This window comes from Manihot esculenta, chromosome 3 (genome assembly GCF_001659605.2).
Source record: "Manihot esculenta cultivar AM560-2 chromosome 3, M.esculenta_v8, whole genome shotgun sequence".
Classification (NCBI taxonomy): domain Eukaryota; kingdom Viridiplantae; phylum Streptophyta; class Magnoliopsida; order Malpighiales; family Euphorbiaceae; genus Manihot; species Manihot esculenta.
In genome coordinates this window covers 30027454-30164592 of record NC_035163.2, presented here as the reverse complement: position 1 = coordinate 30164592, position 137139 = coordinate 30027454, and the positions used below count along the sequence as shown (strand labels likewise).

Here is a 137139-nt window from a genome sequence, read left to right as displayed (position 1 = left end):
GTAGGGATTCCGATACCGGAGTCTAGCCGGGTATTACATTCTCCCCCCCTTAAGAACATTCGTCCCCGAATGTTCCTCAACTAACATACAAAGCATGGCATCAATCATAACATACAACATAGCATACAATAGGTCATACATGCAACACATAGAACAACTAACACTCACCTCAAAACAGATGGGGGTATTGCTGGAGCATGGACTCCCGTGTCTCCCAGGTGCATTCTTCAATATTGTGGTGGTTCCAAAGGACTTTCACCATCGGGATTTCCTTGTTCCTCAGCTTTCTGATCTGAGTGTCTAGGATCCGCACTGGCTGCTCTACATAGGTGAGATCCTCTTGGATCTCTACATCAGGCTCACTAAGAACCTTGCTCGGATCTGACACGTACTTCCGTAACAGAGAAACATGGAAAACCGGATGGATTCTCTCCATCGAAGCAGGCAAGTCTAGCTTGTACGACACATTACCGACCCTCTGAAGCACCTCGAAAGGACCGATGTACCGTGGAGCTAACTTACCCTTCTTCCCGAACCGAACCACTCCTTTCATAGGAGACACCTTGAGCAAAACCAAATCCCCCTCCTGAAACTCTAGCTGTCTTCTGCGGATATCTGCATAACTCTTCTGCCGACTAGCAGCAGTCTTGATCCTCTCTCTGATTATGGGTACCACCCTGCTGGTAAGCTCTACTAACTCCGGACCCGCAAGAGTCCTCTCTCCTACTTCCTCCCAGCAGATAGGTGATCTGCACTTCCTCCCGTACAAAGCTTCATATGGAGCCATCCCTATGCTAGCATGATAGCTGTTATTGTAGGCAAACTCCACCAAAGGTAGATGCTGCCTCCAAGAACCGCCAAAATCTAGCACACACATTCTGAGCATATCCTCTATTGTCTGGATGGTCCTCTCTGACTGTCCGTCTGTCTGTGGGTGGAAGGCAGTACTGAAGTCTAATCTGGTACCCATAGCGTTCTGCAGACTCCGCCAAAACCTGGAGGTGAACTGGGGCCCTCTATCTGACACTATAGATACCGGGACCCCATGCAGTCTGACAATCTCATCTACGTACACCTGCGCCAACTTGTCCACAGAGTAACCACTCCTGACAGGGATGAAGTGAGCAGATTTGGTGAGTCTGTCCACAATCACCCATATGGAGTCTAATCTGTTGGACGTCGCCGGTAACCCCACTACGAAGTCCATAGCTATGTTCTCCCATTTCCATTCTGGAATCGGTAGTGGGTTCAACATTCCAGCCGGCTTCTGATGCTCTAGTTTCACCCTCTGACACACATCGCAGGCTGACACGAACAGTGCCACGTCCTTCTTCATAGCTGGCCACCAATACACTCTCTTCAGATCCTGATACATCTTGGTGGCTCCAGGGTGAACACTATACCTGGTATTATGGGCTTCCCCCATAATATCTCCCTTCAGACCAATGTCATCTGGCACACATAATCTGTTCCCGTAGCGGAGGATCCCCTTATCATCAAACCTGAACTCATTACTCTGGCCTGACTGAACCGTTCTGGCTATCCTGACCAACTCTGGGTCCTCATGCTGTTTCTGAGCTACCTGCTCCAGAAACACGGGTGTCACTCTCATCTGAGCCACTAAGGCACCTGTGCCAGACAACTCCAACTGTAATCCCTCACTCATAAGTCTGTGGAACTCCTTCACCACCGGCCTCCTCTCCGCTGAAATGTGGGATAGACTGCCGAGTGATTTCCGGCTTAAGGCGTCTGCCACAACATTCGCCTTACCCGGATGGTACTGAATCTTGCAATCATAGTCACTCAACAGCTCTACCCATCTCCTCTGCCTCATGTTCAGTTCTCTCTGACTCAGGATGTACTGCAGGCTCTTATGATCTGTGAAGATCTCACACTTTACCCCATAAAGGTAATGCCTCCACATCTTGAGTGCAAAGATCACTGCTGCCATCTCTAGGTCATGTGTGGGGTAATTCAGCTCATGCTTCTTCAGCTGTCTAGAAGCATAAGCGATCACCCTCTCATTTTGCATTAGCACACAACCCAGTCCCACACGGGACGCATCACAATATACTGAGAAGTCATCATCACTTTTTGGCAGAGCTAACACCGGTGCTGAAGTCAACCTCCTCTTAAGCTCCTCAAAGCTTTCCTCACACTGATCGGTCCATATGAACTTCTGATTCTTCTTTGTCAATTTGGTCATAGGAGCAGCAATCTTTGAGAAGTCCTGAACGAACCTCCTGTAGTAACCTGCTAAACCCAGAAAACTCTTGATCTCGGTCACTGTGGTGGGTCTAGGCCAGTTAGCTACAGCCTCTACCTTCTTGGGGTCTACTTCAATACCCTGTTCTGACACAATGTGCCCCAAGAATGATATGCTCCTAAGCCAAAACTCACACTTGGAGAACTTGGCATACAAGCCATGCTCTCTCAAGGTCTGCAAAACTGTCCTCAGGTGATGGGCATGCTCCTCTGCATTTCTGGAATACACTAAGATATCATCTATGAAGACAATAACGAAGTGATCCAGATACTGACTGAATACTCTGTTCATGAGGTCCATGAATGCTGCAGGGGCGTTGGTCAACCCAAACGGCATCACAAGGAACTCATAGTGCCCATACCTGGTCCTGAAAGCTGTCTTCGGTACATCTTCATTCCTTATCCTCAACTGATGGTACCCTGATCTCAGATCTATTTTGGAGAAACAACCTGCTCCTGCTAGCTGGTCGAATAGATCGTCGATCCTCGGCAAAGGGTACTTGTTCTTGGTAGTGACCTTGTTCAACTGTCTGTAGTCGATACAAAGTCTGAGGGATCCATCCTTCTTCCTCACAAACAAAACCGGAGCACCCCAAGGTGAAGTACTCGGTCGGATGAAACCCTTATCTACCAGCTCTTGCAACTGTTCCTTCAGTTCTTTCAATTCAGCTGGTGCCATCCTGTAGGGAGGGATAGAGATCGGTCTGGTACCAGGCATTAACTCAATCTCGAACTCTATCTCCCTAGCAGGTGGTAACCCTGGCAGCTCGTCTGGGAAAACATCTAAGAACTCACTCACCACAGGCACTGAGGCGGGCTCTCTGACATGACTATCTAACTCCCTCACATGAGCTAGAAACCCCTGACATCCCCTCCTAAGCAACCTACGAGCCTGAAGAGCTGAGATCAGACCTCTAGGTGTACCCCTCTTGTCTCCTCTGAAGACGACCTCTGACCCATCCTGATCTCTGAATCTGACTACCTTGTCTCTACAGTCCAAGGTAGCACCATGGGTCGATAACCAATCCATCCCTAGAATGACGTCAAAATCTGTCAAATCTAGAACCACGAGGTCGGCGGAAAGGCATCTTCCCTCTATGAAAACTGGACTACATTGGCAGACTGCCTCTGCCACTGACGGGTCACACTTGGGTCCACTGACCCATAGGGGACACTCTAACCCAGAGACCATCAATCCTACCCTCTCCACGACTCTCGGAGCAACAAAAGAATGAGATGCACCCGGGTCCATTAAGGCATACACATCAGAACAACCAATGATGAGATTACCTGCCACCACGGTGTTGGATGTGTTGGCCTCCTGCTGAGTCATAGTGAAGATCCGTGCCGGAGCTGATGGACCTTCACCTCTGTATCCTGCTGATGAAGAGGCTGACCCTCTCCCTCTGCCTCTGCCACTGGCCTGTGTTGCGGCTGGAGCTACTGGCTGCACCACACTGCCGGAGGCTGTCTGCTGAGACGGTGCTGCAAAGGCTGCTCTAGGACAGTCCCGAGCCAAATGACCCGCCTGTCCACATCTGAAACATGTGTTTGTCCCTGCCAGACATACTCCTTTGTGTGGTCTCCCACATCTCATACATGCTGTAACCTCTGCGCCAGAGCTTGAGCCACTGCCTAAACCCAGACCTGACTTGATCTTGTTCCAGAACTTATTCTTCTTAGATTTTCTGTGGCCTCTGTCCCACTTCTTACTGCTTGCAACTGCTGCACTCAGAGAAGAAGAGTCTAACCTTTCCCCACCTGGGGTCTTGGAACCAGAAGACTGTGCCACTGACTGTTTTACCTTCCCCTGAACGATGGCACAAGCCTCCATTCTCCTAGCCATATCCACTATGGCATGGAAACTCTCCCTCTCTGCTGACTGTATCAAAGAGGAATACCTGGAGTGCAGCCTCATAATATATCTACTTGACTTCTTTTGATCAGTATCCAAATTCTGCCCAGCATATGGCAACAACTCCAGGAACCTGTCTGTGTACTCCTCCACACTCATCTGATCAGTCTGCCTCAACTGCTCGAATTCTATTATCTTCTGCTCTCTGGAGCTCTCAGGGAAAGCCCATCCTGCAAACTCATTTGCGAACTCCTCCCAGGACATACTGTCCGCTCTCGGGTTCACATAGTTCTTAAACCAACCACGTGCCTTCTTGCACTCCAGTGTGAACCCAGCCATCTGAATGGCTCTACTGTCATCAGCCCCTATCTCATCTGTAATAGTCTTGACCCTGTTCAGATACTCAAATGGGTCATCACCTGTTCTGTACTGAGGAGCACCCAACTTCATGTAATCGGTCATCTTGACCTTGCTCCCTCCAGATGAGGTAGGTTTGGGTACTTGTGTTTCCGGGACAGTAGGTACTGGTGGTGGTGGAGGTGCAACATCCCCTGGGGTAGGGTTTGCTGTACCGGTATAGGGAGGTGGAGGTGGGTACATGGGGTACTGAGAGTATGGTGGGTAGTAAGGTGGGTATGGCATATGTGGAGGATAAGGGCTAAAACTGGGGTTATCCGATGTACCTCCCATCGAATACCCTGGATGGTGTGAATAGGGTGGGTAGTGATGTGGCTGGACATAACTCGAGGCCTGAGCGCCTCCTTCTGATTCTCCCATGCCCTCTTCCGGCATGCTCACACCAAGGTTGCCATCCCTCCTCTGATCTACCTCCATATCCTCAGACATTCCTCCCTGCACTGTTCCCCTTACTGATCTGCTTCTACCCAGATCCAAAGACCTTCTTGGGTCTCTAGCCACTCTGTCTCTATTGGACCTACTGGACATTGCCCTTGGCAAAGCTGAAGGACGGGCATCAGCGCCCTCGTCCTGAGGTGGCACTCCAGTCAATCGTGCAGATCGACGAGTTCCTCTCATTCTATTTTCTGAAAAACAGCACATAGCATAAACAATCATTTGCATCATATGGTTCATGTGGAAACACATGAACCCTCATCATATACATAGCATCATATCATAGCATTTATGCACATGCATATCATCATGGCATATCATATCATCATATAGACAGGACTCTACATCCTATCCTAGTGGACATGATTTTCCTAGTGTGCTTGACCTTCTAGAACATCTATGAGCCCGACACTCTAGGTCCGACCATATGAACCTAGGGCTCTGATACCACTCTGTAACGACCCGGAAGTCCGACCCGTTACCGGCGCTAGGATCCAGATCGGCTTAAGGCCGCCGGGACCCGTAGCAAGCCAAACATACCTCCTGTAACCTGTAATATCCCATACATGATCAACAACATACATAAAACTGTAAACTTTTTCTTTCTTTTTTCAAGCTTAACCTGAACATGTGCACATCTAATAACATAACCACCACTGGAGTCCTCATCAAATACTCCAATGGGGTATCTCATCATTCGATAAGCTTGGATTATCAAATACATCATAAAAACATTTCTATAGATCATGTGTCAAGGGGATAACCATAACATAGGGTCAAGCACATACTAATCCTCAATCATCCTCATCATTACATAACTATACATTACTCTTTCATTACATTAACATAGTCATAAATACTCATTACATCATATTCATGTCCACTGCTATCTATTACAACATACATGACTTAACTTCACTCTAGCCGACTTCCCGATCTATCCTGTACCTGCAACTCTGGGGATAAAGGGAGTGGGGTGAGCTACTAGAGCCCAGTGAGCAGAATAATAAAACATCAATTTAAATCATGCTTTCATGTATGCGCCATAACACAAACATTTCACATCAAGGATGAACTTGTCACCATTTAGCCCCTATCTTTCTTACTTATACATGCCGGGGGCGTAGAGCCGTAGCAGGCACACCCGGACTACCATCATCAATCATAGTGCCAGGGGCGTAGAGCCGTAGCAGGCACACCTGGACTCACATAGGTTAACATGACATAAAAGGGCTAATGGATCATTCAACATTCATCCACATCAACAGCAAAGTATGCAATGCAACATATTCGTGAATTCTAATGCAATCAACCTAATATATCTCATGGCATTCATGATGCGTGAATCATGCTAAATCATTTCATTAATTTGCTTTAAAACTTAAAGTTTATTCCACTCACCTCTGGCTAGCTCTGAAGAGACTCTGAAGCAGCTGGCTCACTGCTGGGGGTCTCGGTTCCTCAGGTCCGAACCTACACAGGTGGACTCAAATGAGGGACCAAACATACATGAACATGACTCTAAAATACTCCCCAAAAACCCCCTAAAACATCCTGAAAACATCACATGAAAACATGCAAGAAATGGCTGAACAGGGCACTTTCGGCGGCAGGTTCGGCGGCCGAAAGTCCCTGTGCAGCCGAAAGTCATGCAGGTTCGGCGGCACTTTCGGCGGCCGAACCTCCCAGACAGAGACGAACCTTGAGTTTCGGGGGCAGGCTTCGGCAGCCGAAACTGCCTCCACAAGGGGGTTCGGCGGCCGAAAGTCACTTCGGCGGCCGAACCTGAGTTTCTGCCGAAGGGCAGAAACTTGGCTTCCTTGTGTCCACAGCCTCCAAAACACCTCAAAACATGCATAAACTTGTTTCTACACATGCATACACATCATACATCACACCTAGGGGTCTCAAACTATAATATACCCCAACTACAACACTTCAAACCACACATTTTCAACATACATTGTTCAAATCATAACATAAACCCATAAACCTAACAACAAGCCTAAACATGCATTCTACCCCATCAACTTGCATAAAACTTTCATAAAGCATAAGAGAAGCATAGATCGAAGCTTACCTCTTGAAGAAACGAGAGGAAAGGCGATCCTAGCTTGGAGATGGAGAGATTGAGCTCTTTGAACCTCCAAGTACCCAAAACTTGCTCTTAGCTCACAGATCTTCAAAAAGGAAGTTAAAACTCGTGAAAACCATGAAAGATCTAGGGAAAACATTCAAGATTGAGGGAGGAGCGGCGGAGACTCACCTTGGCCGACAATGGGAGAGAAAAAGCTCACCCGTGCGGACCAAAGGGACCCTTTTATATGTGGCTGGCCAGACCACGTTCGGGGGCCGAATGTGCCTCCGTATCCATGCAATGTTCGGCGGCCGAACATAAGGTTCGGCGGCCGAACCTGCACTTCCCTCACTCATGCTTTCGGGGGCCTAACGTGCCTCCTAATCACATGCATGTTCGGCGGCCGAAAGTCAAGTTCGGCGGCCGAACCTGGGTTTTCCTTCAAGCTACATTCATGCAAAAACTCATTTAATTTCTTACTTAAAAACATGAAATACATGAAAACATTTCATAAATTATAGTTTTACCCTTCTAGAGGTTTCCGACATCAGAGGTCCCACCGGACGGTAGGGATTCCGATACCGGAGTCTAGCCGGGTATTACAAGGACACTTTCGGCGGCAGGTTCGGCGGCCGAAAGTCCTCTCCAGAGCCGAAACTCATGCACCTTCGGCGGCCGAATCTCATCTTTCGGCAGTCGAACCCTTTCGGGGGCTAGTTTCGGGGGCTGAAAGGCACTCCAGAGACGAAAGTCTCTAACCTTCGGCGGCCGAACTTTCCTCCAGAGCCGAAAGTCCAAAAGCTCGGGGGAAAGCTTGGGCAGCCGAAGTCACCTCCTCAGGGGTTCGGCGGCCGAATGTACCTTCGGCTGCCGAACCTGAGTTCATCAGCAGGGCAGAAACTTGCCCTGCCTCTCGCCAAATGCACAAAACTCCTCTTCAACTCAACACCTCACTTCCTCAACGTGCATACACCTAAGTATATGCTTAAAGGGGTCAAAAACTACCTAAAAACCCCAAACACACAACACAAACAACACAGAAACAAGCTTTACTCACAAAATCATCAAAACCTCACAAATAACCCTATTCATGCAACTCTTTCCATAAACCCCATAAAACCTTCAGAAAACATAAAAACAGGTTCAGGATCTTCACTTACCTCTTGCAATCAGGAAGATGAACGATCCCAACGTGGAGTTTTGAAGCAACTCTTCTTCAAACTCTCCAAAGTTCACAACTTTGTGTTTTTAGCTCAAAACCTTCAAAATAACATAAAACTCAAACAAATCTTTGCATGATTTAATGAAAATATAAAGAAAGACTCACAAAGGACAGGGTTTCACCTTAGCAGGTCGAAGAAACGGTGATCTTATCGTTTCAACCGACTAAGGGCCGTTTTATAGGTGGCTGGCCAGACCACCTTCGGCGGCCTATCGTGAAACCGAAAGTCATGCATGTTCGGCGGCCGAACCTCAACTTCGGCGGCCGAACCTGGCTTTTCTGCCTTGGTTCATTTCTTTCAAAAACTCAAGTCATTTCAACTTTAAAACATTAAAACATACCACAAAACTTTAGAAAAACATAAATCCTACCCTTCTAGAGGTTCCTGACATCCCGGATTCCACCGGACGACAGGAATTCCGGTGCCGGACTCTAGTCGGGTATTACACATCGCTTCCATTTTGGCTAGAAGATCTGCCTCTTCATTGTTGCCTTTGGCTACCTGGCATAGTTTACAACTGCCTTGCTCGTCTTTGATTTTCTCCATTAGGAACCGATCATTTTTCTCGTATTTGATAAGATTTGGTTCTCAAATTTTTAATTATCCCTGACACATATTAACAACCAATTGGAGTCACTAAAAATAATAGATTTTTGTAAACCTAATTTCTTGATGATTCTTAGAGCCATAATTACATTCTCGTACTCAGCTACATTGTTGGTGGTATTGAAGGCGAGTTTTACCGCATACCAAAACTTTATACCGGTTTGATACTGCAACAGAATCCCGATCCTGGAATTCTCAGCCCCACAAGCTCCATCTGTCCAAACTTTCCACTCTATAGTTGACTCAAGGGACTCTAAAAGTTTTAACGGTAGGGTCATTTCCGTAATAAAGTTGGCTAGCATCTAGGCGTTCATTACTTTTCTAGGGACATACCTGATATCATAGGCTAATAATATTACTGCCTAGGTGGATAATCTCTCTGACAGCTCTGACCTATGTAGAACCTTTCGAAAAGGACAATCTTTTTGCAAAGGACAATCTATCTTGACTTCGATAGTGTGCAACTCGGAATATGGTCGGAGCTTTGTAGCTGACATTAGAGCTGCAAATGCCAACTTCTTAAGAAGAGGGTAATTTAGCTCCGCCCCTTTCAAAATTTGACTGGCATAATACACTAGACTTTGCTCTTCATTTTTTTCGCAAACAAACACTGAGCAAACTGTTTCCTGTATCACAAATAAGTATAAAAACAAAACTTTGCTTTCGATAGGTGGGCTTAGCAATGGAGGAGATGATAAAAATGTTTTTAGACTTTCAAATGCCTCTGTACACTCTTCCCCCTACTTAAACTTACCTTTGCCTTTTAAGGCTTTGAAGAACGGAAGACGTCTTCTGACCGAGCATGATATGAAATGATCCAGGACAGTGACTCACCCGTTCAACCTTTGCACTTCATTAATGGTTTTGGGTGCTTTCATGTTTTGGATAACATTGATGTGATAGTCAGCAGCTTCAGCTGCTTGCTTGCGGATTTGCGGCGCAAATCCGTCCCACATTGGAAGATTTGAAGGAAATTAAATTGTATATAATAGCTAGCACAGAACTACTAAATAACTTGGGTTAACCATTTTGGGCCAAGTGAAAAGTGGGCCCAAAAGTTATTTGGGCCAGTTCGGGCCCGGCTGTTTCAATTGGTATCAGAGCCACCCTGGGTCAGAAAAATTGTGCGGAGCTAGTGGGCCTGCGAGGAAAGGGCTACCCGTGAGAGACGAAACGAGGTAGAGCCGCCCGAGGTACTAGCGAACCACAATACCCAAGGGTCCGGTCCTGGTTAGCAATTGTAATGGATTCAGTTGCGACGAGGACGTCGCAAAAATTTAGCGGGACCGAGTGTGATAGTCAGCAGCTTCAGCTGCTTGCTTGCGGATTTGCGGCGCAAATCCGTCCCACATCGGAAGATTTGAAGGAAATTAAATTGTATATAATAGCTAGCACAGAACTACTAAATAACTTGGGTTAACCATTTTGGGCCAAGTGAAAAGTGGGCCCAAAAGTTATTTGGGCCAGTTCGGGCCCGGCTGTTTCAATTGATTTCTCAGGATTCACCTCTATGCCTTTTCCTGAGATGATGTGTAACGGTCAGCTGCCTACTTGTGGATTTGCAGCAGCTGATTTCCATCCCACATCGGTAGATTTGAAAAAAAATTGAATTGTATATAATAGCTAGCACGAAACTACTAAATAACTTGGATTAACCATTTTGGTCCAAGTGGAAAGTGGGTCCAAAAGTTATTTGGGCCCGACTATTTCAATTGGTATCAGAGCCACCCTGAGTCAGATAAATTGTGCGGAGCTAGTGGGCCTGCAAGGAAAGGGCTACTTGTGAGAGACAAGGTAGAGCCACCCGAGGTACTAGCGAACCACAATACCCAAGGGTCTGGTCCTGGTTAGCAATTGTAATCGATTCAGTTGCAACGAGAACGTTGCAAATTTAGCGGGACTGAGTGTAACAGTCAGTTGCCTGCTTATGGATTTGCGGCAGCTGATTTCCGTCCCACATTAGTAGATTTGAAAAAAAAATTGAATTATATATAATAGCTAGTACGAAACTACTAAATAACTTGGATTAACCATGAAATCCTTTGTATACCATGCTTCATAAAAGACGAATGAAATTACTGGTTATTTAATATTCATTTCATCTATTTACATATATAGTTTGACTAGGGGTCTCGCCAATTAATTCTATTAATTTGGTTAGAAAGCGTTTAAATATCAAAGTGAATCATTTTTAGAATTATTTGATAAGTGAGGCCATGTTCTTCATGCCCTCTTGATGAAGTAATAAGCTGAAACTGTTGTCCAAAGGAATCAAAGGAAGAGAAGAAAGAAGTTAAATTATGTCACTATTCTCACATTTTTTCACTATTTTCTCACTTTTTTTTCATTTTAATCATTTTCTCTCATTTTATTGTTTCCTCATTATTTTTTTTAATTTTATAATATTTTTTCTCTTTTCTTATAATTTTTTCTATTTTCCTTAATTTTCTTCACTTCTCTTATTTTATTGTCTTGACTCTAACATTGTTTCTCATTTTCATCCTCTTTGAATAAATATTGATACGAAGCACATCATCCAAGCGGGAAGAGGAAGGTAAAAATCAAATGGCGGAAACGGTGTGTAGCGGCAAAGTAAACAAAAAGGGGCGCAGCAATAAAACCAAAACGGAGCATAGCACTGTAACTGAAACGGTGCGCGTCAGTACACATTCCAGCAGATCCTCTCCTTTCTCACTAGTCAGCAGTCACCCTTAGCTAAAACCCCCGTGAATGGAGAATAGAGTGAGCTCTGAGCTGTAGAAAGTCCATAACTGGTGCTACATGGGCAATTCCTGGTGATGACGCTTAAAACTGCTCACTTGTGCTTGAATTGAAAATGCTGAAATCTACAACCAGAATCTAATTTTTCAAACCAAAAGATTTACAAGAAATCAATTTAATTAAATTTTTTTATTAGTTCTAATTATGTAATAAAAGAATTAATTTTTTTAATTTGAAAATTTTTATTTTAAAAATTAGAATCTATCCATAAGTACATAAAACTTTATTTGAGTTTTTTTTTTCTTATTTATTCCAAATGGATCCTATAAATTTCCTGTTGCCACAATTCCTGAATTAACAAACTTCGACTGTCTATGTGCCTAACCTCCATATGATATAATTCCTTTTGTAAAATAAATTATGCAGGATTTCGATTTTTTTAAAATGAATTATTTAAATTAAAAAAATGATTTTTCTTTTATTTTAATTAAAAAATAAAAATATTTAAAAAAAATCGATTGAATTGAGTCGTTGTAAAGTTATTGATTTCAAAATAGTGGGTAAGTGAAATATAGAACGGACCATGTGACTAGCAAAGGACATGAGCTGGGCAGAGCATAAACAGAAGCCCATGCCCTGGTTTTAATTGACAAGTGGATTTTTTTTTTTTAGGTCAATGGGAATCGTAAAGCAGGACCAAAATCCACAAAAATGGGCAGTGGAACAGAGGCGCAAATGCGCAATTAAAATGATGGTGACTCTCTCTCTCTCTCTCTCTTTCTTTTCTCTTCTCTCTTCTCTCTGGTATTAGCCACCTTCCTTGATGAGAAACCCTAAAAACCAAATGAAAGGGACACTTTCATACCCATAAACAACAAAGGATAAACTCCAAATTACACTCATTGGTACTATAATCACACCCCCTAATTTGTCCACACTGATACCACCCTCTTCCTAACTTACAAATACCTCCAAACACGAAAAAACACCAAACTCTCTAACGTCACTTCTTCTAAGTAAAGAGTACCTTGATACCTCCACGACAAATACTAGATGACAAAATTCCCAACTACTATCTCTTTTTTATATTTTTTGCTGTATCCAATTTCCAATACCAGATCCCTCCACCGTCGTCTTGGTTAAGTTTGGAATTGAAATCCGAGATCAAATTTAATTAATGGTTCTTCAATATGAACTGATCAAGATTATCTCTGAAGAGAATCGATTATGGGATTAAATTTGAATTGATTGTTATATGAATACATGTACTACAATCAGAAAGCTCCACTTTGACTTCCCTTTTCCAACAAAACACCACACATATTCCTAGTTCCTACTGCCAACTCTGCCATGTATCCATTATTTTATGAAGCTCTATCACTGATCAACTCATTGACAATACTAATTTACAAATGCAAGACCGAATTTTAAAAGTTTTCAAACTTGGGTCAATTGCATTTTAAAAATCAAACAAAAAACAAGTCTTAGATTCGCTTAAAATAATTGTATAATATGCTTTTGCATGGCTTTTGCTGCTACAATATATAGCATTTATTTCCAACGCAATGCACAGCGTTTTGACCACGCTATCTTAGTCCCATGCCTCAGCTTCCAAAAAACTTGTAATTTGGGGATTTATAAGTGTATTTCTAAGACTAGAGAGCTCAAAATCAGACATTGTGCACAATAATTCATAACCCATCACGCACGTAGTCCCTTTTTAATTAGCTTGGTCAATCAACGCACCGCCATATATATAATTAATTAGTTAATTAACTACAAGCATCACTTCAACAAATAATTAATCAATTATTAGTATTTCTGTCATTGCCATTGACATTTGACACTTTGGTTAATGTAATACTCAAATACTAAACACTCTTATATACTCTCTCTCTCTCTCTCTCTTTGCTTTTAATTAGGTCTGGTGTTTCTGCTTGCATGGGGCTTACTTCACTTCGTTTAGAACCGTTGCGATACTGACACATGGGGTCGTCTAAGGTGAGAAGAAACAATTGAAATTAGCCCACCGAGTGGGGGCCGCATATTTGACCTGTATGTCATCTCATCGTACGGCCGCCTATAGAACTTCAGAAAGGGCAAGAACGACTCTCGAGACTTGTCGGTCTTATTGACATGGCACTCCTTCTTGAAAAACGAGGCCGGTGAATGGAGGAACGATGGACGTGGTGTCCGGGGTTGAGAAATTTTCATAGGTTCACTTGGGGTCACTCGCTGTGGCAGCGGCGTTGATGGGAATAACCTGCCGCCGCCGGAGCTTCTACCCTTGATGCTGCTTTTGTGTGGCGTTCGGACAGCCGGTGATGCGAAGGAGAAAGACCTGGCGTTATTTGGGGAGATTAAAGCCGGGCCCAGAGGAGAGGGGCTGGTAGTGGTGGGTCCTACTTTGTATGTTGACGCGTCCGTTAAGGTCAGATACCAAGGTTTGAGCGAGTCAAAATGATGGGATACGGTGAAGGAAAACCTTGAAGAAGAGCATGAACCGATCTTGGCCGTTGATTTGATAGACGAAGAATCGAATCGGAGGGATGAGGCTCGAGGGTAGGAGGAGAAGTCACTGAACTCCAATGACTCCTCAAAGTCCAGGGATGCTACCACCATGGTGACCGTCGACAGCTCAACAAATGAACGGACGCCCTGCAACAAGTATAACCTATGCTCAAATTTGTTGTCATTTTTAGGCAAAAATAAAAGAACAAGGACTAAGAATATAAATATTCTTTTGATTTGTTTCAATTAATGGAGAGATTTTTAAATGGGAAGGTTAAATAAATATCCTAAAAGGTAAAAATCCATACAAAAACACACTTAAAACAGCTAATAAGATTTGACTTGAGCTTGATGGCCCAGCCAACTAATTCATGCAAAATAGCAGAGGTTACTCTCACATGGTCAAACAGTTACAAGCACTGCAGATCCAGCAAGTTTTCAACAGTCTTAGACTTTTGGAGACAATGAGGACAAAATAAATTTTTGGTTGATGTGGAAAAAAGACTACAAAATCAGGCAGAATTTGAATTTACCTTCCATATATAAGAAAAGAGGGAAGGTGGGTCTATTATGAAAGCCTCGTAGAGCCTGCATGGATAGTACTCAGCCACAATTTTCAGCGTTGCCAGTAATAGGTTCATAAAAGCTGATGCTGATCTGAAAAGGCCTGCAATTAATTTTTGTTTTAAAAAAAAATTAATTACCCTTCAGCCCATTAAGAGAATTAAATCAAAATTAGAGCTTGAAAATGGTTGAGGAATGAGGATTATCTTGGATTAAACGAAACTCCTGTGAGCATCAAAATATTTTAGAGCAAAAACAGGGAAATTGACCAATGTCTAGGAGAGAATAAAAGCCGATGAGGTTCAATTCCCGAGAATACCCCTACAAGGACTGACCAGTAAGAGAACCATGAATGTAACACTTAAAGGGGCACTCCGGACATTGTCCGAGAATATATCAGGTCCCTGCCGGTTCTCCGACATGACTGCTTGACTGGTCTCATTATTTAGATTGCAATACAAACGTGCAATACACGCAGAATTTTGTAAATAGTGCTTAAAAGGACACCATGTTTCAAATGCTAATTTGTATTCTCTAATGGGTGACATGGCCAATGGCGAAAAGGACTTACTTGCGTCGAAGAGGAGTACAAATTGTTCGACATTTTTTGCCATGGTTCCTATTGCCACCTCAAGTGTAAAAACCAGCAGCCGGGCTAACCTACAATTTGCAAAAAAATAGGAAATGAGAAAATAATTCAAAACTCAAGAAATGTAAATGTAGCTTTTTCTGGGTTAACTTACAGTTTCTGTGAATGGAACTTTTGATAATCTTGCTTAATGCGAAATATCTGCACAAGAAAATGACCGCCAAAAAAATCTCAGCTTATGGGTTCAGTTAATTTCATTGCATCTTGAAGAAAACAAGAGAGAGATGAGAGAGAGAATCACCACAACAGGTCTAGATTCTTCATCATGGCCAGACACATAGGCAAGTCCTTCAGCAAGCTCAGCTGAGAACTCATCTGCCATTAGTTGTTCTGCATTAAAAAAAAAGTGAGGGATTTAAGTTTTGTTTTTTGTCAACTTGTTCCTTATTTTGAATTAAGGGAATCAATGCTTACTGGGGTGTTTACTTTAACGCTCAAGTATTCAAAAGGAAAACAAAGAAAAGCAAGATTCCAGTGTGATGAAAACAAAAAGAAAAGAAGATATGCCTGTAAAAAGAGTAGTAGCAAACGAGTGCATAGAAAGCTTTTTGAAGGGAATAGAAGGAAATGGAGAGGAAGAGAATGAGAATGAGAATGGTCTATTACCAGCGCCTATACTCTCTCTCCAAGAAAGGCAAGCCCTCAAGTGCTTAGCAGCTTTCTTTACATTATCACCTTTTGCATTCAAAAACCGTTCCACACAAGCATCGTTGCAAAACTTCTCCTGTTAATAGAAATCACACATCAGAGAGGCAGAGCTGAAAGAGGTAAGTGCTGATGAAGTACAAGCAAATGATTACATGTGTTGATGAAACTTGAAGAACAACAAGAAACAGACTTTTATAAAATTTATAAGCTGAAAATGCAGATACCTACGCCGCCCTCTACAGTAGAAACACTAAATTGCTTAGTAGAGCAATTCATAATTGCAGCGACGAAGAAAAACGTATAAAACTGGCAAAGAAAGAAAAAAACATAAGACACCCACCTGTTTCAGTGTGAGTGGAGTTTGTTTTCTTAGAAGCTCGAGAACAGCTTCAACTTTCTCGTTAGCTTTGTGATCTCTCTGCAGTTGCTGTTCTTTCTTGCCCATTTCAAGTAAAAAAAAAAAAAGAGTGATATCAAGAAAAAACCAATATACCAGACTTCTTATTCACGCAACCATTAAAAACTTGCAGTTGCAGTAGAGAGAGAAAGGGATAAAAGGTTGAAATGGAAATCAGAAACTTTGAATAAAGAGAAGGACTGGGGAAGAAGGCAATTTTATAGCAAACGACAGCTAATAACGCCGTTATGTAGCAGACAAAAATATTTAAAGAGTTTGAAATTTCAACATCAACTTTGTTTTCTTTAGTCAATGATGCGAAAGCGATTCGTAACGGAAAACGCCACCGCTATCTCACCCGTTAATGTTCTCAAGAATTATTACTCTCCTCCTTTTTCGACTACAAGAAATTAAAAAAAAAAAGAAAAGAAAAATCTCTCTCCAGCTTTAGTTCTCCCTTTTAGGACATGCATTTAATTTAAGTATTGTTGAGGAATGGAAAAATATTAAATGTCTCCCCTTTCTGTTTTCTCTTCATTAAAATGCTTCATTTATGGAAACTGAACTATGATCATTTGCATTAAAAAAATACTGCGAAGCGAAACCAATTGAACAGATTAAAAAAACATACTACTACTAATCAATGTTGATTAGGCGAAAATGGTCAGATTTATAATGGACAAATCTGAGTGAAAATCAAAATTGAATTACAATTGATAGATATTAAATTAATTAAGAATAATTTGGGAATGAATTGATCTTATTTTAGACTAACTCGTTTTTTCTTCTTCTACAAATACAATTTTTTTAAAAAGATTTTAACGATTGAATTGAAATGGAATCAAGAAATCTCTACATTCCAGTTTTAGTTGTACTTTTTATTCTTATAAACCATGAATTAAAGCTACCTCTTAGCCGACTCTAAATGTAATTGAAGGAGGTAGCCGCCAGTAGCAGCTATACATATACAGTGAATTTTATGGTTATGATTATGCCTATATAATATAAATTTCAATTCAAATAATCCAACCAAAACTACCCAAATAACTTTTAAACTCAATTTTTACTCGGCCTAAAATAATTAATACAAATTATTTTAGTAGTTTCATCTATAAACAATTTGAATTTTGAACAATCCGCTGATGTGAGACGGAAAGCAGATAAATCATACACTTTTCCTTGCCAAATTTTCGACATCTTTGTAATAACTAAATCGAATATAATTGCTAAATCAGAATCGGACTCTCAGATATTGTGATTCGCTAGTACTCGAGCGGCTCTACCTTATCTCACACGAGTAACCCTTCCCTTGCAGGTCCACCTATTATATAGAATTCGAATTTTCTGATGTGGGATGGAAAGTTGGTGAATCTCACACATTCAAACAGCTCGATCCAAACTAATTCAAATAATTTTTGAACTCACTTTCCACTCGAATCAAAATATTTTATTTAAATTATTATTATTTTAGTAGTTTCTTATTATCTATTGTGTATAATTTGGATTTTTCGTATTCCGCCAGTGTGAAACGAAAAGCAGGTGAATTTCATATCTTCAAGTATTTCGGCTCAAACTGATCCAAATAACTTTTGGTCCCACTTTCTACTTGATTCAAAATGATTAATCCAAATTATTTAGTAGTTTCGTGCTGTCTATTATATAAAATTTAGATTTAACTTTTCATTTGGTTCAAAATAATTAACTCAAATTATTTAATAATGTGATCCTAACTATTATATAAAATTTAAATTTTTCATAAATCATGAATGTGCGGAAAGTACAATTCAGATTTTGTGTAATCCGCGGATATAGAACAGTACAAGCCGCGCATATCAATTATCAGTGGTTAATTTCTATCCGAATCAGCTGTAAACGGTAATTTAAAATCCAAAACTATGAAATGGAAACATGCCCAAAAAATATCAAACTTAAATCATATTTTCATAGGTTCCAAATATGATGTAAGTATCAGATAATTTTATATTTTGAGATGAAATATGAATTTTGCATATTTCAAATTTCACACTAATAATAAAATTTATAAGCAATTCAAATCCTATTAATTCCATTGCTACTCTTAATATGAGATAAGATCCTGAATTATATATCCTAACTCATACGACTCTTAGATTAAGATAGATTCTAAAAGAATTATACTCTAGAAGGACCACTAAATTCAATGCCTACACAAAAAAGAGTGAAATATTTCTACCATTATCTATTTTTAAATTCTTTATTAATTTAAATATAAGAGAGTTTACTCACTTAGTGTATCGGCGGATTCAAATTTGCGGAAAATCAAGAACACATGATGAGTTAGGTATAGGTATAATAGTAATTGGCACATCCAAAATTCTGCTAATTTTGGAAAAAGTAATTAAGGAAGGGAAAGTACTCCCGTGAACGGATATTTCGGGATAATAAGACATGTATGAGTTTACAGAATACAGTAATTTGGGAACACTTGAAATTTGGAGCCGAGCCACCATCTTAGTTTGAGTTGGCAAGTTGGTGTAAGTTTGGGTCAGGACTCAACACTTGACACTTATCTTTGCTCTTTGTGTGTAATAAAACAGTATATACTTTTACTTTTCTAGATTGCTGTGGAATTTTGTTTATTCGTTGTAAATTAGCAACAAAAACTTGCTTATTCATTTGCTACAAATACTCTACTATATAGTGGTCGTCCCTACAGACACGCCCCGTGGGATATAATATGAAAGCAAGCAAATCCACGTTAACAACGGCGGAGGGCTAATGGCGCCCCAAAACACCATTAAATCCCGGACATTCTCCACGTGGCCCGCTTATTTTATTTCCTTATAATTATATATTAATTATCTTTGTTATTTTGGAAACAACTTCTAGCCTCGAGGAACTTTAGCTGCCCCAAGTCAACGTGGAAACCACGCACTCTATTAACACATGCATTTCACCTTCCATTCCACGCGCTTAAAGGGAACGTGATTTGAGTGAACTTGTGCAAAGCATAGAAGTTGGGCATCACGATCTCAGCTGACGAGTGACAAAATAAGTGAAGTGTGTTTATTTTCTTACTTGGAAAAGAAAAGAGAAGAAGAAGAAGAAGAATCGTAGTTTAGTTGTAAGAAGAGACTTGCAAGAGGAAAATGTAAGCTTAATCGCAGTAAAAATAATAGAGAAGGTGTTATGTAGTGGAAATTTTGTTTTACTTGTCTATATTCAAATATGTCAGAGATTCTCCTGCTTTTTTTAATTATTTTTATTTTAAAATGTATGTATAAATAAATAAATAAAGATTTAAGGGAACTGAATTTAAACTATAAAGCTGTTTGATTGTTGGATTGGGATTTTATTCAAGTTTTTATTAAATTTAAATGTATAAAAGCAGATTATTAATTCCAATCTAATTGAACACAAAATCAAGTATAAAATATTTTTAAATTGTAAGTAGAGGAATTGAATTCAGATTATATTTTTTATTTTTCAAATTGAAAAATGACCAAATATAAAGTAATAAGTACAGGTGGTCTGAGTTTGTACTAAAGTAGGTTACTTAATCCTTTGATTTCACCTACTACATGCATCCTGGTCTTTACATTTCAAATTTGAAACCCTCCACACCCATCTTATTATTATTATTATTATTATTATTAGGTAGGTTAACTATTATCTATAAGCCCCACATTTGTACATATGATTATTCAATCATTACCCTTTTAAATTCAAACCTCCTACTTTAGGTACTTATAGTGCTCGCTTTGCTTTCCCTCTCCCTCTCGTTCCTTCTTATATAATTTTCCTTTACTTTTTTTTTTTAGAAAAAAAAGAATTGGCAATTAATTATTGCATGGAAAGTGGGCAAATGGCAATAATGGATTGGCAGTGGCCAGTTTGTGTCATTTGGAGACAACATAAGAAAAAAAGAAGGGTCTTGTCTGTCTTTGTGGAAATAGCCCCGACCATAATTTTTCTTCTGGGATAAACCCATTTTCTTCCTTTCTTTCTTTATAGGCTTTTTTTTTTTTCCTCATTTCATTTCTGTGGAAACTGCAAATGTTGCAATTAATGCTTCATTTCTTACTAATTTTTCTTTTTCTTGTTTGTCAAAGTCAAGGGATTAAAGAATATGGAAGAGTTCAACATACAAATTTTATTCAATTTTAATGCAGTTATCAAGCAGATTAAACCGTGAATGCATATGAAGTAGTGCGAACGTTGGCAAAAGGTGACAGACAGTGTGGGGAAAGGGAAAAGGAAAGATGATGGCAAAATGGAGAGAAGGAGTGTGTTTGGGGGATTTTAGGAACCGTTACTTAGAAAAGATAGGAAGGAGTAACCACATAATAGCAGCTTTTATAACGGGAATCATTGCTGTTGCCGAATTGTTGTGAAGCTGTGTTCTATTCTATGTTGACCATAAATCCAGGGGATCCGTATGCCTAATGGGCCCCCACTCCTCTGTTCCTAACATCATCAACTGTTGCCGGTGGCATGCTATTCTAATTTCAAATTTTACTTGCAAGTTTTGAACCAAAAGCCCAAGCACAAAAAGTAAAAAGAGAATACCAACGTGTTTGTTGATTCAATTGTGCAATTGTGGTTTTATACTTTCCTCTTTGCATAGCTTCAGCTTTTAAAGATTCTGAATGTAGTTATGTGTTTATAAAATAGGGCACATTTACTCAAATTACCATTTTATCCTGTCTCTTTGCTAGTATTACTTTAGGCAGATGAAGAAGACACTTTACAAATGTTGAGGCCTCTTAAATTATTACCTCGTTCTGCAACTATCAATGGGCAATATGGAGTACACGCTCAGGTGGTAATAATGGCAACTGGCATAGGTGCCTCATTTGATGAGGCAGTGATCAGAAATAAATCAATATAAGTTTTCAATAATTTAACATTGACCAGTAAAAGCTGGAGACCATTTTCATTTTCCACTCTTCCTGTTTCCCTATCCCTCAAAGGAGAATTTTTTTTTATAAAGATATATATATTGATAATTAGTGGATCCACAGGAAGCATAAGATTAAAACACGTAGAGTATGAAAATATTGAATCTATTTATCTATAAATGAGATTGAGTGATATTGAATAAGCTGAATAAATGAACTGAATACTTGTTTTGAACTTGAGTTATTTAAAGTTGTTTTTCTGCCGGTAATAACAATAGAGAGATTTAAAAGGTTGAAGATAAAGCGGAAGTTTCTTTTTTAAGAGAGGTTCAGAACGATTATAACACATGTATTTAAAGCCATTCGGATCAAATTAACCAAAATAATTTTTGAATTTACTTTTTTACTTGTTTCAAAATGGTTAAATAACTATTTAATAGTATTAAATCAAGATTTATATATTATCAGTTGAATTAGTAATTTATCGATGTGGGATATTTTTCCACATCAAGCAGCTAAATATTACAAAAAGCCTCTAAATTTATAAAGTTAGATTGTATTAAAATACTATGACATAAGAACTCAGTTAGATAAATATTGTCAATTAAGAAATGATCTGCACATTTCTATTCTTAGTTGACATAAACACATTGAGCAATATGGAGAGGAGAGATTAAATATCAAACATCCTAGATATAACCTTAATGGTACTGTGGTAAGGTTTTCCTTGCAAAGCCTACATTACAACAAGAGAGCCTCCTTCCAATCTGATACTTTGCAAACTTTTGGAAATTTATATGATAGAATCTCTTCGTGAATTAACAATTTATCTATTATGTTGGTGCAGTAATTATAGTACAAAACGGCAAAATATCTCAAATTTATGTATTCTCCTCGTGCAGAGTACTCCACTATCCATAATTCAGGTAAGATTTGAATTTTTTATAAATGAAAGGCGCATATAGACATGGTACACAGGTGTATGGGACAATTTGCCTTCCAAAATTAACATGACCTGTTCCTTTAACGGGCTGAATGACGCAAATGGGCTTTTGAAGAGTGGCCTCAATTCAAAAGCTTGTTAGCCCATAACCCACAAGGTGTCTCTGTCTTTATACTTTTGGGCTTTTGCAACTCTAATCAATCAAGCATTGAAAAACTCTTGCATCAGTTTGTGTGCAACTTACTTTGTGAACATTCTAAATACATATTAGGCACTACTGAAATCAAACTTTTAACTAGGGGTGAGCATTCGGTCGGTTCGGTTCAAAACCGAACCGAACCGAATAAACCGAAAACCGAAATTTTAGTTTTTATGAAAACCGAACCGAACCGATTTTGGTCAGAAACCGAATCGAACCGAACCGGTCTGATTCGGTTCGATTCGGTTCGGTTTGATCAGTTTCGATTTTTAATATTTTTTTAATTTTTTACACTTTATTTTTAGTATTTTAAAATTTAATTAAAATATTTTAATTTTAATATAATTTAATTTCTCTATATTATTGAAAAAACATATTATTATCCCTAATCGGTTCGGTTCGGTTTTTTCGGTTTTTTTCTGATCAAAACCGAACCGAACCGAAATAACTAAAATTTCTGAAATTTAAAACCGAACCGAACAGAACCGAAATGTATAAAAAACCGAATCAAATTTTCAAATCGATTCGGTTCGGTCGGTTTTTTCGGTTTGAACCGGATTCTGCTCACCCCTATTTTTAACCCAGCAAAACTAAGCCTCCGATACACTCCTAAGGAACTCAACGCCAACGGGACAGGTGGAGATACGAGAAGGAGATACTTGTACTACACTCACTACAATCTAGTGTTTACTTCAAACACAAATAAACCCCACGACTCTCTGACTCTGCTATTTAGCGTATGAACAATGCTGCCAATGCCAAAATGAGGCTTCAGGCAAAAGGGAAGTTAGTAAAAATAATAAACAAAAAAAAGATATAGAGAGAGTAAGTTTGCTAGAGCAAGTGTGTGAAGCACAGATGATTGGTGGGGTGGCTTTGCTTCTTCTAATACAAGGGAAAAAGGGCTTGAAAATGACACTGCACCAATACCCAAAGTGTATGAAACGCATGATTGGCCTGCAAGGGACTGTGACAAAAATTTTGTCTCAGGAACAGTGGCCTTATTAAGTTCACCCTTGTCTAAGCAAAATATACAGAGCTTTTTCTGTTTTTTTCCATCCCATTCTCTCACTTACATGAGCCACACCCACTTCTCTAAATGGAGTGGTTGCAATCCCTCCTCTCTCCATTGAAGAAGCTATGGTTTCGTTTGCATTCAACTCCTAAAAAGAGTATGTTTTCAGTTCATATTTCTTCTTTCATATGCTAAATTTCTGCTTGTTTCTTGATTCTGCAGTATCATTTTCTCTTCTTTCTTTCTTTTCTCCCTCTTGGGTTCTTTTGCCTTATTGGAGAATGAACCAGCATTCACCAAGTTTTGCTTCATTTTCATTAACAATCTCCATTTTATCTCTCCTCTTCTGGGTTCACATTGTAATTGCTTGAAACAAATTAACAATTTATTCATCTATCACAATCTGCTCTAACAAATTAGAATGAATTGTTCTCAAAAGATTTTTTTTTTTTTTTGCAATGTCATACTTTTCTCACAGAAAAACGTTTGCTTTTAAATTTGTCAGGAAGAGGGATATACATTCTATATGAGGATGTGAAATCATGCCCTTGTGAAGATGTTCAAGTCCTATGGTCAATACTAGTGGAATCCACTGCACCTTCCATTCAATCAAAACAATGAAGATTTAGTACAAGATCACTGAAATTAATGGGAGAGGTCCAGTCAATGTCATGTACATAAAATATTTATGATGTTTTATTATATTCTCTGGTGAAAAAAAGGCATTTTTTGTTTTCTACTTTTGCCTTTTAAGTTTCTTGTCATCTCAGTTACATACTATATTAATTACAAAATCAATTTCCTTGTTTCAATTTTTTTTTAACCCAACTACTCTAATTCTGTCTCTATTCCAAAACCCTAAACATGCTTAATACTTAATTAAGAGGCATTGGGTCTATTTTAGCTTCTGATTATTGTTGCTTTATCAGTTTCAGCGGTTGGGGTTAGCAATTTGTTTCTTATTTTAATATCCTTGTGAAGTTGACCTTTGAAAACTAAAGAATGGATGGGACAACTTCCATGATTTTCCCAAGTCTTCAACAATAAATTCTTACACAATCAAATACTACTGTTAATTTACCTTTTGAGACAAGTGCATCAGAAAACAATTTCCTCCTTTAAATATGCATCATGTTTTTGAATGAAACTATGAACTTTCTGCTAAGGAATTTAAATTAACAGACTTTACCTAACAAGATAATAATGTATTTCAATTCAAGAGGTGCTTTCCATATCTAAATCACGTTACTTTTTGATATAGTTTCTAATTTTTTTAAAAAATTATTTTTTTTTAAGTTAAAAGGATTGCATTTTTCAATATTTTTAAATATGAAAATTAATTAAATTCTTGTAAAATTTTAATATAATCAAGAGAAATATCCTAATCGCTTGAAAATCTAACTGTTTTAAATCATTGACCAAGTATATAGATTGATTATAAATAAAGATAGATAAATATATTATTTGACGCCAATATATATTCTTCACAAGATCTTATTAATTTAAATTTGTATATGTGAGACTATTATGATTTTAACTATTATATAATTTATTTATTAGTTAGATGTATACACCTAGATGTGAATAAAAATTACTCTACCATTAAATTATTATTGATGGACTATAAATAAATACAAAGCACAAGGAAAAGAAGAAATAAATTTCCATCTTTGCCATGTCAATTATCAAATAATTAAAGCAACAACTAGATTAAACTTTGCTAACCATTTTTTCTAATTTTTTTATTGATATCGGAAATATTTTAATTAAATTCCAACTAGCTTTTTTCCCAGTTTCGACGGAAATGCCAACAACAATAATAACAATAATAAAACTTGTTGCCAAAACGGTTCCAATCAATGGTCGGGAGAGATTCCTTTTCTAATCTCATCTGTTCAGTTCATCCATGTCTGATTTATTTGGTTCAGATTTCTAATCCTTATTCCTTGGATCAACTACATTGTAGTTACGCTTGACCTTGTTTTTTCCTGATCAAAATCGATTAGATTTATGAACTAATCTAATGACTAATTAATTAATGGGTTGGGTAATACAAATATAGAAAAATATAAGAAATATCAGCTAATTCTAATGACTACTAATGACCACCGACATGCACATCGAGTCCCATTGGTATTTGTAATAACTTAAAGCAAATGCAAGAGTTATTATCAAATTGGTCAAGATCTTCTCAATACATCAGCACCAAACGAGTTTCACAAAAGCTTTTATTGCTAATTGCAATATCATTACAATTACATTTTACAAAATTAGCACGCAGAAAGCCGGTGAATGATGATGTAAATTTTCCTTTCATAAAAAGAATCCAGATAAATTCCTACCAGCCTTTCAATCAGCCACGAATAACAGTTCTGCGTAGTGCGTACATTAACAAAATTTTCAGCCAGAATAATATAAGAAGATTGTAGAAAAAGAAAATGATAAATTACTTTTTCATTTATGCTTTTAAAAACTCAATGATTTTTTTTTAGTGCATGAAACTTAAAAATCAAAGAATGTATGTTAATTTTGATATAATCTAGAAACAAAAAGGTAATTTACCCAAAAGAAAATAATAATAATAAAGGAACTCCAATGTGAAATATTATTGCAAGGAATGTCACTAACAATAACAGCATCCTAATCGAACTTGAAGCCATCTAAATATTGAATCACCAAAGTTAACCGAAAAATTTTACATGGTGAGATAAATTAGACAAATCCAGCAAAAGATTGCCTTGTGCAAACACTTGTAGCTGATCTACTAAATGGTTCAGAAGTCTCGTTGATTAATATATGCAAAAAAAAAAAGCTGATTTTTAGCTAAATTTTAATATTCCATCCAAGATATTAGCCCCATTCAGGTTTAATGGGGGAAGAAAATTTTTGCCAGCTCAAGGCAATCAGCTTACTTAGTGGCACCAAAAGGTATCCAATGTGCTAAACTTTGAGCCTAATCTCACAGAAAACTGTCTTGACATTTACTCGAAAATATTTCTTGACAACTTCTGTAAGAAAATGAGATAAATTTTGGTCTAAAACTTTTGGTGAGCCAATAATCCATTTCCCATCCAATCTTGTACCATAAGATGCGATGCCTTTGAAATTCTAATGAGTTAATCAGTCTGAGCAATGAGTTGTGGTACTAATGGAACTCACTGTCTATGAGCACTTGAAAGATGACCACCATGTCAACAACAAAACAAGATACAAAGATTTCCTTCGACTAATAACCGCTGACAAGGGATTTGATATCCCAAGTACTAGAGCATCATTGAAAGAAATTAAGAAGTAATTGACACTACGTATTGGAAATTTGGAATTATGCACTTCACTTTGAAAGGCAAGTGTTTGTCATCTTCCTTTCTGCCACTGAGTCATAATTCATAAGTTCACAAGATTTATTCTGCAAAGAGCCTATTCAGTTCTACACAGAAAAAGCAAAAAGCAATATTTAAAAAGGCTTATTTTGGCTTTGGAGCATGATAATCCCAGTAAGAGATAGAAGAAACAAGGGTAAAATGGTGCATAAACACATGAAGATGGTAAGGTATTCATACACAGTCAAAATCAATCTGGAATGAGAAACCAAGCTACATATAGAACATTGTCCCCTCACATGGCTTTGATTTTGTTGTGGAGACAAACCTTATCCAGCGGATGGAGATGGGCGGTCAACCACGCCTGGCAGCCAATCTTTAAAGTAATCTAGGCAGCCTGTATCAAATTGGGATAGGGCACCAAGGGGAGTTACTGTAATCTGAAATAAATACAGGTATTCTGTTAATTATGGACAATTTTATACGGAATCTCAGATGAGTTTCAACTTATAAACAAAGATAGTGACGCACTTATCCTTCCTGAAGAAATCTACGATCTGTATCATCATCATCAACTTGAGCTCCCTTTGCCTATCAAAATTAAAGATGAAAAAATTTCTTAAATTTAATTACACAGTATTCTGAAAAAATAAAAGGGTGAAAGCAGGATTAAGAAAAGTAATATTGCTCTAAATAGTGTCTCTACAGAGCACATAAAAAATTATCTGAATCATTCACAAACACTAGCCACAATTAACTTTTTTTTCTTTATAAATGGTGATTGATCATAACATACACAAAATATTTAGACAACAGAATTGCAATACTTGTACACAACTCCTTTATCAACTGATTCTATATTCAATAAGTTCACTTGTTGAATGACCTGACCTACCAATACAATTCTCTTCTTTGCGGAGGATATCTTTTCCCTCCCAAAAATATGAGCAGAAAGTGGTTTAGAAGAACGGAAAAGGAGATTATGAAAATTTTAGAAAAGGAAAGAAATGATGAAGGGAGAAGGCGCGCACTGCATGATGTTATCGCAGGTGACAAAGAACTTGGCCAGGGAAACGCTTTAGCTTTAGACAGAGAAGTCTAGATAATACTATAACAGGAGTACCTACTAAGCAGAAAAGGGAACAAAAAACTTGTTAAAAAGGGATAAACAAAATAATAAAAGGAGACCTACTTCTCCTCCAAACCACATTTGTTCTTGCGATACATTTGATGTACCAGTTTCTGTTGCGGCTGCTGAATTTGTGTCCATTGTCATTGTTGATAACATTTTTCCTCCTTCCATGCCGGAAGGAACTTGCTTCCACACCGTTTTGAATATGCTTTTGCCCTGCCTAGTCAGCTTATATCCCTTGTGGAGGCATAAGAAACAGCCAAACCGCAAACTAACATTTGAGTTTATAAACATAACAGAATCACTAATAATCTTATCATAAGCGATAATGCAAAAGGCCAGGCACTCCAAAGTAAGAATGAAGCATATGCAACAAATGAAATTATAAGAATGACAAATGAAATGAGCTGTACCACTGGTCTCTCCTTTCCCTCATCAGACTGCCTCCTCTTTTTTCCCATAATTCCCTCCAAAAATGACAATATTAATCTGACAGGGCAGGCTAACATATTTCCCCAGAAAAATAAGAGTCAAAGACATCCAAATCAAATATGCAAGTGCACCTGCACGTATATTTAAGGTTTAAAACAGGTAATTCTATGCTTTCAGAACAAACTGAACCATGCAACAAAACTGTTTGTAATCAATAAAATAATATGTCCAAGCAAGATTTGGTTTACAGTTTAGACTTTAGTCATACCTTCATGAACGACTGCAACAAAATGAGAAGGTTTATTTTAAAAAATCTCTTCATTTTTTCCTTTAATAGTTGCTGAAAATATTTGGCTTCCTTTTCTTCCAGATGAAACCATCAGTATTCACCAACATGGGAAATGAAATGAAATGAAAATGCATCCAAAAGAAATGCCAATGCCAAAATGTTTCCTTAGTTCTGTAGCACTCATACTGTAATGTTTTGACAATCTAGCCTGCAACTTACCTTGTGATTAGAAACATTTGTTGGCAAATCTATATTCAGAAAACAACTTGAAGGATAAGTTTGATTCCTAATCTCAACAAGAAGAGCACTTATTATTGGTATGCAAGCTTCAACTGCAATTGTGAAGTCTTGAATGGTGCTTTACCTCCAAACCTGTAGATAGCAAAGGAAGGCCATTTTTTCTTTTGTCAGACCTCTTTGCATGTTAAAAGAGCAATAACAATGAAATCCTAAGGTTCAAATTCAATCATAAAAAGCTAACAGGAAGAAAATCCTTCTCACTGATCTGGACCTGAGAACTAAAACAAATGTCTGCATACCAGTCATATGAAATGGAGACGGAAGGTACATCATTAAAGAAGGCCTCCCGAGCGCCGGCAACAGTACCAGAGTAGACACTGCAATTTATTAAGGGATCAGCAAGCATAAAACCATAAAGCAGGAAGATTAACTAAAACAAAAATACATCAATATCAAGTTAGTTAGAAGCCCTAGTTTTAAAGGGATGCTTTATTGTTTGATCACAAAGTTAGGGGGATGCTTCCTGTCCACAAACTGAATTTTTGTTCACGTCTTACAAGATTTTCACTTCAAAAGAGTGAGAAAGGAGTGGATGATGGAAGAGGAGACAACAGTAAAGAGATGAATTTCACAGCTGCAAGCTTTGGAGAATATGAAAGGCATAGAAGTGCATTGATACTAACATGTGATAGCCACAGTCGATCCCCATATTTATACCACTTATTACCTATGTGAAGAAATAGAAAAACAAATTAGCACCTTCATGCAGAAACTTGTTGACTAACGAAACCTAAACATGAAAAATAGGATGTTTGCAAGCATTTTTGTTCAGCATGAAAGAGTCTCTAACAAAGTCACCTTAACTAAGAAAGATCAGAGGTATCTCTATGAAAAAGAAAAATGTCCTGTCAATAGTGATTGCAACTCTCAAACCATTGAAGTTTCACTTTATAAGGCTACAAAATAGAAGAAGAGAATATATATGCAAAAATTAGAGCAAAAAAACTGCAATCTTAAATGAATCCACTTGAGAATTTTGCAGCTGCAGATTAAAGCAGAGCGCTACCAGATCGGGAATTGAAGGAAATGACTCCTAAAGAAGCACAATCAGCCGGAGTGCCAGCAAATCATATGTAGAATTTCAGTATTTCTAGAAAAATTATATAGAATGAAAATAAGAACAAGCAATATCGGGGGGGGGGGGGGGGGAGCCAAGAAATTTTCTTAGAGGGAGCCAATTATAATACATGAATATAATATCCACGTGTGCACATGTAAACATATATATAGAATATATAGAACATAGAGTAAAATAAAAATAATACAACACATCAAACTATAAAAGTTTATTCAAAAAATATTCAATCTCTATAATAAACATCAGTACTACAAAATTATTGTGTGATTATTATATGACTTAATGATATAAAGAATATTGCACATAAAAAAAATAACTTTAATGCATTATATCTAATTTTTACATTCAAAAGTCAGAAAATAAATATAAACTCCAAATAGCTACTTAGCTAGGCAATATAGTACGGTAGAACTAAATTAAAAAAGTAATAATCATTAAAATCAAATTGACATGAAAAAATTAAAAAGATTTGTAAAATAATAAAGAATATATCATATAAAACTAAATGAATATTTCAGCTCATCAATCCAAAATTTGTGTGAGGGTTGAGATCACTAATTTTATCAAGTAAATATTTTTTTTTAATCTTTATAAAATAAATGAGAGAAGGCAAAATGGAAGGGAAGTTAAAGGAAAACATTATACTTCCCTAGAATAAGGGGGAGAGCAAAAGTAAAAATAGAAAAATTGATATAATTATAGATTATATGGTAAAAATCATCAGATTAATTTGTAATTAATTTTTAATAATAGAAGCCAATCAAAATTTAATTCGTAAATACATAAGTTTAAGTAATTAATTTTTTTTATTTTTAAGTAATTAATTTTTAATTAAACTTTGTACCTTATCTATGATAGTCAAATAATTTTACTACCTCAATTTAAATTTAAATTAAAATATATAAATTATAAATTATAAATTATAAAGACCAATAGAAAAATTGAGAAAGCCAAATAATGAAAAATAAAAATTAGTACATCAATTTTAGAAATTTTTGATAATATTTGGAGAGTAATAAAAATTTTGAGAGCTTAATTATTTAAAAAATCAAAGAAACTCAAGGCTTGGTCTATAAATTGCAAGGGAATTTTTTTGGACAAAAAAAACTGCAGAATTTCTCGGGGCAACTAATGCTTCTTATTCCCCACTAACTACAGCACAATAGATTGAAAGAATAAAGAATAAAAACGTAAACATGACACTGGGAGAGTTAATATATGAAAATCAGTTGTATAAATGTTTATGCTCAATTTCCCATTCTGAAGCCTTTCTTCCACTTAACAAATAGATTTCTGCGTGATCTGCAATATGATGATCCAAAATTAATTTTTGAGAGTTCAAAATCGGTCTCAACAAATCCTGCATACTAATCAATGATCTAGGAAAAATTGGAAAGGGGCACAGTTGATGCATGTCTAAATTCTAATAGCTAAAATGAGCATTTGAACAACGCTAAGGCTAAAGCATAACACACCAGAGACTGCAAAGGCTGTTGCGCCTTCAATGACTACTCGCTGAGCTGAAATAGGATGACGCCAAGTAATGCAATGACTGAAGGCGGATTTTTCTCTGAGCATTGTTCAACAGTAACACAAACAAGTGATCAATCTATTCGAAACAGCAAAGCAATTCCAGATTCGAAAATAATACTGCAATAGAAGTCATAGTTGGACGAGCAATCTCAGCTCAGAATTTCCAACATTAAGCTAAAAATAACGCAACGCTGGTACAGGTTTATGAGCATAAAGAAAGAAAAGAAAACACACGAATCAGGCGCGCAAACCAGGACGTGGAAGAGATTAGTGGAGACGAGTACGCGAACCAGAGAACGGAGCCACGGTGTGTCAATACCGACGTCGTTGGTGACCATGATCGTCGGCTTCTGATAGGAGCTATTCAGATGACGGAAGCGATAAGGCAGAAAGCAATGGAACAGAGTCCTTTTGGCAAACGCCAAAAGCAAGAAACCAGAAAGGAATAAAATGCAACACAACATCTAAAATCTGCCTGCGGGAATATTCTTCTCCTTTTTATTCTTCAAATTGGGCAATAGGGCGCCCGCGGACCACGTCTTTCCTCCGGAATGGAGCAGCTGTATAATTACCACTAATCAATTAAATGATAAAATATAAAGTTTAGCGGTCCATTTCAAAAAAAAAAAAAAAAAAGTTTAGCGGACGTGTCAGCAATTTTATTATCCTACAAATCTAAATAAGAGATTAAATGATTGAAATTGCAAAACTATAATGATGTATAAATTTAAATGAGAGATTAAATAATTAAAATCGTAAAAATATAATAATAATAGTAATATCGAAATTATTATTTTAATTCAATTTTGATTTTTCACCAATATCCAATTCAAATTATCAATTTCATACACATCTATAAATTTCTTTAAATATATCTAATTTAACATTATCTTCTATCTTTTCTTTTAACAATTTCAATTACAAATGCATTAAATTACCTTCTAGTATTTAATTATGTAATTGAATCAAACATTAATTATATCATATATTTTTAAGTATTAATTATATATGTATTTTTTAACTAAAAACTATGCAATTAAAAATATCTAAAATATAATATAGTATTTTTAATATATATATATATGATGATTTGAGATTCAAAAAATAGAGTTTTATAAGAGTTCTGTCAAACTGGAAAAAGCTTAGACCTAGAGGAGAGTATTTCTCCTTTTATATGTTTTCTCTTGTGTGACGTATAACAGAATGTGTGTCATTGGGCCACCTGTCCCTGTTACGTTGATATGGACGTACGAGGAAATCAGAACGTTGCCCCATGCGTAACGGTCCCCTGATTCTTCCCGGGCACGCATGCGAATGGTCCCACAAAGTGAATGGGCTGAATTCCTTCCTGGTTCCAAGCTGGGCCGGAAAATAAAATTAAGATTGGGCCTAGAGGGGATCTGTTCATTGGGCCGGAAGAGCTGGGCCGGTCTGATTGAAGAATCTGATTGGAGCCCGATCTTTGAGCTGAGAGGGCTGGACCTGACTCTTGAAGGAAGTTTAGAAGCCTTCGGATTATGAACTGTTCTAATGGGTCTGGCCTTAGACCTGAACGAAAAAATCTAGCGGTCATCAATATATATATATATATATATATATATATTACACATTTTTATTTTTATTATTGTTTTGATTGTTATAAATTTAAAAATTATTTTACTATTTTAAAATAAAAATAAAAATCTTATAATTTTAAATGTAAAATTCAAGGTTTTAAATGAAAATTAAAATAAAAATTAAAGTGAAAAAAAAATCAGATTAGTAACAAAAATGTTTAGAATCCAACTAAAATCGAAATTATTAATACTTAATTTCAAATATAGTTTGTAAAAATCAAACAAGAAGTGTTTTACTCATGATTTATTTGATACATTTTTTAATAATCTCTCTCTTGTACGAGTGTTATATGGACTCTAATTAATTCAGAGTCGAACTAATGTTATAAAAGTTCTGTTAATATTTTAAATTTTCATTAATTAATATCTTATATATGAAAATATGAATAATGGAATTGATAATAAATAATTCATTAAAATAACAATGTTTATTTTAAAAATAATGGTATTAATTAACCGAACTTTTATAATAAAAATTCAAAATTTTCAAAAATTTGAATTATTAGTTAGGGACCGAAATCAACGGCTTCTAAACTGAAACTTACCTAGTTGAAGGGACAGTTTAACTTTGAGTTTTCAATAATATACCACACCAACACACAGTGTTAAAACGTATTATACTATTAAAAGAAAATTAATGGGCCTTATTTTATTAGTATTGGAATTGTTACTATAACGAGAAATTTGGAGTTTGAAGCATATTATATTAAAAGAAATCATTTATTTTGCTTTTGAGTTTTTTTTTTATAGTATTTGTATGTAACTATTGCATGAATTAGGAATTACAGGTTAGGTGAACAAATTTCCAATTCAAACTAGGTTTATTAATTGGAGAAAAACTACCGAGGATTTTATTAGGTGGAGAAAATTTCTCATTCAATTATCATAGTTTAGGAGTAGGGTCTTAGTCCACGACTATTACAAGTAGCGCCAATTCAGGATGTACTTTTAGAATTTTATTTGGTATAAACAGTTAGAATTAAATATAATAAAAAATAAATATTATTGTTAGAATATAATAATTGATAGTTTAATATTTAAGATGGATGTAATGATAAAAATTATATTTACTTATAATAAAAATTTAAAGAGTAGTGAGGGTAAAATTTTATTTATATCGCGAAGTTTACAAATAAAATTTTAATAAAATTTTATTTTTTAAATTTAAATTTAATTATAATTATTAAATCCGTCTTATTAAAATTTAATTAAATTGAATATTAAAAATATCCTTGCTATTCTATGCATAGGCCCTTGATTATAATTTATTAACAGCATGACCTAAATCAATCAGATGCATCCAATGTGGTTCGCCGCATACGGTAAATTTGGGGTACACATGCACAATGAACGTGTTTTTGTTTTTGCGTTCCAACCACCCACTTGGACAATAATTTATTGTATAAACCGTATAGCTCAAACTGCAGGTACATAACAGCGACGGACTTCCACGGGACAGCCAGGATTTTGATACCCTGCACTTGTTTACGTGTAGATCAGAGCGATACCACTGCCCTTGAACCCTAACCCCCCAACGACCATTAATGTAGCCTGTAGCCTGTAGCCAATTAACTCCATCTTTTATTGTTCTTGAACAGTAAGTCTTATCACTCACTCATTGCTTTTATTGCACAAGTTGACGTCAATGCTAATCTCAGCACACACACAAATTTACTAAAAGTTTGTCTTTTAACTTGAACTGTCAAACTGTATGTAAAATCTCAATCAACTAAGCGTACAGCTGAAGGGGAAGAAAGGAGTTTCCAAGAAACTGACTGAAGACTTCATGGTAGGCTGTAGACAGCAACATAATGAATCACACAACAATAAAGAAAAAATAATAATAATAAAAAGGAAGAGGAAGAGGACAACTATTCAGAAAAGTCTCCAATAAGATTTTCATGACGCAAAAATAATATTTTGTTAGCCAGAAAATCAGAAGTGACATTATAATATTAATTTTGGTTGTGTCAGGCTTTGCAAGTTGTTGCTGGCAAAAACCACCAAGAGAGAGAGAGAAAGAAAGAGAGATCATGTCGGTTTCGGTTTTAACAGCTCCGGGAAAGAGAGAGTGAAAAAGAGGTGAGGCTGTTCTGTCAGATTGTCTTAGGTGGATGCAACCTTTATGATATGTTTGCCTCGTTGTCTCTGAGTAGTTGGCCATTAAACTTGTCCTTTTAAATGGTGAGACTCACCGAGGCACTTTTTTTCTTTCCTTCCTTCCTTTTTAAAAAAAAAAAATTTTTTTTTCACTCATTTCACTTCCTTTCTTTCCTCTTTAAATTTATTTAATTAAAAAAAAAAGCTTTATTTTTCCTCTATTAATATCGGACCAGTTACCAAGTCATCTTTCCCTCTTTCCTGGCTCTTTTGTCTACGGAAACACTGCAGCTGAGGATAGAAACAAGGAATGAATGGCCCTGCAAGACTTGAGCCAGATTCTGATGAGGTTGTTGAAGTTGATCCTACTGGGAGATATGGAAGAGTAAATTTCATATCTTGCATTCTCTTTGTGTTCATTTCCATATCTGAAAATTTACAAGTAAATTTGAGACTTGGTTTTTAACTCTGTATTGGCTTTCTGCAGTACAATGAAATTCTTGGCAAGGGAGCTTCGAAGATAGTGTATGGACTTCCCTTTTCTTTCTTCTCACTTTTTTGCAAACCCCACTCAAGTTTCTTTCAACTATGAACCTTTTTGGTGAATCAGCATTTTAACATTTTCTTCCTTTTTTTTTTTTTTTTTTTTGAATGTGGTGATGTATTTGTTGGTGAAGCTATAAAGCCTTTGATGAGTATGAAGGAATTGAGGTGGCATGGAATCAGGTGAAGCTCTATGATTTCCTCCAAAGTCCTGAAGATCTTGAGAGGCTCTACTGTGAAATTCACCTACTCAAGACTTTAAAACATGAGAACATCATCAAATTCTACACTTCTTGGGTTGATGCAGCTAACAGGAACATCAACTTTGTCACTGAAATGTTCACCTCTGGTACTCTCAGACAGTAAGCATTAATAGAAGTTTGTAGAACTGATCCAGTGTTTCATTTTGTTGAATTTTCAATGTTGGTGAGTTTCATTTGGCATATGAATTCTTATCTGCAGGTATAGGCTAAAACACAAGAGAGTAAATATTAGAGCTGTGAAGCACTGGTGTAGGCAAATATTGAAGGGGCTTCACTATCTCCATAGCCGTAACCCCCCTGTAATCCACAGAGATCTCAAGTGTGACAACATTTTTGTTAATGGCAACCAAGGAGAAGTCAAGATTGGTGATCTTGGCCTAGCTGCAATCCTTAAGAAATCCTATGCTGCTCGTTGCGTTGGTAATTCTCTTACATTTCCTCCCCTATTTAACAATTATCATACTATATTTTAAAATTTTTCTTCTTCTTTCCTTACTCAGGAACGCCAGAGTTCATGGCTCCGGAGGTCTATAAAGAGGAATACAATGAATTAGTTGACATATATTCGTTTGGGATGTGTGTGTTGGAGATGGTTACATGTGAATTTCCATACAGTGAATGCAACCACCCTGCTCAGATATACAAGAAAGTTATATCTGTACGAACTAAAAACTCTAATTTTTCAGATTGAATTCTTTGTTTACAACCCCTATTCACAAATGGGTATCTTGATTTAGGGGAAAAAGCCAGATGCTTTGTACAAAGTAAGGGATCCTGAGGTGCGACAGTTTGTTGAGAAATGTCTAGCAACCGCGTCGAGTAGACTCTCTGCCAGAGAGCTTTTGGAGGACCCTTTTCTCCAAATTGATAATTATGGATATGATTTGAGGTCGCTAGACCACCAGGGTGATTCAAATGAAACGGGAACTCTAGTAAGACAACCTTTCTATGGAATTAAGGATCATGCCCATTATCTTGGTTATGATCCTGAAAATAAAATAGAATACCATAAAGTTGGGTATGAACCATGTGAAATTGATCTGTTTTCTTGTCAAGAGGATGAGCATTTAGAAAATGTGGACATTACAATCAAAGGTAGGAGGAGAGAGGATGATGGCATCTTCTTAAGGCTCAGAATTGCAGATGAAGAAGGTTAGTAATTGAAGTTTGCTTTTACAGGATTATTTAGTTCATAATTCAGCATATAAAAAATAGCAAGAACTTGATTCTACTGTGCAGGTCGCATTCGAAACATCTACTTCCCATTTGACATTGAGACTGACACTGCTCTAAGTGTTGCAGCTGAAATGGTTTCTGAGCTTGATATTACTGACCAAGATGAGTTGAAGATAGCTGATATGATTGATAGTGAAATTGCAAGCTTGGTGCCTGAATGGAAGAGAAGGCCGGGGAAAGTGGAAAGTTCACAGTTTACTGATGCAACTTTCTGTCATAATTGCTCTTCACACGGCCACCTATTGGATTATGTGTCATCAAATAGTCCAGGAGCCAAGAACTTGCAAGTTCTTCAGTGTACTGAGCAGGGATGTGCCAATCTACACGGCCGATTTGAGGAGATCACATACCAAGTTGAAGGGCCAGAAAAATGTTCCAGTACTGACTATGCACCAGTTGTATCAAGCCAATCCAATGGCTTAAGTTATGCTGATATATGGGCTCAGCGGGATGGTTCACAAGAATCAAAAGAGATTCATCGTGATGACGAGGGAGATGATGCAGTGAACCAATCAATTTTTGTAAAGGAAGAGAGAATCATAAACATTGATAGTCTTTGTGAATCCAAAACAAGAAAGTGCGTCACTTCAAGCCCTTCTGCAGCTTGTGCTCACTGGGATGATCATGAGAATGAAATTAGGCAAGAACTTAGATGGCTTAAAGCAAAATATCAGACGCAGTTAAGGGAGCTTAGAGATCAACAGTTGAGTGCGAATCACAAAAAGGAAAACGGAGTTCCTTTGCCTTCAATTTTCCATAAAGTAAAGAGAGAGAAATATAAACCTCCCCTGAAATCTCTTCCATCTGGGAAGCATCTCAGTTCAAATTTCCTTACTGATGCTGAGAAGAGACGTGCCAATTCAGAGTACCAACTAGTCCAAAATTTTGAAGCAGTGATTAGGAGATACAGCCCTGACCGAATTATCAATGCTAAGAGTTTCAACACAGGAGATTTGCTTCCATATACTCTCCATAGAGCAACATCCCTCCCAGTTGATGCTCTTGATGTTTAATAACTGCACAGTTTTCTACTCACTTTACCAAGTGTGCACTATACTCTCATGTTCATCAATATCTAGGATGCTTCTCTCCATTGATAAGGGGGAAAAAGAGGTGGCGATGAAATTAGCACAGAGATTTGGTTTACAGCTTTTTACAGTCTATCCCCATGAGGGATATGTTGAGTAAAAATCGAATGTACAATACCAAATAAACATCCAAGCAAAAATATTTCATAAAATTCTGTCTCACATCTCCTACAATGACAGAGATTCCCTCTAATCTCCATCCTTTCTTTTTTTTCGCCCCGAATAAATAATTACTCCTGATGTCAAGTGGAAAGTTTTTGAATAGGCAAATAGCAGGTGCACGTTGGAGGCCTTCACAAGTTCTAAATTAAACAGGGACCATTAGGTGATCGGCTGAGGGTACCACTCTCTCTATAGATAACCTATTTTGCATTTTCCCACCCCACCTTCTACTTCTCTGCCCCTAACTACTACACAGCAACCTTTGAATTCAAGAAAAAGTTAGAGGGTAGTTTTAAAATGCAAAGGTAGAATGGTCCTTCCATTTCTCCTTAATCAACGAGTATATGTCCCGAACCTAACCTCCCCTGCCTGCCACCCGATGAGTTCATAGGCTGAGGATGCAAATTATGGCAGTGGCTCTAAGTCCATAGGATCAATATACGCCGACCATTTCCTATAATTGAGGCTTTAAAAAGAAAAAGCTCGTGGGCTACTCTGCTTAAAAATAGAGGAATCCATCGCCAAGACAAGACACCTTGCAAATGGAGAGGAACGAAGAGTGACAGTGTGCTGTTGGCTGATAATTAAAATTATGTTCCAAGATAAACTAATCCCAACTTGTAATAAAGCATAGTGACGATGATGATCATTGTACCCGAAAGTGTACGAGGGATTTATTTTAATGGAAAGAAGAGGAAGGGATTGGTCCAATGTCGCATAGGTTGAAGAAGTGGGATTCTCGAACTCGTGCATGCTTTTTCTTTTTTTCTTTTGAGCTTTAGGTCTTTTCAATATTATGGCTGTGAAGCAGACGTAAAGAGAAAGGTTGGGCCACAGAAAAGTAAGCAAACGCGTAGAGAGATTCCTTTATCGCTCTTCCCATTTAATACTTTTTTTTTAAAAGAGACGTTGTAAAGCCCGGTTTCCATGTTGAATTGAGCACCAGAATGCCGAGGAAAAGAAAAGAAGGAATCGTAGAAACGGCAGTGAACATCGTCACTTTGTTGCATAATTGCATTGAATCTGTCATCTTCAACCTCACGAGCTGAACCCCTATTTTTGTCATTTACTTGCCAAATTGGCTTTGGCTGTGCTTAGTTAAATAAATATTACTTGGACTTTCACGGTGAAACTATTTTGTTGACAGAAATGGATGTGTATGTGATTATGAGCTGTTATACATGTATGTGTTTGTGGCACTGCAACAGTTACTCTGTCAACTGTTAACTAAAATTAAAGAGAGATCGTACTATTAATAAGTAAGACATATGTAAATTAAAGCATAAAATTACAATTCTTTTTCTATTTTTGAAAAATGGGCGTTTGATTTAGATTAATTTTGTATAGAAATAGGTGGTTTAGTATTTAGTTAGGAGATGAATCATAATGGGACTAATTATTCATTATTTTAGTCAATTTTGATTTTTAATCTATGCCATTTATTGTAGGTCCCACTTAATTTAGACTTGACAGATTTACTATACTAATTAAATTGTATTAAATTAAATTTATAAACAAGTGTTGCATATATTGAATATTTTATGTCTAATGCTAAAATATTTTTAAAAATTTGTCAATTTTAATTAATTCTGATTAGAAAGGTTTGTATTTGAAAAATACAGTCGTTATTGTCATGTATTTTACAATAATAAAAATGCCACGCTTGGCTGTCACAACTCATCCCCATAAATGATGCACAGAAAAAGCACATGACGTAACAGTAGATGATGATCATGCAGAATAATTTCAGTACGACGCAGCAAGATTTCCAAAATCCCATAAGAATGAGACAAATTATAAACAACAAGAAACAGGCAGAAGCATAATATTCCATTAGATGTCAAAGTGTCACATTACCCTTCATCTTTGGCACTATGCTCCATCTTCTTTATCAATTGATTCTCCTTCCCTCGGCCGCTTAATATGACCCACGCTCAGTCCTTTTTTTTTAGGACTAATTATCTCCCTATAAACTCTTTTTTTTAAGTGGTTATGATTAGGAATTTAAATATCTTATCTGATTATCTTGAATATTTTATCTTAAAGATTAAAATTCATTTAAAAAATTCAAAAATTTAAGAATAAGACTTGAATTTAAGAAAATGGACGATAATATTAGAAATTTGCACAGCAAGCTGGCTGAGTCTGACTCAACCAGTTCAGCTCACGTATCCAACTCATTATGTTGATGAGTTTCAAGTCTATGGTCAGTGGACATCGCGGCTCTGATGCAATATTAAATTTAATCCACAAATGTGATGTGATCATCAAACAGGCTGCCTCATGTGGGCTGAGTTGAGCTCACCGCCATCAATAGATAATGGTATTCAATTATTGCAGGGCTTTGTTCGTGTCACTGTTCGGTGCTTCTAGTTATATTTTTTTATGGCCCAACTAGATTGCAACCTGTGAGTGACTGAGTGATCTCGAGCAAGACAAAATATCCTTGAAATAATTTGTTCAAAATTCATATAAAATACCATATGTAAAAATGAAATAAGATTTTTTTATGAAAATTCATTAAATATTGTTAATAGTGATTTTTTAATAAATTGAAATGATTTCTTTTATTTAAATTTTTGTATTATTAATTAGCTCTTATATTATTATTCTTATTTAAAATTGTAATAATAATAACATAATTATTACTACTTATTTTTAAAAATATATATTAAATACATTAATATTGTGGTTTAATTAATTTTTTTACTAATAAAACCATAGAAAAACATGTTTACACCATATATAAATATATAGATGCTAATATATGTTAATTATATTAAAGGAAAAAAGTTAAGTTAATTAGCTCTCTATATATAATTTATATATTTTTTAAGAAAAATGATATAATATATTTTAAATACCAAATTCGTAAAAAATTTATGATTTTGAAAAGTAGTTATTAGAAATAATAATTTAAATAACAACATTAAAATATAAATAATAATAACGGTAAAAGAATTAAATTTAATATAAATATTATTTAAAGAAAAAAAACTCTTCATAAAGAATGACACATAGCACATGACATATAACACTTATAGATTTAACCGTGATAAGTACATATGAATAAATGTGAGAGATCTCCTAATCCACTATTCTAATTTCCATTCTCCATTAAAAAAAAAAAAAACAATGACATATATTACAAATGACAAAGTAAATGACACATTATAATATTATATTTGTCAACATCAAGAAAAAACCAGTCTGGATATATATTTAACTTGACATAGGATAATTTAAACCATTAAAGTAAATACTTCCCATTTCATCGAATGCTTGGAAATGGAGAGATTTAATTTATTATATAAATTTTGCAAAGGGAATTCATAAAATTTGTTTAATTATGTATTTGTGTTGAGTATTTGACTGTGAATGACTGCATTTTAGCTTGTCTAAACAGAAAAAAGACCACACTGCAAGGCAGCCCTATGAAACTAAAATTCTGAAAACTGAATCATCTTCCTACAAACAACAATACGTTGCAAAAGTAAGTTACTTAACTCTCGTTTACTTCAGATGAAAAATTATTGCCAGAGAATCAAATAGGTCTCAAAAGTGGGTAATCTTCAAGCATTGCCTCCTCTGACAAGGTATCATTCTCATCCTGGGGAGTCCAGAGCACCTCTACGGCCTACAGGGGGGGAAATGAATATATGTATTAGATATAGCACATGAGTTCGTACATGATATTTAAAGATTTATCATCACCAGAAGACTGCTGGAACCAATATTCAAAGATCTCAAGGCGTCTTTCATGTCATGAATGCTTCTAATGGCAGGAACTTCGTAAGAACCTTTAGCAGCTAACAGGATTGTCACCTGGAAATGAGTAGCAGGATGAAAAGTCTAAATGGATGTGAAAGAAATAGTAGTATTTTAAATCTAAAAGTTATGAATTTGCACATCAACATGACTGGCTCTCTAGCAGGAAATACAGGGAAGTAGTGTTGTAACAAAAATTTAAAATAAACGAAAGGAAAGCAAATCCTATCAAAATTGTTAAATAGATCCTTGCCAGTAGCTAGCATCTATTTTACGTCATCTTTTAATACATGTTTGATGTTTTCCCCTCATTTGAAGCTTAATAATGTTCATAGTGTGTTATTTACAAACCATGTTTAATTCAATTAATGTACCTTCAATATGCAACACTTTATATAAACAAAGTAGAAAATTCCATTTAAAAAAAGATATAAAATTAAAAAGACAGTTATATAAAAAATTATTTCCTTCACATTTGTTTTACTATGAAATTCTTCCTTGTAGAATTTAATATCAACTGGGAATCTTCAAGACTCCTCCGTGGAAGGATTGAGCTTTGAATGCACTAAAGAATGAGTTGCAAAGGCTGCACATCGCAAATTGGTGGCAAAGAATCAATTCTGAGATATTCTCTAGAACATTGTCAATAGCATGTGTTGTTGCAAAAAAAGCACAGGACTGCAGAGGATTCTTAACAATTCCAGATAGATATGTTGCAATGTGACAGAAAGAAAAAAAGAAAAAGAAAGAGTATAACTACTTATTTTTAGAAAATGAAATAATCATACTATCTGAATGCCAAAGCAGATGACTTTACCACAATATAATCTTTGTGATGTTTGCTAGCTTTACGACTAACTGGTCTTTGCATCTTGACATTGTTGACATTAACTAGAGACTCCACGTCCATTTTCCCTCTTTCTTCACTTGAGAGTTCTCTGAATCCCTTCTCCACATTTTCAACACCCCATTCCTGTTTCACCTGTTAAAAAAGTTGTAAGCACGTTAAAAATTCTTATATCGCTCAACATATGAAATGCCTAAAAGGTTCCTTTAGCTATTTGAAAGTTATCCAACTTGAGTTAGACAAACAAGTATGAACTAATTGAATATTTGTGTAGAAATTTCTTGAATGGTTCACCAGTCCCTTAAAAAATATAATTGACAAATTGAAATTTCATGTTATATTTTCCTGCGCCCTTATTACATAATATTTTCCTAGTACCTTCATTACTCCAAGTACATGAGTTCAAATAATCAATCTCAGGGAACAGCAATTTCCTACTCACATGTCATGAGTTCCAAGAAGGAAAGCGAAATGAAAATACAATGTTAAGTTGGAAGATGCAACTTCCATTTAGTGCTTAAAGACAGTCATTTCTTTGGCAGACATTATAATAGTGAAAAACTATCAGCATATATTCTGAGGAATTTAAAAATAGTAATAGAAACTAAAGCGTCAAAATTTAAACAGAATGAGAAGCTTCAACTTAGTCATAAGAGAAGATAAAATTGGCTTACAGATGAATAACCAGATATGAAGTGTGCTGAATGTCGAAGCAGAGCTAATGTGGTCTCTACATCCATGATGTACCACATGTATTAGCAACAAAAAGGTAACTGCGTCTTTAACATGTTTGATTAGATATTCACGATCGATACCGGTAATCTCAATAACTCAAAATAATTCATCAACATCACAGTTTACAGTAATGCCAAAAGTTCCAAACTAACTACCTGTCAGTATGAATTGCCATCCATTTGGTGAACCAGTGTCTGTAGTTTCTGCAATTTCATTGAGCTCTTTTTGAAGTGAGGGAGCCTTGCCTGTTAACCCAACCTACATAAAAGGGAGAATTTCCAAGTTGAATCGATTAACCAGGATAGATAAAAATCAATTTCGGTTTTACAGAATTACTTGTATCAGACAGAATCACGAAAAATCAAGGAAATAAAATGCAAGAGCATTCGTATATGGTAGGACCCATTTTTAGCCAAGTCCCACCTGCTGACGCCACGATCTCGATGGTTCAATTGAACTTTGACCGATTATATATATATTCTTTTCTTTGGCAACAAAGCATTGGCCTATCTGTCTAGCTAGTCATTTTGTCAAACAGGAAATGACTGAGAAACAAGTAGCAACCCTTGAAAGGATTGGAAGTCCAATTTAGTTCAATTGGATGAAATTGCAATTAATTTGTTCTTTCCCGAGAAAGATTTCGATTTTTTTTTTCTTTCGATGCTAACTTTGGCCTGATAAAACTGAAATGAATTTGACCTACCTGGACCATAATAACGCTGCCACTGTTGTGCATGTACTCGAAATATACAGCCACTGAAATAGCTCCTACCACACCAATAGTTATAATAACAGCAACCCAGGTAGGAGTAGATGTTACACTTCCTTCCCACTCAATCTTCTGATTTTGAGATGATAATGAACTGCACCCTGTACTTCCATGGCGATAATGATGATGGCAATAATGATTTGATGGTGAGAACTGCGACGAATGAGAAGACGACCGTGGTGATGATCGCTTAGAGAAAGAGTTGCCGCCAATTCTACCGCCAGAAGCAGCAAAACCGATGCATATGAAGAGTGATAGCGATAAAAACAGAGCAAGTGCATGAATTGTTGATTTTGGCGATTCCATCTTTGAGGCCAAATTCTATGTGTGGGTTTGGAACAGGGAAGAATGGGACCGTGTGCTTAATGTTAGAAAGGAAACTTAGCGAGGTGGTAAGGATTTTTCTCTGCAAGAGCCTGGGAGTATGTTGGCGCCTTCCTAGAAATAAACGAATTGACGGGGTGAGTTTTGGTCAAATCTTTCCCTTCTTGATCAAAATCGACTTTGACGGTTTGGATTCTTTTAATATTTTATCATTATCACTATTAATTGAAAAAAAAAAAAATTTCCATACTCTCATTTTCGTTAGAAAAGAAATTCATTATCCGAAGTGTAATATAAATATAACCCATAAAATTAAAGGCCCAGCCCAAAGAAAAAATAGTTTTACAAAAATAACCTATATTTATAATTAAATATTACAAAAACTCTATTTATTTGTAGAAAATAATATATATTTAAAAAATATTTTTTATGTAAAATTTTCTTTATAAAAATATTAATAGAAATTTTAAAATATAAAAAATAATTTATTTTTTCTTTAATTAATAAAATATTTTCAATTACTTAAATTTTTTAAATATTTAAATATCATAAAATATAAAAAATATTTTTTAATCGTGAAATAAATGGAGCCGTATACAAAAAAATTCACTCCTTCTCCCTTTTCTTCTAGGGACTATAGACCTTCACTTCATCGACTTTTTTCTACCGCTTTTAACAAAAAAAACCTTTCCTTCCCTTGATTAAGTCATCGGTTAACACTTTTTTTTTTTTTTTTTGAAAATGAAAAAAATATTATTAACTCAAAACCATCAAGGAAACTATATGAGGAATATGGACATGAATCCAAACTCCTTGACCTGACTCAGAATGAGCCGATTTTGCTACAACATGAGCGACATCATTCGCAGACCTGTGAATAAAAGCACATCTTGCTTCCTCATAACTGGATAGAAGCAATTTACAATCTTAAATCAAAAAGATCAAAAGGTGATAAATCATCTAATGAAACATTGTTAATGGACACAATAAGAACCTGAGCATCCGATTCGAAAAGAACTCGATCCCATCCGCACTCTTTAATTCAGTTCAATGCCTCTCGAAAAGTTACTGCCTCAGCACACTTAACCTCCATCTGACTGCTAAAACAATCCGCTTTAGCCGCTAGAAACCTACCATTAGCATCTCGGACTAACTATTGATGTTAGAGGTGTTAATCCAATAAAATTTTATTGGTTAAATGATTATGTTGAATTAATTTTGATATTTTATTTAATTTATATAATTTTTTTTGTTGATTAATCGATAAATAATTATTTTATATTTAATTACATATTTCTAATTATTTAGTTTGAATATAATACTAATTAATTTTTTTATATTTTTATTATTAAAAATATAATATCTCAATGTAATTATTTTATTTTTATTTTTTAATTTTTAAAAAATAAAAAATTAATCCTATTTTTTGCATCTACAATATATTTTATAGATATATTTTTTTTTGTAATATGAATAAATTATTTTAATTTTTAATTCATGTAAAATTTAAAAGTAATCACATTTAAAAAAATAATTAAAATAATGTGTAAAATATATTTTATTTTTTAATTTTTACAAATTAAATTATTCATATTTTTAAAAATAATTAAAATAATATGTAGAAATTATTTTAATTTTTTAATTTAAAAAAATAAAATTAAAGTTATAATTTTTATTTTAAAATTAAACTTTTTTTAGTTTACAAATTTAAAAGTGTATAATATATAAAATTAATTACATACTTTTTGCTTTTGTTATTATTTAAATGTAATATCTAAATTTAATTATTTTATTTTTATTTAATTTTTTTACGATACTTTTTAATTTATATTTTTTTTGTTGTGCTTTTATTATATTAATAAATTTACAATTGAGACTTTAATGATTTTTCATTTGTTTCATAATTAGCATATCATTAATTAATAAATTAATTTTAATAGATGATGGGATATAGAAGGAGTTATAGTTTAAATGGTTAATTATTGATTAACTAATGAAAAGATATATGATTTAAGTTGAATTTAATTATAAAATTAATTAATTATGTATTATAAGAAATGTAGATGGTTTGAATTCAAATTTAATCTAAACAAACCAATCATTAGACTATACTATTTGAGGTGGGTGTAAATAGAGGATTGTCATAGCAGAATGGCAAAGGAGGCTTTCTTGGAGCTGCATGCTTTTTTTTTTTTTTTGGCTTAGTTTGTTTATTATTTTTATGGTTTATTGTCATTTTAATTTGTTTTCACGTGAAACCCTCTCTTAATCTCCATTTTCTCTCGATGATTGTGTCCTGTCCCTGCCATACTGATACGTATGTATGAGAGAATCAGATTTCTGTGCTATGCTATCGGCAATTTAATTCACCCTTTTAACATGCATGTGAACCAAACAGTTCGGAGCTGGACTAGTGATTCTTATTTTGCTAAGCTTTCGGGTCGGGCTTGAGAGGAAAAGACTGGATCTTGAGAAAAGCCTGACTTCAGGAATAAATGGACTGAGTCTTCTCACTCGTAGGAATTCGTGGATCCAGGGCCGGGTCTGTCACGATAGACTCGGCCTCTTGCCTGGACAATGAAACCCAGTGGTCATCAATGTCTATGTCAAACATAGGGTTGCATGCATTATAGTGCCTCAATCTTTAGCCTTCCTTCAACCTAGAAGATTTTGAGTTTATCTAGTATTACTCTCTCCTCATATCATTAACACTTGGTCCATACCAAGGAAAAATGCCTAGCACGTGATCTGGAATAGTACGACTTGCAGTTTCAATCAGATTTAGTGTTTTCAACATTGCAGTTTCATTTTCTTTGTATTTCCCTTGAACCAAACAACATAATAAAAAATGACCTTCAATAATTTTTGTGAATTTTTGTGAAAATTATCATTTTAAATACTATTTAAAAAAACCTATTAAAGTTACAAATCAAATATATTAAACTTAATTTTAAATTATTTTTTAATAATATGTAATTAATATATTTGTTAATAAACTGTTTCCTGACTTTCTCGCATCAGATCCAAAAATAACAGAAATATCAAACGGACAAACAAATGTTAAGAGTGGGTAACCTAAGCAACAAAACAGGGTCCGAAGCAGTCATAAAACCCTAACGATGTCTTAATCTCCAACTCGTACGCAAACGCGGCTCGCATCGGCGCCAAGGAGAAAGCAGATAACCAAACCGAATCAAGTGCTAATACTAACAGATCCTTGGTATTTTCCTGGGAGATCTATTCATTACGTACATATATAGGTTCACACTTTTTTTTTTTCCGAGCAGAAAACCATGGCGGACAAAGCTGTGACGATTAGAACGAGGAAGTTCATGACTAACAGGCTCCTCTCAAGGAAGCAGTTCGTGGGTTCTATCTCTGTTTTCTACTCCTGGAGAGTATAAAATAGTACAGCTTTGTTTGGCTTATTCTCAAATGCTAAACGAATTTTTAATTTTGAAACAGATTATTGACGTTCTGCATCCTGGGAGACCTAATGTCTCTAAGGTATAGGTGTATGAGATGAATGTTTCTGTATTACATTACTAATAGGAAGAGGTGCAATTTTTTTTCGTGTTCTTTTTTTTTTAATCCTTTATTTTCTGATATTGGCATGATTTGAAGGCTGAGTTGAAGGACAAGTTGGCAAGTTTATATGAAGTGAAAGACCAGAACACAATATTTGTGTTCAAGTTCCGTACGCATTTTGGAGGTGGGAAATCAACTGGGTTTGGGCTGATATATGATTCTGTGGAGAATGCGAAGAAGTATGAGCCAAAGTACAGGCTGATCAGGGTAACTGCCTAGTATCTTGTTCTTGAATTTTTGTGGTTCATGATATGTGGGAATGCAATGAGTTTTAAATTTTAGTGTATTTATTGGCAATTCTTGATGGATTTATGTTCAGATGTACAGCATTTTGTGAAATGGAGAATATACGAGGCTTAATTATTCTTCAGTGTTGCAACATCACTGCAATAGCTGGTTGCAGGCAGTAGTATTGTTGTTAGTGTAATATTTGGAAGGTTTTTCTTGAAAGAAAGAGTTAAGAAATGAGAGCCACTGATATTATTGTCTACATAGTGTAGGTGATGAGACGGGTGGAAGAATTTGTTAAATAATTAACATACTTGTGATAATCCTATTTCTATGTTGGTCAATGCAATAATCACCAATGTATCGATGTTTGGTTGATGCAACTTTCTTGGATAAATTACGCATATTATATGTGTGTCAGTGACTGGTAAACCTTGTGGTAATGAGTCTTGGCACATTAGAATTTTCATGAAGTTCTCACTTGATTATGAATTCATAATGAGAACTCATTTCCATTTTCATTGATTAATACATTTTGTTCAATTTCAGGTTACCTTAGCCTTCTGGTTATTTACACCAGCATGAAATTCTTATCATTTGAATGAATGAGCAATTTTCTTCACTCTACAGCAACTGGAAGCCTATTTAAAAATAAAGTAAAGAGTCCCACCTAGGAAATTTTCCTAGATATTAAAGTCCACTATGAACATGGCTGCCACATTTGGTAGCGCCGTGCACTTGCAATGCCAAATGTACCCTATGTATAAAGCTAATATAAATCTTGGAGTTACGACCTCTTCTCAGACCTTCTAATACTGTCCGGAAAAGCTACAACCTTAAGGAAGGGGGAACCGGGGGGGGGGGGGCGGCTTTCCCAGGTTCCTCTGCTGATAGTTCAAATGGGATACTGGTGTAGTATTCAAATTGAGTGAAGAAGGAAAGATGGGTGAAGCCTTGGAGGAATTTCCAGAATGAGCTTGTTTATTGTATCACAAGAGTATTCACTTAATAGGAATCTATTTTACCATATTGATGAACAAAAACCGTTGAATACAAACATAAATGTCCTTTTCCGTGGCAGTGAAAGATATATTGGTAGTCTGTGATGCTCATGAAGAATGGCACTCATCTCTCTCTCTCTTTCTCTCACCAAGGTTTTAATCTGACCATGATTGTCACCAATGCACCCTTGTGTTGCCTTAGTTTTATGATTATGTTTATGTATTAAATTATTGTTCATTTTGATGGCAGAATGGACTAGACACAAAGGTTGAAAAATCAAGAAAACAAATGAAGGAAAGGAAGAACAGGTCCAAGAAAGTCCGAGGTGTAAAGAAGGTAATGGGACAATTCTATTTGGAAGTTGCATTCTTTTTATGTAATTTTAATTAGTTCTGGTAACCGAACAAATTATATTTCTTGCGTGAACAGACTAAAGCTGGAGATGCTGCCAAGGCGGGGAAGAAGAAGTGAGAACTAAAAGATAGCAAAGGGCTAACCTTTTGCAGTAATACACCTGTGTACTTAACATTTTTCTTCTCTTTCTTAGCTGTCAAACATTCAATGTGTGTTTTTGATCTTTTTACTTGAGATACTGTTTGTCATGTTTGCCAGCAGACGTTTTGTTGTTACTTACTTTTGAGAGACACCGATAGATATACTGCTAAATTAGAGTTTTGATAGGCTAAAGTAATTGCAACCATTTCTTTCTTTTTCTATGTGTGTGATGCTTCCTTTTTAGGTGTTTGATATTCCCTTCTCTGTCATGATTGAAATGTTTTTGTACCCTCCAAGTAAGTACGTTTTCTTTAATAAGAGATTAGATTTGCAATTTTCTGTGACGATTTTTTTATTGTTGGGACCTGGTAATATTACAGAGTAGACCATCTTTGGTGAAATTTAGAGTTTTCAGTCCTTGGAGGAAGTCTGTCAATTTGATGGAGTGTATGTCTCCATTCCAATGTCGAGAATGTGAACTCTCTAACACATTGCATTGCAAAATCCAGCAGCTAAATGCGAATATGGATCCAAAAGCATTTAAGCCCATGAGCGATAAGTGATTCCTGACTCGGATATGAATTTGCCGTATGAATGCATTGCTTGGTGCAGCGTTCACAGCTGGATTCTAGTCCGCTTAGAAAGAGAGTGAGAGGTGGTAGCTTTCTGCATGGTCAACACATGTAAACCCTCGATTGCCCACTTGATTTTCATGGTGTAAATTTAAGCAGACAAAAGAGCGAGACGAGTTTAAATTTCGAATCAACCAATGGATTATGTAAATAAATCTCGAACTTCGTGTTATGTTTTAAATTAATTAAAAATCTTGGAATCCAGTTCAGTTGTAAAATTTAACTGAAATTCCAACAAACTTTGAATTTCAATGTCTTTAGAATTCCGAACATGACTAATAATTGAAGTTGTCGAGAATCGAATTACTCATCCAGCGAAATGGCTCATTTGAATTGAAGTATCTCAAATGGAAGATTTTGTAGGACACTGAGATATTGCAACAGCTATAATTCTCCAGGTCCAGTAGTCTCATTCCCTTGAAGATTAAAATTATATATATAAAATAACAATTGGACTTGCCCAGGAGCAGTTCAGGTCCTGAGTCAGATCAACGGTTTACGGACTCAAATAAGTCCTAAATTGGTAATTCAACTTGAAAATCTGGTTCGATTTGAATCATGTGTATCAAGAAATAGCAATTGAAACCAAACCCAATTCGGCCTTGAACCATGTGAAATCAAAATTGATATATTCAACTTGAAAATCTGGTTCGATTTGAATCATGTGTATCAAGAAATAGCAATTGAAACCAAACCCAATTCGGCCTTGAACCATGTGAAATCAAAATTGATATATTATCAATTTCCATTAACAGGAAGCGTGAATGCTGTCCAACTCATAAGGAGAGAGAAATCCAGTAAGGTAAAAACAATCGAGTGTTTACCAAAACTGGGTTGCTTTAGCCTTTAGAGCCCAGAAAAATTAGAAACTCCATCATGGGTCTGAGTGTATCTGATCACAAAATCCAGTATCTCCTCACCCAAATGAAATCCACAATAGATACTGTCGTCTGTTTCTTGGACTGTAACGCACGCGTATCCCTTAATGTACTAGTTAGTCAAAACTGTGAAAACTACCACCAACTCCAGTTAAGCCCCTCCAAGATCCTGCCACGTCATGCCAGACCCACAAGAAACGTGGGGCCCTGCCCACTTGGCCAGATCAGAGAGGTGATGCATTGATCTGCCGCAGCAGGATTTGGAGGGAAAACTGGAAAAAACTAATTACAAGGGAAAGAGAAAACGTAAATAAAGAAAAAAGGAAGGGGAAAAGAAATAATAGTAACAGGAGGAGGCCACGCCAATGGCTTATTGGCTTTGCTGTTTATATTGGGCCTTTACAATGTAAGCGTAAAAAAAATCTCTTTCTGCCTTTCTCTCTCTATTTCCCTCTCCCTCGCTTTTTTCGCCGGAAAGTTGCGTCATCAATTGGTGATGCTATCCGTCTGATTGCTGCTCAGGAACCCGGAGAGGTATTTAATATTCGCTGTTCGATTTGCCGTTTAGTGGCGTTTTGTTTTTGTGGGGGGTTGCCTTTTCGGTAGTTGCTGGGTCAGATCTGGTTTTCTTTTGCTTTCATACTTTGTTTTGAGAGAGATTTAGGGTTTTAAATTTCTTATCTTTGGAATTTGTTGCTCAATTTGGGATGGTTTTGAACGGAATTTTAAAATTATAGGGGTTTTGGTTGTTTTTTGCTGTGTGTATGGAAGAGGGAAGAAGATCTGGTGACCCGTCTGGGGCTATGGTCAAGAATAGGAGCTCTTCCGGCTGTTTGATTGTGAGAAAAAAGGGTAATGATGGTATGGGAGGAGTGGGTTCTTCTGGTTCACGTAAGGTTCTTGCGTCCAAGAAGGAGAAGAAGAGGGCTAGGATGGATATGAGCGATTCAGGGTCTAGTGATGAGCTGTTAATGCCATCTCGAAGAAGGGTTGCCGCGGAAACTTTACGGGTTTGTAATGGTTTGAGTCTTTATGATAAGGGTATCGTTGAAGAGAATGATATTGGTAGGAAGAGGAGTAGGGGAGAAAAGATTAGGATTAACGACGTTGACATGATCGATAGGAACGGAGATGATTTCAGTGAAAGGAAGAGGAATAAGTTAGATGTGTTTGAGTTTGACGAATATGATGGAAATGATGGAGAAATGATAAGGAGGAATCGCTTTGATGAAGATGGGATGGAAGGAAGGAGGATTTTCGGTTCAATGATGGCGGGAAGAAGTGGCAATGAAAGGGAATATGAGACAGGATCCAGTAGACATCCTGTTGTTGATAGAAGAAAGAGTTCATACTTTGAGAGAACAAGTGGACTGAATCGGGCGGATCATGGTGGCAGAGAAGGTGCTCCCTCATCTATGTCATTTTATAGGGATAAATATGATAAAGATGAACCCATTAGGGTTCAAGGGAAAAATGGTGTTTTAAAGGTAATGGTGAATAAGAAGAAGGTGGATGGATCTTTGAAAAGTTATGATCGCTTGGAAGCAGAGGAAAAGAGAAAGGGTGCGAAGATGAAAAATACTGTCAGACGGAATGATCTAATCCGTTCTTCACTTTACCCAGAGTCTAAAAGTGCTGATAAAGGGAGTTCATTTGCTGGGACACTGAAAAAACCTATGAATATGCTGAGATCATCATCAGCTAGGAATGGCAAGGTCAGAGATCGTGATTCAGAAGATAGCGATTCATCACTAAAATTGGGACTCAAGGATATGGAGGCTCGTAAGTCTTTGAGAACACCATTGCCAACTAAGAACCATAAGGGCCCTGAGGTAGATTCAGAGGACAGTGATACATCAACGAAGTTGGGGCTAAAGAATGCAGAAGCTCATAAAACTATGAAAAGGGCAAGCAATGATGGTGAAATAAGCCCTTGCAATCAGCTTCAATCTGCTAAAATTGGGAAGGTTAAGCGTGGTACTGGCACAGAAAAGCAAAAGTTGCGTGAACATATACGAGGGATGCTTCTGAATGCTGGCTGGACAATAGACTATAGACCAAGAAGGAACAGAGACTACCTAGATGCAGTTTACATAAATCCAACGGGAACGGCTTATTGGTCCATCATCAAGGCATATGATGCACTTCTAAAGCAATTAAATGATGAGGAAGAGGAAGCAAAATCCAAGGCTGATGGTTGTCCATTTACACCCCTATCAGATGAGGTGCTCAGCCAACTAACAAGGAAGACTCGAAAGAAGATGGAGAAAGAAATGAAAAGGAAGCAAAGAAATGAAAGTGACAATGCACGGGAAACTGCAGCAAGAAGGTCTTCTAGTTCCCGGCATGATGAGGAAAGCATGGATAGTGGAAGCCATGAAGAGAAACTGAGCTCCTTCATAAAACAGAGCGGTAAGTCATTGAAGAGTAGAACAAATGGTAACAGCTTTCTCAATGTAAACACGAAAGGTCAAAGTTCTACTCGTCATCTGCATGATGACATGGAGAAAATTCCATCTGGATCCAGTTCTCATCAAGGAAGAAAAAGTAGAAAACTTGGCAGATGTACATTGTTGGTACGTAATTCTAATGAAGGGCTAAACTCAGAGAGTGGTGGCTTTGTTCCATATGCTGGCAAACGGACACTACTTTCCTGGCTGATTGATTGTGGAACTGTTCAGTTGAGCCAAAAGGTGCGATACATGAATCGTCGACGAACAAAAGTAATGCTGGAGGGCTGGGTCAATCGAGATGGTATTCATTGTGGTTGTTGTAGTAAAATCCTCACAGTCTCAAAGTTTGAGATCCATGCAGGGAGCAAACTTCGCCAACCATTTCAAAATATATATCTCGATTCTGGGGTTTCCGTTCTGGAGTGCCAAATTGATGCATGGAATAGACAGGAGTCAATTGAGCACATTGGTTTCCATTCTGTTGACATTGATGGTGATGATCCAAATGATGATACATGTGGCCTCTGTGGAGATGGTGGGGATTTGATCTGCTGCGATGGTTGTCCTTCAACATTTCATCAGAGCTGCCTCGATATACAGGTACCTTTACACTAACTCCATGTTCTTGCTTTATACGTACAAACTGTACGCACCTTTACCCAGGGGATTATCTTGAGCGTTTGCATGTGCCTTTTTCTTGTACATAATGTCATGAACACCCCCCCCCCCACAACTACCACCACAAAAGACAAAAAACCCTCATTTCTCCTTTTTGGTGCATTAGTTCTGAATTGTGATGGTGAAATATCAATGTTAGTTTTGGTTTGGCACAAAGAGAGGAGGATGAGGGAGGTTAAGTAACCCAAGGAACCTAGTTAATTGTTTCTTCAACGCAAGATTTTGTTGCTTGCATATATCCTTTAGGTGTTTGTTGGGATTGTCTCACTTATCATTGGAGTGCATAGTCTTAACACTCACCTTTCTTGCAACTACCATTTAAGTTGGTAGAAGTACAAACGACTTGTTGGTGGCCTTTTGCTTTATTGATGAACAGTCGAACGGTTGAATTCTTGAAGAATGCATGTGGGTGTAATGAGTTTACTTGTTTTATATTTATGCCTTGTAAAAACGTTCATGGAACTTTTTGCATTATTATTCTTGGTCGGATATGCCTTTCTCCTTTGAAGCCAACAAACAACTGTAATCTATATCTCTTATCACTGCAAACAAAACTAACATGATCAGTTTACTTTATTTACATATATGCCCTTGTAATGATTTGAAGTTTTGAATAAAACATTCATGGAACTTTTTGCATTATTAATTTTGGTTGGATATGCTTTGCTTGGCAGCAAACAACTGTAATCTAGATCTCTTATCACCACAAACTAAACTAAGTTGTTGGTGACAGGTAGTATGTTTGTCAACTACTTGAGCTTAGCAGCTTTGATCGTGTCTTTTTTTTTTCTTTATATATATATATATATATATACACGCTTATGGTTCATGGGCTTGTCTTCTTCTCATTGCAGATGTTGCCTCCAGGTGATTGGCATTGTCCAAATTGTACATGCAAATTTTGCGGAGTAGCCAGTGAGAATATTTATCAGGAAGATGAGGCAACTGTTTGTGAACTTCAAGCTTGCAGCATGTGTGCAAAGAAATGTATTTAACCTTTTCTTTTGACTTTGAATCTAGTTCCTGATGCTTTTAAGTCCTTTCTTTCATATGTTTTGGAAATTTGTATTTTACTTTTGTGTAGATCACAAAACATGCGTACTGGGGATGGATGCTTTGTCTGTTGATAGCAATAGTTCATTTACTTGTTTCTGTGGGAATACATGTAGAGAGGTATATCTTTTCACAAGACATTGAGAATTTTATTTTCCGATATTCTATCTCTTTTCTGCACTAATTTTGCCTTTTCCTTTATGATATGGCAACTTTGGTTTTAACATAACGGACTGGTTGTTTTTTTCCCCTTCCTGTACTTAGATGCATGGCATTGACTTGTATTCTCGTTGCTTGCACAGCTTTTTGAGCAATTGCAAAAGAACCTTGGGGTCAAACATGAACTTGAAGCAGGATATTCATGGTCTCTCATCCATAGAACAGACATAGACTTAGATATATCTCCCCAGGGCCTTCCTCAAAGAGTAGAGAGCAATTCAAAGTTGGCCATTGCTCTGTCTGTTATGGATGAATGCTTTTTGCCTATTGTTGACAGGAGGAGTGGGATCAACTTAATCAATAATGTGCTTTATAACTGTGGGTAAGCGTTCGCTATTCTTGGATCATGATTAAACTTTGTACTGTGATGTTCATGAGGCCTTCTATAGTAGCTCATATGTTGTGGGAATTGATGAACAAAACATTTTCAGGTAACTGGGTGAACCTAAAATTCTGATTACTGCAATTCGATTGCTACCAAGTACCAACTCTTTTGGCCTTGATGTGGTTTTCCATGGAATGGACATATATGTGTACTATTTGATTTGCTAAGTCATTTTAGATGCAGTTGATTTGCATAGCCGATGTTATGCCTGCAATTTGACATGATTTGGAGTCCATTGAATACCAGTAATCATCTCATATTATAACTGATGCATCCTTATCTACTCTAGTTTTACTTTGTTCTTAGATATCAAGCTTTTAGTATTGTTTTGATTAGAAATTGTAAATGGTGAAAAAAGTTATAAATGTTAATATAATTATTAAACTCTGCATTTTAGATTATACTTTCTCAGAATATCAAGTTCATTTACATGTCTTTATCTCGAGCATTAAGGTGCTAAGCCTATGCTAGGATGCGAAAGGTGCAGTGCGTAAACTTATTGTGCCACCTTGGCCTGATCACCGGTTGTTTAATCCAGCCATTCTTGCTTGGTGTGATCAAGACTAGAGAAAGTCTGCTGAAAGCACTTATAGAAACTCCCTATTTGTCTTTTTAGCAGCATCTTGCTGTGTAGATGTATGAATTCATACTCTTAATTTTAGACTTCAAAATCTGCATCCGCCCTGGGGTTTTTCAACTAAGCTTTGACCTGAAACTGATTACATGAGTTGTAAGGATACTAGTCTTCCATTGTATTGAAGCTGGGCGTGATATTAATAGTAACATGTTCAAAAAGCCTTCGACCAAAAAAAAAAATTTTCCCCACAAGGTCAACCTGTTATTTCTCTGCTACTTGCCCTTTTATCCTTGAAGGTGTCATCCTTCACTGCGCAACTTGCATTGCATATGGTTTAAACCTTCCAACAGAGCTTTACCTCCTGTAGACTATAGTCACACACTGTTTTGAATAGCCCTAAACAACTTCCCTCAAATTAGTCCAACCTTGTCAGAGAAACAGGTAGGCTAGGGTAGGTGCCAATTACTTTGTGATTAAATGGGAAGATATTGGTTTGATGAGGCCACTTCTAGTGAAAATTATGGGACATAAAATTATGGGTCATAGTGGATTTTGAGTGCAAATGTGCCTCCGCATATTGCTACAAGTACTCTGGTGTATATATGTACTTTACCCCCACTTTCCTGGAGGGTTTTAATTTCTATCTGATTTTCAAATTTGAATTTCTTCTGAACTCTTTTGGGTCTTTTATCTCATCTTTATACCAGCATATGCAAATCTTGTCTGTGTGGGATTGTGATGAGATCCTATCATTGGCTCTGCAATAGTAATTAACTTTTGATAATAGCTTTCAACATTTCTCTGTCACTCAGGTTGTCTTCTTCTTCCTCTTCTCCTTCTTCATCCTCCCCTGTCTCCTTCTGTTAATTGATTCTTTTTGTCATGTGCAGATCAAACTTTAATCGGCTGAATTATAGTGGTTTTTATGCTGCTATTCTGGAGAGGGGTGATGAAATAATTTCTGCTGCATCTATCAGGTATAAAGTTAGTGGTCATTTATTAGCTATATTTCTCGTATGCAATTTATTGAAGAATGACAGAATTAAGTATGGAGAGCTGAAAATATGACCATCATGTGTTGCCCATTTAGGTTTCATGGAACTCAGTTGGCAGAGATGCCATTCATTGGAACACGCCACACGTATAGGCGTCAAGGGATGTGTCGCCGGCTTTTCTGTGCCATTGAATCAGTAAGAAATAAATACCAATTTCTCTTTTGCACTTTGCATTTCCATGTCTAAACAACTGGATGTATGGATTTTGCAAGTTTTCTTTTGTGCTTCTTTGTTTCCAGATATTATACTAATACGTTCTTTCCTTCCTAGGCACTCCGCTCCCTTAAGGTTCAGAAGCTGATTATCCCTGCAATTTCCGAACTAACTAATACATGGACAGGGGTTTTTGGTTTCACCACACTTGATGAACCACTCAAGCAAGAAGTGAAGTCTATTAATATGTTGGTATTCCCTGGTATAGACATGTTACAGAAGCAGCTGTTTGATCAAGAAAATATAGATGGAAACAAGTCTACCAGCTCAGGTTTTAGTCAAATGCATTCTGTTCATTTTCCACTAAACTTTATTATTATTATTATTATTATTCAACTTTTTGTTTCTTCTGATAGGTGATGAAGGGATGGAATGCAAAGATGGTCAACATATCCAGCCTGAGGTTGCAGTTAAATCTGATATTGATTCTTCAGCCATGCATGATGATCTTAATGAGTGTGATAATGGTGGTTTGGAATGTGCCAGTGGGACTAATGATGAAGTGGCAGCCTCAAATTCTGGTTCCGAATGTATGGGCATTCCATTAAATGATGTTTCAGTGATTAGTAGTTCTTTGGATGCATCTCTTGAACCTAAAAATCCTGTACTGCTCAAGGAGACTGTAAATGCAGATTCTGATTCAGGAGATCAGTTAGATGAAACTGCTTTGGAGAAGAAAAGTCTGTGCGTCTCTGACACAAGTCATTATGATCTGGACAAGATGGAAAATAAAGCGGATTCAAATTTTCCTGCTGGAGATAATACTCAGTCTTGTTCTGAGGGTGATGCGTCTCCTATGAATTCTGATTCGCGCTGTCTGGGTGTTTCCTTAGACGATACGTCTGTGATGAGCAGTTCTTTAGTTGCTTCTAATGATCTTAAAAATTCAGTTTCAATTGAGAGGAATACATGTGCTGATTTTGAATCAGGCGACAAGTTAGCTGAGTTGACTTCTGACAGAAAACGTCTCATCATCTCTGATGTGAGTGGTGATAGACAGGAGGAAAATAAACCAGAATTGGCTTCTCTTGTCAAAGAAAATATTCAGTATTGTGAAGAGGGCAATGTTGGGGATGCCCATGGATTAAATCTGAATGAGACTACTTCTGGTGAACATAAAATCTCAATCTCAATAGAAGAGGCTAAATCTGTTGTTTATCAATTGGAGAATGAGTTTTCTGAACTGGCTTCTCAGGGGGAACACCATTTTGACTTGGGTGCTAATCATAGTGCTGTAGATATGGAAACTAAGCCCCTAGTGGATTCACTCATTAAGACTAGGTCCCAGTCTAGCACAGAGGATGTACACACAGTTAATACTGATGTGGCTTGTATTGAATCTGTTCCTCCCACAACAGACAGTACTGTTGATAATTCCAATGGAAAGGTTGACGAAGGTTCAGTTGTCTCTGTTTCCGCATCCAATGGTGCTAATGGGAATTCCATGCAAGTTAATTTTGAGCCAAATGATGAAATAGCCTGTGAGGGAGGAAGCAAATTAGATGTGGCTTCAGAAGCTGTTTCTGAGACAAAACAATGTGAAGTACGTTCTCCACATGCTCCTGCAGATGATTTCAGGACTGATATGAGGGAAGGGAAAACTGAATCGTGCTCTGTCTGATGCTTTCAGAACATTCCTGTTGAATGTTGTCTAGGCCACTTGTATGATTATTAATGTGGCTTGCGGTGACTTTTAATGAGCGTTAGGGCATTGGTGGTGTTGTGTAATGCTCTGACTTTGATGTTAGCAAGAAATTATAGGTTTCTGATGAAAAGTGATTAGGTCTGCGGAGTATGATCTAAAAAGGTTCTGGTTTAACTCTGGAGCATATCAAAATTAACTTGGCACTGACAACTTCAAATTGAGCCCTTGGTGGAATTAATTGGTGCTAGATGAGCTTTGAGGTCAGAGGAGAAGTTGCTGCTGTGGAAACACATATTTCTGGAGGTTGTTAAGGCAGATGCTTTGAATTTCGCTGGTCAATTTTCTCATGCCTTGCAGCATGTACATATCTGAATCTGCCAAGTTCCACATTCATAGTTTCTCTGGAAGTCTCGTATTAATTCATTTTTATGTAGCAACGCCCTTTATATCTATGTTAACTTGTCACATGACATAGGTGGTTGCAGACAGATTTTGAATAACATTTTTCTTGTAATTATAACCTTTATTCCATTGGCCCGCATTTGTTCATATGATTAATTTATGTCAGCTGCAAGTTCTACCCATAATCTCAGTTGAGTTGGACTGCATGCTTCTGAAGCAACATGTTCATAATAACTTGATTCCATGCTTCTGGTGGCCTTTAGAAGTATTATTTTCTCGCAAATGGAATGTGTATTTTGGTCATGTTCAGAATATTTCTGCTGTACAGAGTGTACTGTCTTCCATGCAGTTGTCGAGGAAATTAGATTTTTATCAATAGTAGTTCAATTGTTCTTTCTTTAGATACTGACAGAAGAATGAGTTCCTAGGTGTATCAGGAGAATCTACGGGTTTTAATAGCATAATTTAAGACTGGAAACGGTTGTTTATTTCATTAATTTGCTTGAAATTTTAGCGCGTATATTTTTAATTTTTAAATTATTAGTATAATAAATAATCAATATTAATATAATATGCATGGTTCATCAAAATCAATTAAATGCATAATTAGAGTAAAATTAAAAATCTTATGGAACATAATGTTCATATTTTATATAATTGCAGATTTATATGTAATTAAGTACATATCTACAATGATAAATTACATATATTTCTAATATGATACTTTACTGCAATGTACATGCTTTAAATATTAGTTAAAATAAGTGTAGCATAAGCTCGCTCTTCGTTAACCTATTTTAGAAGGTAGCTTAATCTGTATGCAGAGATGTGGTTGGTTGGTTGCTTGAGTTTATAAATTTGAAGCCCCAAGCCAATATCACACTACTCAATTTGCCCAGGTAAAGTAGGCTGGCAGGCGGGCCTTCTCCCTTATCTATGTCCAATTATTCATGGAGTTAAACAAAGATGGACCTTCATGAACCCAATGCCCGCAGGAATCATCATCGGCTAGTTTTTCCTTTGAATTTTATTTAACATTCATAGCTGTGCCTATGTAACTATTTTATTTCACTGTCATCACTTTTTCCTTCTTATACTTCAATGAAAATACAATGTTCAGAATCCGACCTGTTTCAAATTGAAATAAAAAATATTTTCAAATGGAATTTTAAATCAATTCTTAATATTATTTGAATTAATTATCTAAACAATATCTTTCTTTAAAGTTCAAACAACAAAAATTCTATTTTTTGATTAAAAAAAACGCAACTACTCTAGAAAAGGAAAAGCGAAACGACGCCGTTGGTCCAACAGTTGAGGCCGTTTGTCAGATTCGGCTGAACGCTGCCCTTTATGCGTCCCCGAGCCTTTTGACTAAAGCCACCAGGAAATGGAGCTCTCGTTACCTCTTCGCCTCCGGAGCATCTCCGTACCTTCACTGCACAAACCAAAGGTGAGAATTTCTCCGAGAAATCTATTGCCCATACGTATTCCCTACCCAGTCTTATTCTCATCTCCTACTCGAATGGAATCCCAAATGCCTCTCCGCGCCACCCCCACCCAAGAGAACGGCTCCACAGTAACCGCGTCTTCTCCCATTGAATCCGGTAAATAGAGGTCCCTGACCTAATTTCACTTCTTCCGCTAATTCTTTTGAGGGTTACGCTAATGGTCTTATTTTTCTCAGGAGGAAGACAAGGTCGAATCGGAGAAGTGAAGAGAGTCACCAAGGAAACTAATGTCTCGGTGAAGATAAACTTGGACGGTACTGGAATTACTGATTCTAGTACTGGAATTCCATTTCTCGATCACATGCTAGATGTTAGTACTTTTTATCTGAACTCTTAATTTTGTTGAGTATTTTGATTAATGCTGGTTTTGTTGTCTCATCCTTTTCTTTGATCTTTTTAGCAACTTGCTTCGCATGGATTATTTGATGTTCATGTGAAGGCAACTGGGGACATTCACATTGATGATCATCACACTAACGAAGATGTTGCTCTTGCTATTGGAACGGTATTCGCATCTTGTGTTCTAAATTTTTCATTTATTACGGTTCAGTAATTAAGATTAATTTCAGATTTTAATTCATATCCTTGCTTGAATATACATATTCCATGTCTGCAATTTTCTATTTCTGGGTCTCAGAACTAGTTGTGAACTTTTGCTTGGTCTCCAGGCATTGCTGCAGGCTCTTGGTGATAGGAGAGGAATTAGTAGGTTTGGTGATTTCTCAGCCCCTCTTGATGAGGCACTTATACATGTGTCATTGGTAGGTTCTGTGCTGTAGCTTATTTTATATAATCATTAGTAGAGATTGAGGATTTTTAAAAGAAATGTTGCAACCATTCACCAACGTCCAACTCTAGAAACACTTCAAAGTTAAAGATGTGGATGATGCAATATGTCATCACTACTTGATTGATAGATTAACTTTGATCCTCAAGTTGATAATTCCTAAAAAGTTTGAACAACTTCTGGAGTTCCAGGCATAAGTGTTTTTTTTTTTTTTTAAAATTTTATATCAAAGATAGAAACACATGCACCTAGGGCTCAGAGGCAGGACACATCCCTTGGTAAAACCATGGCAACTTTATCAAGGGATGCTAACCCATATAAGCCCAAACATAAGGAATTAAAGGGAGATGATACTGATTTTCGATGTCCTAGAAGCAGCTAACTTTTCGTAGCAGGTACTTAGTGATAAAATGGTAAGAGCTTTCGCAAATGTAGAACGTCCATATCTAAGATCACTTCTACAATGAAAATGCTATTCAATGCAATGAACCCAGTCCTTGAGGCTTCATGGAAATTGTGCCTAATATTTGAATCAAAGTTATTCACGTGCATTCTATTATCGTTTACTTGAAGGCTTAAATTCCTATTAAAGTTTAAACTATGCCATTTGTCATCTTTTTGCAACTTATATTATGTGGTAATACTTCGTTTATTTCAGGATTTATCTGGGCGGCCACACTTGAGTTATGATTTGGAAATTCCTACTGAGAGAGTTGGAACATATGACACTCAGGTGCTTCACTAACTTCTCGTACACAAAAGTAATTTGAATTTCTCAATTTGTTGCCTAATTCTTGAATGACAGCTGAACTCATCTCTGGATATGATGACTAGATGTAATAGAGTGCACAATTTTGGAAATTCTGAAAGCAGTGCTATGGATGTAGCTATTGGTTCCATCTTTCAAGTTTTCAAATTTTTGCTATTTGTTGGAAATACTGTTTGCTGAATTTCATTGATTTATTGTTGTATATATGCATTTGTAGTTGGTGGAGCACTTTTTCCAGTCTCTGGTGAATACTTCTGGTATGACACTTCACATTCGGCAGGTAATGTTTCCAAGAGGTTTTAGATCTTTGATTCATCCCAAAGTCATCCAAGTATTCTTTGCCTCGGGAAAAATTTAGGGGGAGACAAGAAATGAACTATCTTTCTATTCTCTCTTATTTTGTAACTTAATAAATGCAAACCATCTTCTTTTCTTGCAATTTAAAATTCATGTCAGCATTTTGCATGCTTGTTCACTTCTATTGTTACATTATCTTAGTTTATGATTTTCCTTGAAATACTTGGCCATAATGCTTTTAGTCTTGAATCTCTGATTCACTTTTTCGGTTTCTAATAGAACATTCAAATATTGTCTTGAGTATAGCTTGCTGGAAGAAATTCACATCATATTATTGAAGCAACCTTCAAAGCATTTGCTCGAGCTCTTCGACAAGCAACCGAATATGATCCACGTCGCCTTGGGACTGTGCCAAGGTTTGATATTTCCTTTTAAGCAGTTATCACATTGGATTGAAAACATGTCTTTTACTCATGAATATATTCTGGTTTCATTTTTCAAGATGAGTGACTATTTCTGCATTATCTACTTCATTAAAAATTTGACGTGCCAATTATTAGCTCGCTTCCTTACTTTCTTCTTCCATCTTCATGCTTGTTTGCGTATTTTGAAACATCCGATAAGTTGATGAGGAGGTTTCATGGAAGCTATAAATTATGGTATCAAAATTTGGTATTTATCATCTGAGAATCCTTCTGTTTGCTTTCACATACGCATGAGATGCGTATTAGGAAGACATGTAGTGATTAACATCTGAATGTCTTGGTGGATTAAATCAGCTAATAAGTGCCAGGTTTACCTCTAAAATTGTGTGCTTTTGCGCCGCAGCTCAAAAGGGGTTCTGTCACGAGCTTGATGCTTCTTGATTAATCATGCATTGGATGGCTTAGGCTGGCCTTCGGGTGTTGCTGGCAGTGAATATATTGTATCATGCATTCACCAGTGAGATGCATGTTGGTGATCTCTCATAGCTTGCGTTAGCAATAATCAGTTGAGCTCCATTTCAACAGATAGTTTGTTATTGTACATCATAGTTCTGCTGAAGGCTGTCTAATTTGGGCAACATATGGAAGCTATAAAGGATGAGTGCTTTTATGACTAGTTTGTGACTTGTTAACATAAAGACATTGAATAATGGTGTGTTCTGAACATGTATTCGTTCACTTAGCAGGAAAAAGTTGTATGCACGAACAACAAGTGCTCTTCATTTCTTAGAAACTCGGTTCTTAATTTGTTATTTGCTTTGTTAAAACCTGTCATTTATTGAAGTTTTCTTGATGAGTGGTCTCAGGCCAATTTAGAACATGGCGGCTGAATCAGCCGTGTCACTTATGATATCCATTGCCATAGAAGTGCTTCGATTGCATAAATTTCTTTACTGAAATATAGAAAGTTCCTATTTTCCCAGGCTCACAGCAGATCTGGATACACAATCTGAGCTGCTGCTTTTTTTTTTAAACCCCTATGAATAAAGATTTAATGCACATTCATGATGCAGCTTATCTGCAATTCTGAAATCTGCTTGGTTCAAAGTGATCTAAATATGCATCCACTCCAGTTGCTCATCTGCTACAAAAATTCTTCAGCTGTATTTAAATCATTCAATATCTCAGACTTTACCTCTTCAGGAAGGGGTGCAGATGGGCCGGCCTTCGAGTAGAAACTGGCCAGACTTCTGATTGCCTTTTCCAGTTCCATATAAGATTCCTGCCAACAACCACAGGATCACAAATCAATGACAGAAAGAAAGCAATCTTGCGAGTTCCAACAGGTCATCAAAAAATCCATCCATACCTCATGCATCACCTTTTCTTGTCCTCTCCAACTACCAAGATATTCTCTAATAGATTCTTTTGCTGCATCTGCAGTCCGTCTAAATTTAGCAATATCCTTGGGGTCTTCTTTTAATGACTCACGCAGTGTCTTTACAACCTCTCTCGCTGACTTGAGGTATGCCTTAGGCAATAATTTCCCAGATTTTGTTGTCTCATTAGGATCAAACAGTGATTTAATTGCTCCAACAACTCCATCTTTTTCCTCTTGGTCATTTGATTCCTCTTCAGCTCTTACCGGAAATGGCATTGAGATGCAATTTAGATTCTGAATGGCAAAAAATGAAGTGCTGCATACTAGAATATGGCGACGACTTGAAGAAGCAGCTTGAGATGTCACATTGAATTGCAGTTTACCTGTTATGTTGCAGAAGAAGCTTTTAAGACATGGATAAATGGAGGTCAAAAGATAGGAAACGGGGATTATCTTGCACCACAATAATTTGCACATATGACTAATATTCGAGATTACATATAACTAATATTGGAGATTAGGAATGTAAGCGGATATTGAATTTGGGACCTAAACGAATAAGATAAATTCGATTGTTATTATTTGAATAAAATTCAAATCTCTTTAATTTTATATATTTTAATTAATAATTTATATAAAAATATTTTTCATTAATAATTTTTATTTAAAAAATTTTATATTTTTAAAAAATATTTAAATTTTAATTTTTAAATAAAAAAATATAAAAAAATTTATAAATATTATTATAAAATATATTTTTTATATTAAATTAATTATTTATATAAACTAATTCAGCTGATACCCTGTTAATAAAATTTAAATTTGATCCAAATCCGTGGAGGATATTATGTTTTAAATTCAAATTCATTTCGTCCTGTTAGGTTCAATCCATACCCAAATCCGTTAACGTCCCTATTCCAGACTGCACAAGAATGGTTTTCAACTTACAGACGCAGTCATTGTTGGGGTGTGAGGTATTTCTCGGTGATTGGCAAGTAAAAAAGGGCGAAATCTTTGCAGCAAGAAGCACAGCCATCTCTAATCCCTGGTAATTCAGTAGCTAATCCACTGCATCTCTTAAACCATCAACAGTATCCTGAATTCTGCTATCTTACGCACTTGGCTATCGCCTTACCAACATCTACAAGTACGTGTCAGAAAATGCAGAAATATCTTCTATCTGCTCACTGTTCACAGGAATTATGACGATAACTAGCTAAGCTAAACAGAAATAATACAACGAACACAAAACGAAATAAGAAACGGAAGAAAGCAAAATACCAGCATCAGCCTGGTTTCTTTTAACACGCCGACAATGGTTTTCAATCCCAGCCTCAACTCAACTCAGCTCCCTCTCCTCCCCTTCCCTTTCTATCCTAATAATGGATACGGCAGGTATTTAACATAAGCATAAAGGATAAATCAGTCATCCAGTAACATTGTACGGATATGCTAAAACGACGTCATTTAGGCCTTCGAGATTGGACACTTCTGAGGGTGTTTTGGTCATTAGCCATTGTGTAAAGGTCTCCTCTCCTGAGGACCTAGGCCGAGGCTCCCACTTCTCAGCATATTTGCTCTTATTCCTCACATTTAATGGCCGATAACCGTATTTATATTCTCTTGGCCTCTGAGTCTGAACATCAACGCAGATTCGCTCACTGTTGGTAAATCTATATAAGCATTTCAATTCTCTCTTAGTTTTCTTGCAATAGTTGTATCATCTATCGGAAAACCCTAGCTAATTCCACTCGATTCCCAAGGATGGCCGGTGGCTCCCACCCCAAATCCTCCTTTGATAAGCCTTCCTCCTCCTCCTCTGCTTCCCACCGCAAATCCCGTTGGGAATCCTCCGCTGCCACCACCAATAATCCGTCGGCGGACTCCAAATCCAACGACCATAAACCATCTAAACCTGCTGCTAATTCAAAGCCTTCGCCTAAGCCCAATACAGGCCCTTCTCCAAAGCCCACTTCCACTGCTCCTCCGACTGACCCTGTTTCCGCTCTGCCGGGACCCTCATTCCCTTTGCCAGACATTGGCCCGCCTCCCCCTCCCACCTATGGCTTTCACATGCTGGAGCGTTGCACCATTGTACTCGCCGACGGCAGCGTCCGCTCTTATTTCGCTCTCCCTCCTGATTACCAGGACTTTCCCCCTCGTCCACCTCTACCCCCGCGGTTCCTTCCCATGGGTCTTACCCCTGACTTCCCTGGTGCTGTCAATGGTCCCCGCTTCCCTCCAATGAGCCCTGAAGGATTAGGGTTCCGCGATAGTAATCTCCACAACCCTTCTATGAAGAGGAAGTATGGGAGCGGTGAGGATGAATTCAGGTTTGGGAATAAACCCAACGGGCTTTATCCAGGGCCTGATAATCGCGGTGAATTTTTGGCGGGGACTAGCAGCCCTTTTAGGAGAAATTTAGGAGATGAAGCCAGAGCAGGAAAATATATGAGGATTGCAGGTGATAGCGTAGGCATTGTCAATAAGCATCTTGAAGTGGACCAGAATAAACTAAAGAAGGCTTTTTTGCATTTCACTAAGGTGATTAATGAGACTGAGGCGGAGAGAAAACGTTACCTGGACGACGGGAAGCAGGGCCGCCTTCAATGTGTGGCGTGTGGCAGGTTTGCTACATTTATTGTTTTTTCATTCTTCCCTATTATTTTGCGTACTGGTCACTGCATATTACTGTAACCAGCAACTCTTTTCATGCCTCATAGTGTATGGTTACAGCATGGCAGTGTGTGAATTTACTTTGCAGTTTGTTTGCTCTATTTACAGGACATGCCTGGTATACATGTGTTTAATTATAACTACAAAGTAGCTATACTATTACTACTTCAGGAAATGAAGATTCCTTTTGATAGTTCTCAATGCTGGTTTTCTGTCGAGAAGCTTTCTAATGGGTGTAGGTTATCCTGTCTTTTGATTGGGTGATTTGATGAAAGTTATTGCCTTTGCAAATGAGATCGAGGATAACTAGCTATGGCTGTTGCTTCTCCTCTTTCTTCTTTACTTATTTCTTCTAGATGACCTGCAACTTAGATATATAAATTGCCAACCTTGCAAAACAGAATGGTGGTTGTTCATTGGCTAACAATGGATGATCAATGCAATTTTAGTATGTCTTATTCATGGCAGAATAAAACTAGTTTGCATGTCTAGTGTTTCAGTGATCTAGAAAGCTAGTTGAAGCTTTCTAATGGGTGTAGGTTATCTTCTCTTTCGATTTGGTGATCTAATGAAAGTTATTGCCGTTGTAATTGAGTTTCTGATAACTAGCAATAGCTGCTGTTTCCCGTCATTCTTCTTTATCTATTTTTTGTGGATGATAAAACTTATATACCAAATTCATAAACTCTCTCTCTCTCTGTGTGTGTGTGTGTATAGGGAGAGACAGACAGAGAGAGTGCAAGGATTGTTTGTTGGCTTACCCTGGATGCTCAAGCAATTTTAATTTGTTATTTATGTAGAAATGCATAATAAAACTGGTATCTGTATCTAGTGTTTCAGTGATCTACAAAGTCGGTTGAAGCCAGTTCCCTAAGTAATATTCTTCAGGATATTAGTTTACCAGTTGTATGTACTAATGTGCATGTGACAACAGTGTACACAGTGTTGAACAATCTCTTGCAGCCCTCTCTCAAGAAACAAGGAGGTGGCCGTGGATTCATTAAATTGTCGTGTGGTACACTTTAGGGCTTGTTCTGATAGGTCATTGTTATCCTGTCTTTTTGAATTAGATTCTTCCCATTTATTTATAAATTCCATATAATCTTGATTTAACATGTCTATTAGCTGGTGCCTGTATGATTAAAAATGATGCTGTTTCGTTATGCATCAGCTTAATTGATGTATTATTAAATAAAAGCAACCATATTTGGCTAGTTATATAGTGGGCTGAAGTCGGTGTTCAAATTACTAGCTATATCATTATTATCTGGGAGAATCAGCTTTGAAGTTCTAATTGATTCTCTTAATTGGGAGTTTTGCTTTCATCTCAAGCTGCCAGGTCCTCTCTGGCCCTCCCCCTCCTCCTTTCTCTCTCTTTCAAATAAATTGAGTTGAGATATGTAGGCAGTAGCACTGTAGGTCCCTTCTCTATATGTTTATGAGATTATCCCTGTCCAATATTATTAAGGCAAGAGGCGACCCTAAGGCCACAAGTGGATACTGTGGCCTTAGGTGAGAGGCTAGTAGGGTACATATTTTTAGCATAAAAATTTCATACTTTTACCTAGTTTAATAAGTAAAACACATATTGAGAGAAAAAAAGCAACAAGCACTGCCCATCTAACAAATAAACAATCAACAAAGAAAAAAAAAGAAAAAAGAAAATGAAATCCAACAAAAAAAAGAAATAAAAAAGAAGCAAAAGAATAAAGAGATGTTGCTAGCTTGAGGAGAGAATATAGAATAAGAGAAGGAGAGAAGACAAATGATAATAATAATAAGAAGATGGCTGAATCTGCTGGCTATGCCAATCCTGGTGAGAGGAAAGGAGAGAGGAGAGGAGAGAGGAAAGAAGGAGAAGATGAGAGAGAAGGGAAGAGATCAATTTAGGTTGTGTAAAGAACTTCTTAGCTGCTGGCTTGCAAAAGAAAAGGCTATAGTTCAAGGATTTCTGTTTAAAACACAATAAAAAAGCCACTATTTGACAGCGGTGTTGCCTCCAGCACCTTCAGCCATGTAGGCAAGGTGAGGGTGCCTTGTCTAGCACCTTGGTCGGTGCCTTGTCTAGCACCTTGTTCGGTGCCTTTGATAACATTCTCCCTGTCTTTTGATTTTGACATAGCCTAGTTATATTCTTTAATAGAGGGTAACTTCTTGTGGTCTATTTCTTAATTGAGGTCTAAAAGCTGTCCTTTTACTGATGTTGTTTCCTTTTTCTTTAATGAACTTTTACCTTTAGGATAACTTCAATAGTATCTGGTTTAACATGTTGCTGTTTGATTGAGCAGTGTTTTGATGCTGCATTTATAATCTTAATTGTGACTTGGCTATAGCAAGATAGTTATAGTTTAATACTGTCTTGCAAGAGTTTGGTAAGTGTAGGATTCTTTCTTCTGTTGATCTGTTCACTTTTGGATTTGAATCTTTATTAATAGTTTTTTTTCTTAATTGCACTAACTAATAGCTTGTAGGAGGCATCCCTGCTTGCATCATCCTTTAGGTTTAAGTCCTTATGCTGTAATATAGTGTTTTAAGGATGTTCTGAGAAATAATGTGACATATTTGAGTAAAAATGTCACATACTTTAAGTTGCATTTTTTAGTTCAATTTTGGACTTTTAATTGTTTTAATTTCTTCTCTTTGGAAAGTTGATTTCCACTTTACTTGTTAATTGGGTACAATGCTATCTTTGTTGTGATATGATTGATATGGTAGGTTGACATGATAGGCAGAAAGTGTATGCATTGCATTGCCTAGCTGATATGTGCTAACTGCTAAGCCAACATTCAACCAACATAGGACTTCTATAATAATTGGGGGTAGAAACGAAACAATTCACAGCGGTGTATTGTCATGGGCTTGTTGGGGAAGTACTGTGCTGTGGATATATTTTGGTATATTGACCTATTATCTACAAGGAAAAGTAGATAGAGCTGTAAATGATCTTGGCTTTACATTATTTGGAAAAGTGTTTCATCCTTGTGCCATTTGAAACCATCTGTTGTCATGAAGTGGGAAGAATTTGTTGTTATGGTGGTGACCATGGGTTGGAGTGAGATACAAAAGAATATGGGCCATGATAATAAAATGGAATGAAGAATCATGTTAGCAGAGAGCAGGCTTGTCTTATGCTTATTTGCATAAAGTTTGGTTTTTAGGAAATCTCCCTTCGCATAGTTTACCATTAACTGTGAAGTGATTAACTACAACATTCCATTAGTGATATGTGCGCTTTTAGTCTGTCTTAATCTGTGATATCCTCCTAGCAACCTGGCTTCGTGGTTATGCCAATTAGACTTTTGTCTGTGCCCTGTCGTTGATGTTATACTTGTTTTTGTGAACGTTGATTAATTATGTCTATTTTTGGTAATATCATTGTCTACTTCCCTTCTCCATGATGTTAAAGCAGTACATTCTGTGTTCCTTTGGTTTTGATTCATGAGTGACTGTTGTCTTTGTAAGTGTTGTGCTCAATCCAGATACTCTGTTTCATGTCAACCATGTCTCGGGATTACAGAAAGTTGTGCTGTTTGTTTAGGAGGAACTGGGATGTGAAATTAACTGATTGTTTATTACTTTAATTTTCAGGTTCCATGTGACTTGAGTTTTGTTATTTCTGTATGTCACTTAGAGAGTTCAGTCCCCTTCAAGTGATAAAAAAAGTGGAACACCACCTTAATTGATTTGCTTTATTGAAAGGGTAGAGTTACTTGATTCAAAGTTGATGTGCTATCCAAGTAAATTAGCCTCCAATTTATTGAATATTATAAGGAATAAATGATTTATTTCCTATCTGTTTGTGCCTCTTATTCATTCTAAAGCTGCTGAATGTTCTGCCTCTTAACTTCTATTGTCCTTTTAGTTTCACATTGTGAACTCCCTGAAATATTTGAGAGAAGACCTGAATTATTATTCTTAAACCCTTGACATGAAAATTACAGGTCTTCAAAAGACTTCCCAGATATGCATGCTCTTATAATGCACGCATACAACTCAGATAATGCTGACTTGCATGTGGATCACTTGGGCTTGCACAAAGCTCTCTGTGTTTTAATGGGATGGAACTACTCAAAGCCCCCTGATAATGCAAAGGCCTATCAGTTCTTGCCTGCTGATGAAGCAGCAGCAAACCAAGATGATATGATTATGTGGCCCCCTATGGTGATAATTCATAACACGGTTACAGGAAAGGGTAAAGATGGGCGCATGGAGGGTTTGGGAAACAAAGCAATGGATAGCAGAATAAGAGGTATAATGCACCCCTTCTTTTTTGTAATTGATGCTATATGCTGTGATGTTCATCCAGTTAAGCTAACCATTTCATTATGTAGGATGTGCTCTGGCATTCCTACATTTAGTAGTTGTTTTAGGTTCCTATACCAGCAATGTTACTAGTTATGCCAACACGGTTAGAACTGTTCAAACTATTCTCTGCAGACTGTCATACAAAAAGTATACTTGGCAGATTTTTGCAAAAACATAAGAGGAGGTGCTATTTTGAAATATTGCCAACTCTTAGCCTATAACCATTTCGTTCAATTAATGGACTTTGTATAATAGGGCAGAGCCAAGTAATATGCATTTTTTGCACTTTGTGGTACTGGTGGCTGTGGTTGGTTGTGGTAAAGTCAAAATTTAGGGGTTGTGAAGGCCGCTGAAGATGGTTGCACTTTTTTTTATGAAATTAGTGGTGGAAAGGGGTTGTTTTTGGGGTTGTGTGGAGAAGAGATTAAAACCTGGCTAACAGGTTTACTGGGACAGCAGCTAATTATTGGATTCAGCATTGAATTTAGAGGAAAAACTGGAAAGTATTTAGGAACTAGGGTATCGAATGGTTTGGTATTTTGGCCATTATTTATGGGTGAATAAAACAAGAAAATAACAGAAAATGGATGCTGTCTATGTGCTGTGGAGACTTATGTAGCCAGTAGTTTGCAGCACAGATGGAAAGGGGGGAAAATGATATGGAATAAAGAAGAGAGAGGGAAAACAGAAGAAAGAGAAAATGCTCATGAGTAAATACTTGTCTTCTAAAGTAAAACCAAATTCCCAATCTCTGTGTTCATTATAAGGACTCAAGTGCTTATGGTAGCATTGCTTTAGATAGTGCATAGACATTTTTGGCTAAATTCCTGATGTCTGTGTTCATTATAAGGACTCTAGTGCTTATGGTTGCATTGCTTTAGATAGTGCATAGACATTTCTGGCTAACTGTTTGGTTAGGGTGGAAAAATTATGATTTTTAATGGACTCTGTTGCATGGATACCTTAAATTTCTACAGCTTGTCTTTTAATTTATGCACCAGTCTGTTGTTTTAAAGATGCTTGCAACATGTTAATAGTTCTGATTTCTATTTCTTGTTGTGTTTTAGATCCTCTTTGCTAATCTGGTGTGCTTGATTATTGGTTGTTGGTAGGATCTTTGCTTTGTTCTTTTTCATGACCTGTAGGTATTCTTAGTACTTCTAGTCACTATTTCTGCTTTACATTAATTCGTTGTGAATTCTGAACTTGCTCTGCCTGAAGTAGGCATGATTGCTAATTCCCTTATTACTTCCGATATGTTCATCATGTAATATTATCCATTCAATGACAGGAGCTGCGTTGCTTTTAGCTAAGTGGTTTTCCTGGAAAATGAGGTTGATTGTAAGAAAGTGGTAGACCTTATTGTACAATAGCTGTTGCAGGTCACAGTTGATGTGTAAATCATATGTTATACTAAAAACCTCTGGTAGATGAGGTTGATGTTAGGAAAATGTTAGAGCTTTAAAAATGTTTATGATTTAGGTAAATTTAATACTGGCCAGTTCTAGTTATGAGAAGCTTCATTTATGGGATCGTAAAGCACTGAAGGATAATTAACTTAGGGTTAAGTGAATTGAAATTGGTCTTGGATTTTATAAATGATATGCAACTATTAAATTTTCATATAAGATAATTATGTTAGGGTTGGAGAATCCTATGAGAGTAATTGAAAAGAAAGGGGGGATAATTTAGAAGAAAGGAAGGGAAATTGAGAAGAAAAAGGAGAAGTTGAGAGAAAATTAGAGGGCATTGACAGGGAAAAGAGTATTATATTTCTGATAATTCTTGAATTAGAATATAGAAGGTATACTTCATTATTTATAGCCAAATCTGTAACTAAAAAGGCTGTGCTCCCTCTTCCCAGCTGGTAGAACCGTTTCCAGCTCATACAACAGCTCAAACACTAGCTCCCCCAACTAATTAACTGCTGTGAATGCTTCTAGGGAAATCCTCAGCCCTTCGCTCTTCAATTAACTACTGCAGAAGCTTCTGGAATCTTCTGATACATGATAAGACGTCCCCGTTACCACTTTCTTGTCCCCAAGATAGTGAATTAGCTGAAAGTTGAGTAGCAGTCTTTTGTTCAATGATTTGCATGGGAAATTCAAGCTCATTAGCTCTCTTTCTCCAAATTTCCAAGGCATTCTTCTTGAGTAATTTTGACTACATGACCCTGATACAATTACTTCTATTTTATAGTCAATACAGCTCTCTGCACTGTAGAATCCTTTTTTTTTTTGCCATCTTGATTTTTCCCATTCATCCTTCACGGGAATGATAAGATCACATGAATAGAACTCTCTCTGTTCAATTTCAGCAGCAAACGTGTTGCAAAACTCTGATCCTGATGAATTGCTCTTGAACAGAATACTTGAAAAGAAGCTGATGTCTTAACATTAAAACTTATCTGTAGCATTTACATCTTCATACTCACCAATCTTCTCTTTGGGAACCCATTTGTCTTGCATTCCCTTTAAAGGCAGAATAGCAATTGCTGGAACCTGGACCAGCATAAGTTGCTTCTCCTGTGATTCCCTCCTTCACTGCTAATAACAACTCTGCCCCTTTCCTATCACCAACAATATCAACTTTTTCCTCTATCACTATGTCAACAACGTTAACACTTGCTCCTCTATTTAGGGAAGTAACTAACATCTACCATAACATTTTTCATTTTTCCTTGAACTGTTTCTCCCAATTTTCCCATTGTCTCTATTATTTTTTTTCTCAAATCTTTTATCCAGCTCCTCGTCTCTTTTAAATCCTCACTCAATGATCTCACATACGGTCTGTTCCAGAAGCAGGAAGCTTTTTGTTCCCAGCTTTGCTCATCCATAACCAAATTGTAAAAAGCAACGATAGAAACATGTCGAGGAGGAGGAAAAATGGTACAGGGTTTCTGAGCTCTGATACCATTTGTTAGGGTTGCAGAACCCTAGCAGAGTACTTGAGAAGAAAGGAAGGGAAATTGAGAAGAAAAGGTAGAAAGTTGAGAGAAAATTGAATGTTATAGCACTGATAATTCTTAAACGAGAGTACAGAAGGTAGCTAAATCTCTAATACAGCTGTTCTACCCTTCCAAGCTGGTAAAACTGTTTACAGCTCATAGAACAGCTCACACAGAGGATTCCCTAACTAATTAACTGTTGGGGTTGCTTCTGGAGAAATCCTCGGCCCTTAGCTCTTCAATTAACTACTGCAGAAGCTTCTGGAATCTCTGATACGCGACCAATTACTTGGGAGTTGGCTTTTCTCTCTTATGAAAAGGTTATCAGCCTGTCTTGAGAGTTCAGAATTGAGACTGCAGCTGGTTGAGTGCATTTTGACTCCTTGTTTGATGGGGGGCCAGGGGGGTGCTAATGGTTATGGTTGTCAGGGAGCTGTCAGGCTTTTGTTATTCTATTGTCATAAGTGTGAGGCATACTCTTGTCTTGGTGAAATTTATCATGACAATATTTAAGCCTAAAGCAAGCATACATCTTAGGTGCTTCAGTGTGGCATTATATCCATTTTTTGTAAAAGATTGAGCTTTTCTTTTCTGTTTTTAATTTCACCATCATGCATGTATCTACTGGAGTTGCAGATATGCTGTTTCATGGTATGCTGAACAAACTGGACAAAAAAAATTATTTTTTAGAAGAAAATTTTAAATTTATTATGAGTATGGTATTGGAATAAAAAATTTTGAGATTTGATAATGTAATTGTTTGGCTCTTTTAATTTGCTTGTCCAGTTTCTCCAACCAGTTTGGCTGTGCAAACTGTTGCCTTAATAGGGCATTAGCTTATGGGTTTGGGTGGCTAGATTGCTAATCCTCTTCATACATAGTTTAGAAGAAGAGTTATTATTGTACTCCAGTTTTTTTTTTTTTTTTGGCTTGTCCTGCTTCTCCAACCAATTTGGCTGGACATACTGTTGCCTTAATAGGGCATTGGCTTATGAATTTGGGTGGCTAGATTGCTAATCCTCTTCATACCAAGTTTAGAAAACGAGTTATTATTGTGCTTCAGTTTACTTTTGCACATGAATGTTAATAACATTACTTTTCAACAGGTGTCTGTTTTATCTCTGAGATACCTGTCATATAAGCAATTAGGGATTGACACAACCTGGGTTTGAATTTTAGAAAGGTGTTTATTTGAATGACTAATTATAGGAAAATTCTCCATTCTACTTTGTTCTGTACAATTGTCTTGACATCAAGCCTGTAGCTACAGTGAGTGCCAAATTCATGTTCAGGAAGATTTTGAATTTTGAAAGAATATGGGTGCTCTGCAAAGTTCTTGGGTTTAAGAGTTGCATACTGATTATTCTAGATTCTGGTGTTTGGTGGGAAATATTTTACATTTATTGTAATTCCACAAATGGTATGCCTTTCAGATCTTGGATTTACTGGTGGCAAGTCAAAGTCCTTGTATGGAAGAGATGGTCATCTGGGCATAACAATTATAAAATTTAGTGGCGATCATTTGGGCCTGAAGGAGGCTTTCCGGCTGGCAGAACACTTTGAGAAGGAAAATCATGGGCGTAAGGCTTGGGGACGCATACAGCCCATCACGTTAGGCAAGGATGATGAGAAAAATCCAAACCTTGTTAAGGTAGAACGTAGCGGGGAGAAAAAGAGGATTTTATATGGCTATCTTGGAACAGCTTCTGATCTCCACAAGGTTGATTTTGAAACGAAGAAGAAGGTTTCTATTGAGAGTCAGAGGGAATACAGAACTTCCAAGTAGATTCTAGATAACATATGAGGTATAAATGAATCTTTTTCTTTGTTTTTTTTTTTTAAAGAAATATTAATAATAAGGGTTGAGGAGATGCAGGGAATTGACATTCTGCCATCTTAGACAATGAGGCAGGATTATTGTTACTTCATTTATGAAAATCTGATCCTTTTTTCTTTTGGCTTCTGCTTCATGCAGGTTGATTACTAGCTGTACTTTTAACTGGAGGAGGTGAGCACTGAGCAGGCTTTTGTACTGGTGGTGCTATTTATTAGATGATGTACCGACTTTATGGTATATAAGAATTTACAGCTTGAGGTCACAATTGTAAGATTTTTTTTCCTTGGGTTATCGTCTGAGCATTGCATTGATATAGTTTGTCGTTATTTGTTCAAACTGTACATTAGCCAGAATTAGTGTGCATCCCACTATGCCTTTTTATGATAGCTGGCACAATGGTACATGTACTTTGTAGAACGCATGAGGAAAATGAAAGGACTAGTTGTGAAAAGGGTTTCGCATGCTAGCTTGCTGAAATCGTGGTGTTAAATTGGACATCTTTCATTGGCAATTGAAAGGTGACAATTTCCCGAGGGACTTTATGGTTTTGTTGGACAGTTTAGGAATGAACACGAACGAATATTGTCCTTTTCATCGGTGATCCTGGTAAGTGGTAAGTAATGATTACTTGTCATATGGCAGGTTGGAATTCCAGCTTGAAGATAAGATGTGATAACCAAACGAAACAGGAAATTGTACTGAGTGGAGCCTTGGTTCTGGCTTAGCTCATTTTTATGCTTGTTATTGTTCATTAGCCTGAAAAATGCGGTCTTATATTATTGTCCTTCTTAACGTGTGTCCGATTCAGTTAAAGTAGCCATTATCATAAACAAGGGGAAGGTTAATTCTTTTCTCATTTAGGTAGGAGAGTGAGGGAGAAGCTTCTCGTCCTTTCCCAAACAAACAATGGGATCTGCGATTAGCTTTTGTGGTGAATGGAAAATTGGTTTGGACAATCAAAACGTCGTTGCTTATGTTGGAAGGGAAGGGAAGGGAAGGGAAGGCCAGCTGTGTATCTTATCATGCACTTGGGTTTAGGTTTCGATGCTTGACCCCGGTGGTGATTTGGATTGGAGGGCCATGGAATCATGTAGAGATGCGTATGCTTTTTTTCTTTTGTTTTGTGTGTGTGGGGGGGGGGGGTGTTGGATGAGTATTATTTATGTTTTCTCATTAGGGTTAGAAAGCTAGTATGAGTCGTATTCGACTTAACCATGCCTTTTAAATGTGCGCAGATTAGTGAAGGTGATATTGAGTTTGATGGCATCCTTAAAATTAAAGGACTAATCGTATGTAAAAATGTAATAATAGGAAGTCCATGTTTGCATGGCATTACCATTAGTACTGAAATTTAAATCGCAACCTGCCGATTTTCATTAGACCAATCAATTACGCCTACTGGTGGACCTTTCTTCATCAATTAACTATAGATGATATATCCGTTGGAAAAAGTGAATCAATCAACAACTACTGTAAGAACGAGTGAATGAGTAGCAAATTGCGATTGCATCTGCACCAACCCTAAGTGATGTGATGTTGATGGTGGCCATAAAAGCCTACGTGACAAATTTCCATAAACATGGAGCCCACTAACTTTTTAACAGAGCTTGAGCTTGTTGGGGGATTTCCATCACTCAATTTTGTGTATGTATATACGTATATAAATTCTCACTTTATCAATTATAATCTCCTTTAGAAATCCTCAAATGTCAATAGTTGCTCAATAAAATTTAATATTCTTTAAAATATTTTATTCCTCATTAAAATTAGGTAATTGACATTATTAAATTATTTTTTAATCCAATCAATGAAGATATAAGTATGTTTTAAAAATAAACTTATTTTTACAGCAGAAATATTAAATTGAATATTTATTTCAGAATTTATGTGCTATATTTTTCTTAGTGAATATAAAAATGTAAATATAGATATTTAATTAAAAATTAATTAAATTGATTCCATAACCCTTTGATGTGACCCATCTTTATAGCCTTGGCCATTTTGGTCTCCATCTTTTTTTTTTTTTCAAGGGAAGTATAAAACAAGATGCTTTAGAGACAAGAATGGGATGCGCATGCGGGAATGCGTGCCTGAAATGAATCTCTGGTTCACTTCACAGTCACATGTAAATACGTTATACACTAATACATATACATCTGTTATTATTATTATTAACATAAAAGAGAGACCGCCGATGACTTTACTTTATCTGACTCCTCCCATGTGGTGGTCAGTGGTGCTGCTGCTTCCCCACCACCATCACCACCACCATTCTCCCCCTTTTCATTTCCACTTCTTCTTTTCTCTTTGTTTTTTAAGACCCAATTTCGGTTTCTGCGAAAGTTATCCCCCTCTTGTCCTCTACTCCATCCTAATATCCTACGCATCCACTGCGCACTCTAGGTTCTCCCCTCCCCTCTACTGCCTTTCCCCTCTTAATTAATAGTCGCCATTACACGTGTCTTGTCTTCGTCTTTCCACGTCATCTCTACTCTTCTTCTTCTTCTCTCCACTTCTACTTGTTTTTGCTTTTTTCTCTTTGCTTTTCTCTCTAGGGTTTCTCTCTTTTCTTTTTTTCCTTCTTTTTTCAGCTGCTGGGTTACTTCCGGTGCCCGTTTCTCACCAGCCATGGGGTCGATCCCCGATCCAGGCGAGTTAGCCGAGTTGACTCCCCCCAGCTTCGACGACTTCCAGCGTCAGACCTCGCTTATGACAAGCTGTACTCTTCTCTGGAAGGAGCTTTCTGACCACATCACCTCTCTCGAGCAGAACCTCCAGAAGAAATCGGAAGCTCTCAAGCACAAATTCCAGACCCTAGACCATGATACCAAGGCCACGCTCGCGTCCCTCAAGAAGCGTGAGGTTACTATTGACGGAAGCGTGGAGATCGCGCTCGAGCGCGTGGAGGAACATAGAGAAGCCGCTTTCAAGTCCCTCGAGAACTCGGATCATCCTGATGGCGAGGTGGATGACGGTGATGGGCTGTTACAGCTGCTGAAATCCTTTTGCTTGAAAATGCACTCAAGGGAGTTCTGGAAGTTTGTAATTACCAAGAAAAAGGAACTTGATGTTTTGAGGAGCCAAATTCCGTTGGCTTTAGCGGAATGTGTGGATCCTGCTAGGTTTGCCCTGGAAGCGATTTCAGAGGTCTTTCCCGTGGATAGGAGAGGAGAGAGGACTGAGAAAGGAAATGATTTGGGATGGGCTTGTGTGCTGATTCTGGAAAGCTTGATACCGGTTATGGTAGACCCCGTGATAGGCAAGTCCAGGCTGTTAGTGACGCCGAGCGTGAAGGAAAAAGCCAAGGAGATTGCGGAGACTTGGAAGAGAAGTCTGGAAGAGCGTGGTGGGATTGAGAATGTGAAAACCCCTGATGTGCATACCTTCTTGCAGCATTTAGTCACTTTTGGGATTGTGAAGAAGGAGGATGTGGATTTGTACAGGAAGCTCGTTGTTGGGTCTGCTTGGCGCAAGCAGATGCCTAAGCTTGCTGTCTCGCTTGGTTTGGGTGATAAAATGCCTGGTATGTTCTTCGTTGTGTATCACTTTTCTCATTTGCTGGTTTATTTTATTGGCGGTTCTAGAAAGAGTCTTTTTTTTTTCTTTTGCCACCAAAAGCCCTCTTTCATTGTATCATCAACGTTTTCCTTTTACTATGCTGGAGAGCTTATGGAGGACTGGTCCGTTCGGATAGTGTAATGATCAAGTAGTGTGTGTGATCCATACAGTATTCCAGCAAGTGTTTTAGTTATTTATTAATTATTATTATTATTATTATTATTATTATTATTTATTTTTATTATTATTTTTTTTTTGGGGGGGGGGGGGGTGTTGGTTGTAGTGTAAAGGCACAGTTGTTAATAGATAAGCATTTATGTGTGCCAGATGGAGGGAACGGAAAAAAGGAGGGGATTGTTGGGGGGGTGGGTGAGAGACAAGGGGTCGGTAGGTCATATTGATCATTCAGCCCAGGTCTTGGAGCTTGATTCTGGTCAGCGTGATAAACTACCCCAAGGAGCTAGCGTGTTGATTGAGTTTTTGTTTATCTTGTACCATATGTGTTGCTTGTCATGGTGAAGGTCGCTTATTGCACTTTACTGCCTAAGATAAGTGCAAATTCTTTCTTTACCTTCCCATTTAGATATTTCTTGGCACATAACAATGCTCAAATTGCGTGGCTTGTATTAGTGCACACACCCATGCTCCCTGTTCGGCACACTTGTTGTGTTGTAGAAGACAATCAGTTTATTATTAACTAGAGAATGGTGGCCATTTAACAAGAACAGTTGCATCCTCATTTGTGGTTGACTGGCTTTATGGATTTCTTACACCTCAACCATTTTGTCAGAAAATTAATCATAAATTTATGCTGGCAATCCAATGAGCCAGTTTAACATTGTCATTGCGGATACTCTAAAGGTCCAATGTGCTTGGGCATTCTAAAGCTTCTATGCTATATTATGACTAAAATGAACTTGTCTCATTGAGGCTGGTTAAGACTTGCATGTATATCTTTTCCAAGTTCAACTTTATAATCTTTCTTTTGTTTTTCTTTTTTTTTTTTTTTGGAAATAAGAGCCAGCACTAATTGAAAAGCTACTTTGGTTGATGATTGTGGTGATCTGAAACTTCTATCATGTACAGATATGATCGAAGAACTAATTAGTAGGGGACAGCAGCTTGATGCTGTGCATTTTACTTATGAAGTTGGTCTTGTGGACAAGTTCCCCCCTGTTCCATTGCTTAAAGCATTTTTGAAGGATGCAAAGAAGGCTGCAGCTTCTATTTTGGAGGATCCCGATACTGGTCGAGCTGCGGTATGAACCCTTTATTTTATTCTCCCTGTTATAATTTTAGGTGGTGCTTATTATTCTAGTAATTTATGTTTTTTTCCTGAGTTAAACATTGGATATGAGGTTTCTCTCTTGGATATATTCAGTCTGGAAAATATGTTTACCTCCCACTTTGGTGCAGTGGGTAACCTACTGCTACTGGCCATCTGTCAACTGTTGTTAGAAAAAAGTGCAACTGCATAATTTGTTTTGTACAGCAAAAGACCCATGTTTCGAGTGACAAGTACTTCATCTTATGCATTTGTTCTCTTGATGAAACGCATGGATTTTGTTTTATGCTTCTCCTTGTATTTCAGATGTCTGAGAATACACTATCTTCTATGTGAATGAGCAGTAATGGCTGCAGGAGAAATGCCATTACAGTACTACACAAGCAGGTTGAATTTGGAGGAATTTTTTGGTAGATTTGGTTTATTGTAAACAAGGCTCTGAAGCCATTATAGGTTTATTGTTGATCTCAATTTGCAGAATGGCACGTGAATATGGTCTGTTGATGACCTAAATGAAATATTATATAGTGTGCTCATAAGTCTTCATCGAGGCAACCTAAGTGGGTATTGTTGAATTTATGGGCAATTACCTTCTGGAATGTCTTTGTTCTGAGTTACGAAGTAAGGGATTAACTGCTTACAAATACAAAGGGACTGAATGTAACAATATCCAAAATTGAGAAACTAACGATGCTCCTTAATTCATAGGTTAGGATGAAATATTGTATACACTTACAATATCTTGGATGATGACAAGATATTCTTTTGCCTTAATAGAAATAATTGTTTGGACTAGCAATGCATTGATTTTAATGAATGCATCTAATGCAATGCCTAGGATAGGACAAGATTTTTATCTGAAGTTAATGCATAATTCTTGCATTCATTAATTTCTTGGAAGATAAAAGCTTTAGAAGCATATCTGTTTCTTCTTTTATTATTTGCTGAGGTTATTAATTCATTTCTTTCAACTTACCGATAGTTGTTTTATCAATACTGTAGCACCTTGCTGCCCGAAAGGAGCAGTCGGCTCTCCGGGCTGTTATCAAGTGTATTGAAGAATACAAACTTGAGGCTGAGTTCCCACCAGAGAATCTCAAGAAACGCCTTGAACAGTTAGAGAAGGCCAAGACTGAGAAGAAAAGGCCGGCTGCAGTTCCTGCCAACAAAAGAACACGTGCCAGCAATGGTGGCCCAATGCCTCCAGCCAAGGCTGGCCGTCTGACAAATGCTTACGTATCATCTTTCCCTGCGCCCCCAACATTTATCAGGTCTCCCCCGCACGCTCAATATCCTACTGGCATACCAGCATATCCTTCTCCAGCAGCTGTTTATGGCAGCAGGAGCCCTCAATCTCCATATGCGTACTCACCAGAGGCAGCTGCTCCCATGGCCGGATCATATGCTTCAGCTCCTTTAAATTATCCTGCATACGGAGGCTATGGTAACGGTTTTGCTCCAGCTTATCAGCAGGCTTACTACCGATAAACATGACTACTTGTTGAAGACGGTAACCACTGATATGTTGACCCCAATCTCGTTTGCTTTCTCAACTGGCTTGTTTGTAATCGCTAACCTTTTTAATGGTAGCGATCTGTGTGTGTTAATTATAACTTTCTACTTCTTGCTGTATCATGGTAAGAAGCTGTATTTCTGATATTGATCAAACTGTAGAACTAGGTACTTGTGAAAGTAAAATCCTGATGGAAACATAACAATGTTGATGTACTAAAACTTCGACCCCTGTTATTAGGGTTAGTTGTAGAAAAGCTGTTCCTTGCTGTTTTAATTGTTGTTTAATTGCCATGCTGTCTTTCGTGAAAAATTAAATTAAGATTCTAATAAATCATAACTGGATGGCATTTGATCTCATTTAAGCGCCCTGGTTTCTGTTTTCGCTTGATACTAGTATGGTGAGTATTTGCCATAGAGCTAAGTTGCAGCCTCTTTAGCATACGTTGATTCGTCTGACGGGCCACAGCACTGACGAAAAGCTCCCGCGGATATTTTCTGAGCAGCAGATTAAGGGTTAGTATGTCTACTTGTGTACACACTAAACCTTGGGAAATGTTCTTGCCGTGTACAGGAATGATGTCCGGTGGGTCTAACGGTATCTTGAATTATTGCAAGCTTCTCAGTTAAGCAGTGGCTCACAAATTATGGCTGCAAGTTATATTCCAATAAAATTAAATCTCCAGACAAAAAAAAAAATTAATGGTTGAACGTCGAAAGAGTTGGAGGGTTATTGAATCACCAGCATTTGGGGGCGGCGTCCGTCCAGGGATGGCCGAAGGCCCATTTTTGGGGCATTTGACCGATCAATTTCTCTCTCTCTTGCTTCCTTCGATAGTATCCATCCCTTTGCCTCTCTTATTATCACCCATCTCCTTTTCTCTCTTAGTATATGAAAATTATATATAAAACGATTGACACTTAAAATGAATATTATCATAGGTTTAATAAGTATTACATTTATTAAAATGTTAAGGAAAATATTAAAATATATATTAGTATTTAATTTATTAGAGATAACTTTGCCTAGTAACGCAATCAAAATAACGGATTATATATAAAAATAATTCTACATGTAAGTTTTGAATGCTTAAAAATTATAAAATTACTAATTTTATTGATTATAAGTTCTTGCAAAAATGTTTATAAATGATTTATGTTTTTTGAATAAAATTTGTTTTGAATGAAAAAATGTAAATTCAACTTAAAATAATTAAGATGAATCAAACTACATTAATAGTACCCATTTTTTCAAATAAGGGTAAGTTATAGCCATTCTCAAAATAAGGGTAATTTTTATAGACTAAATAATAAATTGCTTTTCCTTTTAATAGAATAATTAATTTATTAACGGAACTAAACATGAGGATCTGATTTTTACTTAAATTTAAAATAAGAACTACGTTATGAAATTTTTCTTCAGAAAAAATAATATTATAAATTTTGCTTAAACTTTAGAGGCTTTGGCGTGAACTGCCTTCAAAAGGGGCAAAAAAAAAAAAAAAAAGAAAGGGAATCATCGCCTCTGTATGTTTCTAAACTATGACCCAGAGCTAGGTGTTTCCGTCAAACCTAAACCCTCAGCTTGCTTTATAAGCCCCCGATTCCCTCACTGTTATCTCATCGCTCCCCGAGATCGTCCCTCAGCCCTCAAGCTTCATAGCACAGGAAGACTGCAGCTCACCGCTCGTCACTCGGGTTTCAAGCTCGCCTCTGCACTTCGCCTCAGGTCAGTTCATCTTCCATGGCTTCTGCTAATATGTGATTAGGCTGCCTTTTCTATGATTTGAGGCGCAGAAAATATATGATTTCTTCTTTTGAAAAAAAAAAAAAAAGAACTTTGAACTATGGTGCTTACTTGCCATTGACATAAGGATGACGAATTGATGCATTGATGGAAGATCTTCCTATATCGTGAGAATATATCTGTTTGAAATATGGAATAATATTCGCTGTAGCTCTCGTAGCTTATATCAATTGAATATCTTATTAAGAATTAAGAAAATTAGAAAACCTAATGCTAACGAAATCAGAGTGTCGCATTCCATAATAAAACAACTAAATCTAACTGTGTCTGTGAGTTCTTCTGTACCTATTTGTGAATCGCGTCACGATAGGGTAGGGAAACAAATAATAGTGACCATTGTGGAGGCTTCTTTGGCAGTATCGCCAGATTGCGCACCAAATGTTTGGTATTTTACCCATCTGAGAACCGAATTCTCTCAATTCCGTTTGGTATTACAAATTCGGCTTATCCAAAATGACTTTGCTACTGTTTAAGAAACCCACTAGTCTCACATCGCTAGTGAGCCCCAGTTCCTTGCAATTGTGTTTAGTTTTTGCGCAAAGGCTTCTGTTATTGTTGATAAGAGAAATGCCACGCCCACAAAAGCATCAATTCATAACAGATGAAACCCTTCAGCTACTTACTCCAGTAATATTTATCTTTCCCTATTATTTAGTCATGGAGACTGTTTTGATCATTATGATATTGAACTCGTGGACAACAATACATGGAAAATTTCATCAGTTTTAACTCATGCCTAATCAGGACCAGATGGATAAATGGAAGTGCATTTAGATTCTGCTACTCAAGTATTTGACGAGCAGGTTGATTATGCAGCATCTTTGGAGATGACTATACTTTTGATGAGATCCATAATATGAGAATTTGAGGAAATCTTCTTTATAAGCTTGACCTGGACTCCAAGGAGTTTGAAGAATAAAGTTTTGAGTTTCATAGGAAGAAATCTCCAAAGAGAAAGGGTGTCTCTAAGGGAGAGGAAAAGAAGAAATCAAAGTATCATAATAGTAAAGAAATCAAAAAGAAGGAAAACCCAAGTTGTACTTCAGCTCTTGAAGTAAAAAAACTTTCCACAGATAGTGAAGAATGAAGGGGTCTATTCTGTGCTTCTTGATAATATGGATGGCTTGGGTTGTGTTGGGAAAAAGAAGGTTGGAACACCGACTTTCAATCAGCTTACTGCACCTTACAGTGAGACATTCTGTTTGGATATTTTCATATCAACAGCCTCTGTTCATGCCTGCATTATTCACCGGGCTTGCAAGCAAGGTGGTCACGGTGGCACATTCAATATCTGAAGACAGAAAATTTGATCTGCCCTCAACAAGGAATGCAGTTTCTTGTGATGCTTAGGAGCAATTCAAGCACAAAGAGGTTTGGCAGATGATATTCACAATGTTGTTTACACACCAAGAAGGGGAAAGATTGGAGAGTAAGCTTCAGATTGTGCTTCAGTCTATCATAGACAATGGCATCAATGTGAAAGTGAAGCTTAAGCAGAGGAAGTCTCGCCTGGTGCTTGGAGCATTATTGCCTAATTGGCTTTGTATGGATTATTGAGCCTGCTCCACCTAGTTTTTGCTCAGATGGTGCCAAAAAAGGGATTGGAGGCCGAGAATTAGCATTAGTTCAACAAATTCTAATTGCCATGTCCACTGCACTTCTGATCCTTCTATACTGTAACATAGAATGGTCAATCCTGTATTTGTAAAATGTTTTAGTAATAGTAACTTGAATTTTAACCATTGAACTGTAGTAGATACATGGATGATTCCTTTTCATTGGTATTTTTCTTTCTTATTTGCAGAGAATCATGGCCACCAAAGCTGAAGGTGACAGGAAGGAACCAATAAATGAACAGGCAATTATTAATGCGTACACTGCTATGCGATCTGAACTGAACCAAATTTACTCAAAGATCACTGAGCTTGAGATGGAAGTGAGTGAGCATTCATTGGTTATTAATGCTATCCAACCACTTGATCCATCCAGACGGTGCTACCGAATGATTGGAGGTGTGCTGGTTGAGAGAACTATCAAAGAGGTCCTGCCTGCTGTCCAGCGCAATAAAGAGGGGATTGAGGAGGTAATTACAAGGCTCAACGAGGCCTTGGAAAAGAAGAAAAAGGAAATTACTGAGTTTGAAACTAAATACAAGATCAAGATAAGAAAGCCTGAAAATGAGGTGCAGGATGATGGCGGCAAGAAGGAAGGTTCTTCTCAAGGAGTTCTCGTGGGTCCTGCATAAGTCTTGTAATTTTTTGTATCCCCTTCTAAGGTTTCTCAGACGTGTTTGATACAGTTGGCCCTTTTTGTTGTGGTGTTCTAGTTATTGGATGTGAATCTTGTTGATCATGATTGTGTAGACTAGCTGATATTGCGGAACCAGATATATATTTGTTTTGATCCTGTTTTTAATGACAGGGCAACTATGTAGGTAAGAGCACGGGAACAAAAAAAAGGGTTTGCTACTAACCTTATCAGAGTAATGTGTTTGGATAATTTATGTTCGGTCTGTGAGACAAAATGTTATTTGGAAGCTCAGGCAAGTGCAAATCTGGAATCTGATGAAGGCACAGTACAGGTTTCAGGATAGACAATCAGATGACCTTGTAACAATAACCTTCCAGGTAAAACTACTAGTGTGATTATGATATAAATAAGAATCAACAGAACCATACACGAATACTTAAGATAAGATTGCGAGATATAATCGAGTTTTTTTGGTGCAACTGGATCAATTTGGTGTTGCAGTACGTGAATTGGTTATGGCAGATAACAGGTTCCATAATAAGGGAGTGATGATAATTTAACATCCTTATAGCAGGTAGTTTCGCTCTACTGATTCATGTATTCACCCCAACACACAACTTTGATGAGTTTGATTCAAAATACCAATTAGCCATATTTCTAGAAGGGTAATATCTTCAATCGGGGCCTCAATCATCGCTAGATGAAAAAACAGTGATTTGTTCAAAGCTGTTTCATGAATACAAAGCTTATATTTCTTAGTCCAATCGACAATTGCATAAAGAAAATGGGAGCCTACAGCCTCTCTTCTGTTCACTCTTAGCTGAAGAAATCTTGAAAGCCTCTGCCAGCAAATACCTTATCGGACAACTCGGCCAAAACGGCATTGACAGTGAGCAAAACGAGGCTAGACCCGGCAATCACCCCAATCACTACACCTGTGGTCCCCAACACTTTCCCAAATGCAGGCCACTCTATCTCTTGGATCTCTTCCGCCACTCCGACCAACAAATTTCCTTCTTTCTCCTCTTTCTTCATTGCTTTCTGGATCTCCGCCCCTAAATCGCTCACCTCGACACTCGACTCATCCAACGACTGTTCTTCTTTTGCGACCTGAGATTCCACGCTCTCCTGGCTCTCTTCCACTGCCCTCGTTACAAAAACTACGTTTCTTCTTTTTGAGTTAGCTGTACTGATTTTGCTGCTGAAGAAGAGAGTTGAGCTGCAGACAGGTGGCTGTTTGAATTTTAAGGGTGGATTTGATTGGGTGGTCTTCAAGAGCTGTGGGGTAAGAGGGAGTTTGAGCGAGGAAGTCCGGAGTGCCATTTCTGCTCTACCGGATGAGCCTAGTTTTTCGAGTTGATAAAGAGTAAGATTTTTGACAATCTTTACCTCTTGACGTTTCAGAGGTTGTGCTGGGCCGAGCTTCTATGCCAGGTTGGGCCACCGCTATTGACTGTGAGTCCTAATTTGCTTCTCAGACGAGCAAAAAACTTGATAAGAACATTATTGGTTCAATTAAAAAGTATTTTAAAATTATTTAAAAATTATATGTATTATATTAATATGAAAAAACTGGAATTTAACATGGTTTACAAAAATATTATTTTATTATGCATAAACTAGCAATTGCAATCTTGACCATATATATATATATATATATAAGGACCTCAATTTTAATAAATAGTTAATTTTATAAAATATGTAAATAAAATATATAAAATAAATAAATATTTAAAAAATTTATAAAAATTAATAAAATATTATAATTAAATTATATTATATATTAAAATAAATTAATAACAACTTTATTTTTTTTACAAATATATCTTTTAATATAAATTAAAAATAACCTAAAATCAATTTTTAATAATATTTATTATAGAAAATTTTTTTTTACTGTGTGATATACAAACTTATAAAAAAATAATATTATTAAAATAATATATTAATTTATTATAATTTTTTTAAAATTAAATTATTTAATTTTTTTTAAATAAAAATAGGAGATTGGGAGTCTAAAATCTAAAATCTCTTAAATTTACGTAGATGCATTTATTAATATGAGTATAAATTATCTAATCTATTAATTATAAAAATATATTTTCATTTTATTTTTTTTAAATTTAAATAATCTAACTTATTATCAATAAAAATAATATTTAATTTATATTTAAGTATTTTTAAATTTAAATGATCTAATTTATTATCCATTAAATTTATATTTTTAAAATTAAATTATTTTTTAAATTTAAATAATTAATAAAACTCATTAATTAGTAAAATATTATTCATAAAATACTGTTATTTATAAAAATTTAAAATTTAATTTTTTAAATTTAGATAGTTTAATAAATAATTTTAATTATATAAATAAATTAAAAATTAATTAAGTGAAATAATTATTTTTTAATAATAAAAATAGTATATAAAATTAAATTACGTAGTGAATGAAAAATAATTATATATTGAAATTAAAATTTTAAAAATAATTTTTTTGAATTGAAAAAAATAAAAAATAAAAAGAAAAGAATTAAATAAATTAAATAGTATTAAAGATGAATAAAAATTTATTCAAAAAAATTAAAAATTTTGATTTTATAAAATTTAAAATTATTTAATCAAATAATTTTAAAATAATACTAACTAACAAATATTTTAAATATATAAAAATTTAATAATAATTTTTTTTACTATATATAAAACTATTTAAATATTTCTACACAATTTAGCCATGGCCCATTGACCCCTTTAGCTCCGTCGCTGTATATAAGACGGCTTGTGGGTCCCAATACATAACAGATTTACCAAGACAAACTCCTTCTAAAACAAAAGATTTACAAAGAAGCACCTATGAGTAACAAAACTTTAATGCCAAACTTGTGAGGAAAATAATAATATTATTATTATTTAATTAAAAAATGAAATCACATATATTAAAACCAAAAGAAATTTCCTGTAGAAGAAAATGCTATAACATGACAGTATGGCGACTATCCTCCCACAGGCAAGAATGGATCCATAAGCAAACAAAATGCTATTCAAATCAACATGACAATCCAATTCCCGAGGAACAAAACCCATGAAACTGGAGCTCAAATGGTTTTAACCTTTCAAGTTTGAACCCTTCTGAAAGCCAATTTCTGCACAACCAAACAAATTTGACACAAACCTAACAACATTTCCCCATACTCTCTCTCTCTCATTTGAAATTGCTTTTTACATTTTGATCATCTCTGCATGTGATACAGTTGGTTGCTCTGATATAAACAGATTTGGCATATATGGATATGTGTGAAAACAATATTCATCCTGATTGAACCAAAAAGCAAAGATCTCTTCACTTTCTCCTTGATTGAAATCAACTGTTTAACCTGACAACCATCACTTTTGGACTTATATACTAATGACCAAGCATCTTCTATCTTCATGGCTGCATCATTTTGAGATTATTTATGACTGAAAATATAGAAGGGTTCCATGAGAAATTATTGGACAAACAGTTTTCTTCCTTTTATGGATTATCCCACATCACAAAATCTCATCCATGCCTGCATATACAGTGCTATCCAATAATTTTGAACTCAGCCGTCTTGTATGACTTCCGTTTTTTCCCCCTTGGGCTTTATGCATATATGATTATTTTATAAGATTTACTATATAGGACTTCTCTGTAGACAGACTGGGTGATTAAAATTCAATGGGGTTAGTAAACCAGCTCATGCCAGTTCTTTCATTTGATAATTGAGGATGCATGCATATATGTATGGTCTTGTATAAATAATAAGGAGCATCAAAATTTCAATCATGGTCATTGTCAAGAAGATATGGATTTGCTTTATGCTTCATTTTTTTCAGTCATTGGACCCATTTTCATATCTGCCCAGATTTACTGGCAAAAAGAAAATGAACTTTTCCCTTACTTTTATATATTTGGCTCACAAAAGCGAACTGCAAAATCTGCTACCATTATATATATTCTCTGTCTGCAAAATTAAAATTGATCCCTTCTTTTATTTCTCAATAAAAAAAATTACTGGTTGTGGCATTTGATTAGGTTGATTAGACATAATTGTTCGTATTCTATTCGTTTAAACTGATTATTTTGCAGAAAAAAAAAATCAAATAAATGTTACAAAATCGTGTATAATTTCCTGGAATTCTAAACACATATATTATGTTTAAACTTTGGAACCAGCCAAACTTTAAGATGGTAAAATATAGCCGTCCTCGCATTTCTGGTGAGCCCTTTTTCCAAAGTTGGTGTCTTTTTATGGGAAAGTAAAAGAACCACCATTAGACAAAGTTATAATAAGATTCTCCTTGTGTACTGCGAGTTTTTATATTTGGTCCTACTTGTTTATTGGCAGATGTTCAACCTCTCTGCATTTGGCTTCATATCTTTCATGTTTTATCAACCTTCAGTTTATCTTTGGTGCCCATTGGATTGGTCATTTTTGGCTTGTTTTTCTTGCCAAATTAGTAATCATATGATCACGACCGTCCGATTGTTACCTCTTTGTGTAACACCTTTGATTTTAGTACTCTTCATCCCACCAAATGCCACATTTATGTTAATATATATATATAAACCCAATTGATTAAAAACTGGAAACGCAAAGGACAAATGGTCTAGTGTTAACCTTACCTAAACCAACTAACTTTTATGGGTAATAATAAATTGTGATATATTTATGTCTATTTTTTTCATCGATAATAGTAGCAATCTCTTTGGATCCTCTTGGTTTGTCTCCCCTTTAATTTGTCCTCTATAAAACTTAAAACAACAGAACTCATGCGTTGCTTTCTTCAATGCACATATGAAGGATTTCATGCATATTTTTTGGGGTTTTCATGGACTGTAATTGTTCCTACCTGTAGCAACCATGTTCTAAGAAAGAAAAAACAAGGGAACTGTTTCTATGAGTTTGCTAGGCAATTCAATTACGTAAGATGATATGCTACCCAGTTCCACATCAACCGGGAAACCCATGTGTTTTGTTATTTCCAACCAGAAATTTTTTTTATTTTTGGTTGAGAAAATTAATTAACATCTATACATACAAGGGGAAACATGTACTATGTGCATTGATCATTTTGGTCTCTTGTGAAAATTTTATAGCACGTACGCATCGAGACATTAACACAACCCACGCTTCCTTGGTTTCCAAATTAACAAATTACATTTCACCTTTGTCTTCTTGCATGAAACCACTGATTAAAGTAGTTCCATTAAACAAGGGAATAAAAAAAAAGTTAAAAAGACAACTACGCTAACATTTCTTGACAGCCGACAAAAAAAAAAAAAGGAAAAAAGAAGAAAGATATTACTGATCAACAAATACTTTATACTTTCCAAAGTGACATATTTTGCCGCCGGCGGCCTTCAGGCTTCTGGAGGTTGTCGGATTCTGACGAAGATGAGGGTAATAAGGAGATGATTATATCAGCAAAAGCACTAATGATAAACTTGTGGGTGTGTTTAGGGTTCAATGTAAGATAACAGGAGAGCAATTCGTGCAAGCAGTCCCAATCAGCCCTCACGTCCTTTAGCTTTCTAGCGTCAATCATTTCTAGCATCGAATATTTAAAATCTGTGTAAGGATCCGGTGAATACTTTTTAACGGCTACAACTCCACTGAGTTGTGACTGAGTCTCCGGTAGTGTTTCTGGGGGCTCGATTATGGAGTTGGAGCGGCCAGGAGATGAAAAGAAGAACCGCTGGGATGCGAAGATGGCAGCGAAATCAGGAGGTGAGTCAGAGTCGGAGTCAGAGTCAGAGGAGGAGAAGGAATAGGTGGAGGGAGTACTGAGGGACTTGGAAGTGGAAGCTGGAGAGAGATCATAAAGGGAGCTGAAGTTCTTGATCACAATTGATGAGTTGGTGGTGGTGGAGGTGGCGGCGGCGGGGTCAGTGGGAGATTGTAATAGATGGGCATGTTCTTGCTGTAAGGTTAGTGGATTTGGAGATGGGGTTGTGGTGGGTAAGCATTTGAGCAGGTTCTTCCAGAAGATGGTAGACATGGTGGAGAGTAGAGAGAGAGAGAGGGGCTTAATTTGTCGTCTGGGCTATATGAAGATAAAAAGAGACTAAAGGCGGATGGTGGGGTATTTATTTGGTGGGAGAGCAGAGCACCTTCTATGGCTATGATTTTATCTAGCTAAGAACCGGTTTTAACTGAATTAAAATCGAAAGTTATGCATTAAATTTGAATAATTATCAACTGTATTTTATCTTTTTAATAAATAAAAGAAAAATTAACCACTAAACTTGATTAAAGTTAATTGAAATCATAAATAGACTTATTCTCTGCTCAATGCTAAAGAGAAGTAGTTCTCAGAATAAGAACCTAGATTCTTATACTCGTACTATCCGTTTCTTTACAATTTAACTATAAAAAGTTTAGGAAAAAAAATTGAAAAGATTCGACAGGAGTACTTTGGAGCTGAATCTGTTTTCTTGGAGACTGGGAAGGAATTGTTCTATGCATTATGTTAAGTTCATGCAATAATTAATTAATCATAATGCTGGCTAAATAAATTGGTTTGGGAAAATACGATATACAGCTTCATTATTAATCTTTTTGTATATCAAGTTTTTTTTTTTTCATTGTTTTCTGTTATTTTCTCCCTTACTCTCACTTTATTTAATCAATTTTCTGAATTGAAATCATAATTTTGTTTAATAAGTATAAAAGTATAATTAACTTTTACCAATTTAATGAGTTAAAAAAGACTATAAAGTTGCAAAAAGCTTTAACTTTTTAGTGTAATTGAATAATTCAATGGTAAGATCATCTCTGATACGAAAGCGTAATATTCCTGCAATGAAAAGCCGAGCAACAAGAAACATTAAAATCACTTCCATTAACTTCTACAAATTCAATTGCAGATTCCACAAACAAACACCAAATTAAGCAAACCCATCAGTTCAATTTTCTCCTTCTGTTAACCTAACCAATATAACAAATGAGAGAAGACCAGGCCCAAGTCCTAACCACCCAATTCAGAACCTGATACAATTCTCTCTGTGGCAATACTTCAAACACCTCATGACCTAGGCGACATCAGTACTTGGATATACCTGTAGGTAATAATCACTGCAAGACCAATGAACCCCAGATAATATATTGCACAGTAATTTTTGCTTCTTATGTTTGCGGACAAAAAAATTGCCAGAAAAGCTTATCCGTCAAAAGAAGCAAGCATCTTATCTCTTAAAAGCAGAGAAAGACAATTAAGTGTATCTGGCATACCAAACTGTCTGGGCCTGGTGGTGGGGGTGGATTTCAGCGTCACACTCTGTAGCTTATGAAAGTTTGTTACATGCATAATTGTCCTTGGAAGAGGGAAACTTGCTGACGGGTGAGCATCAACCATGTCTTTCTTCTTCCTGATTTAAAAGTTTCCCTTGTGACCTTGAATCTTTGTTATTGCCTTTAGTCAGAATGTAAAAAAGTTGGTGCTTTTCCCTCTAAGCTTTCTCTGCGCTTTGCTGCACTCATGCGACTATGACCTTGCTGGACACCTTATATAGGACCCACCTTTGTACGTGTATACATGGGACTAGCAAGAAAAGTAAACAGGCCCAGTGAATTAAAAAGGGGCTGAGGGACCCAAAAATCAATCCAAACATAAGGCCCAAGCCCAAATTTCAGAGACCCAAGGAAGGCAACTAGCAGCGGAGGTGCTGGTAAGACTAGCAGAGGAACAGAGGCGCCAACTGACAGGCAATGCAGAAGGCTTCGGATCATGATGAACAAAAAAACAAGAAGACGAATCTTTCAGGTTATTGAACACTCAAGAAGTACCTCGAGCTGTTGTTATGAAATGGATATTTTCCAACTGTTGAAAAAGAAAAAAAACATTGAAATGCGAAATGCAAAGCTAAAAGAAAAGGAATTTCTCTCATTGCATATTAAGATGAAATGGTGGACGTCGACCGCTAGAGGCATTTACTTTTCATCAAAAAGAAACCCAATAAATTGAAAAAGGCCCTCCCAACATTAACAAGACTTGCTTTTTAATGAAATAGCCATTTGGATGGAAGGCATGTCCAAATTACCCAGACGTCCAAAGAGAGAACCTTCCCCTGCTCTAATGGAGCAAGGAAAGTGACCAGCGGCGAAGCTCCACTCCCCATAATCGGATTTCTCGATTGTCCTCGACTGATCAGATAAATAAAAACTCAAAAATAAAGAGTGCATGTCAACTCCATCTAACGCATAATAACTTGAAAAGAAAAAACCATCCGAAAGTTTTAAATTCAAAATATATAATGCATTACGAAGGTAGATGATTAGAATAAGGGCACTATCCCAAAAACAAGGATACCACAAGCTACTAGAACATTGATCGGAACAGGGAAACACCGAACACCACCCAAAACCTGCAACATATAATAATTACAGCAATACCATACATCCATATGTGAGCGTTGCATACAATCACAAATATCTCAAACTATTACTAGTTTTTTAGACCCCAAAAGAAAAAAAAATACTACTAGTTTTTATTACACATCAACATTATCATTAAGCCTAGCAGCTGCAGTCAATGACGACGCAACACCACCAGGATGCATTGTCAGATTGGGGTTGTTCCTCAGCTCCGCACTCACAACCCTCTCTGCATCAGCTCTTGTCACCACCTTATCTGCCGGCAACTTCGATGTCGCATCCTACAGCCAAACATGCATATATGGTCAGGACATCCAATCTCCTAGTCTGCAACACTTTCTAGTGTCTTCTAAAATTATACTACTTACCGTCAGAACGTCGGTGAGTTTAATCTTGTCATCGGTGTTACTTATTCCCGCATTGTAAGATGCCGCAGATTGAGCTGCGGCTGCGAGACCACCTGGAACAATGACATTGCTACCAGTTGCTCTCACCTCTGCTGCCTGAATTGCCGCAGCATCGCTCTGCTCTACTGGCTTGTTACCTGCTGTTTGCGCTGCGGCTTCCAATGCTTCTCCTATAGTTATGGCGTTCTGGACGCTTCCCGCTGTCATACCCGGCACTGGAGTGGGTTCCACATATTGTCCAACCACCTGAAATAACCATTAATACAAGATATGCATGCATTAGTCCATAATCCCAAACACTAAACAAACAAGCAGAGCGAAAGAGAGACCTGTCCAGCAACTCTCTCAGTGATTACGCGGGCTCCCAGGAGATCAGTCTCTGTGACAGAAACGCCACGATCGCTCGCAGCATCTGTGGCGTCGCGGTGACCAACAAGTCCGGATCGCTCGTTCTGGGTTGCAGCAGCTTGCATGGAAGCGGCTACTCCACCCTTCTGGGTCTTCCCAAAAACCATCGTTTCAGCGGTCTGCATCATGTTAGCATCTTCTGGTGCCACAGTCATGGATGCAAGGTCCCCTGAGACGTTGAAAACATCACCATATTTGATTGGCTCTTGCCCTTGACTTGTACGCCCACCTGGGCCACCTTGTTGTCCCGGTGGCTGGTCTAGCCCGCCTTCCTGGGGCCTCTGCGGTTGTCCCTGGCTCATCTTTAGGACTTCGATACGCGCCGCTTTTTTCCGACTTCGGTTAACAAGTCTGGGCTCCAGGGGCGCAGGACGTATTTATAGATACGTAAGAATATGAAAAATTACTGGATATCGAAACGTGGCATTGCAAGTGAAACGTATTAATAGCATAGGGAACATACGTGGCAATATTTTGCTGAGGTGTCAAATGCGGATGCCGTCCTGTAACTTGAAAATTTTGCGACACTTAAGCAATACATGTAACCAGTGGCTACTAGCTACACGCAACTGATCAATCCTCCGCATTTTAACTAAAATCATTATAAACTACTTGTTTGATGTGTGTGAATGTTAAAATTTTTTATATTATTATTATATAATATTATTTTATAAATTAATATTTATTTTTTATTCTACCTATTAAAAAAATAAAATATTTTTAAAAAAATTTTAAACATTTATACATACACCATTAAATTTAATTATAATAAAAAATTAAAATTTTAATACTGATTATTATATATTATTAATATTCAATAATAAAGTTTATTTAATAAATTATACTTTTAAAAATATAAAATTTATTAAGTTGGAACGGAGGTGGATGGACCATAACAGTTGTGAATGCGGAAAATTATCAATTTTATTACAACTTTTTAAATATATTAATTTTTTGAGTTATAAAATTTAATATAATAATAATAATAATAATGTTAGATCAATTTTGTAATATTGCGAACCAAAAGAAAAAATAGATTAATTTTTTAAAAATATTTAAATAATTCTTCGTTCAACTTCAATTTAATTAATAGGAATGAGTTAGGTGTCTAGAGTTGTATAACTATATATCTTATACTAGATGTTAAAAAAATAATAATAAAAAATTAAAATATAAATTATATAAAAATATAAGAGAGTTATGATTAATAAATATAAAGAACAATCTCATATAAAAAATAGAGATTTAATAGAGATTGCGTTGATTGATTTTATATAAAATATTTTTAAAAAAATAAAAACGCTAAAATTATTATAATTATTAATATAATAATTTTAATAATTTGGATTTAATTCTATTTTAAATTAAAAAATAATTTAAATTCAATATTTTTTTGAAAGGATTTAAATTTAATAATTTAATTGTTTAATATTTATAACAGTATTAGAATCATATTTTTATTTTTATTATACTTTAATTATTTATATTTATTAACTTTTATAGTTATTTAAATCGAATAAAATTTTAATTTAATAATATTTTATATAATTAATTTTTAATTAATTTTTAATTTTTATCAAAGTTAATATTTTTATAATAATTTTAAATCGATAGTATATATTTACTCTATAGAATTATTCACAATTATAATTTATAATTAATTATATTAGTTATAATTTTATAAATTATAAAATAAATAAACAATAATATTGTGAAATAGTAAAAACTTTTTATATGATTTTTTTATAAAATTATTGCTATATGATAAGAATAATTTTCTATTATCTAAATATTTTTTATATTATATTTATTTAATTTTTATAAATATATTTTTAATATTATATTTATTATTAAAATAAAAAAATATAATAAAAATTTTTAATAATAAAAATATAATAAAATTTTTTATTACAATATTAATTATATAATATATTAAAAAATAATAGAATATTAAAAGGTCATATAACAATTACAATAAATATTAATAAACATTATATTTATTATATCAGAAAATTATAGGAAATCAAAAGGCTATAGTGATTAAAAAATAATATAAGCATGACACTTGTTAATCTCTCTAATCTATATATATATATATATATAATGTTTATACTTTTAATTGCATTCTATTTTTGGGCCATTTTAATGCAAAGCAAAATTGCATGGTAAAAAAAACTAAAATTCAAATGATATATATTATTATAATTTTAAATTTCTAATGATTTTAAACTTGATCCTTGATTAGCTCTCTCCCACCAGTAATATCGATGGACGGAGAAGGATAATCACTCTAGGCCAACCATAAAGAATACGTCTATTGGTGCTTAATCAACCATCTCTCAGCACCAGAAAATCAAAGCGAAAAAAAATAGGGGCTACCATTTTCGCCATATACAAAAGCAACGCAGCATGTTGATGCTCAAGCAAATGGGTGAAGCCCTTCACCGGAGAGTCGCAACATTTTCCAACCCCGCACTTTTTTCTTTTCTTTTCTTTGTTTTTTTGCAGCCTTAAGCTTCAAGCCAGATGTTCACTTTTCATCCATCGTTTTAACTTTTTGGCGCTCTGCATAAAAAGGTGACCTTTCTGCTATTTCAGCCGAATCCTCAATTTAGTGTCTTCCCAGCTCCAACACCCTAGTCAGGCCATGGAGTACAGTGCTGGAACACACATTTTGGTCTTCCCATATCCAGCTCAAGGACACATTATACCAATGTTAGACCTAACCAACCAGTTAGCCACCACCGGCCTAACCATAACCATATTGGTCACCCCAAAAAACCTCCCTCTCTTAAACCCTATCCTCACCACACATCCATCACTCAAAACTCTAGTCCTTCCTTTCCCTTTACACCCTTCGATCCCACCTGGGGTGGAGAACGCCAAGGACTTGCCTGCAAACTATGTTCCTTTCATAATGCAAGCTATGGGTAAACTCTATGAACCTTTGCTCAGCTGGTTCAACTCTCACCCTTCCCCGCCCTCGGCAATAATATCTGATATGTTCCTTGGATGGACCCAGCAACTGGCCGGCCAGCTCAACATCCGTAATATCGTGTTCTCACCTTCAGGTGCCATGGCGTTGTCTATTATTTATTCCCTGTGGCGCTATATGCCTAAGATAGAACAAGATGATCAACTATTCCCATTTTCGAAGATTCCAAATTGTCCGACATTCCCATTGTGCCAGGTGTCTCCTCTGTACCGCAGTTACGTTGCAGGGGATCCACTTTCGGAATTTATCAAGGATGGGTTTGTAGGTGATATAAGGAGTTGGGGTCTTGTTATCAACTCATTCACCGAGTTGGAAGGTGTTTACTTGGATCATTTGAGGGAGGAGTTGGGTCATGATCGAGTGTGGGCAGTAGGACCTTTACTTCTTCCTAAAACTGATTCATCTAGGACTAAAGAGAGAAGTGGGCCCACTCCAATTTCTGTAGAAGGTGTAATGACATTTCTTGACACGTGTAAGGATCATACTGTGGTTTATATCTGTTTTGGGAGTCAAACTGTGTTGACAAATCATCAGATCGAAGAACTTGCGTCTGGATTGGAAAAGAGTGGGATCCATTTCATATGGTGCGTAAAGGAACCCACAAGAGAACACGATGTAGAAGGATATGGCAAATTCCCATCAGGATTTGAAGACAGCGTCGCCGGGAGAGGATTTATAATCAGGGGATGGGTCCCACAAGTTCCGATTCTGAACCACCGAGCTATTTGTGCATTCTTGACTCACTGTGGTTGGAACTCGATCCTCGAAGGAATAGTGGCTGGAGTACCAATGCTGGCTTGGCCCATGGGAGCTGACCAATTTACTAATGCTACCTTACTAGTTGATGTTCTGAATGTGGGTCTAAGGGTGTGTGACGGTGCAAATACTGTGCCTAACCCCGACGAGTTGGCACAAAAGCTAGTGAAATTGGCGAGTGAGAATCTAGCTGAAAGAGAGCGAGCTAAGCAACTGAGGGATGCTGCATTTGATGCTCTTAAAGGTGGGTGTTCTGCGAAGGATTTTGAGAGTCTGGTCCACCATATGGTCGCATAGGAGATAAGAAAACCATTTTTTACATATATATATATATATTTTTCCCTTTTGTAACTCGGCGTTATTTTTCATTCTAATGAATCCATCCAGTCAATAAACAAATGACATTTTAATGCTCTTACAATATTCATACAGATGCTCGCAACAATCTGCTGTCCTCAACTAATATTAGTGCTCTTTTCAGTGTCAAATATTAACCACAGTCATGTGCTAATCAAAGTCTGAAGTGAAGAAAAAACTCAGTGCCATAACTCTTGATTAGATAATGATCATAAAAGGATAAAAAAGGATGAAGGAACTACTACATATATATACATATAAGGGAAATTTTAGTACAAGTTCTTATCATTATTTATTTATTCTCCCACTAACAGTTAGCTACATGATCAACTTTGTACTTACAAGCAGAGTTCAACTCTATTCATCACGACTTGCAACTTCCAAACCATTACCTGCAGAATTACACATAAAAATGAAGCTCAAAAGTCTTTATCTACGCTATTAACCTTCAAACTGAACATCTAACAGAGAAGCAAAGATATTCTAGTCACAAAAGCTTACCATCTGGATCAAAGAAGAAGACCTGCCTAATTGGGCGACCAGGAACAGACCTTTGAAAAGTTTCAATTCCCTTATCCTGAATTTCACATTCCAGTTTACTCACTTTATCAAAAGAATAAAGAAGATGAAATACTTCAATCTGAATTCTGAACACAATTGTAAAAGGAAAGAACATATGAAAATACCACTCATCCATAACTTTTCTTTACTAGTGAAAGACAGCAAAATGCCTCAAAGGCTCAAAAGTTCTAAACACAGAACACACCGAAATGCCCATTCCAGAACTAATTCATCTCCTCATTGTGGCAACATATATATAAATTAATATTTTAGCTCAGGATTCTTGGAATCTTGACATATATTTTTAAATTCAAAACCAACCAAACAATCACTCGAAGTAATTAACTTTATAAATTCCCAGACTTGGGATTCAAAACATACTACTGTTCTTGGCAATAAGGCAGCTAAATTTATTATCTTTATAAATCAAATTTCAAGTTTTCATTTCTATTATCATTTACACAAACAACATAGTACCAACTTCATGGCTTAATTCAACAAATATTTGAGTGGACCTTGAGAGTTTGGACGAAGGAATCGAAATTGGAAACGGAGAAGCAGATATGATGGCCTCTGGGGAGATGGCTGGGATCAAGAACTGGTGAGATTGCGCTGTAGGGCCCTTCTGGAAGCTTCGTGGTAGGGCTCCTCTCAATTAGGTGGAGAGAGAAAGCTTGAGGGAGATTCAGCCATATGACCTTGAAATCCCCGAAATCTGGACTCTCAATCTCCTCAAACCCAAATATCTTTAAACACACAAAATCAGCTTAAAAGAAATGAAGAACAGATAAAAAGAAAATCAAAGCAAGGAGTTAGGACCTCTTTGTAGAAGTTGGCGAGGCGCCTAATATCCGAGGATTCTCTGGAGATGTGGTTGAGGCAAGCTTCTTGCGCTACTGCCATTTTCGCGATGATGCTTTCGAGCTTCGTGGCCTTGTTTGGCGTGAACAAGTCCTTCGGCTTTACCCCATCACACGTCCCTCGGCAGAAACCAACATTTTGTATGCCGTATGATGACGTAGTCATCATCTAGAATTAAAAATCAATTACAATCTTTTTTTTTTTTTTTTGCCCTTTTTCTTAAATTAAGATGAGGTAATTTATTTAATTAAAAATCCAGTGGAATTTTAAACCGTAAATACAATATCTACAAAACAAGAAACGACTATGTAAATTAATCATTCTTAAAACTTATAGATGCAAAATGCTTTGTGTATTACATAATTTTTAATGAAAATATAATATTGAATAACCATTATGCTGAGATACTTAAGAACAAAAATTCACATGTTTTCATTGTTAAGAAGCATAGCTAAATCTCTATTTAAAATTAAGATTGAGCGATTAAAAAAACTTATTAAAAATAATAATTTAAGTATTAGTAAAGTTTTATGAATTAATTTCATATTTTAAATTATATCATATTATATTAAAATTAGTTAATTTTTAATAACATGATATTTACATATTCAAAAGCATGTCTTTTAGCAGTAATTTAAATAATTCCTTACAGGTTTAGGCATCGATAATTATTACTTTTATTATTTTTATATATATTTTTAAAAATAAATGTTAGAACAATTTAACGAAAAGTTTTGCAATTTAACGATATCACCACTTCCTCAAATTGTAATGACAACTATAAGAGTCTTCTCAAAAAAAAAAAATAATAATAATAACAACAAAAGAGTGCAAACCACGCAACGTTGAGCACGTGAAAGTGAGACGAAGTAAGAAGTAAGAGTCAGAACACCCATTGGACCTTCATCCGGTTGGAGGCAGATCCACGCGCAAAGGGCAATACCGACATTTCATCCTCCCACTGTCCATTTCTAGGCATCCGGCGTCCTCGTCCATATCGGTTCTTCTTTACCTGGCTACTTTTCTAGCTTCACAGGGTCTCCATTTCTTCTCAGCAACAGTGTCTGGTTCACTCAAACAACTGTGAGTTTATTTTCTTTCCTTTTATTTTACATGTTTTTCTTTATGATCTTCACTTTTACTGCCTTCAATTTCGTCTTCTCTGATTTAACACTCTCAGTTCATAGTTGAATTTCACTTTTCCTTATCCCTTTTTATCAGGTCAAGGGATTTTCGTTTCTTGATGTCTGACTCCAACCCCTTTCCGATTTCTTCAGATCAAGTGCAGGACTATGCTACAGGGTATTTATTTCTTCCCTTTTTATTAAGATCTCTGAACCCTATCTGAGATCTATTAGCCCTTTTTGATGTTATTGCCTAAAGAACAAATCTTTTGTTTAACTAGTTTAGATTGGATTTTATGTGTGTGTGTTGAACCTGCTTTAATTTTGGAATTTAGATAATATAGAACTGTAGGGAATGTTTAAAGGGTGTTATATATGCTGTTTAAAACTGCTTTGCATAAATTATAGTATTTTGTATATCCTGAAACTAGTTATGATTCGGTAATTTATTTCCATTGTTTGATGTTTGAAGTTTCAGTCACGGTGGCTATGGCTCACCCGTGTCAATGGCTGGTCAGCAGAATGAGGAATTCCCACAGGACGGACAATTTGTGCAGAATGATCAGTTATTGCAGAGTGATCAGTTTATGCAAAATGATGTCCCTAATGAAAGTGATGGTGGCACAAATAATGTAGAGAATAACTTGCTTTGGCCAGTTCTACCTGGTGATTCTGGTGAAGGCTTGCCGTATGCTCCTATTGATTGGCCATATCCTGGTGATGTTTGGACGTGGAGGGTAGGAAGGAGGTTTAACTCTTCAGGCTACTTCCAAGATAGATTTCTGTATCTTCCAAAGAGCCTTGGGAAACAGACTTTTGCCAGCAAGGCTGCTGTTGCGAATTACATTCAATCACAATTCCCAGGTTCAGATATTGATGCATTTTTTGCATCCTTTGCTTGGAAGATCCCAGTAAAAATTCAACCTCCGCCAAAAGGTTTGCTTAAGTTGTTTACTATTAGCTGTATTCTCATATTTCTATTTTAGAGCTTGACAGTTGCCAGCTTGGTCTTTAGCTTAGAATGTGCAGCTGCTAGCTGTTGGTATACTTGTTTGCCTGCCATTAGATCAGTCTCTTTCCTCTGTGTTTGTTTCTGGATGGTGTGCCAAAAAAGTTTGCAAAATAAACACTCTGATTAGATGCGTGGGTCACTTTATTAAACCATCTCATCTTTGGAATTTTTACCATGACATTTCAATTTTTGGTTGCCCTTTTATTTCCTTTTTCTCTATAAATTAATGGGAGGGGTAGCAGAAGCTGCATCATATTTGGATCTTGAAGAAGAGAGGCTATACCAAGCTTTAGTTTTTTTTATTTTCTTTTTCACTACAGATTAATGAGAGGGGAATAGGAAGTGGCATCACATCTTGATTTTTAAAGAAGGAAGACTAACTTCCAGATACAGCATGATTCTCTCTCTTTGTTTTTGGTTTTTTTTTTTCTTTTCCTACTATTGTTTCTTTGACAAAACTAATCATGTGTCTAAAGAAGTTGTCCGAACTCTTTCTGTACCTCCTAAATACTTGTTCATCTATTTTTGAATTTATTCTGTGAAACTAGAGAAGGGCTTCCATTTCATAGCTTTTCTTATGCTATTGAGAGGGAGTTTGGGAAGTTCTTATTGTGGATGGAAGCTGTTGTTTGCTTACTTTTGTTTTGTGTAAAAGTGTTTTCCGTTGGCAATATTCATTTAACTAGTGTATTGTTTAATATAATACAGAGGAACCTGCCATCTCTGTTTTGGAGAACGCTCTGCAGGATGAAAAAGTGGCAGGTCAAGAAGAAAAGAAAGAAGAAAACCTTCATTCAGGCTTGGGAAAAAGGAGGAGGAATGCAGTATCTACACCCAAACAAGCAACACAGAATGGAGCAACATCATCCTCCACTCCTAAGCGAACAAAACAGAGCAGAGCTAAATCATCCCCGGCACCTAAAGGAACAAAAAATAAATTGTCACCCACTCCTAAGCGAACAAGACAAACTAAGCAAACAAACCAGAATGGAACTGCGCCATCATCCACAGCTAAGAGGAAAACTAGGCATTCTTCTAGACGAAATGTCCCCAGTGATAAAGGTGGTGTTTTTATCACAGAGGAATCAGCAGTTGAACCAATTCCAGAGGATTTTGATAACTATCTCAACTCTTTGGAAGACATTCTCACCCAACCTGTTTCTGGTAACCTTTCTTCTGCCAGCATGGATTCTTATACTGCACAAAATGAAATGGCAGAAGCCCGAAGTAAGCTTTCTTCTCTTCTAGTCATGGATTTTCCTTCGTTGGTGTTATCAAACAAAATTTCGGAACTTGCAAATCTAGCATCCAAACTTCGGAAGGATCCTACCTTGAATGCTGAACAACTTGTTAAATTGAAGTTGATTGAAGAAATTTCATCATTCACTGAGGTTTTCCTAGAGAGTAGAGAATTAATAGAGCAGGTTGACGATTTCTTTGCTACCCTTGAGGCAAAAAAGGCCAAAGTTGCTTCTTTGAAGAAAGAGTATAATGAATTAAAGGAAAAAACGGACCAGCTTCAAGCTCAGGTGGACTCAAACTTAATGACTGTGCAAGAAATTGACAATCAAATTGCTCTACTTCAATCCAGGAGAGCTGAGCTTACTAATGCAATTGAGACAAACAAGGAAGCAAAGGTTGAGGTGGTTTATGCTCAAAAGTTGGTGGCAAATGCTATCCCAAAGGTGGTGAATGAGATTCAGCTGGCCAACTCCAGAATACCAGAATTGGAGCTGAAAAAGACCAATGCTGTCAAGCGTGAATCTGAAATTCTGGCAAAATTTGCGCCTCTACAAGGTTTTTCTCTTTAAGCATGTCCTTAGAGCCCTTGCTTTTTAAGTCTTTTGAACCATGTTTCCATGTTTAATATGGCAATAGTTTCTGTTACATGGCTTGGACTTCATATCGTTTTGTTGTGATATCACTACTTGTATTCGTCGGATAGAACTTCGGTTGGTACTTTCATTAGCCCCAACCCCCCCACCCCAAAAAAAAAAAAAAAACCTTTATGTAATCGATTCTAACTAATGTAGAAAGTTAAGCTTTAATTGTTGTTGATTTTAATTTGAGCTTTTATAATTTGGAGAAGAAAAATTACACTTTATTTAGGGGGAAAGGGAAAAGTATTTAAAAAAAAAAAATGTAACTTGTAGTTTTATTTATTTATTTTGTGGTTGTTGTGATTTAATATGTATTAAAATAGCATGATTATAGATATTATGATATTATATCGTATAGTTAGTAAATAGTAATAATTTTTTATGTTATTTAAATTATAATTATTAATTAATGTCTTTTTAATATTTTAAAGAGAAAAAATAAATTATTCATGTTTAATCTGGTGGTAAGACCACCAAATTTGAGAGGTTTTAGATTTTATTTTCTTAATTTTTAATTTAAAAAAAAAATTTAATTTTTAATTTTATGAAAAACAAAAAGTATAAAAAAGTAACAGTTGATGTCATTTATTTTTACTATTCATTTTAAAGTTTATAATTTAATGGTTTTGTGATATGATTTTTATATTAATATTTTTAATGATTTAAAACTTTTTATTATTTATTAATAATATAATAATTACACATTATTATTTTAAAATTGATAATTATTATTTTAATACAATTTAAGCTGCAAGTTGAAATAAAAAAAACTGATTAGAAAATCTATCATAAACAGCTTGCATAAAAATCATAATAACTATTTTTCATTAATTAACTTGATCAATTATTATTGGTTGACTCCACAGACTGTTGAGTTTGGGGGTCAATTTGATGACCTTTAAAAAATTTTGCATTTTGTATTGTTTATTTTATTTCCAAATAATAAAATAGCACATTCAAGACACTTGATGAAATACAACTACAAGAAGGAGCAACTCCATCAAAGTAGAGGCAGGCAAGATAAAATCAACTATTTATTGTGAAACCAAAAAGTAATTAAAAAAATATATCTGAGTTTTATTTATTCTAAATAGAGAATTACTAAACTATCATCTACTCTTGGGATTTAGAATTTTTTATAAGCTCAGATTTTTATGATTTATTTTTATTACATAATTTTCTCTTATTTATAATTTAAGTTCTCTAAAAATATATTTTAGAAAAATATTTTCTATTTTTTAGCGTTTAAAACATTAAAAAAAATTAATAAATAAAAAATATTTTATCAATAAAAAATTAAATAATGATAAATAATTTTTTATATAAAATATTTTTACAAAAATTTATTTATCACAGAAAATATTTTTCAAATATATATTATTTTTCACAAATAAAAAATCTTAATATAAAGTATATTTCTTTTCAAAATCAAATTTTAAGCATATTCTCTTTTTAAAATATATTTTAAAACAATTTTAAAAATAGCTTAACATATTTTCATTTAAGAAAATTTGTAACTAAGACATAAATAGCTGTTTCAAAATCATTGTAGAGCTTAATTATCTAATAAATCGAACAATTGCAGAATTAGTATTGAGAAATTTAATATTTTTAAATTATCATTTTAATTTTTTTAAAAATATTTAATAAAAAAATTATTTTATATTTTATTAATTTAAGTATATTAAACGTTGCTGTTTGAAGAAAAGTATATTAAACGATAATTTAAAATGTTACTAGAATCTTCTTATTAAAACGTTGCTCACATTTTTCTCCAAAAAAAAAAAAAAACTACACTGCCAGCTAATGTCCTTGAATGCTGCTAGAATCTTCTTTTCTATTCAAAATGGATTTAAATTTCACTAGTTAAAACTCGCATTTATTTTATAAAAAATATTTTTTATAATTTTTAGCATTTAAGATATTTAAAAAATTTAATCAATAAAAAATATTTTTTTAATTAAAAAAATAATTTTACACAATGAAATTCTTATTAAGATATTTATTCATAAAATTATTAATAAATTTTCTTTATAAAATTTAAATTAAATAATAAAAAATAAATTATCTTATTAAAAATATTTTTTATAAAAAAAATTTTAATATAAATTATTTTTCGCAAATAAATGGTTTATAAATCTTTATAAACATTACAGCCAAGAGTGGATCAGTGATTTTACAAACTTCTCTTGGGAGCATCTTAATGATGAGAATGGTACCAAGTTGGCTGATCTATATGCTTCTTGTTGGATTTTTATTGATTTTCGTTGTAGGTCAATCGTCAATCTTAAATCTCATGAAAGAGCTTAAACTCTGATATGCAAGTCTCCTAAGTGCCTCAACTTGAAGGTATGAGGGGCATTGTAGCTGCTCTGCTACTTATGAACTGTAGCCTCAAATTACGAGAGAGTCGCCAATGAACTATATATAGCATCCTTTTTTCTAATTTAAATGATTCGCTTTAACTATAGTTTTTATATGTCTAGACTACTTGAGGCTCATCCTCTATTATAAGGTTCATGACTGGTCATTGATCAATGTTTTCAATTTGGTTAAGTCGTTCCGAATGACAACATGACCTCAGTTTTCCTTTGTTCGAAGCACTAAATTCAAGCCCCACTCTTCTTCTCCATTTGTTTATAGAGAAACTCTCTTTGTCACCGAGCTCTGAATGCAAAGACCAAAGCAGCAGAGCCTGTTCATTTCAGGCAAAACATCTTCTATATATAGGTTGGATCGAGCAAAAACTTAAATGTAATTTATCATGAATCAATATGTAGATATTTGGATCCTAAAATATATGCATATATTTGTAATTTCAATTTATAATGGACAAAATTTAAATAAAAATTATTTCACTAGGATTAAGTTGAGTTTGTAACAGCCCGGAAACCGGTACCCTCTTTGTAACGGCCCAAACTGCTCGGCGCTAGGACTCAGGTCGGCTTAAGGCCGCCAGAACCCGTAGCAAGCCTAAACTAAACTCCAAATATCCCATACATGATCCGACTGGACTACCAGCTGACACACCTTTTCTGTAAAAATACCAGACTTAACCTTTAAAACATCAGATATCTCAATCTGAAATAGCCCTCAGGACTAGAATGTGCTTTGCCTCGTGTATGTTTATCCCTTGTGTATGCATGTATCCTGTTTTCAGTTTGATGAGAAATGAGTCAAAACAGACTTACTAAATGTTGTGTTTCGAAAACCCAGTGAATGATAACTGTGAGGGAAGACAGGGTTTAATTCCCTTGACCCAAGACCAGTGCAGAGGGAAGACCAGGTTTGATTCCTGTAACCCATAGAAAGGCCATTAGAGAAGACCAGGTTTGATTCCTGTGACTCTATGGTAGCCAATGTTAACTTATGATATGCTGACCCGACAGAGTGGGTTCTATGTTTCAGTGCATAGTGCATGGAGGTTACTTGGTAGAGTATCACTGGTTTAGTCCTGAGGGCTATTTCAGATTGAGATATCTGATGTTTTAAAGGTTAAGTCTGGTATTTTTACAGAAAAGGTGTGTCAGCTGGTAGTCCAGTCGGATCATGTGATTGTTTTCAGAGGTTCAGGGGGGATTATAGGGGATTGGTTAAGAGTTGTTCAGAGTATGTTTGACACCTCATTCGAGTCCATTTGTGTAGGATTGGATCCGAGAGTTCGAGGAGGTCATCAGAGTTAGAGAGGTCAGAGTCAGTACCGTATCTGCCAGAGGAGCAGAGGTGAGTAGAACTAACCTTAATCTTTTTATACAAAAAGACAGAATGTTTGAGCATAATTCATGCATCATGGCTGCTATGATTTATCTAGGGTGATTATATTAGAATCACGAAGTTGGTGCATTGCATTATCATTGTTTATGAGGATTGGACCAAGGCGACATCACTAGCCCGTCGAGGGAGTTCTGAGGTCATGTCTAATCCAAGATGTGGAATGTTTGAGTTGTGATGCATTTTCATATACAATGCGTATGAATGAACTGTTTTCAGTGTTTCTACTCACTGGGCTTTATAGCTCATCCCTTTCCCTTAATCCCAGTTTTGCAGGTTCAGTATAGCAGGGAAGTCAGCAACAGCAGAGTGTTGATGAGACGACTGCATGTGTAATAGCTTAGTGTGGACATGATGTAAATACAAGAGATATATGTAAAGGCATGTAATAGGTAGTAAGTCAGTATGATATGGTTTAGGAAAGAGATGGAAGGGGATGTGCAAAGAAGGGATATAGGTGTACAGGTGAAGTTGGATGAAAGGTCTTCAGACACTGCATAGACCAAGGATTCTAAGATGTCAGGTATAGGAGAAAATGATCCCTCCACTTGGAGTACAACTACTTGGAAAGGAGTGAAGTGGGGGAGAAAGAAAAAAGTTAGAGGCCTTAAAGGGTCAAAGAAAAAGGAGTTCTGGAATAGGATAAACCCTAGTTTATATAGTGATGCTGGTCCGAGTGCTGGTATAGGTGGACCAAAATGTCTGAGGTGTGGAAGGTTGCATAAAGGAGTCTGTCGTGTAGGGATAACAGGATGTTATAGGTGTGGTCAGGAAGGGCATATGATACGTGAGTGTCCTATTGCGCCTTGGATAGTTCAGTCCCAGCGGACATTTTCTGGTAGAGCTGTTCAGCAGGAGGCAGCTATATTTGATACAGAAGTGCCAGGTATGCTTATGTTTTTTAGTAGTCTGTTGCTGATATGTTGTGAGATTAGAAGAGGAAAACAGAGTTAGATGATCAGAATAGCAAAGAAAAGATAGGAAGTTTTGAGGAAAGTAAATAGTGAAAGATTAGTGAACCAAAGAAAAGCTAAAGAGAGAGTTGCTATGAACTGTGGGAACCTTGAGTTGATACTTGCAGTCAAGTTTAAAGTAAAAGAAAGAGAAAAGAAGAAAAACGAAGGTTAGAAAGAGAATAGAGTGAGTCTGGGAATAGGTGGTAGTTGAGGCAGAGAAAGTGCCAGTCTTTTCTTTCGTAAATTCCCGTGGGAAGTTCCGTTAGCTTTGGCTTGGATCTTCACCCTGATTTCATAGGAGGCTACCACATCGAACACGGTGACGTCAGGTACGTTCACTGGAAGTGTTTGGATGTGTATGCTATTTGGTTTGGACCCTAGTGTTTCGTTTTCCTTTCTGTTTGTGAGCCTTTGATAGGGTGGGTTTGATGACTTCTGGGCATGAGAGGGTTTTCTTTGGGTTAGACCCGAGTGTGATCCATCTGTGGCAGAGTCAGTCTGTCGGTTCAGTTCAGAGTATGTTCCGAGTAGTGGATGCAATCCAGCTGACCTTATGGTTCTAGGGGTGACTGGTGATGTCAACCTAGGGCGGATTGGCTAGCTACTCATGGTACTACCTATGTCTACAGAGACAAGGTAGGAGAGGTCAGAGTATAGAGGTTAGGATGGATCAGAGTTAGTCCTTTGAGAGGACAGAGTATAGGGATGCCTAGAAGTTGGTGTCAGCCCCGCAAGCTCATAGTTTTTCAGGAAAGGTTGCTAGGGGGTTCTCGCTCTTGTGAGCAAGGTTTGCAATCAGGTCAGGGAATCAGCCTCAAATGCCTGCTTAAGGGGTTTTATCTGACGTAGTACCTCACACTGGAATGTTCCAGAGTTGTGATGGGAAACGACGGATGACTTCGTGAGCTTTTATAGTACCTGTCAATGGTGACTAAGTATAGATTGATCTAAGACGAACAGCGAGTAAGGATCGATTGTGGTGTTCCTAGGTAAAACCTAGATTTGAGTATTATCTGTTGAGAGTTCGAATGTGAAAGTTAGAAAAGAGATTAGTATAGAAAGGATAAAGAGAACAAAAGAGTAAGGATCAGAGTAGCGCAGCGGAAGCTGTAAAGTTCAGGAATAGAGTTCGTTCTTGCTTGTTTATTGTGTTTAACATTCGAGGACGAATGTGTTCAAAGGGGGGAAGATTGTAATACCCGGCTAGATCAGGCATCGGAATTCTTACCGTCCGGTGGAATTGGAGGATGTCGGAGCTGCTAGAAGGGTACGCTAAGAGTTTTCTAAAATGTTTTAAGTATTGTCTATGGTTTGAATGAGTTTTGGATTAAGTTTTGAAGAGAAAAGACTATGGGGACTTTTGCCATGTTCGGCCGCCGAAGGTAATGTTCGGCCGCCGAAAGTGTTATAGATTCAGCTTCCGAAGGTCATGTTCGGCCCCCGAACGTTGCATGGTTTTGCATGCAGGTTTGGCTGCCGAAGGTGAGTCGGCCAGCCCTCTATTTCAGCGCCTCCAGTCAGTGAAATGGATGGATTTCTGTTCCTTTCACTGCCTGAGGTGAGGCCACGTCCTCCATGAGTCACTTGCTTTGTTTTTATCACCTTGTAAAGTTTTAATGGGTTGGTTGTGAAGGGTTTGAGTGAAAAAGAGAGGTGTGGTAGTTTGGAGAAGGTGAAGGGAAGGTGGTGCATGTCCTTAGGTTCAGGTTGATCAGCTTCTGTTTTCAGGAGGTAAGGGCAGCTTTTTTAATTTGTTTTAATGATTTATACCAGCTTTTAACGAGGTTAAGGGTAGAGTTGCATGTATAGGGTTTAAGTTTAGTTTTTGATGAGTTATGTATAAAAGCTTGTATATGTGTTCTGTTTGTTGTTTTGTTGGGGTTGTAAGTTAGTTTTGGACCCCTTTGTTCATATACTTGAGTATATGTGTGTTAAGGAGTTGTGTTATGCATGTTTAGCGAGGTGGAAAGGATGGAGGAGCTAGGTTGCGAGTGAAGCTGAGTTCTGGATGAACTCAGGTTCGGCAGCCGAAGGAGCATTCGGCCGCCGAACCTCTTGCTTGGTGGCTTAGGCTGCCACAGCTTACCCCCGAGTGTTTTTGAGGTTCGGCTCTGTTTAGGGGATTCGGCCGTCGAAGGTGCCGCCGAAGGTTAGAGACGTTCGTCTCTGGAGTGTGTTGTGGCCCCCGAACCTTGCCCCCGAAAGGGTTCGGCAGCCGAAAGTGGAGATTCGGCCGCCGAAAGTATGTGAGTTTCGGCTCTGGACAGGGCATTCGGCCGCCGAACCTGCCGCCGAAGGTGTTCTGTCCAGCCTTCTTTTGCATGATTTATGTGATTGTTTTCAGAGGTTCAGGGGGGATTATAGGGGATTGGTTAAGAGTTGTTCAGAGTATGTTTGACACCTCATTCGAGTCCATTTGTGTAGGATTGGATCCGAGAGTTCGAGGAGGTCATCAGAGTTAGAGAGGTCAGAGTCAGTACCGTATCTGCCAGAGGAGCAGAGGTGAGTAGAACTAACCTTAATCTTTTTATACAAAAAGACAGAATGTTTGAGCATAATTCATGCATCATGGCTGCTATGATTTATCTAGGGTGATTACATTAGAATCACGAAGTTGGTGCATTGCATTATCATTGTTTATGAGGATTGGACCAAGGCGACATCACTAGCCCGTCGAGGGAGTTCTGAGGTCATGTCTAATCCAAGATGTGGAATGTTTGAGTTGTAATGCATTTTCATATACAATGCGTATGAATGAACTGTTTTCAGTGTTTCTACTCACTGGGCTTTATAGCTCATCCCTTTCCCTTAATCCCAGTTTTGCAGGTTCAGTATAGCAGGGAAGTCAGCAACAGCAGAGTGTTGATGAGACGACTGCATGTGTAATAGCTTAGTGTGGACATGATGTAAATACAAGAGATATATGTAAAGGCATGTAATAGGTAGTAAGTCAGTATGATATGGTTTAGAATGTGCTTTGCCTCGTGTATGTTTATCCCTTGTGTATGCATGTATCCTATTTTCAGTTTGATGAAAAATGAGTCAAAACAGACTTACTAAATGTTGTGTTTCGAAAACCCAGTGAATGATAACTGTGAGGGAAGACAGGGTTTAATTCCCTTGACCCAAGACCAGTGCAGAGGGAAGACTAGGTTTGATTCCTGTAACCCATAGAAAGGCCATTAGAGAAGACCAGGTTTGATTCCTGTGACTCTATGGTAGCCAAGGTTAACTTATGATATGCTGACCCGACAGAGTGGGTTTTATGTTTCAGTGCATAGTGCATGGAGGTTACTTGGTAGAGTATCACTGGTTTAGTCCTGAGGGCTATTTCAGATTGAGATATCTGATGTTTTAAAGGTTAAGTCTGGTATTTTTACAGAAAAGGTGTGTCAGCTATATTTTATTTTAGTTTTAAATGGCTTATGTATTGATATTTAATATATTTTTTCCGATTTAAATTTAGATTTTGATGCTTAACGGCCTCAGTGCTATCAACGCAGTTTCGTACGTACGGAAGTATCAGATGTCCTCTCCATACCGGTCAACCATTTAATTTATTTTCACTCACATGCAGATAGGATTGCAAAGTAATTTGGGTCTGCCGTCTTTCTCCTTGTCACCTCATCAAACTGGGCTCCCTCCTGTCAGACCCGAATTCGTGAGTGACTCGATCCACTTCGTAGGCTCAGACTAGAATTGGAGGGGTCGGACCGATAAGCTAGAGAAATTTTATGGATTTTGGTTCATGAATTCAGCTCTTTCTTAGAACACGTGAAATCCGGTGATAATTCGATTTATTACTCTATAAATCACCATTTTAGTAAAATTTGTCATTTGACAAAATAACTTAATTTACAATCTCTTAAAATATAATAAATAAAAATATAGGATTGACTTTTCAAAAACTATACATCTTATAAATAGAAAATGTTAATTTATTATCAGTTTAAATTAGAGATAACGATAGGTTTATAGATTCAAATATTTTATGTTATGAAATTTTAGTAAGATAAATTTAAATAGTTATAATTGAATTTAAAATAAGTTTGAATTTAAAATATAATATTTACAGTGAATTCAGATGAAGTTCATATTTTATATATAAGGTATTTATAATTCAAACCGTTTATTTAAATAATTAATTTAATATAAAAATATATAATTATAATAATATTTATAAATTTTTTATTTGTTATTATTTAAAAATTAAAAATTAAATATTTTTTATAAATATTAAAATTTTAAAAGAAAATTATTAATAAAAAATATTTTATATAAATTATTAATTGAAATATATAAAATTAAACGAATTTAAATTTTATTCAGATAATAATAATAGTTACAAATATAAAATATAAAATTCAGATAAATTAATTTTTATAAATAATTAAATTAAATTAATTTTTAATTGAGTTTAGTGCGAATTTAAATATTGGTAATATAGAATTAGGATAAATTAATTTTCACCAATATTTTAATCATTTAGATCCTTACTTTAAACATTTAGGGAGAAAAAATTTTCTCTTTACTCTTATATGAAGGTTTTCTCATGGGATTTGTTTGTTGCTCATCCACCTTCCTCCGCCTTTTAGGAGAGAAAGGTCATTCCATTTCCTTTACGTTTCATCCCTCTCCTGTTAAGGGTGTAGATCTTTTGTGACTCTTTAAGAAGTGCAGCCAGTGCAAACATGCTAAGGGGCTTTTTTTTTTCATGCTTATTTAGTGCTTATTGTGCTTCTTGTTGGATTTTCATTGATCTTAGTTGCAGGTGGCTTATTGGCCTTAAATCTGATAGAAAGGTTCAACCATCTGCAAGTCCCCTAAGTGCTTCCACTTGAGGCTATGAGGACATTGTAGCTACTCTGATACTTATAGACTGTTGCCCCAAGTCATGAGAGAGTAGCTAATGAGCTATATATAACATCCCTTCTTTTAATTTAAATGATTCCCTTTAACTATGTTTTTCATATGTTTACACTACTTGAGTCTTATTTTACATTTTAAAATTCATGATTGGTTTTTGGTCATCGTTATCAATTTGGTTATAATATGTTATTATAGACTTTTATTATTTTAGCGCGTGACAATGATATTTTAATTTTTTTCTAAATAACACTTTAATTTTTTGATATTTTAGGCTTTAGGTAGATTTTTTTTTTCAGCTTGCAATTTAATATAACACTTGGAGCTAGAATTTTAGTATTGCAATGCATATCTATATATATTAATAATAGATAAATAAAAAATTAATTTTATATTTTTCAGTATAAAAAATAAATTATTAAGAAATAATATTTTAGTCTAAAAAATATTAGTGTGTAATTTTTGTGAAATTTATTTTAAATTTTATCAAATTTAATAAAAATTATTTTTAATCATAATTAATTTTATAAAATTAAAATTTTAAAGTTAAGTTTTAATTTTTATTTAAATTAAACAAGCAAACATGAAATTGAATTGAATTGAATTACACGGAAATTTAGAAATTGAAATTCAACCTAAGACAATTTCTAATATTAAGGAAAGTATTAGAATTCAGTGAATAGTGCCGTTGTTGTTCTCTCTCCTCTTTGTCAGTTCATTAGGGTTTTCCATTGGCTCGCTTGAGTTAGTTTTGAGAGTTAAATTTCTTTAAATTGAATTTCCCCCCTCCTCTTGAATCAATTTTCCTTCTTACAGATTTGTTTGCTCGAAGTACTAAACTAAGCCCCACTCCTCTTCTCCATTTGTTTATATAGAAACTCTCTCTTGTCACCGAGCTCTGGATATAAAGACCAGAGGGGCAGAGCCTGTTCATTTCAGGTGAAACATCTTCTATACATATATGAATTGTCCTTTCTTCCCCAAAGTTTGGTTTTTTTTTTTTTCTTGCTTCATGGGATTGTTTGATCGAGTTTATTAGATAAACCCAGCGATGAACGCTTTTTTTTAAAAAAAAAAAAAAAAAACTATGATCCTTTACGCGAATCGGACTTTCTCCTTTAGTTGGAAAACTCATTTCCCATTTCCTTTGTTTTGAATTCTATCTCTATATTATCAGGTAGGTGATCCAGAGGAAATTGGAATTTTAATCCCTTACGAGTCTTCTTGGCGTAAGCGTGGTTAGGTGAGGATTTGTGTTGGTGTTTTATTTGTTTATATTCTTAGTATTTAATTTCTCTCCCTTTTCTTCAGCTTGATCAAAGATTTCTATAGTTGATTTCTTAATTTTGTTTTACAATTGGCGCATTTGCAATGCTTTATTGTATCTGCAAACTGAATCTAAATTAACGTTCTAGAGATCCTTTATTATCGAATTTCTGCCATTTTGAATTGCTTCTATTATAAAATTTCTAGCTTTTATATATGCATAAAAATAGAATTTGATTTTGCTCGTGAAATAGCGCGAATGAAGTTATCATTCTTCGTTGATTTCTACTTATAATATCGTACAGCCTCATTCTTTGTTAGTTGCTCAGCAACCTGGAGGCACCTGAATCAGCTTAGAATGGAATCTATGGAAATTGACAAGGAAAGTAATGGAAATACACCAACGACAAGGGAAAATGGTTCCCATCTAAGGCCAGTTGCACCTGAGGAGTCTGGCGAAGGCTTTCCGTATGCTCCTGTAGATTGGCCAAAACCTGGTGACATTTGGAAATGGAGAGTAGGAAGAAGAGTTGCTTTTAATGGGCATTTTTTGGACAGGTACTTGTATCCTCCTCGCCGCCTTGGTCGTCCTGAAAATTTGCCAGGTAGTAAACGTGGATTTGCAAGCAAGCTTTCAGTTGAACGTTATATCCGAACAAAATTTCCCGATGCAAATGTTGAGGCATTTTTTGCTTCATTTAGCTGGAAGATACCTTCAAAAGTGGCGCCAACAAATGGTCAGTCTTGTCTCTGTATATGTTCTATATGCTGAATGTGATCTGTGTTATTATTTTTAGCATCTATTTTTGGCATGTTTTCATGAATATCGGGCATTCCTTTCAATGTTTATTCTACAGTTGGTAACTTCTTATACTCAGATTGGTGAATACTATATATATAGGCTTGCATTTATAAGGGTGCTCCAAGTTGCATGTGGCCTGGTAGTTTTACTGGACTATTGTCACGCGACTAAATACGTGATTAACATTTACATCAAGATGAAGTTTATATGTAGTACATCTGAAATGGGTAATTAAGCTGGAGATAGCCTGTCGTCATTTAAAAACTCAGTGTTGAAGTGCTGGTTAAGAGTGGAATAGGTTGACAGTAACTTTAGACCAAGCCAAATTTAAGTATTCAACATAGACTGCCTTGAAATGGATAATTGGCCTGGTGATATCAACCTTTAGAAAGCTAAAAACTATTGAAGTGCAAATAAGAGTAAAATGAGTGATCTTTCTTTGGACAAATGTATTCTCAATACCCCATGAAGGCATTTCCTTCACCACTTCATCAGTGGAAGTGCGTAATCAGCACTAGATAAAATGTTTTAACAATTTGTGCCCATCACTGCTGTACATGGGAATTGTATGGTATAGACTTGTATTGATGCTTTCTATTCATGTGAGCAATTTTTTTTTATCACATGATTTATTATGCTAATTTATTATAGATTCTGATTTGAAGCTTTCAAAGGTTTGTCAGAGTGCTTATATGTCATACATCTAATACTGATATTATTGATAGTGAAGATGCTCCTCTGTTTAGACTATAGTTCAATTATCTTTTATTTTTATTTTTATTTTTTGTACTTTGATTTTATATTCTTGTTAGTACTTAATAGTTTTCTAGCTGAAATATTTGCATATTACTCTCATTTTATTTTTATTAGTAGTTTGTTTTCCCCTGTTTGGAAAATGAACTAAAGGCTTGAAACTTTTTTGTTTGTCTGACAATGTTAACTTATAATAGGTAATTTGGAGGGGCATACTTTTTTGCCTTTTGAAGAAACAGCTGAAAATTCTGAGTCTGATTCTCAGTCTGATGCTGCAAGATGTAAGGCTGGAAATAAGAGGTGTGATAGTCTCATGGTACAAGCAGAAAATGTATCTATATCTGCAATGCCTTGTGACATTTGTTGCAATGAACCCCGTTTCTGCCGTGATTGCTGTTGTATTTTGTGTTGCAAAATCATAAATTCTAAGTATGGAGGCTACAGTTACATAAAATGTCAAGCTTTGGTCAGTGAGGGTTATATATGTGGCCATGTTGCCCACATCGACTGTGCTCTTCGGACATATATGGCTGGAACAGTTGGAGGAAGCATTGGCCTAGATGTTGAGTACTACTGCCGCCGTTGCGATACGAAGACAGATCTGGTTTCACATATTACGAGGCTTTTGCAAACGTGTGAATCTGTTGATTCCTGTGAAGAATTAGAAAAAATATTAACTGTTGGCATTTGCATTTTACGTGGGTCCCAGAGAAGCACTGCAAAGGGACTGCTGAACCGAATTGAATCAGTCATTGCAAAGGTAAAACTGTTGTAATCTAGGTATAAGAATAGTAGGATTCTTTTTTTGAGCAAATATATCCTTTTTTCCATCTGGAGTTGATAAAACTAGCAGTTTACTAATCTGATATCGACATCAGCTTAAATGTGGGACCAGTCTGGATGATGTATGGAAAGCTGAAGAGGATGTCTCAGCTATTTCTGCAGGTGACTTTTTTTGTAATCTGTTTTATCCAAAATAAGTTATCCAAGCAATAATTTATCATCATTTGATAATTGTTTTGAACTAAGATGGGACAAGAGGGACTTCAAGTAGTGAGTAACTACCTGTTATGAAACATTGCAAAGTGGCCAGTTTTTAGCAAGACATGTTTGTAAAAGATGCATATTTTATCTTTTCTTTTTGGTTCCAATATTTGGGTTTCAGTTTTTTGTATGGCAACATTCTCAGATCAATTTTTTCTTCAGAGTGGATATACTGTAGATAGTATCTTGCACTATGCAGCTTTAAGCTTTAACTTGTTTTGTTATCTATGCTTTCTTATTTTTGCTTCAAAAAGATTGTTGGGTCTATTTGTGGGATTGAACTTGCCTGCAATTGGTTTTAAAATATATAGTTACTATGCATTAAGTAGGTGGTTTTTGAAATTTGGACATGGAATTGAAGACGAACTTTGAAGAAAATAAGTACTAGAAACAACTATTATTCTTGGAGTTTGGCTCAAGGTGGGGAATACAAAAGGAGTTTTCAGATTCCTCAACCAGATAAGTCAGTTTTGTGCTTTTGGTGATTTTGCCACTAAAATATTGTAATGTTACTATAAAATGTAAAATTAAGCCTTTTTTTAAAAATGTATTTCTTGGAGTGTCCAAAAAAAAATTGCATAAGTATAGATAGAAGTGATTCTTGTGAGAAAATTGAACTTAAAACACTATAGCCAGATTAGTACTGCTAACAGATTAACAATAGGAAGTATTTTAACATCTAGATATGAGGTGGTGCATTCTTGATGATTTTGTGTCCTTTGGTGGCGACTTGAATGAATTTGCAGTTTAGGATTGTATGCCATGTAAATGAGTGAGACAGAGACAGGGGCTTTTTTTCTTTGGTGGCTATCTCATGTGTGCAGTTGCATGTATGCGGTGATCTTTCAGCTTCATTGATGCGCATCTCTTTTCTTGTTTACCATTTTGTCATTTAAGTTTCAGTCAGTGCACCAATGTGAAACGACATATATAATGCTCTTTTCTTTTCTGTATCACTTGCACAGGTGTCTCTCCTCATGTCATGGCGGAGGTTACTAATCATCAAGACCTTTTAGACAGTGTTATAAGATCGCCTCACACTGTATCTCTGTCTTTGGATTACCGGGCAGAAGTTCTAAAACTGGAGGATGAGATTGATCAGGCTCTTCATGAACTACGGAAATCTCAGGCATCTGAATATAAAATTGCGGAGGATCGACTTTATGCTCAAAAAGGATATCTTCATAACCTCTATCAGCAACTTGAAAGAGAAAGATCTGAATGGACACATTGCAAGTCCATCACCAAGAAGGATGTCTTGCTGGATGCTGTCTTAAACAGGGTGGATCAGATAAAACAGGAAGTCGCAAAACTAAAGGATATGGAACAAGTGGCCAAGGGATTTGGAAGGACCTCCAAGGGGATCCTGAGAGAACACTTTGGTTTAGAAATTGAAGAATAGATTCAATTCATTCAAGATTTTTATCAATTTGTGCTATGGTACTGCTATAGTCTTCATGCAAGGACCCAATTAACTTGGCGAATCTGAGTGTCATATTGCGACACTCTGTTTGTGGAGTCATAAGCGTTGGCTTGAGGGATTTAGCCGTGCAGATGATGAGATCTAGTGTTGTAAAGATAATAATTGGGTGATGAAGCCAGCGGTAACAGCTTCTATTGGATAGTGTGCGCGAGAGCTTATTGCGGAATATGCTGCTGCTGTGTGCCATGTGCTATTCAATTTTGGCTTATTTGACCAGAAAACGTGCACTAGTTGTGGGTTGTCAATTCTTTCTGGGAATAAGCGATCTGCGCGGGGTTACAATTCTTTCTGGGAAAGGTTACTGATAGCAATAATGGATTATCGCAGATGATGCGAGTTGTTCTCGGAAAAAGTTGATAGACATATTCAAGAAAGCATTGATGTTTTAACAATGAAAATCTTAATTGGTTTTAGCTTTGTGTTTATACGAAAATTCCTTGAACCGGCTAATGATGACACCTGAAATGTGCTGCGACATCCTGCAGTTGCCTTCCTAGATTTAGGGATGGCTCGCCGCCATGCTTTTTCAAGATGGAGAAGAATTCCCATGCCAACGCCTAAAATTTGTACCCAAATCGATAAATGTTAAACAGAGGAAGGCTTTGAGAGTCGTGGGAGATTCCAATAAGTAAATACATTTTCTAATGCAGTCCCATAATTTTTAAAGATGACGATATGAGAACAGGTGTCGCTTAACGAAAACATGTCCGAAGCAAGAAAAATAATTAATCTTCCATGCAAAGTTTCTTGCTTTGACAAGTCATTTTAAAGCAAAATTGTAGGCGGATCAATTCTCATCAAATCCTATCTCGAGGGGGAAAAAAAAGAACTTGCGACGCTGGATGGCAATCAGCTTTGAAAGTAACACAACCTAATATTTGGCTTTTCTTTATCAAAATTCGAAAATGACGCGATACTTTAATCATTCGCAATTCCCATCTCAAGTCGCTACTGCAAAAGGTTGAGAGAGGCAAAAAGAATCAAGGAATAGAGAAGGCTAGGATATGCTTGAATGGATAATGAAGAGAATGCAACATCAGCAGAAAACTTCTTACCTCTAAAGAAAAACCATATTCCCTTCATTGAGATGCAAAAAGAGAAGGGGAGGGTCCAGGAAGAAATGTCAAAGCATATTGCCCCAACTTTACACACCACCCAAGTGGCCGATACTGCTGTTCTTCCAATTAACATAGATCAAAAGCCTTAGGATTGTAAGGCCATCCTTGAGGAAAATAATAATGATAAAAGCCAAGAACAGGCTAAAGTTGGCGTCAAAAACAAAACTATAAGGGGCCAACATTTCACATTAATCACGACGGAATAGAACGTCAACCCTTTAACTAGTTTAGTTCAACATAATGAGAATCGATTCAAAAGAAAGTTAAAGGAGCATAAAACTAGGAGAAGAAAAATCAATGTAATAATCAATTCTTCCAACATAAACATACCAACAAAGACGTTCTATGCTATGCTATGAATCAACAGGTCAATTAGGAAAAGAAAATGAGCCTGTCATATCCCCTTAAGTTTGTATAGGCAAGAAAAAGGATGACGCTTAAAGAAGAAAATATGTCACGCTCAAAAAACGGGGGGAGAGAGAGAGAGAGAGAGAGAGAGAGAGAGAGAGATCCAAAAAGCCTCCGCATATAATAGTATAATTTACCATTTGCCAAAAACTAGAAAATTCTTGCAGGCAGGCATATTTAAAGTGCCAAACTAGAAGATAGCTGTGATTTAGTCCAAGAGTAAGTGGCGTTATAGAGAAGATAACACCTAATGGATGAAAAGCATATATTCTTAACAAAGAATTAAAAAGAGCAGTTCTCACCAATAAAAATCTGTTTTGATCATTATTACAGAAATGATATCAAGAAGCAGAAAAAGAACTGAGACATGTCAACGACCTGTATGATTAAGGAGATGTTGTCAAAAATTATAGACAACCTGCTCTGTTTATAAACCAGAAGACGTGGCAACACACAAATTGAAAACTTGAGAGTTAAAATTTACATGATCAGGAACCTGAAAATACAAATAACATTATTCATTCAGGTCCATGACTAAGATGAATTATGTAAACATAATATAATTCCAACCTTTCTTGCCACAGCTACCATACTCGTCGAGTAAAAAATTAAAGAGAACATGTTTCATTCAAAAACAAAAGCAGACATACAAAACTAATTCAAACCACCGACTTCAAAACCTAGCTTCCACAACAAACAGTCATTTAAAGAAATAACAAATGCGAAAAGCTAGAGAGCAGTTATTATGATTATCACTGTACAAGCACAAGCCTAGCATTGTTATTATTATTTCCCATACCTCCTCTAAATTCCCCATTATTACCATTTCCTTCCTCCTCCAGTTCATCGCCCTTGGGCACCGTCACAATCAACTCTCCGTCTATTAGAACCGCGCTAGCAAGCTCTGGCCGCGTTGATTCCGGGAGCCTGAACCTCCACATATCCAATTCCAAATCATCCAATGAGGATAATTCCAGATACCCATTTGGCCTAATCACGATTTTAGTAACCCCAGGGTGGATTTCGATTGTATGAGCTCTCACATCCCCGATATTATCGGTTTCAGCCACGAATCGGAAGCAATCGGGATTTTCCTCTACCGATACATCGGCGTCCGACCGGAAAGGAAGCTCCAAGACCCGGCTGAAGATGTGGGGCAACCTCCTTAACTTCTTGTGGGACACACCGGAAGATGGGTCCCTCTGATGGCTGATGTTATTGCCAGTGGTGTTGTTGATGTAGTACTGGATTGTTATGTTGTTTCTTTTCTTAGGCATTGGATGCACCTTCATGGCTTCTTGGTTTTGATTGCGGTGACGGTTGTTTGTGAGAGAACAAGAAATGAATCGAGACTGGCTACAATTAATAGCAGCAGGATAAAGATGCTCTGGAGATAAAAGGATGGGTAATTTTGATTGCTGAAGGGAATCAAAATCTCTGAAAGGATTCTGCTTGAGGAGTGGAGAAGTCGAAATAGTGATCATACAAAAAGAAATTAAAAAACGAAATGGGGCGTTTCTGGTTGAGATTGAGGAGAATCAAAGGCAAAACCGATCACAACCCTAAGCCTAACAGGGAAATGAGAATCGGAGATAGGGTTATATTTGCCAAAATTTAAGCTGCTTTTGATTGATTTTCCTTCTATGTGTACGAGATTGATTGAATACGAAAGAGAAATATTCTATTTCAATGGGAGATTGTAGAGGCAAAGAGGAAATAAAATTAAAAAAGGTTTGCTTCATGAAATCTCCTCCTTTGAGAGTGCAGAGTGGAATGCAGGAATCACTCAAAGAGATAAAAGGAAAATGATTTGGGTTTTTGCCCCTTTTTCCTTGTAAAATTACAGGGTATGCCATTTTTCTTTTTTCTTTTTTCTTTTTTCATATATATACATGAAAGATTTTGTTTATTAAAAAATAAAATTTTAATTTATGCATAATTATCATTAAATAAAATTGATAAATTTAGTTTAACAGTAAAAGATAAGGAAAAAAAAAAAAGACTTTGACTGTTACGAGGCTGTTAAAACTCATCATACATTTTTCCTCGAAACAAAAGAGGATTTCTATTTCAAACCAAACGCGGCATAGGAAGGTTTCATGCAATACCGAAAGTCCTACATTGATTGGCGGTGGGTCTTTACGATTCTGAGCCATGCATAATTGTTAATTCCTAATATTCAAAACCCTTGCAAGCCCCAACTGCCAATAATGACGATCTTGCTGCATGCTTAGACCATTTCTTTAGCAACATCAACAACGCAAAGGTGGGTTCTTTTAGACAACTATATTTAACTAACTTAGGACTCGCACTAGCATGTAATTTATAAAATAACTCATTTTATTTTTTTTATTAATGAGAATAAATATGTCACAAGCTTCATATAAGGACAAGAAATGAAGTTTCCATGATGCTTCCTACAAAGGATGCGTGGATTGCTTATGAAATCGATACCCATCTTAAAGCTCAGCTTTTTCAGTTTGGTTTAAATTTGTCTTCTTGATCATTGAATGTGAGTTTTTGGCCCAAACGCGTGTGGTAGGGTCACCAAAAATGGCGACAGTTTCTGCTTCTTTTCCTTTCCTTTCCTTGCACTATGGTTGATTTATGTTACCAACCCATGGAAGCCAAGGCCTAAAGATTCTATCTAAAAGGTGGCATATCCATGTCATTAAATGATTTGATTTTGTCTCTAAGAATACTATAGCCGGGCGGTGATGGATCTAAGGAGAGCAGGTAAAATTCATCACTTCTATAAAAAGATTGAATATGAGTTTATTTTTAATATATTACTATATTTAGTCTATTTCTTTTTAAAAAAATAAAAAATTCAATTATTTATTAATCTAACTAAAAAATTTCAAAAAAAATATATCAATAAGTTTAAATTTAATAAATTAAAATTATGTTTTTATTAAATTTAATTCTAATTAATTTATAATTAGTTTAGTATAATTAATATTGAATTTTTAAACTTACTAAATGTGTATTTTACTGTGAATTTTTCATGAATATTGCGTGGATCCCCGAATGTAATTGCGTATCCATCAGGACATTACATCCATGAAGCTTTTTCATCTCGCTGAAGGTTAAAAATCCTCTCAAGAACTGTGACATTGGCAAGATTACCGAATTTTGAACGGAACTCCTTCAGGCACAGGATCACAGACCTCAAAATGGCTGGCCAACTCGCGCAACTTCGTGCTTCATTTCATAAAAGCATTTCATATAGTCTCCCCCTTTCCAAACCGTTTAGCACTCCTCGGTTGACGCTGCTTTATTCATTTGTTTTTTATTTCTTTATCAAAGTTATAAGAGGATGGAGAATTGAAAGCGTAGAACATGAGAATTGAGAGAGTAGAATCTAAAACTTTTATTTTTTTTTTTTTATCAAAGCTATAAGAGGATAGATAATTGAAAGAGTAGAATATGAGAATTGAGAGAGTAGAACATGAAAATTGTGAGAGTAGAATCTGATACCTCTCAAATTTGCTCAAAGTTACAATGGAATGGAGAATTGAGAGAGTAGAAACTGAATCTGAGGCTTCTTTATTAAATATCAGCAACACCAAGACAACACCTTCCATCACCAAGCTGTTTTAAGCCACCTGCCATTTTTTTTCCCGCAATATAACAAATGCAACAAATTATGATGGCAACTTGCATTGTATAACGTACATGGATTCTAGGCTCCAGCTCACTAAAGGTGTTCATAGAGAGCAACAAACTGGCTACAGAATTTATCAAGCCATGCTGACAATTGATAATGATTCTGCCTTCTTGATTTGCAGCAATTCTCCTTTCTTGTTTCTATTCCCAGATATCCATCAAGTTCATGCTTGTTGTCGTGCTGGTTTCAAGTCTATTGACTTCTGATGATGAATCCGATGCCTACGGTGAGATCTTCTATGGCTACGAGTGAGTGCTCTGGCTGGTGTGCTTGAAGCACTTGGGTGATGGATCTCCTCCACTGGTGCCATGGAACCAAAAATAATATCTAAAGGGTCTTCCATCACATCAGCACTAGGGTTCATCTAAAACAAAAGGTTATATAATATTAGATGATGAGAAAATTCAAAAGCCATGATTATTTTGTAATGATATATTTGATAGAAGGCTTATTTCATATTCTACTTAAATGGAACACACTCATTGAAATATAAAGAAGAGCAGCATTGAAATATATTAAATTTATAAATATATCTAAAAGCAAATGTCTAAAATCAGTTCTTTGGTTCAGTATGGTTCTGGGAAAATTTGGTTCAATTCAGATTTCTTGAACTTTCCACATCTAACTAACAGAATGACCTACTTGTGTATGAAAATTATTTACATGCAAGGACTGAAATTGAACCTTACCAAACTCAGTTTAACATAACATCAAACAAAATTATGAACATGTTTGCTCTGTGTATCTCTTAGTTTTTGTGCATTCATCCTTATTTCTGTAATGATTTGCCAGTAACTACAGTCATGCCTATATGCACATAGAAAAATATGGTTACACTTACAGGAACTTGCTTTGACTCCACATGAACCTTTTTACTGTCAGAATCATCATGGGAGACAGCGTGTGAGTCACTCTGCAAATCACTGTCATTCATCCTTTGATCATGAGCAACATGATCCCCAAAGAAATTCCGATAACGCCACCTTAATATCGGCTTATCAGAGTTTGAATCATCAAACACTTTCTCTGAATAGAAACATCTATGCATACGTTTCATTGTCCAGGGATCATCCTGATGTTTGTTCATGAAACTGTCGGTGGAACATCCAGTCATCAGTATACCAAAATGGAAGGGAAGAAGAATATTAGAGTCAGATGGGAAAACAGGAGAAAATTATCAAGAGAAGGGATATTTTATGCTCATGAGATAGAGAGCAGACAAAAAACTAAAGTTGTTCCCATTTTCAACAACTGAAAGGAATATGACTGGCGGGTGAAGGATAGTATATGCAACGCCATGATAATAGAGGAAAGGAAAATCTAGTGTTACATGATTGCAAGGGAAAAACAATATGAGCAACACTGCAGTAACAGAAACGAAATCCAACATTATCAGAGACTTTTACTTGAGCCATCTATGAATTCTTAGTAAATGTTCAGTCATAAAGGTCAAGTTAAACTGATTGACATGTAAATTGTTAATGGGAAAGAGAGTTTGACAACATGTACCTTTGAAAAAATGGGCTAAAGCCAATAATTAACTTCTACTGAGGACATTGCTTCATCGAAAGAATTAACACTAGTGGCTGCCAAAACTAGCCTATGGGCCTTTTTGAAGGTTAATTGAGTTTTGACATCACTGACTTTATAAAGTTTTCTTTATATCCAATTCAGCAAAGTGCCAATGCAGCCAATAATAATTAATAATTAATTTATTATGTAACCTAGTAAACTCAAATTTACAAGTCATAAAAAGTTTTGGAAGACTACAAATCTCACTAGACAACAAGAGCCAAATGCTTGTACTTCTAAACGCAATAAGCAAAAAAGAACAGCCAAACCATGTTATCTTCAGCTTCATTAATCAACTTAAGAAGAGCAACTATGCCTTTTTCAACTTGCAAATTAGAAAACCTCAATCTATTCTGTCATATTCCACACAAACCCAAAAAGACACTACAAATAAGATGAAAAGAAGAGACGTACATATTTGCTAACTCTCTCTGTATCCTACTTCCATCCAGATCAAGAATATCATCAAGGCATGAATTTAGGGCCCTGTTAAATCTCCATAATCCAAGAAAAGCAGCAGCTCCTGCAAAAAAGGTAAAGACTTGTTGAACCACAAAAATGCAGGAGGTTCAGAAAGACATTACCACTGAGTTTATGAGGCAAGAAAGGGCGAGAAAGTACATTACCTCCAGAAAGGTAGACTCGAGCAAACTTACTTAGCTGCCATGTTGCTGCTCGAAGGCCAGAAATTGTCAGAATTAGGAAAAGCATAACAACCACAAGAATAAAACAGAATGCAAATCTTTGAGATAGTAGTAACTAACATTTTTTCTTTTCAAAAAAGAAAGCATCAGTAGATATGCATTTCATATGTAATATGCATTTCTAGAATCATGAGTCTCGACATTACTACATCTGGTAGATAGATAAAAACAAAAAGAGAAAACACCTTATATACCTGTCCATGCAACGCTGCCACCAACAATAACACCTGTCGTAAATTCCCTAACAGCCTTAGATTTGCATGTTAAAAGTACATTTGCCTCTTCAGGCGTCAGTTTCGCCTAGGGGTAACAAAACAAAAATTAGGCTACAAAGAGTGACGAAAAGTTCTGTTACAGAAGCAGACATGAACAACTCTTGTCTTACAAGTCCCAATATTTTGGAATGTCACTAAATAGCCCAGAGTAAATATCTGGGCAACAACAAGTGAATGCAGTTCCAAAATCAAGATAAAATGCTGTTTAAAATAGGTTTCAAAGAAAAATAAAAAGCTTTCACCATTAATTTCTATAGCATGAATGACCATTTTGCCAAAAATCCTTGTTGTTGATATAATAATAAGCTAGAAGAACGGGAAATTTTGAGAAATTACGGATTATGTAAGTTGTTACCTCATAGTCACTGATCGTAAACACAAAAGAGAACGGATGACGATGATGCTGAGGGCAAAGGCCCAAGAAGAAGACGAGACGTACCTGTTGGGACCTGAGGACTTGTTCCAGCTCGACCAAAGCTTCACCCATTTACTCCAAACCCTTGCTTTGATCTCAAATCCCTAACTTTGCAGAAAATAGCACCGGCAGCGTCAAAAACGAATTTCTAGTTTTTGGATGTTAAAGTTGAAAGCTATGGGCCCAAAGTTGAAAGTTGGAACTTGGAACCCTGATGCCACATACAACTGCTGGCGGCCCAAACGAATTGAGCCACTTTCTCTCCATTTTTTGTCTCAAACCCAAAACACCTCTCGACCTTCAACCTTCACAGTCGGCACAAAATAGAGCATGTCAGCATTAAGCCGTTATACCTTATCCACCTTACCTGTCCACTTCAACCCCGTCACCATCCACATTTATCTCCTACTCCTCTTGTCCTCTTCCTCTATCTTCAGCATCGAGTACCCTTTCCGTCTTCACCGCCTCTCCTCCCTCCTCTCTCCAACTAATTCTTGAGGGCTTTATCTCATAGTGCTAGGCCTAAAGCTATCCTTTTAGTATAAGCGAGGAGTGAGATCCGTTTGTCCAAACGGGTTTGTTGGGTACGTATACTGCTATTGGAAGGATTTTGGAGGCACGATCGGTGTTTGATAAAATGTCTTATCGTGACATTGTAACCTGGAGATTAATGGATAGGCTTATTGACACTACACTATTGCATTTTTCCATTGCTTAACCAAATTTTTATTTTGAAAAACGGAAAGGTTTGATATTCATTTTCCTATCAGGCATCATAAAGTTGGACCTTTTTTATGATGCCTTGCAGCACTTTGAAGAAATAAGGAGCTCTAATATAGAGCCAGACAAGATGATCCTCTCCACCATAGTATCAAAAGTTTATGTAAGAGAGGTTATTGTTAGAGATAGCACTTGGTTTCACAAGTATTGGTGAATCTGTTGTCGCAAATTTGCCATAAACGTCAGTTGCTTGTGGAATGAGACGAAAGTTAAAAGCTGACAAAGTGATTTGCTTACTGCTTACTCATATGTGCTCTCCTCTCCCTTCAAACTATCTAAATCCACTATCTAGATCAAAAATGTAAATTTATCATGACTTTTGAAAACGATAAAGCTGATTCAAGGTTTACTGTTTTGGAAAAAATGGAGATTGGAAGTCCTTATGTACTCTCGAATTTCTTGCCAACAAAAAAATAGAACCATGGATTGATATTGCAAAAAGTACATTAATTCAACAATTAGTCGTGTACAGTTTCTTATTAGAACATAAGAACATGGCACATGGAGACATTTGTCACCTTTCAGCATTTTGCTGGATCTGCATAGAATAAAATGATGACTCAAGGTTTTCGTGACAAAAAATAATAAGGAATTTTAAGGTAGGGGGAGGGGAAGGGGAACTCCTCACAAGGAATGAGAACTGAAAATTAATGAATGATACTAAGGCACTGGATTTGCTATCAATCTGTTCTTCTAAGTTGGGATCTTGATATGGTGTCCCATAATATTTTCATCAAATCTGTCTTTCAAAGCAGATAACAACCAGAACTCTTGATTCATCCTTCTAATCATTTTTGACATTTGGTACTTGAAGAGCTCTGCTGCTGATGAAGACAGTCTTGAGCAATCAAGTAAGGAGCTCCTCCTATACTCCAGGATCCATGTACCAGGATCTAATTGGACAACTGAGGCACCCCATTTCCTCTGAACCCAAGAAGTGTTGCCTTTTCTGGTTGAGTATCCTATCATCCCATCTGACCACTTGTGGACAGAAATTTAAAAAAAGAAAAAGAAAAAGAAAAAGAGAATCATGGATTTGATTAACAATGATACTATTTACTGATTATTTATTGTCATTATCCAATTAATCAAATTCCACAGCTGCTTACCTCTGTAAATCTGCCTGATAACAGAGAAAAGTACCTCGTAGAAAACCCTGTTTTCAGCAATCCTGCAGTCTGCAAAGGCCAGCCCCATATACTCACCTCCTCTACTGCTGATTTGTACAATTCACACCGCGAATTCAGGAGCACACCATCCTGCAATACATTTTCTATTGCTTAGATTGTTGATCAGTGACAAATGCCTAACGAGAAACGGATGTAAAATGCATGAAATTTTGTACAAGTTAAGATTCTAGGTATTCGAACCTGATCCATTTTCCATATTGAATGCATATGGCTGCAGTTTGAAACCTTCCCATCAGCAACAAAACGCTTTAACTCATTCTCCATGAATCGTAAACTCCCAGTCAAATCTTGCACAAATCGAGATCTCGCACCAATTTTTCTTACTATATCAGGAGATAATGCAGGCCTTAAAACCCCACAAAGTCCGCGAGAAAATCCAGTTTCGGCTATAAAAAGCAAGCTCAATCCCAGAACCAACCTCGAGAAAGCACCTACATAACCCCAGTTCCTCTTCTTCTTATCCCTAATGTCGCTCAAATTCAATTTTGCTGTCGATTTGAGGAGTGGAGACTCCATTCTGGGACAAGAATTTGATATGGGTGTGGACAAGATTGAAGGACTGAAAGACAGAGGAGTACGTTCAATGTTGGGGCGTGATGAAGAAAACTTAGCGAGAGAAGATCTGTTAACTGACATGAGGTCAAGGGTGGCGTTGATGCTTGCTAAGCAAATATCACAATTGCAGTTGGCGTCTTTTCTGCAACCGGGGTAGTAACAGCTATCTCTCTCTTCCATGGTGGCCGTGGTGGTGCTTGATCTCGCCGAGGATGATGCAGTTGCTTGGTTTAGTTTCATAGCTAATTCTTGTCTCTCTGCGTTGTTCTGTTTTAGTGCATTAACTGTGCTTTAAGTGTGGACGGAGATCGAAGAAAGGGGGTTTAAAATTTGAATCTCCAACGGTCGTATGACGTGGTTAAATGGGTCCATTTCACTTTAAGAGTGACCTCAAGCTTGACCTGAAAAGACCTGGTTTTCCTTCTTTTTTTATTTTATTTTATTCTATTTTTTAAAAATTAAAAATGAAGTTTCACAGTCTCCTGTAATTATATATGCTCCCATAACACTATTAAAAGAGAATTTTATTAATATTACTAAATATTTTAGATATAAATTTTAGTGATATTCTTCGTCTTTTTGGAAACTTTACTGAAGGAATAAGAAAATAAAAAATGAAAAATAATAGAGAAATTTTAAAAAAATAGAAAAATTATTTTTCTTCAATTTTAAAAAGAAAAATAAGAAATCAAAATTTTTAAATAGTGAAATATTTATTTTAAACTTTTACTTGTAATTAAGATAAGTAATTATGGAGATATAATTGTAGTTTAATTTATTTTTCACCTTTTATGTCCAAAGAATAGTAACTATTTTTGTTATTTTCCATCATTATTTTACTTCCTCTCAATTTTTCTTCAGAAAACATTTTTATTTCTTCTCTCTTTGAAATTTTGCTCACTTGTTTTCCTCCATCCATACATGCTTATTTGAAAGTTTAAGGTTTGCAGCACTTAAGCCCAACTATGGGCTTCTACTGCCATCTTCTCCAGCAACCGGTTCTTCCAATCTTTAGCCGTGCATTGTCTTCTGTTTTTCAAGTTTAGTGTTTTGGTCTTGGATCTTTTGGGTTTTAAGAGTTTGCTTCTTTTGAGCTTTATTTCTTGAACCTAAAAATCTCTTGCTATAATATTGTTATTGTTTTTTTTTTTTTCCGAGAGATAAAAACAATATTGTTAGACTAGACCTTAGTCCTAAAAGTTGGTACATTGGATTCAAAAGGAAATTCGAGTCTCTGATAGCTATAGAAGCCAAGAAATATGTTGCTTGATTAGCGTGACCTCGCGCAAAGGTAAATTCTATTCTTGAAACATCTAACGCCAAGCTACGAATGTCATGTATAATGCTTGCTATGCTTGTTGAAGAGGGGAATTGTCATAAAAGAATCTCCTTCGAAAATCACATTCTTGAACTTGTAAGCTTTTGTCATGAGCACTGCTTCTTTGCATGCTAACGTCTCTAGGATTAAAGGGTTAGAAATAGCAGGTATCCTTCTACAAATCCATCCCAAGAGCTGACCTTGATGATAGCGAGCAACAACAGCTATAGTTCCTGAGCTATCTTATTTTTTTGTTCCTTCATCGAAATTGATTTTAATCCAATTCTGTGGAGGTGGTTGCCACGTCTGGACCTGTCCTGCACTTTCCAAGTTGGGGCTCAGGGTGGTGGCTGAAGCTGTCTCAAACTCTTCATAATAGCATAGGTTTAAGGTCTCTTGGATTGAAAGTTATTGGTGTTAAAACACATGAAGGTTCCTGGATTTCCAAAGATGCCAAAGTAAAAAGATAAAGAGAGATATTAGCTGCGTACATGATTCTTGGTTCCTGCGATCCTTGATAATCTGAGTCCAGTAGTCTATCATGGATCCCGGAGGAAGGCATGAGGATCTGAGTTGCAGAGGAGATTGAAACCAGAGTTCGACTGCTCTTGGGTAGAAGAAGAAGAAGAGGTGTTGGTGGGATTCAGGCTCACCACAGATATCACAGTAGTCGTGGATGTGAGGAATACGTTTGTTAAGTGAGCTCTTCGTTGATAGCTTTTCTTTCAGGAGTTGTCCAAGGAAGACATGAAATTTAGGGGGAAGCTTCAGTTAATTGCTGATGGTCCCGACCCTGTTGCTTTTTGGGCTGCTGAGTTCCTCAACAACTGAGTCACAATATCTAGTGAAGTGCCACACCAAGCTGTTTTCACCTCTGAAAATTCTTATAGGAATCTATCGGATATGGGGGATGTCACCTCCAACAAAATTGGCAGAAAGAACTTCAGTATTCCAGCAATGCCTATGTTGATCAATGAGTTGGCTAACCCACGTACATGATGTGTCATGATCTTGCTTACTGCATGGAGTATATAAGGAAAAAGGTTGGGCACCCATGCATCCTCTTTGCCAAAGGAAGATATGTTGTTGTTCCCTCGGTAAGCAGGCATCTCATCACATAATTAACCGTTGAAACTTTGAAACTATCCTTCATTGCTATACACAAGTTCTGGAATTCAATTCTAGATGTTCCCATCTACATAAACACAAACTACATTGCCTCTATAATAATATTAAGTAATTAACAGATAAGTAAACATTAATTAATAAATCTTTGAAACTAATTTCTATAAACTTAAAAATTATTTAATTGAGTTACCTAATCAAATCGAATAACTTCATAATTCAAGATTTTATATGTATGCACATGTGAAACTTTGTTGTCACAGCAAGTCATGAATCTTTTCTTCTTCTTTTTTTCCCAATTCTTAATTAATGTGGGGCCACTTGGTTGATTGCTCATTTATTTTTGCTATAAAAAAGAAGTGGCCTTAATTAATATCCACAGGCTAATTAATGTTGTTAGTTAATGAATATGAGTCATTTTTGCATTTTCATCACTAATTATTATCAAGATTCAAGAACAACCACTTGGGCAAGAAAATAATAAATAATCATTCAAATTGCTTATGGCATAAGGTTGAAACAGTCGTTTCTAGGTGTAGTGGGAAGTTGACCCTTAATTATTGCTTGCTGTATTTTAATAATGGAAAACTTAAGATTTTGTTTATGATTTTCTTTATTTTTGAAATCCAACGTACAGCCAGCTAGGAAAATATCTTATTGCCACAATGAATCAAGAACAATTGTGCAAGTTATTGTTTATAAATCTTCAGACAATAATTTTATCTATTTTTCCTAAATTGATTTGCGAAATAGTCCATAAATAAGTTGAATTATTTTATTACAGGGAGAGAATTTAAGGAGAAAATATGTTAGTTAAATTTCATTTTCTTTTATTCCCTGTACGAAACTAAGAATTTCACATGATTTTAAATTTTGATTTTCTTTTTAACTAAAATAAAAAAATTATTTTTTTTAATTTAAATGTTTTTCATTTTAAAAGAAATTAATTTTTTATATAAATTTATAAAAATTTATTTAAATTCTTTTTTATAAAATAAATCATAGATTTAATGAATTTATTAAACAGCTCAATGACAATATATCTCAAAATTTCCAAAGCTGCCATGTCAAATTCCATGGTTAGTTTGATTGGAGGAAAAAAATTGTCATAAAAATAAAATAAAAAAAATCAAAAAAGGGAGAGGATTAATATTTTTAACCCTTAATATTGCAGTAAAAAAGAGAAAGGGGAGAAAAACTGAAATCCTCCAGAGTCTTGAAACTGAGGTTTATACATTTGCCATAGACGTTATAGAGAGGAAAGGTTTTGAAGGCTTTTTCTCTCCTTTTTTTTTAAAAAAAAAAATTATTTTTCCATGTATGGAACTTGACTAATTCATATGAAATTGGGGGGATCTTCCCTTGAAAATTTTTGTCTCATTAGCCAATAAAGGAAGAAGAAAAAGCATACCAAAAATGAAAAGTGAAAAAAAAGCAAAACTAAGAAGAAGCCTCCTTTGAAATAACATTCATTCCCCTGTACATACAAGACAAGATCATAACCATCCATGTTAATTTTTGCAGGCAAGTTATTAAGATCCCTCCCAAATGATCAGTAGAGTTTGGTGCTCGCTGATCTCGTGTACTTCTTAGAAGAAGATGGTGAAGAGGACAAGTCTCCTGAGCGTCTTCTCAGCATCTGCCTCATCCCATCAGCAACTCCAACAGCTGGATTTGAATTCACTTTACCACAAAATGACATGTGAGCTCTAACTGCTTCATCCATTCCAAATGCCTTTTTACCTCTACTAACTTCATCTCTAACAGCTTCTGAACACAACCCACATAGCCATTTTCCACCGAATTTCTCCTTCACTTCACTTATATAGACTTGGGTACAATCCTCTTTCAATCCACAACACTCACACTTGACAGATTCAATCTCCATGATGATCGATCTCTTTCCTTTTCTTTCTCTTTGCTCTTTGATGGGTTAAATTTGGAAGGGTGGATGGAACTCGTTTCAAGTGATGAGAATGAGTCTCAAAAAATTTTCTTTTCTCCTTTGCTTAAGGTTGCTGGCTCTGTGGTTGATGGGTTTCTTTGGTGCAAGAAATAAGTGTATGCTTGGTGTTATATGGGAGCTTTTATGCTGGGATTGATTCAGAGATAGATAGATAGATAGAGAGAGAGAGAGAGAGAGAGAGAGAGAGAGAGAGGTGGGGAAAGCTGCCATAATTTCCTCCATGTTATAAGGGGCATGCGGCAGTGGAAAATGAGACAAGATTGGTCGGAGAGGGGCCTCAGAGGTTGGCCCTTTCTACCATTTAGGTGGATTTTTTTTTTTTTTTTAAGAAAAGAAAAAATTAATCGCCCTTGGTCATGTGGGTTAGTTCTATTTTTTAGTTTGTAAGTTTTTTTTTTTGGATGGATACTTTCGGTTGAATAGAACATGTTTTGGTTCATTCTTCAATTCTTGACTGGACTTGCTCAAAATTATGTTAGGAACAATATTTTAATTACAAAAACAATTTTTTAACATAAAAACTTCATCAAATATCAGAGATCTAGAGAATTTCAA

General features: G+C 36.2%; 22 protein-coding genes, 1 long non-coding RNA gene and 1 pseudogene across 29 annotated transcripts; 11 read left to right on the top strand and 13 right to left on the bottom strand.

Annotated features, from left to right (window-relative positions):
• Nucleotides 1-13386: 13386 nt before the first annotated feature.
• LOC110610920 (SEC14 cytosolic factor) lies at nt 13387-16559 on the bottom strand. Its single transcript, XM_021750999.2, has 7 exons — nt 16312-16559; nt 15930-16047; nt 15565-15653; nt 15418-15464; nt 15246-15334; nt 14644-14777; nt 13387-14257 (listed from the first exon to the last, which is right to left on the bottom strand). Exons 1-7 carry the CDS (start codon nt 16414-16416, stop codon nt 13562-13564), a joined length of 1278 nt encoding a protein of 425 aa, XP_021606691.1. The 5' UTR covers nt 16417-16559; the 3' UTR covers nt 13387-13561.
• A 6712-nt stretch (nt 16560-23271) lies between these two features.
• LOC110610253 lies at nt 23272-24217 on the top strand. Its single transcript, XR_002487178.2, has 2 exons — nt 23272-23562; nt 23911-24217. It is a non-coding gene; the product is annotated as an uncharacterized LOC110610253 (long non-coding RNA).
• Nucleotides 24218-26838: 2621 nt separating this feature from the next.
• Nucleotides 26839-29527, bottom strand: LOC110611687 (annotated as a pseudogene).
• A 1452-nt stretch (nt 29528-30979) lies between these two features.
• Nucleotides 30980-32026, bottom strand: LOC110610594. Its single transcript, XM_021750583.2, has 3 exons — nt 31724-32026; nt 31432-31526; nt 30980-31258 (listed from the first exon to the last, which is right to left on the bottom strand). The coding sequence occupies exons 1-3, from the start codon at nt 31951-31953 to the stop codon at nt 31182-31184; spliced, it is 402 nt and encodes a 133-aa protein (XP_021606275.1). The 5' UTR covers nt 31954-32026; the 3' UTR covers nt 30980-31181.
• A 3406-nt stretch (nt 32027-35432) lies between these two features.
• Nucleotides 35433-38487, top strand: LOC110612428 (probable serine/threonine-protein kinase WNK9). 2 transcript variants are annotated; one of them, XM_021753212.2, is made up of 7 exons: nt 35433-35590; nt 35693-35730; nt 35883-36110; nt 36211-36431; nt 36512-36669; nt 36749-37163; nt 37251-38487. In XM_021753212.2, the coding sequence occupies exons 1-7, from the start codon at nt 35516-35518 to the stop codon at nt 38258-38260; spliced, it is 2145 nt and encodes a 714-aa protein (XP_021608904.1). In that variant the 5' UTR covers nt 35433-35515; the 3' UTR covers nt 38261-38487. The 2 variants fall into 2 exon arrangements, with proteins under 2 accessions (XP_021608904.1, XP_021608905.1); XM_021753213.2 differs by having other exon boundaries at nt 35448-35554.
• A 2992-nt stretch (nt 38488-41479) lies between these two features.
• LOC110610792 lies at nt 41480-45084 on the bottom strand. 3 transcript variants are annotated; one of them, XM_021750867.2, is made up of 6 exons: nt 44551-45079; nt 44003-44105; nt 43787-43842; nt 43083-43247; nt 42212-42322; nt 41480-42134 (listed from the first exon to the last, which is right to left on the bottom strand). In XM_021750867.2, the coding sequence occupies exons 1-6, from the start codon at nt 44920-44922 to the stop codon at nt 42042-42044; spliced, it is 900 nt and encodes a 299-aa protein (XP_021606559.1). In that variant the 5' UTR covers nt 44923-45079; the 3' UTR covers nt 41480-42041. The 3 variants fall into 3 exon arrangements, 2 of the variants coding, with proteins under 2 accessions (XP_021606559.1, XP_021606560.1); XR_006350141.1 differs by having other exon boundaries at nt 42096-42134; nt 42212-42851; nt 44551-45084; XM_021750868.2 differs by lacking the exon at nt 41480-42134 and having other exon boundaries at nt 42179-42851; nt 44551-45084.
• A 2892-nt stretch (nt 45085-47976) lies between these two features.
• Nucleotides 47977-50474, top strand: LOC110610303 (40S ribosomal protein S24-1). The gene is made up of 6 exons (XM_021750164.2): nt 47977-48137; nt 48228-48305; nt 48406-48447; nt 48565-48735; nt 50008-50094; nt 50188-50474. Exons 2-6 carry the CDS (start codon nt 48234-48236, stop codon nt 50227-50229), a joined length of 414 nt encoding a protein of 137 aa, XP_021605856.1. The 5' UTR covers nt 47977-48137; nt 48228-48233; the 3' UTR covers nt 50230-50474.
• Nucleotides 50475-51942: 1468 nt separating this feature from the next.
• On the top strand, nt 51943-60624 carry LOC110611446. Its single transcript, XM_021751799.2, has 8 exons — nt 51943-54816; nt 55749-55881; nt 55979-56067; nt 56250-56488; nt 58019-58105; nt 58219-58318; nt 58454-58667; nt 58753-60624. Exons 1-8 carry the CDS (start codon nt 52528-52530, stop codon nt 60015-60017), a joined length of 4416 nt encoding a protein of 1471 aa, XP_021607491.1. The 5' UTR covers nt 51943-52527; the 3' UTR covers nt 60018-60624.
• Nucleotides 60625-61775: 1151 nt separating this feature from the next.
• Nucleotides 61776-65085, top strand: LOC110611996 (imidazoleglycerol-phosphate dehydratase 1, chloroplastic). 2 transcript variants are annotated; one of them, XM_021752603.2, is made up of 9 exons: nt 61776-62050; nt 62131-62264; nt 62355-62459; nt 62623-62715; nt 63400-63474; nt 63547-63624; nt 63728-63790; nt 64114-64223; nt 64636-65085. In XM_021752603.2, the coding sequence occupies exons 1-9, from the start codon at nt 61834-61836 to the stop codon at nt 64661-64663; spliced, it is 903 nt and encodes a 300-aa protein (XP_021608295.1). In that variant the 5' UTR covers nt 61776-61833; the 3' UTR covers nt 64664-65085. The 2 variants fall into 2 exon arrangements, with proteins under 2 accessions (XP_021608295.1, XP_021608296.1); XM_021752604.2 differs by lacking the exon at nt 63547-63624 and having other exon boundaries at nt 61783-62050.
• A 78-nt stretch (nt 65086-65163) lies between these two features.
• Nucleotides 65164-66998, bottom strand: LOC110611997 (photosystem II D1 precursor processing protein PSB27-H2, chloroplastic). The gene is made up of 4 exons (XM_021752605.2): nt 66895-66998; nt 66562-66800; nt 65602-65996; nt 65164-65514 (listed from the first exon to the last, which is right to left on the bottom strand). Exons 2-4 carry the CDS (start codon nt 66647-66649, stop codon nt 65377-65379), a joined length of 621 nt encoding a protein of 206 aa, XP_021608297.1. The 5' UTR covers nt 66650-66800; nt 66895-66998; the 3' UTR covers nt 65164-65376.
• A 153-nt stretch (nt 66999-67151) lies between these two features.
• Nucleotides 67152-77855, top strand: LOC110611995. Its single transcript, XM_021752602.2, has 4 exons — nt 67152-68240; nt 72231-72538; nt 76975-77346; nt 77517-77855. Exons 1-3 carry the CDS (start codon nt 67378-67380, stop codon nt 77325-77327), a joined length of 1524 nt encoding a protein of 507 aa, XP_021608294.1. The 5' UTR covers nt 67152-67377; the 3' UTR covers nt 77328-77346; nt 77517-77855.
• Nucleotides 77856-79561: 1706 nt separating this feature from the next.
• Nucleotides 79562-84010, top strand: LOC110611311 (FRIGIDA-like protein 4a). Its single transcript, XM_021751550.2, has 3 exons — nt 79562-80901; nt 82023-82195; nt 83224-84010. Exons 1-3 carry the CDS (start codon nt 80007-80009, stop codon nt 83707-83709), a joined length of 1554 nt encoding a protein of 517 aa, XP_021607242.1. The 5' UTR covers nt 79562-80006; the 3' UTR covers nt 83710-84010.
• A 1181-nt stretch (nt 84011-85191) lies between these two features.
• Nucleotides 85192-87955, top strand: LOC110611856 (probable prefoldin subunit 2). The gene is made up of 2 exons (XM_021752384.2): nt 85192-85462; nt 87345-87955. Exon 2 carries the CDS (start codon nt 87351-87353, stop codon nt 87783-87785), a length of 435 nt encoding a protein of 144 aa, XP_021608076.1. The 5' UTR covers nt 85192-85462; nt 87345-87350; the 3' UTR covers nt 87786-87955.
• Nucleotides 87956-88487: 532 nt separating this feature from the next.
• Nucleotides 88488-89164, bottom strand: LOC110611855 (preprotein translocase subunit SECE1). The gene has a single exon (XM_021752383.2). It carries the CDS (start codon nt 89111-89113, stop codon nt 88607-88609), a length of 507 nt encoding a protein of 168 aa, XP_021608075.1. The 5' UTR covers nt 89114-89164; the 3' UTR covers nt 88488-88606.
• Nucleotides 89165-92927: 3763 nt separating this feature from the next.
• On the bottom strand, nt 92928-93876 carry LOC110611000 (transcription repressor OFP12). Its single transcript, XM_021751092.2, has one exon. It carries the CDS (start codon nt 93809-93811, stop codon nt 93134-93136), a length of 678 nt encoding a protein of 225 aa, XP_021606784.1. The 5' UTR covers nt 93812-93876; the 3' UTR covers nt 92928-93133.
• Nucleotides 93877-96073: 2197 nt separating this feature from the next.
• LOC110612447 (late embryogenesis abundant protein D-34) lies at nt 96074-97328 on the bottom strand. Its single transcript, XM_021753241.2, has 3 exons — nt 96923-97328; nt 96555-96839; nt 96074-96467 (listed from the first exon to the last, which is right to left on the bottom strand). Exons 1-3 carry the CDS (start codon nt 97301-97303, stop codon nt 96303-96305), a joined length of 831 nt encoding a protein of 276 aa, XP_021608933.1. The 5' UTR covers nt 97304-97328; the 3' UTR covers nt 96074-96302.
• Nucleotides 97329-99445: 2117 nt separating this feature from the next.
• LOC110610779 (UDP-glycosyltransferase 89B2) lies at nt 99446-101131 on the top strand. The gene has a single exon (XM_021750853.2). The coding sequence runs from the start codon at nt 99649-99651 to the stop codon at nt 101047-101049; it is 1401 nt and encodes a 466-aa protein (XP_021606545.1). The 5' UTR covers nt 99446-99648; the 3' UTR covers nt 101050-101131.
• Nucleotides 101132-101276: 145 nt separating this feature from the next.
• Nucleotides 101277-102660, bottom strand: LOC110610780 (uncharacterized protein YwkD). The gene is made up of 4 exons (XM_021750854.1): nt 102490-102660; nt 102186-102416; nt 101611-101686; nt 101277-101501 (listed from the first exon to the last, which is right to left on the bottom strand). Exons 1-4 carry the CDS (start codon nt 102571-102573, stop codon nt 101467-101469), a joined length of 426 nt encoding a protein of 141 aa, XP_021606546.1. The 5' UTR covers nt 102574-102660; the 3' UTR covers nt 101277-101466.
• Nucleotides 102661-103418: 758 nt separating this feature from the next.
• On the top strand, nt 103419-106731 carry LOC110611772. The gene is made up of 4 exons (XM_043955327.1): nt 103419-103614; nt 103753-103833; nt 104128-104591; nt 105376-106731. The coding sequence occupies exons 2-4, from the start codon at nt 103775-103777 to the stop codon at nt 106476-106478; spliced, it is 1626 nt and encodes a 541-aa protein (XP_043811262.1). The 5' UTR covers nt 103419-103614; nt 103753-103774; the 3' UTR covers nt 106479-106731.
• A 10070-nt stretch (nt 106732-116801) lies between these two features.
• On the top strand, nt 116802-121913 carry LOC110611242. Of its 3 annotated transcripts, none has more exons than XM_021751438.2 (6): nt 116802-117079; nt 117318-117383; nt 117736-118143; nt 119159-119721; nt 119840-119906; nt 120971-121913. In XM_021751438.2, exons 3-6 carry the CDS (start codon nt 117765-117767, stop codon nt 121405-121407), a joined length of 1446 nt encoding a protein of 481 aa, XP_021607130.1. In that variant the 5' UTR covers nt 116802-117079; nt 117318-117383; nt 117736-117764; the 3' UTR covers nt 121408-121913. The 3 variants fall into 3 exon arrangements, with proteins under 3 accessions (XP_021607130.1, XP_021607131.1, XP_021607129.1); XM_021751439.2 differs by having other exon boundaries at nt 117728-118143; XM_021751437.2 differs by having other exon boundaries at nt 117712-118143.
• Nucleotides 121914-123615: 1702 nt separating this feature from the next.
• Nucleotides 123616-124799, bottom strand: LOC110611243. The gene has a single exon (XM_021751440.2). It carries the CDS (start codon nt 124496-124498, stop codon nt 123767-123769), a length of 732 nt encoding a protein of 243 aa, XP_021607132.2. The 5' UTR covers nt 124499-124799; the 3' UTR covers nt 123616-123766.
• Nucleotides 124800-126540: 1741 nt separating this feature from the next.
• Nucleotides 126541-130313, bottom strand: LOC110610352. The gene is made up of 6 exons (XM_021750231.2): nt 129675-130313; nt 129155-129260; nt 128883-128927; nt 128671-128779; nt 127526-127775; nt 126541-127048 (listed from the first exon to the last, which is right to left on the bottom strand). The coding sequence occupies exons 1-6, from the start codon at nt 129720-129722 to the stop codon at nt 126848-126850; spliced, it is 759 nt and encodes a 252-aa protein (XP_021605923.1). The 5' UTR covers nt 129723-130313; the 3' UTR covers nt 126541-126847.
• A 516-nt stretch (nt 130314-130829) lies between these two features.
• LOC110611189 lies at nt 130830-132480 on the bottom strand. Its single transcript, XM_021751353.2, has 3 exons — nt 131801-132480; nt 131540-131689; nt 130830-131411 (listed from the first exon to the last, which is right to left on the bottom strand). Exons 1-3 carry the CDS (start codon nt 132413-132415, stop codon nt 131124-131126), a joined length of 1053 nt encoding a protein of 350 aa, XP_021607045.1. The 5' UTR covers nt 132416-132480; the 3' UTR covers nt 130830-131123.
• A 3473-nt stretch (nt 132481-135953) lies between these two features.
• Nucleotides 135954-136774, bottom strand: LOC110611043. The gene has a single exon (XM_021751154.2). It carries the CDS (start codon nt 136504-136506, stop codon nt 136171-136173), a length of 336 nt encoding a protein of 111 aa, XP_021606846.1. The 5' UTR covers nt 136507-136774; the 3' UTR covers nt 135954-136170.
• Nucleotides 136775-137139: the final 365 nt, after the last annotated feature.

Bases quoted from the DNA above. Each gene is read 5' to 3' on its own strand.
- LOC110610920 (XM_021750999.2), bottom strand. From the start codon at position 16,416: ATGGGCAAGAAAGAACAGCAACTGCAGAGAGATCACAAAGCTAACGAG. The intron at 15,465-15,564 runs GTGATTCTCTCT...TTTCTTGTGCAG, and splicing joins AAGAATCTAGACCTGTTGTG to ATATTTCGCATTAAGCAAGA. The intron at 15,335-15,417 runs GTAAGTTAACCC...TGCAAATTGTAG, and splicing joins AAGTTCCATTCACAGAAACT to GTTAGCCCGGCTGCTGGTTT.
- LOC110610594 (XM_021750583.2), bottom strand. From the start codon at position 31,953: ATGTTGTGTTGCATTTTATTCCTTTCTGGTTTCTTGCTTTTGGCGTTT. The intron at 31,527-31,723 runs GTGTGTTTTCTT...AACAATGCTCAG, and splicing joins CTGGTTTGCGCGCCTGATTC to AGAAAAATCCGCCTTCAGTC. The intron at 31,259-31,431 runs GTGTGTTATGCT...ATCATATTGCAG, and splicing joins AACAGCCTTTGCAGTCTCTG to ATCACGCAGAAATCTATTTG.
- LOC110612428 (XM_021753212.2), top strand. From the start codon at position 35,516: ATGAATGGCCCTGCAAGACTTGAGCCAGATTCTGATGAGGTTGTTGAA. The intron at 35,731-35,882 runs GTATGGACTTCC...TTGTTGGTGAAG, and splicing joins AAGGGAGCTTCGAAGATAGT to CTATAAAGCCTTTGATGAGT. The intron at 36,111-36,210 runs GTAAGCATTAAT...TCTTATCTGCAG, and splicing joins ACCTCTGGTACTCTCAGACA to GTATAGGCTAAAACACAAGA.
- LOC110610792 (XM_021750867.2), bottom strand. From the start codon at position 44,922: ATGGAATCGCCAAAATCAACAATTCATGCACTTGCTCTGTTTTTATCG. The intron at 43,843-44,002 runs GTAGTTAGTTTG...TCATGGATGTAG, and splicing joins ATGGCAATTCATACTGACAG to AGACCACATTAGCTCTGCTT. The intron at 42,135-42,211 runs GTGATGATAAAT...CCCCCCCTGTAG, and splicing joins TTGGTTCCAGCAGTCTTCTG to GCCGTAGAGGTGCTCTGGAC.
- LOC110610303 (XM_021750164.2), top strand. From the start codon at position 48,234: ATGGCGGACAAAGCTGTGACGATTAGAACGAGGAAGTTCATGACTAAC. The intron at 48,448-48,564 runs GTATAGGTGTAT...CATGATTTGAAG, and splicing joins GGAGACCTAATGTCTCTAAG to GCTGAGTTGAAGGACAAGTT. The intron at 50,095-50,187 runs GTAATGGGACAA...TTGCGTGAACAG, and splicing joins AAGTCCGAGGTGTAAAGAAG to ACTAAAGCTGGAGATGCTGC.
- LOC110611446 (XM_021751799.2), top strand. From the start codon at position 52,528: ATGGAAGAGGGAAGAAGATCTGGTGACCCGTCTGGGGCTATGGTCAAG. The intron at 56,068-56,249 runs GTATATCTTTTC...TTGCTTGCACAG, and splicing joins GTGGGAATACATGTAGAGAG to CTTTTTGAGCAATTGCAAAA. The intron at 56,489-58,018 runs GTAAGCGTTCGC...TGTCATGTGCAG, and splicing joins AATGTGCTTTATAACTGTGG to ATCAAACTTTAATCGGCTGA.
- LOC110611996 (XM_021752603.2), top strand. From the start codon at position 61,834: ATGGAGCTCTCGTTACCTCTTCGCCTCCGGAGCATCTCCGTACCTTCA. The intron at 62,716-63,399 runs GTAGGTTCTGTG...CGTTTATTTCAG, and splicing joins CACTTATACATGTGTCATTG to GATTTATCTGGGCGGCCACA. The intron at 63,475-63,546 runs GTGCTTCACTAA...CTTGAATGACAG, and splicing joins TTGGAACATATGACACTCAG to CTGAACTCATCTCTGGATAT.
- LOC110611997 (XM_021752605.2), bottom strand. From the start codon at position 66,649: ATGGCTGTGCTTCTTGCTGCAAAGATTTCGCCCTTTTTTACTTGCCAA. The intron at 65,997-66,561 runs GTAAGTTGAAAA...GCAACATAACAG, and splicing joins CCCCAACAATGACTGCGTCT to GTAAACTGCAATTCAATGTG. The intron at 65,515-65,601 runs GTATGGATGGAT...GGTTGTTGGCAG, and splicing joins AAGAAAAGGTGATGCATGAG to GAATCTTATATGGAACTGGA.
- LOC110611995 (XM_021752602.2), top strand. From the start codon at position 67,378: ATGGCCGGTGGCTCCCACCCCAAATCCTCCTTTGATAAGCCTTCCTCC. The intron at 68,241-72,230 runs GTTTGCTACATT...TGAAAATTACAG, and splicing joins CAATGTGTGGCGTGTGGCAG to GTCTTCAAAAGACTTCCCAG. The intron at 72,539-76,974 runs GTATAATGCACC...TATGCCTTTCAG, and splicing joins AATGGATAGCAGAATAAGAG to ATCTTGGATTTACTGGTGGC.
- LOC110611311 (XM_021751550.2), top strand. From the start codon at position 80,007: ATGGGGTCGATCCCCGATCCAGGCGAGTTAGCCGAGTTGACTCCCCCC. The intron at 80,902-82,022 runs GTATGTTCTTCG...TATCATGTACAG, and splicing joins TTTGGGTGATAAAATGCCTG to ATATGATCGAAGAACTAATT. The intron at 82,196-83,223 runs GTATGAACCCTT...TCAATACTGTAG, and splicing joins CCGATACTGGTCGAGCTGCG to CACCTTGCTGCCCGAAAGGA.
- LOC110611856 (XM_021752384.2), top strand. From the start codon at position 87,351: ATGGCCACCAAAGCTGAAGGTGACAGGAAGGAACCAATAAATGAACAG.
- LOC110611855 (XM_021752383.2), bottom strand. From the start codon at position 89,113: ATGGCACTCCGGACTTCCTCGCTCAAACTCCCTCTTACCCCACAGCTC.
- LOC110611000 (XM_021751092.2), bottom strand. From the start codon at position 93,811: ATGTCTACCATCTTCTGGAAGAACCTGCTCAAATGCTTACCCACCACA.
- LOC110612447 (XM_021753241.2), bottom strand. From the start codon at position 97,303: ATGAGCCAGGGACAACCGCAGAGGCCCCAGGAAGGCGGGCTAGACCAG. The intron at 96,840-96,922 runs GTCTCTCTTTCG...TGGTTATTTCAG, and splicing joins CTGAGAGAGTTGCTGGACAG to GTGGTTGGACAATATGTGGA. The intron at 96,468-96,554 runs GTAAGTAGTATA...GTTTGGCTGTAG, and splicing joins AACTCACCGACGTTCTGACG to GATGCGACATCGAAGTTGCC.
- LOC110610779 (XM_021750853.2), top strand. From the start codon at position 99,649: ATGGAGTACAGTGCTGGAACACACATTTTGGTCTTCCCATATCCAGCT.
- LOC110610780 (XM_021750854.1), bottom strand. From the start codon at position 102,573: ATGGCAGTAGCGCAAGAAGCTTGCCTCAACCACATCTCCAGAGAATCC. The intron at 102,417-102,489 runs GTCCTAACTCCT...GTGTGTTTAAAG, and splicing joins TCGCCAACTTCTACAAAGAG to ATATTTGGGTTTGAGGAGAT. The intron at 101,687-102,185 runs GTCCACTCAAAT...TGTGAAATTCAG, and splicing joins CCTTCGTCCAAACTCTCAAG to GATAAGGGAATTGAAACTTT.
- LOC110611772 (XM_043955327.1), top strand. From the start codon at position 103,775: ATGTCTGACTCCAACCCCTTTCCGATTTCTTCAGATCAAGTGCAGGAC. The intron at 103,834-104,127 runs GTATTTATTTCT...TGATGTTTGAAG, and splicing joins GTGCAGGACTATGCTACAGG to TTTCAGTCACGGTGGCTATG. The intron at 104,592-105,375 runs GTTTGCTTAAGT...AATATAATACAG, and splicing joins AATTCAACCTCCGCCAAAAG to AGGAACCTGCCATCTCTGTT.
- LOC110611242 (XM_021751438.2), top strand. From the start codon at position 117,765: ATGGAATCTATGGAAATTGACAAGGAAAGTAATGGAAATACACCAACG. The intron at 118,144-119,158 runs GTCAGTCTTGTC...AACTTATAATAG, and splicing joins AAAAGTGGCGCCAACAAATG to GTAATTTGGAGGGGCATACT. The intron at 119,722-119,839 runs GTAAAACTGTTG...TATCGACATCAG, and splicing joins TTGAATCAGTCATTGCAAAG to CTTAAATGTGGGACCAGTCT.
- LOC110611243 (XM_021751440.2), bottom strand. From the start codon at position 124,498: ATGATCACTATTTCGACTTCTCCACTCCTCAAGCAGAATCCTTTCAGA.
- LOC110610352 (XM_021750231.2), bottom strand. From the start codon at position 129,722: ATGGGTGAAGCTTTGGTCGAGCTGGAACAAGTCCTCAGGTCCCAACAG. The intron at 129,261-129,674 runs GTACGTCTCGTC...TGTTACCCCTAG, and splicing joins AAGTCCTCAGGTCCCAACAG to GCGAAACTGACGCCTGAAGA. The intron at 127,049-127,525 runs GTAAGTGTAACC...CTTTTGTTTTAG, and splicing joins TGGAGTCAAAGCAAGTTCCT to ATGAACCCTAGTGCTGATGT.
- LOC110611189 (XM_021751353.2), bottom strand. From the start codon at position 132,415: ATGAAACTAAACCAAGCAACTGCATCATCCTCGGCGAGATCAAGCACC. The intron at 131,690-131,800 runs GTTCGAATACCT...AATGTATTGCAG, and splicing joins CAATATGGAAAATGGATCAG to GATGGTGTGCTCCTGAATTC. The intron at 131,412-131,539 runs GTAAGCAGCTGT...TCTGTCCACAAG, and splicing joins TATCAGGCAGATTTACAGAG to TGGTCAGATGGGATGATAGG.
- LOC110611043 (XM_021751154.2), bottom strand. From the start codon at position 136,506: ATGGAGATTGAATCTGTCAAGTGTGAGTGTTGTGGATTGAAAGAGGAT.